The following is a 144,179-nucleotide window of genomic DNA, read 5'->3' as shown; positions in this document are numbered from 1 at the left end:
ACTGCACACTTGATTCCCTTAGCTGATCTCACCCACAACCAAGAGTTGCTACAACCCAAAATCGCAGACTTGATAATAAACAAATCTGTCTCACACAGAAAAGTCTATCAAAGGATAAATTTGTCTGCCACAGATAAACCCTAGGTTTTGTTCCGTCTTAAGATATGAAATCAAGGTGAACAGGAACCAAATGATAATCCGGTCTTATATTCCCGAAGAACAGCCTAGATTAATCAATCACCTCTCTACAATCCTTCCTCACTACACAGGCGGTTTGTCGAGGAATCACAAACAGTGAGACGAAGATGTTTGTGACTTCTTTATCTTTCCTATCGGAGAACTCTCACGATCTCAAGCCAATCAATCGATTGTACTGCTACGATAAAAGATGCAAGATCAGATCACACAACTACGATAAAAGTAGTATCGGTCTGGACTCACAATCCCAATGAAGTCTTTAAGTCGTTAACCTGGTTTTAGAGAAGAAAACCAAAGGTTAAAGGAGAATCGACTCTAGCGAGCGCACTAGTATCACACATACGTGTGGGGATTAGTTTTGCTCAAAGCTAGATGTCTCCTTTATATAGCCTTCAAATCAGGGTTTTGCCTTAGTTACAAAGCAATCCATATTCACCGTTAGATGAAAACCTGATTTAAATTCAAGCTAATATTTCTCAACCGTTAGATCGAAAACTTAGCTTGTCACACACACTTGGATAGACGTTTACTGAGTTTGTGAAAACTGTGCCCAAACGTGTACGTGTATGTTGGTTCAACAAGTAACCCAAAAGGTTAACCATATGAGCATTTCATATTAACCTTGTTCTTCTTCACCATAACTAGTTCAAGTGACTCAAATGAACTAGTTAAAGAGTTGTTCAATTGCTTCGAGATCGTATGTAACTACACAAGACACAATTGAAACAAAGACGATTCGATTCAATTGAATCGGCTCATGAACTTTATAGCCACGGTTTGCATAAAGCATTCCTTAGTAATTTAAGTTTCATGTTCATAGCACATCTTTAAATCATAATCTCTTAAGTTCACAAACAAGTTCACGGACTTAAGTAAAACGGTTTAGTTTTCCAAACTCAGCAGAAATTCTCGGAAAGAGAATTTCCGCGGATTTAGCACACAAACGAGTTTTGGAAAATCCAGCAGAAATTCTCGGTCGAGAATGTCCGGAAGTTCGCGGACTGAGTCTGCGGACTGGGTTCGCGGACTTGGAAAGCCAATTCCACAATCCTTCCGATTTCTCTTGATCAACAAAGTTCGAAAACTTCGGTTCAAGGAATACATGGTTATGTAATCTAAACTCTCATTTCAATCACTGAGACATTCTTAGAGGATGCTATGTAGCCGTTATTCACACACCGATTCACGTCAGAGCAATGCTCAAAATGATTGGAAATTTTCATGACTTTCGTCACTAGGTGAAGATAAACTTGATCAAAGCGAAACGCTTTACCAACACACGATTTCGAGAAAAAGATAAGAAATGAATGCTTAGCTCGAAATGAAATGTGTATGATCTAGTCTATATAGCATACGACTTTTGTCTCATAAGAAGTAGGAGATAGAAGAGATAGACTTTTGAGTGATAGATAAGTTCAAGTCTCCACATACCTTTTTGTTGATGAAGTTCCACGGTTCCTTGTATAGATCTTCGCCGTTGTATGATGAATCGCCATGAAGTCCTTGAGCTCAACTACACTTTTCTATCCTAGTCCGAGACTTAGCTATGTAGGCTAGAAATCAAGACTCATAGTTTTGATCACTAACATTGAAAAACATGCTTGAGATAGCAACGCATGCGAGGTTGACCGAGCTATGCTCTAACAAAGCTCATCCATCTTCTTCCTACAATCTGCCTGAGCTATGGCGAGCTCATCGATTTTTCTGGTTAATTCTTCAACAGCTGCTTTGTTAGCCATGGAAGGTCCAAGGATAGATGCTCATGATACCAATTTGTAGTGATCTACACTACAAGGGATTGATAAACAAGTATTTAAGAAAGGATTAGAAGAGAATCAGAAGAGAATTAGATGAGAATTAAGGAGATAAAATAAGAGATCAGGGGAAGAAGAGAGTAAGAACAAGGAGAGAGAATAAGAGTTAATCAATTATTGGAAAAAATAGTATCCAATGACGGACCAGGTACAAATAACAGCCCATTGGTCAAGGTCAGACAACAAATACTAAAGGCACACACACACTACTAAGGGCACCCAACAGAATTACAAGGTCAATGACAATTAGTAATTCTACTTTTGTTATTACCTTTTTAGCAGAATCATTAAATTTTACTGATCAGTAGACAATTGTAATGGACAACTTGGAATTGTTGCCAAGAGGTTTGCAACACGATCTTACAACAAAAATAATTGGAATGCTATAAAAAATGCACGACTTGGAATCATTACTGCTATTGGAATCTCCAGTCAACTAAAGTGAATGAAATTTAGGTACCAACTATAGAAAGTAGATGTTGCAGAACATCCCGTTTCTTGAAGCATGTTGATCTTTTCTTAAATCTGTTTTAGTTGCGGTTGCTTTACCCACTTGTGCTAGGTTTTGTCATAGTGAAGAATATTACCCCAGGACTATTGTGTGTTTTCTTTGAGATTGGTTGCAAACTCTTAAGGAGCTAGAGCATATGATTTTTGATTTATGTATCCTTGTACGATCAATATATCTCCAGATCAACTTTGTCATAATTCAAATTGCTCACTTTTGGTCAGTTGCATTTTAGATTTGCATAAGCACCTTTACTTTTATCTTGAAGTTTAATGCAATTTTGAATGTTGTTGGGATGTCATTGTCCGATTTCTTAAAGGCAAGGTCCTGGTCATAATCTGTTCAATATGTAGCTAGGCTATGGGTTGAATCCTCTGATTGGAAAATATCGGCTATGTTTTATTACCAAATCCTCTTCTGCCTTAGTTTTCTAGTTTGTTTCTTTAAGTGATCCATGGTCTAAGTAATCCATAAGTTGGACCAGATTTTTATAATCTTAAATAAATCTTACTTGTACAATGATGTTTCACCGCAGGTCTGGGATAGAAGTGAAATTTTCTTGGTAGATGAGATTTAAACTTTCAAATGGGTTGCTTTGTGTGGATGGTCTACTCGTTAGGAGTTTTCCATAATCAAATAATAGTTACGAAATTGCACATAGATGCTAACATGACATGACTTCCACTCACCCTGCTTGACACTATCTAGGTACATGAAAATTTAGAGATTGATCCTAAGCACAGGCCTGTTTTTTATTTTCATTGCATATATAACTCGGAATCCTAGGACTTTTTGGTAACAATTATATAAGAGTAACAGTTAGTGTGTCAGTTAGAGTGTGCCCTTATCTGTTTATAGAGTGTTGATAGATTGAGTCATGTAACTAATTGTACAACTATGACAGCCTGTCTTTTCCAGAAGCTTTATATAAATATCTCTGTACAAACACTCAGTAGCTTTATCTGATTTCATTAATACAACTCATTTTACTTTCTCTAGCTCTGGTTATCTTAGATGGTATCAAATTAGGTTAGATTCTTCAAACATTGCAAAAAAAATTCTTTCAGATCGTTTCATATCTCACATTTGATCTCTGATCAAATCATTGCATAATACTTCAAAGATCTCTGTAGAATTTCATCTACTTTGATCATCTTCTTTGATTCTTTCAAGATCTACATTTTCTTGAATTTCTTGATATCATCAATGCCTCCAAAAGCTGCAAATCATCCTTCGACTTTCGCTGGCAATCAAAATGATGATTCTGATGAAGGATCGCATTCATATCGCTACAACTATCGTCTTCCATTTACCAATATTGCAAACTTCATTTCTTTGAAGTTAGATCATACAAATTTCTTGTTGTGGAAAGATCAATTCGAGTCCATTCTCATCTCGGTTGATATGTTTGAATATGTTGATGGTACAATCCAAGAACCGCCTCGACAAATCACAGTGGATGGTGCTTAGCTTCAAAATCCATCTTGGCTCTATTGGAGAAAGGTAGATTGGTTTGTTTCAAGCTGTTTGAAAGCTACATTCACACAATCGGTTTCAGGTGATGTTCTAGGCTTAACTACTGCTCATGAAATATGGAAATATCTTGAAACAACTTTTACCACTCAATTTGTTGCTCGCAAATCTATGTTGCGAAGTCAACTTCAGTCGATTCGTAGAGGAAATGGTTCTGTTGAGGAGCATTTGCAACAAATTAAGATAATCACTCATAATCTTGCAGCTATTCATGAGAGAGTGAGTAATTCTGATATAATCATGCATATTCTCAATGGTCTTGGTCGTGATTACAATAATTTTGTTATCTCTGCTCAAAATCGTGAGGTTCCTTTTACTTTTGCTGAAATTAAGGCTAGACTAATCAATTATCAACAATGATTAAAAGATCAAGATTCAGAAATGAACATATATTCTCAGAATGCTTCTGCAATGTATAGCAAGAACACTAATTCTAGTGGTGGAAATGGGAAGAAGAAGAATAATAACAAGAATAAGAGCAATTTCAAGAATACTGTTTATTCTTCTGGCTCTGCATCTTCTGGTACTAGTGGTAGTAATTCTTCAGGGAATGTTGGCGGTTATTTTGATAGAAGTTCTGGTGGTAGTTCTTCTGGAAATGTTGGTAGTACTTCTTCAGGCAATTCAAGGAATAACTCTGGTTCTTTCGATTGGTCTACTATTGAGTGCCAGATATGCAGGAGAACTGGACATTCTGCAAGCATATGTTATTATAGATATCAACCTGACAAAAATTCAATTAGTTATGTACAAAGAAATTTTGCAGGTATTGAGTTAAATCATGTATCTGAAGATGTTACTGCTTTACCAGCTACTACTTAGTGGATTCCAGATTCTGGTGCTACAAATCACATGACCAGTGATGATACTCTTTTATCAAACACTGCTCCATACACTGGTTCTTCAAATGTCATGATTGGCAATGGTGAGTTACTACCTATTTCTAAAATTGGTGATGTTACTTTGTCAGTTCCAAGTAAAACCTTTAAGTTACAACATGTGTTACATATCCCTACTTTCAAAGCTAATTTGCTTTCCATTGCTAAATTTACAAAGGATAACAATTGTTTTTTTTTTGAAATACATGCTTGGGGTTATCTGATTAAGGATGTTGTTACAAAACAGGTACTAGCTAGGGGCTCTATTTTCAACAATCTGTATCCCATTAGCTCATTTCATCCTTCATCAGCCTCATGTTTTCATGCTTCCATCACTGCTCCTACACCTCTATGGCATAACAGACTTGGCCATCCTGCTGCTGCTATTCTACACAAACTACATTCAGTTGAGTCAATAAAGTTTTCTGGTATTTAAGTCTTTAGAGTCTATCTGTAATTCTTGTCAGTTAGGCAAGAGCAAAAATTTCCTTTTACTTTGTCTTCTAGGATTACTACTGCTCCTTTAGAGCTTGTTCACTGTGATGTATGGGGTCCATCCTCTGAAGTATCTTTGTTAGGATTCAAGTATTATATTGTATTCATAGATGACTTTAGCAGATATTATTGGATTTATCCATTAAAAGCTAAGTCTGATGCTCTTGTGTCATTTAAACACTTCAAACAAATAAATGAAAATATTTTGGCTACCAAAATTGTGTCTTTTAATGTGACAATGCATATGAACTGACTAAAGGTCCTTTTAAACAATTTTTAGACTCTTCTGGCATTACTCTCAGATTGTTTTGTCCACATACCTCTCAGCAAAATGGTTTAGCTGAGAGGAAACACATGCATATTACAGAAGTAGGTCTAACTTTGCTTTTTCAAGCTCATTTACCTAAAATGTTTTGGTATGATGCTTTTCACACAGAAACTTTTCTTATCAATAGGTTGCCCACAAAACTACTAAACTTTTAATCTACATTTAAAGTTTTATTTCATAAATCTCCTGATTTTACTTTTCTTAAAGTTTTTGGTCTATCCATATTTGGGAGCCTATAGAAAAGATAAGTTATCTCCTAAATCCTCATTGTGTACCTTTATTGGTTAAAGTTATCTTCATAGAGTCTATAGATGTTATGAAATGTCCTCAGGAAAAATTTATACCTCTAGGCATGTCATTTTTGATGAGTGTGTGTTTCCTTTTTCTATATCTACTGATTCATTATCTCTCACGGATACTCCTCATTCTTCAGAAACTCTCTCATCTTCATTACAACCTTCCACTTCAGGTGAACACTTCAGTTCTCCTGCACCACATATAATTCCTCCATCTGCTCCTGTTACCAGATTTCATTTTGGTATTAGAAAACCAAAGTTATTACCTGATTTTGTAACTAACAATGTTTTTAAGCATCCTGTCCCTGTAGCTTTCAATTCTCTACTTCAGCTTACAGAACCTAAAACTTTTAAACAAGCTAAGAAGATTCCTCAATGGGTATGTTCAATTAATGAAGAACATCAAGCTTTACAAGATGCTGATACTTGGGATTTAGTGAAATATCATAAAGGCATGAATGTTTTGGGTTGTAAGTGGGTCTATAAGCTCAACTTAAAAGCTGATGGGTCAGTTCAGAGATGTAAGAGTAGGCTTGTTTCCAAAGGATACAATCAATTAGATGGAATTGATTATACAAATACTTACAGTCCAGTTGTCAAAGCACCTACTATTAGAACCATTTTAACGATTGCAGCTTCAAAGGGTTGGCAGATTCAACAACTGGATGTGTCAAATGCATTTTTACATGGTCAGTTAAATGAGTGTGTTTTTATGGAGCAACCACCATGATTTCAAGTTGCAGGCAAAGAGGATTATGTCTGTCATTTGAAAAAGTCTTTGTATGGACTGAAACAAGCACCCAGAGCTTGGTTTCAAAGATTCAGCGGCTTTCTTATTCAGTATGGATTTACTCAGTCAAAATGTGATCATTCATTATTTCTCTACAAGACTGACAAGGTTATAACGTATTTACTTCTATATGTTGATGATATCATCTTGACTGGCAGTTCAGGTACGTTGCTTACTTCTCTCATTTCTGCTTTGAGTAAAGAATTCAAAATGAAATATTTAGAACCTCTGCATTACTTCTTAGGAATTGAGGTTGACAGAAATTATACTACTAAATCTATGTTACTCACTCAAAAGAAGTAATGCATGGAATTATTGGTAAAAGCTGATATGGTTGATTGCAAACCATGTAGTACTCCAGTTCCTAAGGGTCCAAGGTGTTCTGTGTTTGATGGTGATCCATTACAAGATCCACTTCATTATAGAAGCTTAGTTTGGGGGTTGCAGTATCTTACTATGACTAGACCAGATATAGCTTTTGCAGTTAGCTATGTTTCTCAATTCATGCATCAACCAACCACTACTCATATGCAGTTAGTCAAAAGAATATTGAGATTTCTCAAAGGCAGCTTAGGGTCTGGTATTGTTCTAGGTTCTTCAGATATTTCTACAGTGACTGCATATAGTGATTCACATTGGGCTGGATGCCCTGATTCAAGGAGGAGTACTTATGGGTATGCTATTTTCTTGGGTTCTTCTCTTATTTCTTGGACATCTAAGAAGCAGACTACAATTTCAAGATCTTCAGCTGAGGCTGAGTATAAATCACTGGCTAATACTTCTTCTGAGATGCTTTGGTTGTACTACTTGCTCAAAGAGTTAGGTACTTCTTCTTCTGTGCCCTTTACTCTTTATTGTGATAATCTTAGTGCCAGTAGTCTAGCATGTACTCCTGTTTTTCATGCTAGAACTAAACATATTGAGATATATTATCACTTCATTAGGGACTTAGTTCAATGTAGATTTCTTTTTATCAGATTTTTTCATTCTCTTCTTCAAGTTGCTGTTGTTTTTACTAAAGGACTGGCTCCAGATTTATTTGCAACTCTAGTTTCCAAGCTTATGTACTTTACTCATGCTAAGCTTGAGGGGGAGTATAAGAGTAACAGTTAGTGTGTCAGTTAGAGTGTGCCCTTATCTGTTTATAGAGTGTTGATAGATTGAGTCATGTAACTAATTGTACAGCTACGACAACATGTCTTTGTCAGAAGCTTTATATAAATATCTATGTACAAACACTCAGTAGCTTTATCTAATTTCATTAATACAATTCATTTTACTTTCTCTAGCTCAGATTATCTTAGAAGTTATGGAAATTCTTTCTGCAAATAATGAATAGAGAAACGTTGTTAAGGCCTAAGGATGCATTATCACAGTAAGTATTTGATGTAAGAACTAGGTTGTTTAGTCGGCTCGCTTTTATGACTACAGGTGCATTTATTCTCAAACTGCATCATTGTTCTGTAGACAAATTTTATTCTTTTGATATATCTTTGCAAATGAATGTTAATCATTTGAATTCCTTTGTCGTTGCAGGCAGATAGCTTCTATGCGATGACAAATATAGAAAATAGAGACGCTCATAGATATTGTCATCTCAAATCTTCTTCCTCTTGATGCCATGCCATGACTTGAAGTGGATGTTATTCTGGGGCTTATGTGCCTACGTTGGATTCATTGTTTATGCATAATAATCCCAGACCCTTCTCGAAAAATGCAACGCAACAACAATTGATTTACATCTTCCTCCATGAAGATGCAAAAACAACATTGAGAGTTGGGAGTACTAGGCCGATAGTTATGGGGGTGTAGTGCGGTACACCAAGCACCGTCCAGGGGAAATCAAATTATATCAGGAACAAATATCGGTTGCTTGCTAAGAGTAGCATATTAAACTTTGTAGGTTGGTATACCCGGATAGTTAAAGCAGTGTATATTGTTTTTGAAAAAGTCCTAAAAAATAAATTGAATACCTCGCTAACATGATAGTATAAATTTCAATGGATATTTATTTTTCACGGCACTATAAATTATGATGGTAACTGACTTTCAGAGTCGTATAAGTTAAACTAGGTACCCAACCTAGTCAGTGGTATAAAAAAATCGGGTGAATTATATGTACCCAACTAAACTAGGAGGATATTATTGATATGAATGGGATCTGGTGACTCGGCGGATCATACTGGGTTGCACTCGCACATGGTTGACTTGATACCTTGTTTCCGAGTTCGACTATTTTCATACTTTTACCGAGAATGCCAAATTTCTATGAGGTTTGCTCTTTTCTGTACTAGGTGAAACTTATCTATACTGCAGTAATTAATACGAAATGTCACTTCTCTTTGCATCCATCAGATATTGCTTTACCTCAATTTAATTCGTCACCACAACACCATTTTATTTTACAATTGAAATCTTAAGATAGATCCTCAATGAGCACGTTCTCTCAGCGCTTCAAGTTCCATTTCATCAGGGTCAGTTGCTTGAATTTCGTAGTGGATACCGTCAAGTTCTCGTCGGAACCTCATTTTTCTCATCATTTTCTCAGTCTATCACTCTTCTTCTTTCTACAAGCAAGAATGAAATGACAGTAGAGGTGTAAATTGGGATGTGCCAGCACGAGCACAACCCAGCACAACACGCTAAAATTTGAGCACAGCCCAACCTAGCATGTGACTTAGCCCAGCACGGCACATCACGTTAGTTAAATGGGACGTGCTGGGTTTGACAAATTGACTCAATAGACCAGCACAACACGCGGCACGAAATAGCACGTGGCACAACACAACACAACACGTTAAAAAAGCACGTCATAATATGTAAAAAATACTACAAAATATGGAACAATACATCATATTTTGTATCTATTTCACAAAAAAAAAAAACTTTATTCTAGCCAATTATTGACATTATAATACCATTATGTTGACTTATTTTCATAATCTATAATACAAAAGAGAATAGGTTTTCGAGGGTTCAACGGCTAGATAACATTTTGGAGACAAATAAAAGACAAATAGTGGTTCAGATTCAACCCCAAACGAGTGTTTTTACTCGCCTCTCTCCAGGTCGTGCTTGAATTCCGATGAGTATTTTGATATTCAATTCTCCTCTAATAACGTATGAGAGTGATTCAAGCATAAATTCCAACGGGTCAAAGCTTAATTCCTGCGATTATTTATTGTCTGTTACGAACTAAAATCACCTCAAAGACATTAACCACACTATAATGCCTCATTCACATCAATACCTATAGTTTAGGAAACGCTCAATCAAATGTTTATATAAACTTATCCATGTGGTAACCTTCCATTCCTACTGGGAAGTATACGGTATCTCCACGGAAAAAGTTATTGGTAATTGGTATTGTTCCGGTTCTCCCTTGCCTTACAGGTATGCATCAGCTCACTGTTTTGTTTCCCTGCTCAAAGATGAATATTATGCATGTCCTTATCAAGTAAAGATCATTTAAAAATAATAGACCAGCTGAAGTTGATTCCTACTATTATGTTGGTTTTACTTGATAGGGAAATGCTATGTGTTCGATGAAATGACTCAAAGAAGTGTATATCATTTCGAAAATATTTTGATGGGTTTGTATGATTAGGTTAATATATTTTTTTATGGTAGTAATTGGCAGTACTGTTTGTGGCGTGGTAACTGGTGAAAGTCAAGATAATACAAAAAAACGGATCAAAAAAATAGGATTGGCGGGTTTAAGAATTTAGCAAAGAAGTTTTAAGTACCCGAAGGAACATTTTCTGGCTAGAAAAGATTTGTGTTCCTCCCCACTTGGCCTAAAAATCTGTGTTCTTAATTTCATCCCCACCACTAGGTAATGACTATTTATTTTTTCTTTATTTCTTCCGATTTTAGTTTGATTTTCAATTTTGTTTTAGTTCCTAAATTTATTATTCTATTGCAGTTTTCGATTGTTGTATTCAGAAAATCATCAGAATTCCAACCATCTTAGGTAACACTTTTAGAATCAGCATTGCGGAATTGTGTTTCAGACTTTGTTTGATTGTTTTTTTTTCTTTACCTGGCTTTGTGAATATTCCTGGATAGATTTGGATTCAGAAAGTATACAGTTCCTAAATTATTATCCTGTCCAATCTAGAATTTTATTGACGGCACGCTAATCAAGGTTTAATGTACATATATGAGTTATTTTGGGTTATACAAGGTCACTTAACATGTTAGATGGGTTTTGTTGTTAACAAGCATAAGTGCTAACAAGCCTACAAGGGAACTGCATCCACTCTTTAGCTGAGGGCTGATCATAGCCTTAATTATGTAGGTAACAATTCATAGGGCTAATCATAGGTTTTTAATTGGAATGTCAGATGGCATGCCAATAAAAAACCACTGACATTTCCTCCTTTTTTTTGGCAATTGAGTGGGTCAACATGGAGAAGTGTTAGGAACCCCAATTCCAGGGTCCCAGCCAGGAAGAAGTTCACTTCATTCATTTGGTTCCCATGGTAGCAAGAGTCTAGCAATGTTGTCTCGCCATTCATAGATACAAGTCCAAGTAACTTTCCAAAATTTGGGAGGGATAGAGGAGGAGCTGCGGGGATTGGTTTACTTCGGGACTGGGGTTTTAGGAAGGAAGAAATAGATTCACCGTCAAAACTATGCATAGTGTTGAATTAATTATGTTAGACTGAGTCATACATCAGTACAATGTATGGACTAGTTATTCACAGCCATAGATTACTTACAGCTGTTATCACATTGATTACAGTCTGTCAAATGTCGGTCACTCCTGTATTTTCCTTTTTGTATCTGTTGATTGAGTCAGTGAGTCTATATAAAGACTATGTCTTATACCTGTAAAACTTAATAATAAAATTACCCAGTTCACACTTCTTACATGGTATCAGATACCAAAAGGAATTTTAACTTCCTCTAATCCTGTAATTTTCTTTCATCTTCAACTTCTCACCATTAAACCTGCAACTAACCCTAAAAAATGGTGAGAACTACTCAAACCACTGTTGCTTCTTCTTCCGCTGTTAACACCACCACCTACAATCCTTCTTCTAACGCAACTATGTTTCCACCATTGTTTTCTTCTCAACAACCACAATAACAACAATTACCTTCTTCTATACATATCAACACCACTGACTACACAACGAACTCCACCGCCTTCTACATCAATTCCACCGCCTTCTACATCAATTCCACCACCATCACTACAACACACACCTATACAAACTCCTGTACCTACATCTTTTCAATCTTTTCAACCTACAAATTTTACACATCTTCAACAGCAACAACAACATTGTTCACAACCACAACAACATTCAACCTTTTATAATCCTTTTGTGTTTCATAGCAGATTTCAAATTCCGTTTCAGAATATATCTAATTTTGTATCTGGAAAATTAGATGGATCTAATTACTTGGTTTGGAAGGATCAAATCTCATCTATTCTTATCTGTACAAACCTTTATGGTTTTGTTGATTGATCTGTTCATCCGGAATCACCTACAGTTATGATTAACAACATTCAATTACCAAATCCAAACTATCTTGAGTGGTTGCAGATCGATAAGTTTGTTGGATCTTGTATTAACGCTACTGTTGATCGCTCATTCTCTTCTGAGTTACTCGGTAAACAAACGGCTAGAGAAAAATGGATGCATCTTGCTAAACTTTTCAGCGATCAATTTCTCGCCAGAAAATCAATGTTACGATCTCAACTTCACTCTTTCAAGAAAGGATCTTCAACAATCTATGAGTTTCTCCATCAGATTAAAACAATTGCTGATTCTCTTGCAGAAATTGGTGAACCAGTGCAAGATTCTGATTTGGTTATGTACACTCTTAATGGCCTTGGCAAGGAATTCATTCACTTTGTGGTTAATGTTCAAAATAGAGAACCTCCATTGTCTTTCTCTGAGCTTCGATCTCGCCTCATCAGTCATGAGCAGTTCTTGAAAGAACAAGACTCAGATTCTTATTCTTCCCTCATCACAGATCCCACAAATTCTGCATTTTTTGTTCGCCGCCAATCTTCATCATACAATACTAATTCTACTTTTCGAAAACCTATGTCATTTCCATATTCAATGGCATCTCAACCACCTATGACTGCATCATCATCTTCACCTATACCTCAGAATAATTCATCATCATATTCACCTGGTTTTCGAAAAACTGAATTCAATCCTGTGCAGAAAATAATTATCACTTCTGGAGAGGAGCCATGTCAGATATGTCATAAAGATGGTCACAAGGCAAACAGGTGTAGATTTAGATACTCTGCATCTCGCAACAGCATTGCACCACCAAAACGAGCTTTTCTTGGTCTAGATATCAATGCAGGAAGTACTTCTCATTCTCCTTGGGACGCACAAGAATTTGATTTTAATGTTCAATGTCCTTCTGATACTGCTTATGAGAGTGGTGGCTGTTGGAGTCATACAAATTCAGGGCCAATTTGGATTCCTGACTCAGGTGCCTCTAGTCATATGGCCAATGATGCATCATTACTTCAGCAACCTACTCCTCATTCTGGACCAGAACAAGTTATGGTTGGTGATGGTAAGTTAATTCCAATCTCTCTAACAAGTTCTTCTACATTGTCTACTTCTTCTAATCAATTTAATCTGCACAAAGTTTTATATGTACCTCACTTGCAACACAATTTATTATTTGTGGCTCAATTTACAAAGGAAAATAATTGTGTGTTTCTCTTCTATCCTTGGGGGTATGAAATCAAGTCATTGAAGAGCAAACTTATACTAGCTAGAGGGAGAATGAAGAATGAACTCTATCCCATACTATCTGGTCAATCCAAGACATCCAGTGATGCTTCAACAGCAACTACTTCTCTTCACAGTACTGCCTTTTCAGCTTTAGTCGCTTCTTCCTCTATATGGCATTTCAGGCTAGGCCATCCTGCACAGAAGATCATTCAAAAACTTGATATGGCTACTAACATCAAGTTATCAATCAAATGTACTTCTTCTGTCTGTGAGTCTTGTCAATTAGCCAAAAATAAATGTCTTCCTTTTCATGCTACTAGTAGTGTTTCTAAAACACCTTTTATACTTATTCATTGTGACATTTGGGGGCCTGCCCCTGTACAATCACATTTTGGATACAAATACTACATTTTGTTTGTTGATGATTGTTCCAAATTTTCTTGGATTTATCCTATGAAGCATAAGTCAGACAGTGTTCATTGCTTTAAGCTGTTTAAATATCTTGTTGAGAATCTCTTTGAAGTCAAGATTAAGAATTTTCAATGTGATGGTGCACTGGAACTCATTAAAGGTCCTTTTAGAGAATTTCTTGATTTAAGTGGTATTGCTTTGAGAATCTCTTGTCCTCATCTTCATCAACAAAATGGTTCAGCTGAAAGGAAACACAGGCATGTCACAGAAATGGGAAATACCTTATCTTTTCATGCTTCTCTATCTAAGAAGTTCTGGTTTGATTCATTCTTAACAGCTGTCTTTCTCATTAATAGAATACCTAGCAAGGTTCTTGACTATAAGTCTCCATATGAAGATTTATATTATTATAAACCAGATTATTCTATTTTAAGAGTATATGGTTGTTTGTGTTATCCAAACCTAGTGGCTTATAGGAAAGATAAACTAAGTCCAAAATCAGCTCCTTGTGTTTTCCTGGGTTATAGCATTCATCACAAAGGGTACAGATGTATGGATATCAAATCTCAAAGGATTTATGTTACTACTCATGTAGTATTTGATGAAGCTAAATTTCCTTTTGCTACTTCTACTCCAGTGTTACCTACTTCTATTGAGGTACCAACTATTTCTACTTCAGAGATACCTATTGCTTGCCCAGAGTCTACATCAACCACTGAAGTTTGTCCTTCATCAGATCTGGTATCTTGTTCTACTACTCAACCTGCTTCTGGAGTTCATACAATATCAAAATCAGGTATCCATGTTCCTAAGCCTCTATCTAAAGATTTTGTAGCAAATCATACTTGTAAACATCCAGTTCCCATTGCTCTTGCTACTCTACTTCAACCACCAGCTGAACCTAAGACATTTAGAGAAGCTAGTAAACTTCCAGTTTGGGTCAAAGCTATGAAAACTGAGTATACTTCACTTCATGAAAATCATACTTTTATTCATGTTCCATACCATCCTTATATGAATGTACTTGGTTGCAAATGGGTCTATAAGACTAAACTACATTATGATGGCTCTATTGATAAACATAAAGCTAGACTAGTGGTAAAGGGTTATCATCAAGTGGATGGAATTGATTTTGATGAGACTTTTAGTCCTGTAGTTAAAGCCACTACAATCATATGTGTATTAAGTTTGGCTATTTCTAACAAATGGAGCATGAGACAACTGGATGTTAGTAATGCTTTTCTGCATGGACATCTTAAGGAGACAGTGTATATGGAACAACCTCCTGGCTTTGTTGATCCAGATCATCCTACATATGTTTGTGAACTTAAGAAATCTCTATATGGTCTTAAGCAGGCTCCTAGAGCCTGGTATGAGAGGTTTAGTGGCTATCTTCTTCAATATGGCTTCCAGAATTCTAAGTGTGATAGTTCAATGTTCATTTATCATAAGAATTCTGAGAGGATGCTTCTCCTAGTCTATGTTGATGATATTATTCTTGTGGGCGCTTCTGATTCTCTTCTTACTTTCTTTATTACATCTTTGAAGTCAGAATTTGCCATGAAAGACCTTGGTGATCTTCACTACTTCTTGGGCATAGAAGCAATTTTTGATTCCTCTGCAAACAAGATGCTTCTCACCCAAAACAAGTACTCACTGGATCTGCTAAGAAAATATGATATGCTTACTTGCAAACCATGTAGAACTCCAGTTGGCTCAGGACCCAGAGTGTCAGCTTATAATGGCTCTCCTTTGTCAGATGTAAATGCAGCTTCTTATAGAAGTTTGGTGGGAGGTATTCAATACCTCACTCTCACACGGCCTGACATCAGTTTTGCGGTTAACTATGTGTGTCAATTCATGCACAAACCAACTGATGTGCATTTCCAACTTGCTAAATGCATTTTGCGATATATTAAAGGTTCCTTGGGTCAGGGTATTACTCTTCAAGCTGGTGATTGCTCTGTCTTAAAAGCTTACTGTGATAGTGACTGGGCAGGGTGCCCTGATACACGCAAATCCACATCAGGATATTGTGTCTTTGTAGGGGGTAACTTGGTATCTTGGTCCTCAAAGAAACAACACACTATCTCTCGATCCTCCACTGAAGCTGAGTATAGAGGCCTTGCAAATGCAGCTGCTGAAATTTTATGGCTATCATACTTATTTGAAGATCTATCTGTCTACTTGTCACTTCCATGTCGTTTATACTGTGATAACCTTGGTGCAAGGAGTTTCACTGCAAATCCAATTTTTCATGCTCGTACTAAGCGCATAGAAGTTGATTATCACATGATTCGTGATTTGGTTAGCTGTGGATTCCTGAAAGTCTCCTATATTCATACTCTCAGTCAGATTGCTGATTTGTTCACCAAGGATCTTTCCAAGTCTCAGTTTGGGCTGTTAAAGAACAAACTCATGCCTGCAGTACATGCATGAGTTTGAGGGGGGATGTTAGACTGAGTCATACATCAGTACAATGTATGGACTAGTTATTCACAACCATAAATTACTTACAGCTGTTATCACATTGATTATAGTCTGTCAAATGTCGGTCACTCCTGTATTGTCCTTTTTGTATCTGTCGATTGAGTCAGTGAGTCTATATAAAGACTATGTCTTGTACCTGAAAAATTACTCATTTTTCTTATTATTTCTTTTGGGAATACTTCACTGTATAGACTCTATTATGATTCACATTACATTTTTTCGAGGCCACTTAAAGCCAATCTTCTCTATAGGCTATAGCCATATCTTTGCCGTTGGGAAGTGATACCAAAAAATGGGGATGTTGTGCTGGATGTTGGAAGAACTTATAAAATGTAACGTGAGCGGACAGAAATCTAAGTTGGGGGAATTTTAATGGGGGAATTTAGACATTTTTCCCATAGCCACGAAAAATGTATGTTAATGGGGGAATTTTTGGTGCCTATGTTGTTTGTATTTAGCTGATATTCACACAATGATTTACCGATACACCATTGTATTTCATTATGAATGCAAAAGAAATCGCATTACAGAAATGTGACTCACACATTTTGGTTTTGCATATTTCCATACAAAGATCATCCAGCGAGCGTTGGAAATAATCAAGCCCTTTATATTTTGCATAATCCAATATTTTACCTATTTTACGGTTCGTTGTTCTTTGTTTCACCACTATATGCATGTTGATATACGGGGTAGAATAATTTAACCCAACTGTTACAAGAAATAATTAAAATAGGCCTCAATACCGACCCATCTGTAGTTCCGTGCCTTGCGAACGGGTTCATCGTGTTCTCTTCCCACGTCCACAAAACTAATATGTTTTCTTCTTCCAACATCAACAAACTGATTAATAACATCGATCTGAACTTACCACTTCTGATTAATCAATCCGGCGGTGCTTATATATAGTGGGTGCGACCAGTAACCTATCGACTGATGCGATTCAAATATCTCATCCATCAATCAATTACAATTACAAACAAAATGGTCTATAATTATTGTTTACACCGTATTGTAACCCTCCTCAAATAACCTGTCTGTAGTCCATCCATGTTTATGCGTTTATTATTCAAAGATGAAATAAAATTCAAGTTTACGGGCATTTAGCTCTCATAATGCAACATAAATTTATTATACTTTACTCCCTCAAACACCAAAAATGACTAAAATTTTATATAATTTATCGGCAGGATATATTGAAGCATTGTCAATGTTGAAAGCTTGATCAATATATAGAAACAAACCATTTGAGACATGTAAAAAACCATAATAAGACTAGAGTCCTCATCAACTGATTTTTTTTTGATCGGTCAAAAGAAATTTCACTAAAAAAGAGGTACTTAAGAGGGGTACCTCAACCCAATAAAACAACCAAAACGAAAAAAAAGGAAACCGATTTGGGATTCAGTTATCCTAGAAAGAAAAAAGAGAAATAAGGTCGAGGAAAGAAAAAAGGAGAGTGTACAGGGTTGTCCCTTTAGACCGTCTCAAAGGGTAGAATAAAAGAAAAGGGTACAACAAGATTTTCCCTTTAGGCCCTCATCAAGTGAAATTAAACTCCAATAAAAAACAAAGTCATTCTCCATAGTCATCAAATGATTGTGCATAAAAACATTGGTCTCATCTAGCTTAACCATGTAATAGATTATCTAAAGAAAAGAAATTAATCACGAACCAAATTAAACCAAAAAAAGAAAGAAAAAATAACAATATAAAAAAGTAAAAGTTATTTATGAAGAACAAAATACTTGCAACTTATCGAGGTTGTTGAAGAACGTCGTGAGGAACTGAGACGACGGTGTAGATGAGAAAATATTGATGTTCCTTTAAGGAGGAAAATGAAGGAAAAGCCATACCGCATGCATCACATGTACGTGGAACTACTAATGGTTCGTGAAGAAAATGAGAGGATGGATTTGAGGCTGCGCCGAAACTATGCAATGAAAAGGACATGGGATAATACTGAAATGGAATCACCGGAACATATGGATAATGAACGCAAGACGATAGTCCCTGCGATCGAGAAAGAATTTCTGGGAAAATGTAATTACATTTATTGCTCTTCAGTGGAAGATTCGCATAATGGAATATACAAGGACAACCAATATCTGAGGATCGTAAAAAAATAAAATAATCATGGGACTGAATAAAACAGTTTACCTGAATTTTTATCAAAAAATATTATTTTAGTCATTGAAGTGTAACAAAATTTATAATTATTTGGATGGAAAATATATAAGATATTCGTAACAAGTTCTCATGGGTCAAATTAAGTCTTATCATAGTTTGTAGTATTTATTTAAATCTTTATAACCAAAAATTATCCCTTCTCATGTCGTGCCGTTACGGCACGGGTTATTTCTAGTAACTCGTATAATACCTAAATATTTGGAAAACATTTGTATTGGAAAATATAAAATAAATGTGTCTGGCACAGCACAACACGGCACAACACGTTTATTTTCCTGGCACAACCCAGGACATCACGCCTTTTAACACGACACGCCATAATCTCCGGCACAACACGGCACGGTACATAGCACACTAAGCACGTGATTTTGTGGGCTGTGTTGGGCTGGGCGGCACGTTTTACACCTCTATGACAGAATGAGTTACAATTTTCTTCTTCTTTTATACTGTACCTTTCTAAAGAAGAGGTTAAATAGAGTTGTTTCTTTAAACGATCCACGTCGTTATACCTTTAACAACCCTGATTTCATTCTCTACTAATTACTACTTACTGATTAGTACCTCTACCACCCTTCTCTAACAGAAAATCAATATAACCCCAGTTTTAAAATCCGCCACTATCCATGTAGGGAATGTGCACCCCGGTTAAAACGAGGTGCACATAGTCGCACTCGTGGAAAAGGGACGGGGATCCGGAGCCAGAATTAATGGGGAATATTTTGGAGTTAAGGGAATTTTCTTGGAATTAATGCTCCTTTAATGAGAAATTATAATGACTTCAATTTTAGGAAATTATTTCAAACTGTTACCTTGTAATTAGTCGAGTTTCTAACGCAAAAGTATTCAAACGCCAATTAAATTAATTGTTTTCTAAGAATATTCTCCCTTAATTAGGAAGTGAAAAATACTAGAACCCCTTACTATATGGGTTCAATATATAGAAGCCCCATAAAATGGATCCTTCACTATCAACTCCATATTTTAGGAAAATGATACTGCTAGGCCCAAAAAATCAAATTTTTTTCAGATCTGGCCCATAATTAATTATTATGAATTTTAATAATGACAACACTACCCTTTACTATATATACAAGAGGAATCTCAGTAGATATTTTCATTTATTTGTTCTTTTTCTCTCTCTCTTCTCCTTTCATTTTCTCTTTCAGCTCCGGCGGAAAAACCCTAGAAAACTTCTTCGTCGTCTCCAAATTTCACCGATCTTCATTTTTTTCATCGATTTCATCTCCGTAATCTCATATTTCGAAATTATTCATCGATTTATCATCATTTTAAGCTTAGATTCATCCATTTCGTAATCCAAAACCTATAAAAATTCAGTGAAATGTCTGTGAAATTAACTCATAATGCGATTTCTGCTATTCTTAGAGGCGATTCAAACTTAAAACCTCTAGTTCGAGTATTTAGATAGAAAATCTACTGGTAAATCACAAGATCGGCTTCAATTACTTGTTTCTGACTCAGTTTCGTCTCAATATGCTGTTTTAGCAACTCAGTTGAATGAGAAAGTGTTCAATGGCGATATTCGTAAAGGATTTGTGGTTCAATTGATTGACTACATGTGTAATATTAAGTTTTCTCTTAATTCCGATCTAATTTTAGGCTTAATTTCAATTTTTTGGTGTTACGAATCTTTGAAATGATTCTTAGTAGGTTTAAACTAATACAGGTGTTGCTTAAACTAGAACTTTATACCGTGTTTTGTTGTGTTTGAATGATTTTATGATTGTGTTTTGTGTTGGATGTGGAATTGTTGCAGGGAAGGTGATACAGAGAGGCTCAAAAATTACTGGAAAAGTTGTTTATCCATTAACAAAGACAGTACACATCGTATGTTTGAGAAAAGGCATGAATGAGCTCTTCTTCACTATTTCAAGCTCATCTGATTCTTGTTGAGTCTCTATGCAAGTGTTATTCCTGCAATTGTTTTGCCATGAGTTATTGGATTGGATTTGTTTAATCTTAAATTAATAAAATGAACTCAAGCGACAATAACAGCTTCAATCATTTACATTTTGTTGGAACAAGAAGCTTGAGAGCCTTGAGGTAAACTAATTCCTCATGATGTATTAATATTTCCTCCTGATTTTATGATTCTTATAACTTTGACTTGCCGTACGTGTTTCGGTGATTGACACTGTAAGCATCATCCTTGACAGGCACTAAAGAACACATTTAAGAAATTGGACCATGACGTAAATATACAAGAGTTTTTTGGCACAAGGTATGTATGACTTTAAGCATTGTCGAGAGACACTCTGTAGACTTACCATCAAGTGTCTTTTTTAACACCATTCACCATTTTTTCTTTACCAGACCAAAAACCAGATATCACCCTTTTAATAGGAAAACAAGAGAGAAGGGTCCATTTTTGCAGTACTCAAGCTGTTGAGGTATGCCTCACGAATGACAGTAACTATATCATTCATTTTTATTTTATTTTATGGAATTCAATATGTACTCCATGTTGTCATAAGTAAATGTAATACTGACAGGTGCTGACAAATCAGTCGAGACTCTTGCAAGCTCAACTATCGGAAATGCGTAATAGACTGAGGTGCCACTCCATAAATATTTCTCATCTCAATTATTTGGTTGTTGTTTGTATTAGCGGTCATGTACTTAATTATTTGAATTTCACTTACCTCATTGCACTAGCCCCCAAACTGATGTTTAAATGAATGTAGGGCCCTCTGCCTTCTTGAACTATAAAATTATCCATTTGTGTCAGCCAACACTGCTTACTTGTTGCAGCTTGCTATACAAATTCAAAATTTGGATAATTATATGATTAAGTTTGCGGTCGGCTGCACTGTTTCGGCTGTTGGAAGGATCCAAATAAGATAAACAATATAGAGGATCTAACAATAATGGAAAATTCTATCAAGGAATCACTTGCTCGGGTCAGATTACATAAGGTATGGTTATATTTTTGATTGATTATGTTTCCTTCACTTAGTTATTTTGTGGTATTATCAGCTATTCATGGTCTAACTGTATTGATATTGGCATTTTTTATGTGAAAGGAAAATTTTGGGAAGCAACCACTTACGCCAGTAGATTGTGACCAGGTAGCAATGTGTCGTCAATTTTATTTCTGATCTTAAAAGTATAAATACAAATATGGTTTAATCTTGTTAAGTTATTCCATTTTGTAGCTCCCGAATGGAATGAATCTTCCACCTTGTAGTTACATACTTTCCTTTGGATTTGTTTTAAGCTAGGCATGTAGTTATTGGATTGGATCCAGACGTGGCTTGTGCAGATTCGAATGACTTACATATGTAACTAACAATTACACATGCCATATGCATGTGTAACTGCTGATTACATATGAATTTTTGTATGTATAAGGGTCTTAGAGCAATACTGCTGGTATGTCCTTTTGTCAGTTTTCAATAAAAAAAATTCATTGATTGGTTGGTACATTTCATAGTTCATGTTGTTTAGGAACAATGTTAGCATCTTTCATCTGTTTTACTAGTGTATGATCAGTTAGTGGCGGTATGCTGTTGTAACTTTTAAATCCATTGCAGATACCATGGTGTGCGCTTGATGAGATTAATGCTGGAGTTTATAATGGACGTATGCGTGATTCTAACTTGGCAAGCTAAGATTGATCTGTTTTTTACATATCAATTGCTGAGTGTGTTAACTTGGAAGTTAAAAGTATGTGTAGCTACTAGTTACACATGCTAACTGATAGACATTAAGAAGCTTCAAGAAGCAGGAGTTTACACCTGCAATAGATTGACGATGCATACCAAAAAGATAAAACTCACTTTTTGATTTTGAATCTTAAGTTATTGAGAATGTCATGGTTTTGTCAATATTTTAAATGATTTTCTCTTTTTTTTGTAGAGTTTAAATGGTCTTTAAAGGATTATTAAAAGCCAAAGTCGATAAAATCTGTGAAGCAGCCGAGAAAATAGTTGTAAGTATTTAAATCATCTTCCTAAACTACTCTGGATTTTGGATTTGTTGATTGTGTGATTTTCTTTTCATTTTTGTTCATTTCTTAATATTGCATATGTAACTCCCAGTTACACATTTCATATCATGTGTAACTCCAAATTACACATGCATTTTATGTGTACCAGCTGATTATACATGCTTGTTTTAAGAGTGTTTAGTTAGTGAATTTCATTTTAGATTGGTAGATGTAATAGCAGCCTAATGATGGATTTGTTACTTTGGTCTTACTATAATGCAGTCCTTGAGCCAAATCCAAATGACCCTGTGTCTGCCTATATGCAAGTAATGGAAATGGTAAATTGTTAGTCATTCTAGTTTTGTTAATAAGAGCTATGTTCGTGGATTTCAGGTGACACGTTTTGTCGGTGATGTTGTCTCTCCGGTAAATCTCGTGACCTGCGTCCTTTCTACTTTGCTTTCTGTATCCTGTCTTAAATGAAGTCCATTGTATTTAGCTCGTATGCTTTCCTTAGTAATTAGGAAACATTTATAGCTCGTATTCGATTTAGATGTTTCCTAGTAGACCTTGTGATATACACAAGTTATTTATATATGTAACTCATGTTATTTATATGTGTAACTTCTGGTTACACATGTTATATGCTTGTGTAACTCCTAATTACACAATTAGGATGCATGTTTAACTGCACATCACACAAGCCATATGCATGACAATTTGCACGTTTAACTAGCATTGGCAGACTATGGATGTGTAACTAGTAGTTACACATGCTAATTAAATATGTAACTTCTAGGTACACAAGCCAAATAAATGTGTATCTACTAGTTACACATGCAAATTAGATGTGTAACTTATAGTTACACATGCTAATTTGATGGGATATGCATATGTAACTTATAGTTACACATGCTAATTTGATGGGATATGTTATAGTGGTTATATTTATGAAATTGAGAAAAGAACATCAAGTCCTAGTAGTAGGGAGTAGTAGTGGATGCAGATTAGACTAATTAGATGCAGGTTATACTTATAGTTACACATAATAATTAGATGTGTAATTTCTAGTTACACATGATGATTGTATGTGTAACTTATGCTAATATGCATGTGTAACTATTGTTTACTTGTGTAACTACTGATTACACATGCATTTTGTTTTCCTGGGTTCATATCTATACCCTGCTGAATCAGTTGTGTGATCATTTTTTGCGATATTAATGTGCTAGCACAAGGTTCCCAGGTGTTTGTATTATTCTGCCAGTATAATTACTGTCTGAAGCTTTACTTTCTGTTGCTTAAAATGTCCTTCGTCATCGATAATATGAAAATGGCTTAGGTACATCTAGACTAGCGCTGTAAAACGTCTTTCTGTTAATACAGTGCTAACAACGTCTTTGTGCTGAAGCAGTGATATCTTAATTAAGAGCTTCTCATTCACTTGCAAGGTTAACTGTATTATTTTATGACTGGTAATTGCTTGATAGTCACCTCTCGTTTTTGCTAGTGTTATTCATTTAGAGATGGATTTGCTGATTTTATGTTGACATATCTAAGTCAGATGCATGTGTAACTCCTAGTTACATAATTCAGATGCATGTGTATCTGCAAGTTACACATGTTAATTAGATGTGTAACTTTTACTTACACATACTGATTTTGGGTACACATATCAATATGTATGTGTAACTCCTAGTTACACTAGTCATATGCATGTGTAACTGCTAGCTACACTAGCCAGATGAATGTGTATCTCCTAGTTACACATGTTATATGCATGTGTAACTCTCAGTTACACAATTCAGATGCATGTGTAACCGCTAGCTACACTAGTCAGATGCTTGTGAAACTGAAATATACATTGTTTTATGTACTGTTCATTTTAATCGTATAAATACTGATTGCTTGTTGTTATATTTCAGGTTTTAGATAACTTCATAAAAGCTAATTGCTTAAACGTGGTAATGGTCTCGCTGGAACTGGAGTTGACGCTGAATACACAAGTCAGATGCATGTGTAACTCTCAGTTACACTAGATAGACACATATGTAACTCTCAATTACACTAAACAGATGCGTGTGTAACTTCTAGTTACACATGCTAAGAAATTATTTTAAATGAATATTAAAGTAATAACTTTTTTTTTTGTGTTTTTTTTTTGATGTCTATTTATTTGCATATATATACAAGTGTAACTTTGCATTACACATATCATAAGGATGTGTAACTTCTGGTTACACATGCCATATGCATGTGTAACTTCTGTTTACACCTTCGCACTGTATTTTAATAATTTCGGGCCTAGATTTAATAATTTTGGGCCTAGATTTAAATTTTATTTAATTATGGGCTTGACAATATGCATAAGGGTATCAAGGTCTTTTAAAAACTCGGGGCCTAGATTTAAACTTTTTTTAATTAAGGGCCTCATATTATGGGTTATCCATGGGTTGGGCCTGAGCCTAATTTCCCCAATTAGGAATGCATGTATAGGCAATATTTGCCTATTTATAAGCAATCTGCAACCGAAAAAAATCAACAACTCTGGGGTTCTCGTCACTGATACAATTATAAGATGATGATGAGTGGCAGTAGTGGCAAGCTGACAGGTGCACTATTGTCCGTTGTGGTGATATTTGCAGTTATAGTGCCTGAAGGTTCATCTCGTGTGCTGCCCAATACCATGCTCGATGATAGTTTGGTCACTGTAAAAAACGACATAGCAGAAAAGATCTCATGTGAACTTCATTGCTATTCAAGCGAAACAGATTTTGGAGATCATACATTAGCATATGGTCAGGAATTTAGTTGGAAGTTTAAGATAAATGCTCTCCGAACAACAAAATATTGGTGTGACATGTGGTTTGTTACAGAAGAAGGAGTCGATTTTAAAGGTGGATATACTATATACAAGGCAAACAGAGATTACTATAGATGTGCGAATGACTGCCATTATTATATTCGTATGGATGGTGTCTATCAGCATGTGCTAGAGGATTATACTGAAGGTCATGATGAATTGATTTATCCGTGGCCATAAGCAGTCACATATAAGCATGAAGGCTCTAGCTCTATTTACGTTTAAGTTTTTATAAAAATTCTAATCCAAGTTTTCTTACAAATTTTCCTTTCTGTTAGTAGTTCCTGGCTTAAGGCTGTTGGGAATGCTTTTGAATTTTTTTTTTTTTGTAGTTTTTTTTTTGTTATTAATTAAAACAAATAAATCTCGATCAAGAAATTATTATAAGAGTGGTCTATTTATATCTTCTCGATTTTATTACATACTGTATTTTTACCCTTGCTCGTATGATAGTGTACGAAAAGCTTCAGGATAAGATATACCAATTTTTTATGACTCCTTAAGAAGGAAGTGGGATTTTCTTATCCTCTAGGCCTATTCCCGGGCAAGATTATATGTTGTAGGAATTACTGTTTAGTCCAATTTTTAATGACTCAGTTAATGGCTAGTCCACCCGTGAAAAACATTTACTCCTTAATCCAAAAACATGTTTTTGGACTAGATTATTTACTCTCTAGTCCAAAAACTTCGTGGAGATTATAAAGTGTATTTTCTAAATGCCTACAACACCCTTCCAGGTCTAATTAGTATCAACACATGTAAATGTTACTAGTAGTATGTTACTACATATTAGTAATATCAATACGGTGATACTACATATTAATATGTACTATACTAGTAATAACAAAAATATCTTACTAATTTGTTATTAGTAAATTAGGTAACTACTTTACTATACTAGTTAATATACTAGTATACTAGTATAGTATACTAGTATGTATGTATACATACTAGTACTAGTCGTAACATGTAGTATCAATACATAACAATTTTGTGATATGTAGTATCAATACATAACATACTACATATCATATGTAGTATCAATATCAAACATACTACATATCAATATATAACATACTACATATTGATATGTAGTATCAATATATAACATACTACATATCAATATATAGTATCAATACATAACATAACAGTATTAAACATAACATACGTATCAATATGTAGTATTGAACATAACATATTACTACTAGTACTAGTTACTACTAATATACTACATATTACTACTAGTATACTAGTTGCTACATATTACTACTAGTATACTAGTACTAGTATACTAGTTCCTACAAGTACACTAGTTACTACATATTACTACTAGTATACTACTTACTACTAGTATACTACATACTACATATGTTATTACTACATACTACATATGTAGTAACATATGTATTAATATACATAATATTATATGTTAGGGTTAGTAGAGTAATTTTACTATTTTCAAAACTTTTTTGGACTAGCGAGTAAATATGTTTTTCCGCTGGACTAGCCATTAATCCGGGTCGGGTTTACTGGACTAAACAAGAAAGTTCTCTAATATGTTTAGAATTAAGCTAATGGGTCAAGATTGGGAAACAAACCCATTAGGAATTAAATGGGTCCGCTACGATCCAAAATAAGGAAATATACTATCTGTTTTCAGCTGTCTCATAGATTTTCATAGCTCGATAATTATAAGTTTCACTTTAAATACAAGATCATACAATATCATACAACGAACTTGAGTATCCCACAAATATCATCCTTGCGACTCTCAAGTTAGTTTCAAGGATGAGTTTACCTAGAACTATGTAACAGAGTGAAATGTAATCCCACTATGAATATTTAGGAAAGAGTTGTAAATACCTTATGAGTGTTTATGCCGTGTATTCCTTACCTTCCTTCGGTTATATTTTATTCCAGAAGAATTAGACATAAACCTTTTTGAATCTCCATCAGAAGGATTTTTCTGAGGATTAATTCTAGGACCTATTGAGATCCGTTCTAGAGAATAAGAATTACGGGAATCCATCTCCTAAACTTAGACCTGCCAGACTTATTCTCATAAACATTGGAAACGAGTTCATAAGTGGTGAAGGAAGTTGCACCATTATGAAGAGCACGATTCCTGTAAGGATTTCTAGAGAAGTAACCTTGGAGACCCTTTTTATGAGATTTATGGTTCTCAGCAGGAATGTCATTCATTGAAGATACCGTCAGACAATTTACTCTGTCGACTGTAAAAAGAGGCAAATTTTGAAAATTAGAAATTTGTTTCTTTCTAGCAAAAAAAATGTAAAACATTATGATTCCTTTTCCCGCAGAATGACCATGTCCATGGATAAGAAACATTGGATGCATCTCATTTTTGACTCATAGCCTTTTCGGAAAACTGCATGACACATAAACGTTTCTTAGCAGAGAATTCCTTAGGAGTAATTTTCTCCACGCTAGGTAATACCACATGAGTATTAGAGATAGGCACTGAAGAGAAATTACTTACTAAAACAGAGTTTTCCCTTTTCAAGGGGTTACACTGTTCCTAGGCTAGTAAAAGAGATGCAACAAGTTTCTCTTTTTCAACGCGACAGTTGTTCAGTTCTGATGAATGAGTCTTGGTTAAACGTTCTTCTCTAATTGAGTCTTCTTTAACAGTATCTTCAAGCATACTAATATTTTCGCGCTGTAGAATAGTTTCTTTGAAGAGGTTTTCGACATTGTTAGAAAAAGACTCAATGATACTATAGAGTTCACGTTCTCTATCAACAGACTTCTCAAGTTCATCAGTAAGCTGAGTATATTTTTCTTCAAGAGATCTGATTTTAGAAGCTTGAACATCAATAATCTCAGCAGTCTTTTCTATAGTTCTGGTGAGTTCCATTTCAGATTATGATATAGTGCCAACTGTCACTTTAGAGGGAATGATATCAGAATCTGATAGCATAAGTTTTCTACCTTGGGATTCTGAAGAATCTGCTAAGGAGCTATCCTTTGAGGTAAGCCCAAGACATTTGGCATTATCAAAAACTTTGGAAGACATTTCTATGTACGTTAGAAAGAGATAAACTTCTATCCACAGAAATCATATTGCAACGAACACAGACTTATGAGGTCTTAGCGTGTTTGCCTGCTATGATACCAATTGAAAAAGCGAGGGTATAACAACCACACCCAATAATTCGTTCGACAATCTGTATGGACTAAACTCCAATGTAATTACAAGAGCACCAACTTAAAAGTGAGACTCGATCAAGAACTATATCAAAGAGCTTTATCTTTATTTCTCAATACAATCATCAAATCGAATAGTTAGAAATCCGTGAGCCTAATTGATATGAGAAATAACTTGAACGGTACCAAAGATCAATGACCAAGTGTCTATCAAGTTATATCCAACAAATAAGGTTGGATTTATCAACTGATTGAACTACGCACAACCTGTGATATTTCAATTATATAAACAAATATAATGCAAAAAAGAAATAACACATACACCATAAAATTTGTTAACGAGGAAACCGAAAATGCAGAAAAACCCCGGGACCTTTTCCATCTTTGAACACCACACTGTATTAAGCCGTTGCATACACTAGACTACTACAAGTTAACTTCAGACTGGAATGTAGTTGAGCCCTAACCAAGTCTCACACCGATTAAGGTATAGTCGCGTTCCTTACGCCTCTAGAACCACGTCGGATTCTACGCACTTGATTCCCTTAACTGATCTCACCCAAAACTAAGAGTTGCTACGACCCAAAGTCGAAAACTTATGAACAAATTTGTCTCTCACAAATAAGTCTACTCTTTATTCGGTTTTTGTTTTGTCTTTTGATAAAAATCAAGGTGAACATGAATCAATTGATAATCCGGTCTTATACTCCCGAAGAGAATCCTAGAAATATCAATCACGTCACAATAACCCAACTGATTAACAGAAAAATTTATTGCAGAATCACAAGAGTTTGAGACGAAGAACTGTTGTGATTACTTTTTATACTAGGTATGCATACCGTGTTGCATCCAGACATGGGTAATTGTTATAAACTCTCATTTCAATCATTGAGACATCCTTAGAAGACGACAATGGTAATCTCACACATACCATTAGCTTCTTCAAGTGATCGAGTGATCAATACGAAATTTCCCAAGCTAACATCAAATGACTGTCTCACAAAAATCATGTAAGATGTTCAAGGTAATTTTTACATGATCATCTTTTGACTTAATATTTAGTTTCCAACAAATAAATTGTTTCCAACTAAACTCGTCAAGAATACGATGCACATAGCTAAATAAAAAAGCTTCCAACACATATTTCAAGAAATAGATAAGCGAGATAAACTCAACTCGAAATATCAAATGTGTATAATGTAAATATATATATATAGCTATACGAATTAGTCTCATTAGAAGATAGAATAGAATAAACTTCTGAGTGATAGATAAGTTTTAGTCTCCACATATATTTTGTTGATGAAGTTCCTCCAAACTCTCCTCAGTAGATCTTTGTCTTCAATCGATGAACGCCGTGAAGTCTAAAGCTCAACTACACATTCTATCCTAATCCGAGACATAGCTATAAGTAGACTAGAAATCAAGACTTATAGTTTTGATAACCTAAACTTGAAAAACAAGCTTGAGATAGAAACGCTTGCGAGTTCGACCAAGCAGTGCGCTAACATATATCAATTAATCTTATGTTGTTACTATAGAATTCTTCTATCCTATCTGACTCCTAAGAAAGAAACTATAACATGATCCATGGGAATACTTACTTGACAAGATAATATTCTACATATGCTCTTAGTAAAACTAATTGTTAGAGCACTGCTCGGTCGAACTCGCGAGCGTTGCTATGTCAAGCTTGTTTGTCAAAACTGTAAGTCTTAATTTCTTATAGCTAAGTCTCGGATTAGGATATAAAGTGTAGTTGGGCATTAGACTTCACGATTCTCATCGATTGACGATGAAGAACTACTAAGGGGATCTTGTGGAACTTCATCAACAAAAGGTATGTGGAGACTTGAACTCATCTATCACTCAAAAGTCTATCTACTCTATCTCCTATTTGAGACAAAATTCGTATAGCTATATAGACTTCAATTATACACATTTGATATTTCGAGCTGAGTTTAACTCGCTTACATATTTCTCGAAATATGTGTTGGTAAGATTTTTCTTTTAACCAAGTTCATCTTATATTCTTGACGAAAGTCAAAAGATGATCATGTGAAAATCGCCTTGTAACATCTTACACGATTTGTGTGAGACAGTCATTTGATGTGGACTCGGAATGTCTCGTATCGATCATTCGATCACTTGAAAATGTCTTTGAAACTAATACAGTAGAAACTCTTTTAGTTAATACTCGATTATTTAATAAACTCTCTTAAATAATATTTTTGGCCGGTCCTGAGTCGGGGACAACATGCCAAATTAATAACTCGCTAAAGTTATAAGATAATACTTTTTTGATTACCTATGTAGACCCCATATAAAATATAAATTAATAATGCATTATATATATATATTTCAATACATTAATGATTTACGAACACTTTTTGAAAAATGATTTCATTGTCTTCTGTTTTTTGCTAAAATCAATATCACATTGAATTTCATCTTTAATTTTTCTTATCATTGCAAGAATGTTTGGTGTTGTTGGATTATCCTTCTTGTGCTTGAATAATGCTCTACAAATTTCATTGGTCATTGTTGATTTTTTAACACCTTTAAGATGAGAAGCCATATTTGTGTGTATGATTTGTTTGCGTTATAATTAGTAGTATGATTTCATATTGTATTTCTATATGAAATATGTTTTTTTTGATAAAAATTTATTTATTTATTTAGAAAATATGATTTGATATTGTGTTTATAAAAAAATATGATTTGATATTGATATTGTGTTTATATAAGAAATTAAAAATATGATTGGACATTATGTTTATAAAAATATGATTTGATATTGATATTGTATTTATATAGGAAATATAAAAATATGATATGGTATCTTGTTTATATAGAAACTACTTATTTGACATGACATTTATTTATAAATTAATAAGTATTAATTTATTGGTTAATTAATATCTCGCTTAGTTAATAAACTTTGATGGTCCCAACAACATTAATTTATAGAGTTTCTACTGTAGTTTTTGTGAGACAGCTAATCCGGTCTTCCGAGTATGTTTCAATGATTGAAATGGGAGTTTAGAACGATTAACCATGATTGGATATAAACACAGTATGCGTACTTGCATATATATAGTCCAAGACCGACAATCTAGTATGCATACCCCGTATGCGTACTGGTTGGTCAGGTGAAGTCCAAGAGCTATAGTATGCACACCCGTATGCGTACTGGCGAAGTCAGTTGAAGTCCGAGAACTTTATTATACATACCCGTACGCGCACTATATTCAACTGAGTTCGGATTTGAACGACAGTATGCGTACCCGTTTGGATATTGGCGAATACAGTCCAAGTCCGGCTACTTAGGTATGCGTACCCGTTTGGATACTTGAGTAGGTTATATTCTAAAATCAGTTTGTTCATGAACTAATACATCTATATTTTAAGGAATGTAGTTTTTTTTAAACCATGGCTATAATGTTCATGAAATGATTCGATTGAATAAAAATCGATTTTGCTTCAATTGTGTCTTGTATACTTCTATGAGAATATAAACAATTGAACAACTCTAAAACTAGTTTCATTTGAGTTATTTTAACTAGTTATGGTTAAGATGAATATGGTTAATATAAAAGTGTTCATATGGCTAACTTCGGTTAACTATTGTTGAGCCAACAAATGTGCACACGTTTAAGTACTGTTACTCATATTTAAATGAAATCACTTTTCATTTGTGTGTAACAAGCTAAGTTCGATATAACGGTTGAAAGATATTAGCTTGAGTCTAATCAGGTTTTCATCTAACGGTGAATATTGAATGCTTCGTTACCAAGGTTGCATTGATTGCAAACCCTGATTTGAAGACTATATAAGGGTGAACTATAACAACTGGGAAACATAATCCCTACACCTCTTGTGTGATACTAGTTGCGACTAGAGTCGGTTCTCCTTTAACCTTCGTTGTTTTCCAAAACCTTGTAGGTTAACGACTTGAAGACTTCATTGGGATTGTGAAGCCAGACCCAACTATTTTCTCTGTAGTTGTGTGTTCTGATCTTGTTGTTTTCTATCGTGATTGAGTACTATCTTATGTAAGATTGGATCGAGATTTAATCTCCGATAGGCAAGATAAAAAGTAGTCACAAACATCTTCGTCTCATCGTTTGTGATTCCACAATATCTTGTTTCACTACCATACGATTAAGATTATTGTGAGGTGATTGATATTTCTAGGCTGTTCTTCAGGAATATAAGTTTGGTATATCAATTGGTTCTTGTTCACCTTTATTTATCAAAAGACGGAACAAAACTCATAGGTATATCTGTGGGAGACAGATTTATCTATTCAATAGACTTTTCTGTGTGAGACATATTGGTTTATCAAGTCTTCGACTTTGGGTCGTAGCAACTCTTAGTTGTGGTGAGATTAACTAAGGGAATCAAGTGCGTAGAGTCCTGCTGGGATTCAGAGACGTAAGGAACGAAACTGTACCTTGATCAGTGTGAGATTGGTTAGAGCTCAACTACATTCCAGTCCAAAGTTAACTTGGAGTAGGCTAGTGTCTGTATGTTCAAATCTGGACTAGGTCCAGGGGTTTTTCTGCGTTTCCGTTTTCTTCGCTAACAAAACTTCTGGTGTCTGTGTTATTTCTTTTCCACATTATATTTGTTTATTTAATTGAAATATAACAGGTTGTGTGGAAGTTCAATCAATTGTGAATCCAATCTTTGGTTGCTGATTAAATTGATTGACACTTGGATATTGGTTTTTGATACCGTCCAAGTTATTTCTTATATTCAATCGGGCTCGCAAATTCTTATTTGTTTGATTGCAGATTGAATAGAGAAATTGAGATATAACTCTTTGATATACTTTTCTTAAGATTGAGTCTGACTATCTAGTTGATTCTCTTGAAAGTATATTGGAGTTAGTCCATACAGATTGCTAAGCGAAATATTGGGTGTGGTCTTTAGACCCACGCTTTTTCAATTGGTATCAGAGCCGGCAAAAACGTTTAGGACCTCATAAGTCTGTGTTTGTAGCAATCTGACTCTATGGACAATAGTGTTATCTCAATAAACGCCCACCAGATCCAGGGATTTCAGAATTCTCTTCCATGACTGATTTAATTAAATTTGTAGAAGAAATTATATCTAAACCTCCACCAGGTTTAAAATCCCTTGAAGTGTTTTCAGAGCTTGAAAAAAGTCTTGAGATCTTATCCCTTGATGTTGAGTTATATATCTAGAAAGAGAAAGAATCTCTTGATAAGCTACATCAAGTTATGATGAATAATGTTCATGTTGAGGTTGATATCGATCTTCTTATCGGTAAGGATAATCTTTCCCCTTCCTGTGTCCCAGATAAACTGGATATAATACGAGAAGTATCTGAACCTCATATATCAGTCAGTTTCATCTCTGAATTTGACTCATTTCATCAGTCAAACCTTGATACACCTCCTCAAGATAATGGTATTTCCCTCATTTGTGAGAAAGTCAGGATGTCACTTCATATCAAAAGAGTTTCCTGTGCCATACTGAATATTATCTGCAAAGACTGTTTGTTATAAGTTGTAAACGAAGAAATCAGGAACACAAACTGTCTTGTGCTCTTTTTAAGTTCTTTGAGAAACTTGTAAAAATAGTTCTTTGGGTTTCTCTCAATGCTGTAAGATGTAAGAGTTGTTGGAAATGCCCTGCCATGTATACAGTGAGGGAAGCACGAGAATTGGGGCGCACATGTTGCGTTAGGTACGATTTTGAATCTTTGGTAAGGCTGTAGAATTCAGTTGGATTCTTCTAAAAGGTATGTCTATAAACTTGAGAAATATTTGTGTTTTTATAATTTTCTTAGAGTACTTATAATGATCCATGTACCTTGCTTATCGTTCATTTATACCTAACTTGATTTGTGTTTGAGGTTCTTAAACGTTTAGGTTTGAAAATAGTAGTTCGGGATATTTGGAATTCATGTCACACATACTAGGTATGTACACCATCATTTAAAATCAAAATCCAAGGATTTTAGTTCGCAAACCCGTTTGCATACTGCTCTAGGTCACGAAAATTCGTTGTATGCATACTGGCATGTAAACGTCGATATTCGGTAAACCTGTTTTGGCCGTAACTTCTTCGTCCGAACTCGGAATGACCTCATTATTTTTGAATTCTCTTCCTCTTTGAATTATATTCAAAATGGAGATGAGAATTCTTGAATTTGGATGAGTTAAGATTGGTCTTTGTCCCGTCTCTTGTTTTTGAGTGTTTTGCTCCGCTTCGTCACACTTGTTCCACTTCTGTTGGACTTAGGCACTTGGATTCTTGGAGCTACTACACTTCTAAGCTCATTTGTAGCTTTTACAAGAATGTTTTTGGTGAATCACAAAGAAGGAAGTTCAAGAATGGAGAGTAGTATGCATTGTTATGGGATTCTTGAATGTTCACAATCATCTTATGTGAACTATGGTGCATGGTCATTAATAACTTTGTATTTTCCTCTTTGTTAAAAAAATATTTGTATACGCCTTTGGTAGCTATTCTTGGTGTAAATCCGTGCGAAAAAGATTGATTCTACCCTCTAAGGACAAATCATCTTATATGTGCACTACGAGTTTGTCTTGATGTCTAGGAAACATCTTTTGGGAATTTATTCTTGTGTTTTAAGAAGTATAACTAGGGTTTGGAATAGCAATTATTGTGAGTACACATAGCTATTGCCAAGATTTTCATCTTTCAATGTTTTTAGATTTATTTATTTAAATTCTAAAGTTTATTTGGAAGATGATTTTGCAATATTAATCTTTATGGTTTTGTATATTGCAACTTGTTATGAGATATGTGTGTTTGCGTCCGTGAACTGTCATCATCCCATATTTTCTCAAAAGTTAAGTCTATCATATGTCTTTATTGATAAAAGATAAAATGAGCTTTTGACAACAAAGGTTAAGCCTACTATGTCATTATGCAAATATTGATGAAGATAGCATGAACTTTTGAAGATTCTGCAGCATTGGTCTTTCCCTGATCCACATCTTTGTGTAAATACTATGCGGCTCCGTAAGTTCTCTTATGTGAGCATTTCCGATTAAACTAATCATGGGTTCTCTTGTGGTTAATTTAATTGAGTTTTCTGGACACAAATTCATGTTTCATGTGATTTGTAGGTCGCTCTTGTTGTTCTTTCGGGAATGACATTTTATGGGGGAGAGTTCTTAATTGAACTTGTGCTTAATTGCCAAATCTTTGTGGGGAGTGCGGCTGTGGAATATTGTAGGAGTTTTCTTGTATCTCTATTAACTCCTCGATGACTGCATTTAGTTTCGACTATATGATTGCATCTAAACAAAGTTGATATGTTTTCTTTTAGTCATGAAGAATCTCTATGAGAATTTCATTATGATCCCACTAGTTTTCGTACCTTTGCCAATTTATATTGACAAAAGGGGGGAGAATTAATGTGTAGTTCACACTACAAATACATATGGTTTACAGATCATTATGTAAGGGGGAGTGGTTTTCATGTGAGATGAAGTATTAACTAGGGGGTGATATATATCACCATAGTATTGTTGTCAAAGTTGTGATACAATTGGACTTTGATGTTGTGTAATAATACTATGACACTGTATAACAATGATTGAGAGCAACTGTTTTCTCATTATTATAGCTACAGATCTTTAACAACTATGATGTTGAGTTGAACACATTCAGAATGACCGGAGTACTTGGAAGTGACGAAGATTTCGAGTAATGTTGAAGAACCAAGGAAACCAAGCATTTGGATGAGAAGATACGAAGTTTATTTATTTTGTAATCCTTATGTATTTATAGTTTTGTCAGTAAAATTGACAAAGGGGGAGATTGTTAGAGCACGCTCGGTCTAACTCGTAAGCGTCGCTATCTCAACTTGTTTGTCAAGTTTAGTTGTCAAAAATATAAGTCTTGATTTCTAGTATACTTATAGCTAAGTCTCGGATTAGGATAGAAACTGTAGTTGAGCATTACACTTCACGACGTTCATCGATTGAAGACGAAGAACCACTAAGAGGAGCTTGTAGAACTTCATCAACAAAAGGTATGTAGAGACTTGAACTCATCTATCACTCAAAAGTCTATATATTTTATCTCATATTTGAGATAAAAGTTGTATATAGCTATATAGACTTCAATTATACATATTTGATATTTCGAGCTGAGTTTAACTCGCTTACATATTTCTCGAAATATGTGTTGGTAAGATTTTTCTTTTAACCAAGTTCATCTTATATTCTTGACGAAAGTCAAAAAATGATCATGTGAAAATTGCCTTGTAACATCTTACACGATTTGTGTGAGACAGTCCTTTGATGTAGACTCAGAATGTTTCGTATTGATCATTCGATAACTTGAAAATTGCTTTGAAGCTAATAGTTTGTGTGATACAGCTATTGTCGTCTTCCAAGAATGTTTCAATGATTGAAATGGGAGTTTATAACGATTAACCATTATTGGGTATAAACACAGTATGCGTACTTGCATATGTGTAGTCCAAGACCGGCAATTTAGTATGCATACCCATATGCGTACTGGTTGGTCAGGTGAAGTCCAGGAGATATAGTATGCATACCATTATGCGTACTGGCGAAGACAGTTGGAGTCCGGGAACTTTAGTATGCGTGCCCGTACGAGTACTATATTCAACTGGGTTCGGATGTGAAGGACAGCATGCGTACCCGTTTGCATACCGGCGAATACAATCCAAGTCCGGCTACTTAGGTATAAGTACCCGTTTGCATACTTGAGTAAGTTATGTTCTAAATTCGGTTTGTTCATGAACTAATACATCTATATTTTAAGGAATGCAATCTTTTGCAAACCGTGGCTATGATTTTCATGAATTGATTCGAGTGAATTAAAATCGATTTTGCTTCACTTGTGTCTTGTATACTTCTATGAGAATATAAACAATTGAACAACTCTAGAACTAGTTTCATTTTAGTCATTTGAACTAGTTGTGGTTAAGATGAATATGGTTGATATAAAAGTGTTTCATATGGCTAACTTCGGTTAACTATTGTTGAGCCAACAAAGATGCACACTTTTAGGTATGGTTACTCATATCTAAATGAAGTTATTTTTCATTTGTGTGTAATAATCTAAGTTCGATCTAACGGTTGAAAGATATTAGCTTGAGTCTAATCCGGTTTTCATCTAACGGTGAATATTGAATGCTTTGTTACCAAGGTAGCATTGATTGCAAACCCTGATTCGAAGACTATATAGGGAAAAATCTAGCAACTGGGAAACCTGATCCCCACACCTCTTGTGTGATACTAGTTGCGACTAGAGTCGATTCTCCTTTAACCTTATGTTTTTTCCAAAATCCTGTAGGTTAACGACTTGAAGACTTCTTTGGGATTGTGAAGCCATACCCAAATATTTTCTCTGTAGTTGCGTGTTTTGATCTTGTTGTTTTCTATCGTGATTGAATACTATCTTCTCTAATATTGGATCGAGATTTAATATCTGATAGGCAAGATAAAAAGTAGTCACAAACATCTTCGTCTCATCGTTTGTGATTCCACAATATCTTGTTTCGCTACCATACGATTAATATTATTGTGAGGTGATTGATATTTCTAGGCTGTTCTTGAAGAATATAAGTCAGGTATATCAATTGGTTCTTGTTCACCTTGACTTATCAAAAGACGAAACAAAACTCATAGGTATATCTGTGGGAGACAGATTTATCTATTCAATAGAATTTTGTGTGTGAGACAGATTGGTTTATCAAGTCTTCGACTTCGGGTCGTAACAACTTTTAGCTGTGGGTGAGATCAGCTAAGGGAATCAAGTGCATAGAGTCCTGCTGGGATTCAGAGACGTAAGGAGCACAACTGTACCTTGATCAGTGTCAGATTGGTTAGGGTTCAACTACATTCCAGTCTGAAGTTAACTTGGAGTAGGCTAGTGTCTGTAGCGGCTTAATACAGTGTGGTGTTCAAATCTGTTCTAGGTCCCGGGGTTTTTCTGCATTTGCGGTTTCCTTGTTAACAAAACTTCTCGTGTCTGTGTTATTTCTTTTCCGCATTATATTTGTTTATGTAATTGAAATATCACAGGTTGTGCGTAAGTTCAATCAATTGTGAATCCAATCTTTGTTTGTTTATTAAATTGATTTACACTTGGATATTGGTTTTTGATACCTTCCAAGTTATTTCTTATATTCAATCGGGCTCGCAAATTCTTATTTGTTTGATTGCAGATTGAATAGAGAAATTGAGATATAACTCTTTGATATAGTTTTTCTTAAGATTGAGTCTGACTGTATAGAGATTCTCTTGAAAGTATATTGGAGTTAGTCCATACAGATTGCTAAGCGAAATATTGGGTGTGGTTGTTAGACACCCGCTTTTTCACTAATCATATGAATTGATATGTTAAACTTAAAATTTCTGGCTTAACTTTCAAAGATTTCATGTTCTTGAGAAACATACTTTTCTCAGTTTACATTTATACCTTTTTCACTATTTTTCAAGTAATGATATTGAAAAGACTTGCCCCGTGTACAAACTTTATGGAAGGTTAAAATTGATATTTCAGCCTTCTAGTTTGAATAATCTAGATCGTCAATGGAATCCTTACTCCTAAGAATTCTATTGGTTCTGAAACCCGGTGGCTTGTCAGTTTTCCTTTTCTAGTCTTTCACTATTTTTGGAATTCTTCCAAAAACGGATTGCTTATAAAGTGCTACTTGTGGTCTACTGAACACCAACTTATATTCGTAAGAGTTATGGAGCATTCAAGCACCATATCTTCTAGTGAGACCTGTATTCTGTTGTTGTTCATAATATCATAACTAAGGAAGAAGAGAAATCCTACCATAAGGAAAAAGATTCGCTCTTTAAAAAAAAAAGAACATGAAGAAGCCTCGAGAAAATTGCTCAAACCAACAAAGGTTTGCAACTATTCTTGAAGAACTTAAGAAGACTAAGATGGAAGCGTAGGGACTTAAAGACATTCTACAGAAATCTCTCGAGATTCAAGAATCCCAAACAACATCCAAATAGGTTTGAAGGAGTTAACACTCTTATTCATAAACCCTATGTTCCGATGCTAGTTGCTGAAAACAAGTTCGGGAATAATGAAGATTCTTCAAGGGTATTTCTTTTGTTACTAATTAACTCCTTGTAGGAATTTTCAATTGTTTTAAGGAGGAACACTAGCTTTTGGAGTAGTTTTTTGTGTTATGTTAGCTATTCCAAATACTATCCTCTTGCATGTTTAAAGTTTATTCAATTAAATTTTATTTTAGAAGATGACTCGCAATACCTAATCTCCATGGATTATATATATATATATATTGCTTATTATGTGAGATTTTCTCTTTGCTCTGTTATTCCAGTAATTAGAATGAATATCTCCTCATATGTTCTCATAGTTAAGCTCTTAACTCTTTTTGTTCGTCACTAGCTAAAGAAGAGTAAATTATTTTGAGAATTGTTGATTTTTTTCACGATTACACTTTGTGAATTTACTGCTCAAAACTCCGTAAGATTTTCTCTAGGAATCGTCTTTACTCCTTGACTGCATAACCGTCGTATGGGAATAAGTTGTGAACATTATTTCTATGTTCGCACATGGCTAAGAAGATGTGTTAGAGCATAGCTCGATTGAACCCACCAAGCGTTGGTATGTCAAGTTTGGTTGTCATATTTTAGTGAACCAAAACTCATTTAAAGAGTTGCTTGATTCTTTATTAGAGTAAACTTCGTATATGTTAGCTTGAAAGTATTAGGATATGAGACATTACAAGTATTACGTAAAGACTTGAAGAATGTGAAGAAGTAAGGATCTACAACAACGACATCATCCTTCCACTTGAGGTTAGTAATATTTGACTTGAACTGTTTCATTCCCTAATGTATCTTTCAAGTCGTGCATATTAAAAACATAACTGCGAAGCTGTGAATGACTATACCCAGATATAGTATTAAGGAATACAATATGAAGTATAACGCTTATCTTTTGAACTTCGTATATAAGACACCGACATAATCGTATGAATGCTATTGTGATTATGTATGGTTATGGGTGAATATTTCGTCCTAGGAAACAATGTTTTACATTCGTTTAAAGGAAGTACAATTCATAAACTTGTTTTATGAATCGAAAGGGAAATCGCTAGGCTTATTGGTATTGTTATTCATTGCAAATCTTTGGATTACCAATATGTGTGTTTAGTATAACCTCTCATGACTTGCTTATGTTCTTGGTAAAACTATTCACAAGGCCTGACTTATGTATTGATATGACTTTTATTTGTGAAACCGTTCTTAAGTAATCACCTGAGATGGTATGATCTATTTGTTGTAATTGGTATGAACAACTATAGACATTGTGGGACCGATCCTAGTAAGAGGTGCAACATATCACAAAAGGTGAATCGATCCTTGTAAGAGGTGCAACAAGTTTTTAGTTATTGGGAACCGATCCTATGAACATGTGCAACACGTTTTTAGTTATTGGGAACCGATCCTATGAACATGTGCAACAAATACAAGTTAGATAACATGTATATGTGGGAACCGATCCTAGTACCTAGCCAACCAAGTTTTGGTAACTAGAGTGACTAATTCTAGTACCCACATGGAGGTAGAACCGATTTTGGTAGAACCGTGAAACCCATGATTTGTGATTTGATAGGATAATCAATCACATAGTTCTTGGAAGTCAGATGAACCAATTCTAAACTTGTTTGTAAGTGTGACAAATCGATTCCAAGATTGTAAATATGAAAAAGGATTTACAAAGTAAAGATGTCGACATACTTTGAACATGTGCAGTAACTCTTATCATTTATTGTTCAAAGATATTCCTTAATAGCTAAAGGAGAATCCCGGATCGAAATAAACTGAGAATCTTTTACTTAAGGTTTTTAGTTTTATATACTTTTAATTTCCAGCAATTAAAATGCATATATTTAGAAAATAAAAATTAGTAATGTGCATTTACTAGTTGGAGATTTTCTACTGAGATTTCGGTCATTAATTGGACAGAGCATTTTTAGGAATTATGAAAACCGATTTGGTGTTTATTGCGTATCTTTGAGAATATTAGGTTTGGGAAATTCTTTGGTGTCCAAACTTCCTTGGTCTATAAATATTGAAGTTTGCATTTCAATCAAACTAATCCTCAAAGCCAGCAAAAGTACCTAGTTGTGTTGTTACTGGTGGAGCCTCCTATTCGGAGAGGAAAGTAACCTAATTAGGCGAAATCTCTTACGGCCGCTTGGTTTAAATACTTCTTTGGGATTGAGAAGTTCTATTAGTACCGTTGGTGTGAAACTAGATAATTGCAGTTTATTATTAGTTTTCGATTGATTTGGTTGACTAACGGTGGTTGAACTTTGATTGCACTTAGTTTGCTTATGCTTGAGAATCTTCTCTTCTAATATAAGATTCAGTCAAACTAGATCGAAGTTTCGACGGGGATCTTTAGACTGTTTGTAGATCTAAAGACGTCTTGTGATAATTCATTGTTGACAGACTCCGTTCTGTGTGCTATTGATCACAAGAGATTCAAGTTGATTGTGCGCAGGTGTTTATTGAAGATCAAAGAAGATTTGAAGACAAAGAAGATATTTGGGTTCATAATCTTTGGTGTGCACAATACTTGTTTCGGCTGGAAAAGGATCCAACTATAATCGGTTTATCTTTGTGATACATTTGATTGATTAGTTGAGTAGATCGACATTAATACGTTTCTTTGTGATTCAAATTATTGATTGCAAAATCTTGACAATTACTTTGGTAATTTTTATTGGATAGATCTAAGGACCTGAAAAAGGAGTTTATTGGGATAATCGGAAGAGCCTTTTGTCAAACTCATATCACTTGGTTGAAAACAGTTGTTACCGAACAAATTTGTTGTTCCTTTATGTTTGGAATACGAACCAAAGGAATTGTTCCAAGTGCGTGACTTATTGCAAGTTGGAGGCGGAGGGATACAGACGAAACTAGGTGCACTATAGGTTTAGTTGTTTGGTCTCAACTATACGAAGTTGGTTTAGATTTTGTATAGCGGCTTAATCCTGAGAATATACAATTCTGGACAAGGCCCCTGGGTTTTTCTGCATTTGCGGTTTCCTCGTTAACAAAATCTTGCCTGTGTCTTTTACTTTTCTATTTCGCAATTATAATTGTTTTATTATAATTAGAAGTAAAATACACAAACGCAAATTCCTATTTACTTGATAGCAATCCTATTGTGTTTGGTTAAGTCCGAACATTTTATCAAGTAAACATACTTCGTTGTTGTATTGTCTCGATCTTGTATACATAGTCAATCACACAAGTTATTTTGTTGTCGAATTTTCTCGATCTCGTATCCATAGACGATCATACGAAGTGTGAACCGATTAGTTGTACTGTCTCGACTCAGTCCATAAACAATCACCTTCAGAGAAAGGACTTATAGGTGGAAAAGTTTTAGATTGAGGTATATTTGGTTACCCTCGTCTTTTCAAGATGTAATTCTTCTGTTGAGTCATATCGTATAAATTATCCTATTTGTTCGTAACTTTCCTAGAGAATAATTTTTGTCGATGACTATTTTATTCACGAAAATCTTGTATCGTAGTGCCTTTAACATTATGATTGTTATTTTTAACTTCTTTGTTCATAACTGATGAGAAGAGATAAAAATATTGGGATACAAATTGTTCGTAACTGGCGAGATTCGTTTTACAAGAGAGATTTAGGGAATCCGGATTCGTTTGAATTTACAAGATTTTGGAAAAAAATACTCCACTTTATTTGGAGCATCTCTTATTGAATAAGATAATTATTTTAAATGGTCGGAGTTGATTCCGGTTCACACTATCATTCGTCAATACCACTGATACGAAAATTGGATATCTTTACGGTTCATGGCTATTTTTCTTCGTAATGTATTTGCAATTGGTGTCGTCATTTGAATTTGAGTTTTGATTATCTTGTATTTTGATGTTTTTGATAATCTTGTAAGCAATTTTGGTTTGAATAAATTGAAATGTGATTTCCATCATAAAAAAAAAAGTAAGACATGAAATTTAGTTATTTTTCATCATCTATATGTCTTTTTATTGTCGGCCAACATATATTAATCAGTTATTCTCTGCACTGGGAATCATAAACTTATTGCCAATTACTTAATTGAAAACACTAATCTAAATGTTCCCTCAAAACTACACTTATAAAATTGGTATGCAAATCTCTCTTAGAACCTTTCCTAATCTTTATTCACATACCTTCTTCTTTGATCATCCTGGCTTCTTGTTTGTTTTCAAATTACTTCATAAAAATGATGAAGAAAGAATTTGATCTAGACCATGGAGCTATTAATATAACCGAGACAACCCACGAACAATATTGGGACTGCAATGATATGCATTCTTCATTGACGTCGGTTCTTGTTAGTAGTAGTTATTCTGACAACATTAAGAGGATTGAGCTCTCGGAATGGACTAATCCAACGCAGCTTCCAACTAACGGTTCTTCCTCGACTAGCAATGAAATTTTTCAAATGAAAACTCCATCCGAGGAATAAAATAATTTCATGGTGACAGACAGGTCATCCCTGACACAGAGTGGCCAAAGTTCAACTTTGGGCAGCAAATTTGTAAGGGCATCAATTTTTTTTTTCGTCGTTTTTTTTATGATACATCCGATTGATGATATAGCTTTTGAACAAAAAAGTCAAAACTTTTAATTAGTGTGGTAATATTTTTGGTAATTTTAATCTATCGAATGGGTTAGCAAAAGGAATTTTTTTTCTAAATTTACATAGATAAAGAAACACGTTTCCTATTTACTATTTGCAACCCATACATTTTTTTTAATAAACTTTTTGCCTTCATTTTTTTTCTTTTAGATCAAAAAATAAAAGAGAAAAGAAATATTTTTTTTTAGGGAATTAACATTCTTTAAAATAACACAACGTAATTAGGTAACTCACTAGTTCTTTTAACCAATATTATTAATTTACTTATCATCCTATCTTGATTAATCAATTTATTATTTTTTGTTCAAACTAAATCTAGGGTATAAATTCAATCAATAAATCAATACTTATTATATAAAGGAGAATTCTTTTGTCTGACGTGTTAACACTACATTCAGTTTTATATTTTCTAAGGATTTAAAGTCTCACGTGGCAAAACAACGGGTTCAAAATGAAAGGACAGTTGGTTTAAAATAAAGGGACACATAATTCATCTTTCCGAATTATAGACATGTATTTCACAAGAATCAATTTCAAGCAATGATTTTAAAATGAAGGGAAACAGCTTATATTACAAATATCTCCAAGTTTTTTTTTTTAAATATGACATTTATTTATCATATGTTTAACACATGATATATATTTTTATAATTAAGTCAGTATTATTGCATATAAGGGACACAACTTATGTAGCAAAATGCAATTTAACGGGTTTAAAAGTAATGGATACAACTTATGCAACAAATAAATAGGTTTAAAATGAAGGGACACGATTTATATCACAATTTTCCATGTTTATCACATTTATTTATTGTATGTCTAACAAAATAAGACACCTTTTTGTTATTTTTGCGACACGATTGGGGATATCATTTGAGTCCAACCAATTGCAAATAAGTTTGGCGAAAATGATATTTCTTTCATGCATATGCGGAGAGGTGAGACGGTAACGATTCATTGTCTGTAACATTCATTATATGATGCAATTGGACCTGATTGGAATACAATGAAGCTTCTTCAACAACTTGTTCCAAAAGTGATAACTTTATTCACAGAGGATTAACATTTCTAGACAGGTTCGCGGATGTTTAAATAATATATTACTCCACATTATTCGATTCTTTAGGAGCTCACTTATGGAGTGAATAAGTTAGTTGCCATTACGTAGAGCGCTACCTTATACAAAAAGAGATTAGTAATATACCCGCTATTAAGGTCCTGCTCGGAGTGGAGAGGGAAAATTCTATTGATGGAGGAGCGAACTCAAACGACATGGCTTTTTTCAAGTACCGACGAGTTGGAATGCCATGGCACAAGCACAACCGATACTCAATATGTTCTCCCATGGACATGGTTACAGACTTGGACAAATTGAAGAAAGTATTTGACTCGGATGGAAAGAAACAAGTTTATATACTGCTTCATCCTGGACTTCACCGAATAATTTTACTTAAAGAAATGGACTTGTGAAATTAATTTGAGAAAAAAAGCAACCAAGATATTTTGCAAACTTAACTATAAGGGTTATGATATGATAATTTTCATTTTATAATAAGCACACTCAGAAACAACTCAAGTTAGCTTAAGTGGCTCGTTGAAACTCAAACATGTTAATCAAAAGAACAAATAAAACATAACTCAAATTGATTCTTAGTTTATAACCTTCATTCCGCGGTTTAAGAGTTTCGAGATTGCATATACAAGGTGTGAAGCAGTTCATACAAATATTCCTCCACTTGCCAAAAGTTAATAAATAAACAAATAAATAATACATTGTATATCAATGAATAAATGACAAATGAATTCCCATTTACTCTAACAGGTGACAAATTTTACAAAGAGCTTGATGAAAGTAAGGAACCCAGATAAAAAAAAACTACCTTGTAGCTTCAGAATCAACCTTCTTAGTTGTTGAATTGTTTTAATTTGACCAAAAAAATTCATACTCCCCCAAAATTATCACACAAAACATTCCGAATGAAACAGAGTCTAAGAGTTGGAGATTTTCAGAGGAAAAAAAAGAGAATAAATTTTGGAGATTTTTTTCAAACTAAAATCCTAGATATCGATTCACCCAAACAATGTCCTTTTTATTTCTCAAAATTGGTTGAAGTTCTTAGTTTTTCAGAGCGGTCTATGGTTGGGTTTTTCCTTCTTAACCAACCATAAGAAAACTTTACGGTTAGGTGATGATGAACTCCTAACTGATAGGCACATTTTTGTGTCTTATATAATCTCAATTGTATATATTATTAATGCTCGATTTTATATTTATTATGGCTTTTTATGTCCCTGTAGGTATTTTTGGAGAAATAAGCTTTTGCGGCGAAATTGGCTAAAAAAGTGGTTTTTGCGCTCGTGTGAGAAAATTAATATACGGACTCTCACTTTGGATAAGGGGTAACCTAATTACTAAGGGGTGACCCATTTCAAGGCATCTGCTAAAGGGAGACCGGAACTGGATAAGGGGGAGGTCATCTTTATAATTTGAAATAGAAAATGGCGGGAATGCATGTTACAACAAACCAGATTTTGGTTTGAATTGTAGTTCGTGATTTTAAGAGATTAAATCACTGGAATCGATTGTTCTGGGCCTGTTATAGCATATAAGGTTCGTTGAGATTGATTGGACCCAACCAATTGGGCTGAATTGCCCGGGAGAAGTAAAACAGAGTTCAACAGGGATACGTATTTTTCTGATTATTTTCAAAGATTTTGTGAGAGTTTTACGCCAGGATATGGATGTACCTGGTCCTGTTCAAGTCTTAGTTGGAGTTTGGAGAGTTTAGATAACTCAGAAGATGTCAGAAGACGCGTACAGGGAGGATTGAAGAGAGATATTCTCTTAACTGCACGGAGAAGAAATATTGAATTTATACGAGATATTTGGGGTCTGTGGGATATATAAGAGTTGGTTCAAGTCATAAAGAGGGTTAGTGAGCACTAGTTTCTCCCCACTACTCAATCAGCTCAATGCAACCTAAGCATACAAAAATGGAATGGCAAGATAATCAGCTTGCTATGAGCACTGATTTCTTCCATTACTCAATCAATTCAGTGCTTCAAAGGCTTCTAGCCTAGCATTCCTTCACTTCACAGTGCACAAACTTAACACTAAACTAAACATGGCACTAACAATGACAAAACAATGAGGATTAACACATATTAACAGGACAAATGTAACAGGAATTAATTGGAAATTAAAACATGAAATTAAAACAAGCATGTTAACAGGAAAATAACAATTTTAACATATGCAGTGAAATTGAACAGAACACATTAAAGAGAAAAACATTAACATTAACAGGACATGAACATTAACAATGAACACAAACATCTAACAGTAATAACACACATTAACAGGATACATTTAACAAGATATGAAAGTCTAACAGAACTTTAACAAAATTGAACTGAACATGGAAATTAACAGAACTTGAAAGTTCTGGACACTGGCTAGTCCAGCATACTTTTACAACACACCCATAGTTCCTATTTATAGTCCACAACACAATTAGGGTTCTACCCAATTTTCCCCCAAAATCAGTGAAATTAGGTTTTTCAAATTACCTAATTTTATGGCACAATTTCTCCCCCATGCGTCGACCCATTCTTCCTCTGACTCTCCTGCTCCATTCCCACGCGCCAATTGCTACTCTAGACTCGCCTAATCGATTGATTTTTCTTCTAGGGTTTCAGAGAAAGGTGAGAAGAAAAATCAATCAAATAGGGGGCTAGAAAAAGGTGGGTGATGATAGTAGTGATGGGTTGTGGTTGTTGTGGAGAGTTGGTGGTGTTTGGTGGCGTCAGGGAGTGGTGGTGATGATGGTGGTGCGGCAGGTGAAGGAGGTGGTTCTCTGCTGTGGAGAAGTGAGGGAGGAGAGGTCGACTGTTTTGGGAAGAAGGGTATTATGTATTTGGGTGTTAGACGGGCGTATCGAGTTTGATGTTCTGCGACGCTGAGTCACTGGATGCGAAGCTGGTAGGTGGATCAGATGGTTCCTCCTGATGAGGTTGGTAGCGACCGTCAGATTTTTTGATACAACGAAGTTAACGGCTCTAGATGGGGTTAGGTGTTGTAGTGTAAGGCGGAGATATCAAACGTTGATGAACAGCAAGGGAGCGACCGTTGGATTCAACTACCATCTAATCTGAAGGCTTGGAATTTCAGCGCTGTGGTGCTCGGCAGAGACTTCAGATTTTGATGCTCTATGAAGGAGCGACCGTCGGATGCTTCTGAGAACTGATCTGATGGCTGAGAACGGAGGCGTTTTTGTGTGTAGAAAATGAGGTTGTGCGCACCATTCTTCGCGGCTTCCTTGCGTGATTTCTCCCGGCTTTTCACTACTTTTCTGCTCTTTTCGCTCCGCAAGTCATCCAGACTTTATTTATTACCTAAAAATGCAAAATTAATTAATAAAAATATTTATTCTTGAAAACAATGAAAATACAGAATATGGGATAAAATGTAGAATTAATGCATAAAAGATGAGTTAAATGCAAACAAAAAGGGATAAATATATACAATATTTGGCACTCATCAAATACCCCCAAACCTGAATTTTACTTGTCCTCAAGTAAAACAAAACTAAGGAAATCCTAACTATACCACTGTCGCTGGTCTCTCGAATGCATTTAGCGTATGCACTAAGCCTTTTAAACCACTAAGTGTCCCTAGTGGACGAGTTGAAGTCTCGTGAAGGTTTGCTTAGAACGTACCTACAAAGTTCTAGGTCAAAATATAAGCTCAGATTCCATCAAATGTGACATGTGCAAAACAGTTTAAGCTCACAGCAAAATGGAGATGTCAATCTAGCTATCAAAGGCACAATCCTAGCACTGATAACAAAAAAATGACATGTGATAAGAGTGTAAAGTGTATCTACACATGTGTAAAGAAAGATCTGAAGTTATGACTACTAATCACCAAGAGATAGTTTCTCAGGCTAAGAACCAAGGTCGAAATCTAGCTAGCTGTCCGGACTTTACGAGAATTGTGAATGAGTTGGAGGTATTTCACAATTACTCGCGTTGTACATCAATGGCATACACCCTTCCTTGCTTATTACAATAAAACACAAAAGATGACTCTTTACATGACTCTTATTTACATTGACTACTCTCTTTTATTTTTGGAACAAGAGATGATGGAATTGATAATACTTGATTTTTTTTGTATTTTTCTGATATTTTTTTTTTTTTTTTTTTTTTTTTTTTCTGAATAAATACATCGTTTTTTTTTTTTTTTTTTTTTTTTACAAGGAAACACTTTTGATACATAACAAAAAGAAACAAAAGATTACATGACACTTTGCAAGAGGTAGCCCTTTTTGATGCACCCAGTTAAATTCGATGGTTGTCTTTCTTAATGTAACCTCCACCTTCTATCCCAACCAACCAAAGAACAAGCTAGTCAAGTTTCGTTCAGTATTCTAAAGTGATTGGCAATCGTGACTTCCTATCAAACACCTTGAAGATCGAGGCTATACATGTATTGGTAGATCGTGCGCGTGCAAATTTCTTATCACTATGTGAATTGTGCTAGAATCAGGGTGCCTAAATATCTAGACTAAGACTCCTAATAATTACATATTTGCACAAGAGTCAACATTTCAAGGTAAATGAGCTCCATTTTTATTTTTATTTTATTTTTATTTTTTTTTCAATTTTTTATTTTTCAATTTTCAATTTTTTTTGGAATTTTTCAATTTTTTTTCAAAAAGATGGAGTTTTGTTTTCAATTATGGCAAATTATCATGGTATCTACTCTATACCCCCAAACCTAAACTAAACATTGTCCTCAATGTTTCAAAATATGGAAAGAATTAAAATGCAACATATGGAAAGGGACATGCTGAGTAGAGTAAAAGGAGAGAGAATACCCGATTTCGGCGAAAGCAGAATTAAAACTCCGTTATTCAAGGCAGAAATCCAACATATTTCAGCCGAGATCATATTGGATTAGCAAAATATATACAAAAGGAACAAAAGGGTTTTTAAGAAATTTTAGCTACTGGATTATATACAAAAAATTCACCATACACCAAAAGTCTAAAGAGTTGAGGATCAACCCAAAAGAAAAAGTGTAGAGACATAGAAAGTTTCAAAACACTAAAATTGGACTTAAATGGGAGTGAGAGTGAAAAACCGAATGAATCACCCCTAAACCAAAATTTTTCAACAGGTTCACTTTTAAGCACAAAATCTAACAATTTTAGGGGTGCAGGATTCACAAGGTCTAACTGAAAATGGACTGTTTTCGGGATGGGCAAAGAAATGCATTCCAACTGTGGCTCTTTAAAAGTGTTATATTTTGAAGCAAAATAGTCCAAGAGGACTTGGGAAGCACACAGTTCCAATCCTAGATTAGGAATTTTCAGAAAAATCGGTTTGACAATATGGGTTCAAACCAAATCTAGGTTGGGTGGAAGGCCATCAGATTGTGACTTAGGTAGAAGAATAGGCATATCATTATCAATCAAATCAAAATCTTCTAACTCATCTACACATGTCACATCATGCTCACAATTATCAATCAAATTGGCAAGATCACAATCAGAATTATCAACATCATCAACAGATTTATTCTCGTGTATCGGCACATCAGGGGAAACATCACATGGAATACTAGAAGAAATATCATGCATTAAGGTCGGGGCAGAGAAGCCTAATGTATTTGAACCCAAAGGTTCCATAACATTTTCAGTATAAACATGTTCTTCTAACATAACATCATAATCATCATCATCATGATAGGGATTTTGCAATCTAGGATAATTTTCAATCCTAAGGTCGGAGCTATTACAAGAATAAAACTCTAATTCATGGGGGTGACTCATATCATGTGGTGTTGTTCCTGTTTCCCTAACGGATTCCCATTGATGGGTTTTCTCTGCAATCTCGGCTAAAAAATTCCATGCATCATCCACAGATTTATCAATAAACTCACCATTACACATAGACTCAACCATGGTTCGAGATTTAAAGTCTAGTCCCTCATAGAGGATGACGACAAGTCTCCACTTCTCAACTCCATGGTGTGGAAATTCACTCAACAAATCATTAAAACGTTCGAAATAGTGAAAAACAGTTTCCTCATCCAATTGGACAAAACAATTGATACTTTGACGAATAGCGATGGTCCTATGATGTGGAAAGAATTTTTTGAAAAAAAGATCTGTGAGTTGGTCCCAAGTGTTGATTGATTGTGGTCTCAAACCATAAAACCATGTTTTGGCCCTTTCCTTTAAAGAAAATGTAAACAAACGCAATTTCAGAGAGTCTTCGGACATATGATCAGGTTGCATAGTCCGACAAATTTGTTCAAACTCTCTTACATGAGTATAGGGGTTCTCAGAATCGAACCCTCGAAATATAGGAAGTATTTGTATCATGCTTGCATTTATTTTAAAAGGGTTATTGGTTTGAGGTAATACAATACATGATAATGGAATTTTTATTGACGGATACATGTATTCATGAAGAGCATGAGGTTGGCCCATTTTGAAAAGACACAAAGCCCACTATTTGGTTTTAATGGGTTTTCAAAAAATTGGTTTTTTATGGGAAAATTTTGGTTTTGATGGGATATAAAAGAAAATTTGGTTTAAAAATGGGAGCAAAAAAAATTTTGGTTTTAAAGTTAGGAGAAAATTTTTTTTTTTTTTTTTTTTTTTTTTATAAAACCGGGAAAAGTAAAGTTAATTTTTTTTTTTTTTTTTTTTTGTAAAAAAGAAAATAAAATTTGGTTTTTGAAATGGGAGCAAGCCCACTGTTTGTCCTCTAATGGAATGGAAGGAAGGCTGCAGCCCACGAAACACTAAGTTTTAATTTTGAAAGTTTAATTTGGGCCAGTTGGTTAAGGCCCGACGTTTGTTTTAAAACTTTGGTTTCGAGGTCCACTCTTGAGTGGAAACAAGCCCACAATCGGTTACAAGCTCAGCTGGGTTTAAACCCAGAATACAAGATACAAGTCCAATTTAAACAAGCTCACAAAAATTAAATACAAGCCCACAAATTAAACAAACAAGCCCACAAATGAATTATTACAAACCCAACAGAAAATAAGAGAAGCCCAAAAATTGGCTTTAATATTACAAGCCCACAATTAAAAAATTGGAAGCCCACAATTCGGGTTCTCTTAAATGGGTTACCTTTTAAGCACAGCCCAGCTGCTCTGATATTGTTGCAAAAACCCAGTTGGGTTTTGGTTCTTTTCCTTGGTGGCGTCCCAGCAGAGGAAAAACAGGTTCAGAACAGCAGGTCCAACAGCAAATGAAGTGAAGCAGATGCAGATGCAAATGCTATGAAATGAAATACAAAATAGCTAAGAAAAACACAGATGAAACACAGCACCAATCCCCGGCAGCGGCGCCAAAAACTTGGCAGGCCTCAAAGGAGTGTATAAAATGAAGCGAAGTGAAACGGGGGGGCCTACAGTAATACCGCAAGTGCACGGTCGTCGGTTGTAGCTCGTGCAAGTACGGGTCGATCCACAGAGATCGGGAGTGTTTGGAGTGTTTCTAGCTATTTGGGTTCCTAAATTGCTGTTGGGCTTTGAATACCCTTTGAAATGGGTTGAACTGAGCTTGGGCTCAGTTGGTCTTTGAAGTGTAAATGGGCTTGTGATTGAAGTTGGCTTTGGCCTTATTCCTAAGAATGAACTGGGCTTAGTCTTTTGAGTTAGGCTTTTGGGTTAAGCCCACAGTTGACTGAATTGGGCTTTTAGCCTTAACCTAAACTGTGGTTGGGCCTTAATGAACTTGGGCTTTGGTCTTAAACTTAGGCTTGGGCTCAGTTGTACAAACAATAGACAGTGGGCTTAGAACTGAGAACTAGGCCTTGAACTGGACTGATGGGCTTTTGCTTGGCTGCAGGCTTGGCAGCAACAACAGCAGCAGCAGCAACAACAGCAGAGGCAACACAGAGAAGGCACCAGCAGCAGCACAAGGCAAAGAAAGCAGCAGCAGCAGCAATACTGCACAGCAGTGAGGCAACAACAGCAGAACAAGCCAAGGGAAGCAATGCAGCAGTGCAGTACTGCAGGGCAGTGGAAGGGGAGCAGCACAACAACAGCAACAGGGTTGCAGCAGCAGCAGCAGTAGCACAAGCAAGGAAGAAAATGCACAGCAGGAGAAAATAGCAAACAAAAGCAACACAGGGCAACACAGGGCAAAAGCAAAGAACAATGCAAGATGAACCAAGGCCTAAGCCAAGGGCAGGGATGATAGTGAAACTGAAATGGAGCAAAACTAAGGCATTCTTCCAGAGTGGGAAGAGAACTAGCTTGCTCATTGTCACTAGTGAGCACTAGTTTCTCCCCACTACTCAATCAGCTCAATGCAACCTAAGCATACAAAAATGGAATGGCAAGATAATCAGCTTGCTATGAGCACTGATTTCTTCCATTACTCAATCAATTCAGTGCTTCAAAGGCTTCTAGCCTAGCATTCCTTCACTTCACAGTGCACAAACTTAACACTAAACTAAACATGGCACTAACAGTGACAAAACAATGAGGATTAACACATATTAACAGGACAAATGTAACAGGAATTAATTGGAAATTAAAACATGAAATTAAAACAAGCATGTTAACAGGAAAATAACAATTTTAACATATGCAGTGAAATTGAACAGAACACATTAAAGAGAAAAACATTAACATTAACAGGACATGAACATTAACAATGAACACAAACATCTAACAATAATAACACACATTAACAGGATACATTTAACAAGATATGAAAGTCTAACAGAACTTTAACAAAATTGAACTGAACATGGAAATTAACAGAACTTGAAAGTTCTGGACACTGGCTAGTCCAGCATACTTTTACAACACACCCATAGTTCCAATTTATAGTCCACAACACAATTAGGGTTCTACCCAATTTTCCCCCAAAATCAGTGAAATTAGGTTTTTCAAATTACCTAATTTTATGGCACAATTTCTCCCCCATGCGTCGACCCATTCTTCCTCTGACTCTCCTGCTCCATTCCCACGCGCCAATTGCTACTCTAGACTCGCCTAATCGATTGATTTTTCTTCTAGGGTTTCAGAGAAAGGTGAGAAGAAAAATCAATCAAATATGGGGCTAGAAAAAGGGGGGTGATGATAGTAGTGATGGGTTGTGGTTGTTGTGGAGAGTTGGTGGTGTTTGGTGGCGTCAGGGAGTGGTGGTGATGATGGTGGTGCGGCAGGTGAAGGAGGTGGTTCTCTGCTGTGGAGAAGTGAGGGAGGAGAGGTCGACTGTTTTGGGAAGAAGGGTATTATGTATTTGGGTGTTAGACGGGCGTATCGAGTTTGATGTTCTGCGACGCTGAGTCACTGGATGCGAAGCTGGTAGGTGGATCGGATGGTTCCTCCTGATGAGGTTGGTAGCGACCGTCAGATTTTTTGATACAACGAAGTTAACGGCTCTAGATGGGGTTAGGTGTTGTAGTGTAAGGCGGAAATATCAAACGTTGATGAACAGCAAGGGAGCGACCGTTGGATTCAACTACCATCTAATCTGAAGGCTTGGAATTTCAGCGCTGTGGTGCTCGGCAGAGACTTCAGATTTTGATGCTCTATGAAGGAGCGACCGTCGGATGCTTCTGAGAACTGATCTGATGGCTGAGAACGGGGGCGTTTTTGTGTGTAGAAAATGAGGTTGTGCGCACCATTCTTCGCGGCTTCCTTGCGTGATTTCTCCCGGCTTTTCACTACTTTTCTGCTCTTTTCGCTCCGCGACTCATCCGAACTTTATTTATTACCTAAAAATGCAAAATTAATTAATAAAAATATTTATTCTTGAAAACAATGAAAATACAGAATATGGGATAAAATTTAGAATTACTGCACAAAAGATGAGTTAAATGCCAACAAAAAGGGATAAATATATACAATATTTGGCACTCATCAGTTAGAAAGTTTTAGAAACCCTTAGGAGAGAGTTGGGAGTTCACGAGAGACGAGAATAAGAAGTTACATGAGGTATTGTTGCTGCTGCTGCTCGAGGAGGAAGAAGAAGACGAAGAACAGACTCGCAGAGTCCGTCATTCTTCGACAGTCTTAAAAGCGGAAACAAGTATCGTTCTTATACAGCAGTTTCCTTATATCGTTTATTTTCAGCCCTTACCATTTTGTAACAGTGACGCTGTAAAACTTTTACAGCGTTACAAACTTCGATTCTAAATTATTTTCATCAATAAAAACACCACCATGAACACATCTTGTGAGTATGTTTTTGGGATGAGGAGCTAAACCCATTAGCCGAGACGACGGAGGAAGCCATTGGTCCATATTGATTGGTATAATTCTAATTTTATTATTTATTTGCAATATTGTTATTTGCATGGAATTGAATTTGAAATATTAGTTTTTATTGAATAGTTGTGAATTATTTTGATGAAGCATGCTGGGTTTTAAAAACTTTTGATGTTTTATACTTTGTGATTACAATTATTACTTCAAAAATATATTTGAGGCAAATATTAGAATTATTTTTAAAGATAGAATTGCATGAATATTATTTAGAGTTTACTATTTAATTGGTCAATGGTGGAATCCTAGTCTTGGTATTTTCTCTAAAGGTTTGAACTATTTTATTTATTTACCTGTTTAATTTAAATCTAGAAAAATTGTTTTCTTCACAAGTCTGAAAAGACCCCTTTTTACCACTATTACAACAACTTTTGGAAAACCATCAAAATTTTGGCGCCGCCGACGCGGATTTGTGTTTAGGTAGCATTTTTTTTAGATTTATTATTTATTTATTTATTTTGTTTATTTTTATTTGTTCCTTTTTACGTTTCTTTTTGTCTTTGATTTACAGGTTTGAAGTGAACACTAAGGACTTGGAGAAAAAAAAATCTTAAAGCGTAAAGAGAAGACAAAAAGAAGATTTTATTTAGGATTTAGTTTTATTATTATTATTTTCTAGAATTGTATTAGAAAATATTTTGTAATTTACTTTTTGTTTTTGCACTTTATTTTTGTGGACTGTGGACTTTAAACTTTGGACATTTTTATTTTTATTTTTATACCCTACTGAAGGGTAGTTTAAATACAAACTGTTTGCAGGGAAGGACGACGATTACGATATCGTCCCGGCCCCTCGGGTTCGCACATGACATAGGAGTCGTGGCCCGAGTCGACTTCAACGGTTCATCCCCCGTCTGGTACGGGAGGTAAGTCCAATCGAAACACTCGCGAATCTCCTGCAAGCGGGTTACTGTATTCCTTAAGGTGATAATTGATTGAGGACGAACCAGACTGTTTTTATATTCCTAGTAAAGGGCAAGGCCTGGCCTAAACAAGATAAGGGTTCGGATTTCATCACCGTTCCCTTCTTGCCCGCCTTAGGAAAACGAAACCTAAAGCGAACCTAAGCCTAAAATTTGGACTAGAAAGAGACCTATAGGGTATCGAGCTTGTTAGGAAAAAATTTCGAAGGATATTGGTCACCTTTTAAGCAACTTCAAAGTTCATGATGACTTCTGGGAGTTGAAACAAGCCGCCTTGTAACGCCGGTGAGGCCTTGGGTATCAAAGCTCCATTGAGCTTCCCTCGCCTCAGTTTCATCTCACATTAGCTCGGATTGATCCAGAGGGGTTGCTCAAACTGTAACGAATTCCCTTTCGAAGGATTAGAAGCTGGTCTAGAAACAATCTAAGTGGAGCCATCATGCTTTTTGTTTGCTAGAAATCTTTAGGTTTGCTTTGGTGAAGTCGAGTCAGCCTGCTGTGTGTTTGTTAGAACAACCTTCCTTGTTAGGTTTTTATTCTTTTTGAATTTTTTTTAGTGTATGCCCGATTTTGTTAATAGGGCTTGGAAAAGAGATACTCTAGGTCGATTGATTAGCGTAAAACCTAGTAGTTCTTCTGATATAAGCAGGGAGATCGAAGATTCTTCTTTTGAGAGCCCTGTTTTTGGAAACTTCAGTTTTGAGAATTTATCTCTGAGTGATAAAAGTACCCCTAGTACTCCAGTTGTGCCAACGATGGCAACTTTGAAAGATTACATGTTCCCAACTAGGACCAACCGAGCTTCATGCATTAAATTGCCAGCCACTACGTCTAATTTTGAGATAAAACCTAGTATTCTTCAGATGATCCCTATATTCTTAGGAAAAGATGATGAGAACCCTTATTTCCATATTAGGGACTTTGAGGAAAACTGTGGAACAATTAGGATAAAGGACCTTACCGATGAAGTCTTGAAACTTAAGATGTTTCCCTTTTCTTTGAGAGACAAAGCCAAGACCTGGCTGAACAACCTACCGTCTGAATCCATAGAAACATGGCAGGAACTTATCGCTGCCTTCTATATGAAGTTCTACCCTAAGCATAAAACTGCAGCTGTTAGGCAGAACATTAGTACTAGTGTGCAACAAGAGGGAGAGTCTCTTTATAGATTTTTAGAGAGATTCAATGATCTTCTATCCCAGTGTCCTCACCATGGATTTGATAAGATGAAACTTGTAGAGATTATTTATAATGGTTTGGACTATTCGACCAAAGCCATGGTTGAGTCTATGTGCGCTGGTGAGTTCACTAGTAAAAATCCTGATGATGCTTTTACCTTCTTAGGATCTATCGCTGAAAAATCCCAACAGTGGGAGTCTTGTGTTGAACCCCCTAAAAGACTCTTGGTCAATAGAAGTAGCACCAATATGGTAGATACGAGTTTTGCGTCAGATGCTAAGTTTGCTGCTTTGTCCAGAAGGTTAGAAGCTTTAGAAATGGGTCAGTCTAAAAATAGGTCCCTTGTTGAACCTAATAGAGCCTCTCAAGTCTCTAGTTGTGGAATAGAGCCCGATAATTCATTTTGGGAAGGTCAGGTTAGTGAAGAACAAGCCCATGCTGTCTATAACAACGCTAGGTTTGAGAACCGTTAGAAGTTTGACCCATACTCAGAAACCTACAACCCTGGTTGGAGAAACCATCCTAATTTCTCTTGGTCTAAGGGCCAGAATCAAGGCCAGTCTAGTAATTCTCAGCCTCCCCCAGGTTTTGGTTATACTAAGAACTCTTCAGGTCAGACCCAGAACCCATCTGAGAATAGAATAGCTAGCTTAGAGGAAACCCTTAGTATATTAAGGAAGAGCCAGGAGATGCTATCACAAATCCAGGAAATGTTAGTAAAAAGCCAGGGTAATTTTCAAGAGGAAACCAAACAGAATTTTAAGAATAGTACCCAGTCTTTTGCTAAATTAGAGCTTCAAGTCGTCCAAATAGCTAAGTTTATCAATGAGAGAGAAGAAGGAAGGTTCCCTAGTCATACTGATCCTAACCCTAGAGGAGAGAAATCGTACAATCATGTGAACTCCGTTACAACCCTTAGGAGTGGAAAGAAAGTTGATAATAAGGTCGACATACCTGAAAGCGAACATGCTGTAGTTCACCCTTATGAGCCAGAAAATGAGGAGACTGATAGAGTCTCCAAAGAGACCAATGAGGGTCATGTTGAGTCTGATTTTTTCCCAGAGCCCCATTCCCACAACTTCTAGTTCCGACTAAGAGGGAGTCCAACTTTAATGATATATTGGAGGTTTTTAAGCAGTCAACCTTCCATTATTAGATGCAATTGGGAAGATTCCCTCTTATGCCAAGTTTCTTAAGGACTTGTGTACGCGAAAGCGTAAGCTCAGTGTCAAGAAGAAAGCCTTCATAGCTAGTCATGTGAGTTCTATTATTCAGAATACCACTACTCCTAAGTATAAAGACCCAGGGTCCCCTACCATTGCTTGTACAATAGGTAAGTACCGTGTTGAGTGATAGACGCATTTATGTGTCTAATTTATCTCAATTGTGTATATTGTTAGTGCCCATTGTTGTACTTATTTTGGTTTTTAATCTCTTTGTAGGTGTTTTCGGATAAATAAGGCTTTGCGGAAAAAATTGGCTAAAAATGTGGCCCTTGGATTGCCGTTGATAGTGTACCGGAAATTCCCCAGAAGTGTACCGGAAATACCCCGGAGGAACCCTGAAAAAGTGCGGAAAACATCCCAAAAGAATTGCTAAAGGAATCCCTAATTTGGATAAGGGGCACCCCATTTCAAGGCATATGCTAAAGGGACTCCCAGTCTGGTTAAGGGGACACCACATTCAAAGTTCAAATAATGGAATTTGGCGGGAAAACTAAAGTTCACGTCTGATAATTTGCTGTTGGATTTCTGGGCAGTTTTGAGGGAGATTAAATCCCTGAAATCAATTGGGCTAGGCCTGTTAAGACTAAACAGACCGTATGCAAGTGATTTTATCGATCAACTTGGGCTGGAATGGATGGGAGAAGCGATCAAAGTCCAAACAGGATACGTATTGTTCTGTCCAGTTTCAAGGATTTCTATGAAAGATTTTGTGAGAGTTTTACGCTGGATAGTTACGTACTAGGTCCTGTTCAAGTCTTGATAAGAGTTTGGTGGAAAGATTATAGCTAACAGACGCGTACGAATAGCTTTGAAAAGATTTGAGAAATATTTTCCGAGACTTTGGAAGAAAGAAAAAAAAAGAGATTTTATCGGGATTTCTTTGAGCTGTGAAGTATATAAGAGGTGGAGAGAAGTTAGAGAAGGTTTATCAAGAGTTTGAGGAGAGAGTTTAGAGTCCAGGAGAGCCGAGGAGAAGCGATTACAGAGAAGACAGTGTTGCTGATGCTGCTGCCATTGAAGAGCTTCAAGAACACGAAGAACAGACTCGCAGAGTCAGTCGTTCTTCAACAGTCTTAAACAGCAGTATCCGTGTTCTTCATTACAGCAGTACGGAAGTGTCGTTCTTCAACAGTGCAAACAGCAAACTCGCTGTGTCGTTTTTATACAGCACTTGTATTGTATCGATTATTTTCAGCACTTACCCTTTTGTAACAGTGACGCTGTAACACTATTACAGCGTTACAAACTTCAATTATCAATTATTTTCATCAATAAAAACACTTATTTAGCCATGAATACATCTTGTGAGTGTGTTTTCGGGATGAGGAGCTAAACCCATTAGCCAAGGCGACGGAGGAAGCCATTGTTCCACATTAATTGGTATAATTATAATTTTACTATTTATTTGCAATATTATTATTGGATTATTTGCATGGAATTGGAATTGAAATAATAGTTTTTATTGAATAGTTGTGAATTAATTTGATGAAGCATGCTTGGTTTTAAAAACTTTTGATGTTTTATACTCTTTGATTACAACTATTACTTCAAAAATATATTTGAGGCAAATATTAGAATTATTTTTAAAGATAGAATTGCATGAATATTATTTAGAGTTTACTATTTATTTGGTCAATGGTGGAATCCTAGTCTTGGTATTTTTCTCTAAAGCTTTGAATTATTTATTTGCTTGTTTAATTTAAATTTGAAAATTGTTTCCTTCACATGTCTGAAAAGACCCTTTTTACCACTACAACTACAATCACTTTTGAAATACCATCAAATTAATGGCGCCGCCAACGCGGACTTGTATATAGATTTTTTTTTAGGTTTAATTTCTTATTTATTTATTATTATTTGTTCCTTTTTACGTTTCTTTTTGTGTCTTTGATTTACAGGTTCGAAGTGGAATACTAAGGACTTGGGAACAAAAAGCTTAAAGCTAAAAGCTAAAAGAGAAGAAAAAAAAAAGACATAATTTTTTTTTAGGATTTGTAAATAGGTTTTATTTTTCATAATTTTTGTAATTTTTGGACTTTTTATTTGGACTTTATTCTGGACTTTTGGACATTTTTTTTTTATTTTTTAACCCTGCGGAAGGGTCTTATTATTAATAAAAAAAATTTGTTTGCAGGGAAGGACGACGATTACGATATCGTCTCGGCCCCTCGGGTTTGTACATGACATAGGAGTCGTGGCCCGAGTCGACTTCAACGGTTCATCCCCCGTCTGGTACGGGAGGTAAGTCCATCGAAACACTCGCGAATCTCCTGTAAGTGAGTTACTGTATTCCTTAAGGTGATTCATTGATTGAGGACGAATTTGGACTGTTTTAATTTCCTAGTAAAGGGCAAGGCCTGGCCAAATCAAGATAAGGACTCGGATTTCATCACCGTTTCCTTCTTGCCCGCCTTAGGAAAACGAAACCAAACGCGAACCTAAGCCTAAAATTTTGAATAGAACGAGACCAATAGGGTAACGAGCTTAATAGGAAACTCGTTCGAAAAATATTGGTTGCTCTTTAAGCACACTTCAAAGTTCATGATGGTTTCTGTGAGTTGAATGCGTGACTGCGCCGCCTTGTGATAGCGGTGAGGCCTTGGGTATCAAAGCTCCACTGAGCTTCCCTCGCCTCGATTCAACGTACATTAGCTCGGATTGATTCCAGAGGGGTGTGCTCAAATTGTAACGAATTCCTTTTCGAAGGAATAGAAGCTGGTCTAGAAAACAATCTAAGTGGAGCCATCATGCTTTTTGTTTGCTAGATTCTATAGGTTTGATTTGGTCGAGTCAGCCTTGTTTGTGATTGTGTAGATTTCCCTTGCAATTAAGAATGTCGAACTGGTATGATAGAAGCCAATACAATGAGTATCGACCTGAATTTGAATATGGACATCATCATTTTTATGACCATGGTGGGAATAGTAGTTGGGAACGCCAACCTTTTCAAGGTTATGGTTCATACCATGGTGAGCCCAATTACTATCCACACATGCATCAGTCTTACGAGCAAGAAGATTATAGTACTAATTCTTCGTCTCTAGAGGATACAATCAAACTACTGAAAAGTAGTCCTTTTTATGATCCTTCTGATAATTCCTCTTTACTAGAGTCAACACGTAAGTTAGCTGAGTCGACGCGTAAGTTAGCTGATATGAATAGTATAATTATAGACGAAAGAACTACAATAATGAGTGAACCTTCTTTAGAAGACCACCTCAAGCGGATAGCTGAGACGAACGAAATAATTGCTCGAAATTACTTGAATTGCCAATATAGTGTATCCAATAATACCCTTGAGAATGATGATAGTTATTTACATAATCAAGATAACAAGGTTAGAATTGGTAACACTACTTGTTTTGATGAGGTTCGATCTTTTTCATGTTATAATGATGATTATGATGAGGATAGTATTGATGAAGAACATGAAATATGTAGGAATAATGATCAAGAAGCTAGTAATCCAATTGAGCTTTATAATGATTATTCAAATCCAAATAATTATTATGATTATTCACCTATTCAAAAGGACGAGGATTTGATTAGGGATTCCACTGTTTTAGACGATGTAGTTTTTCCTGTTGATTACGAAGCCGATAGTGGTTTAGAGGAACCGGTTTATCTTGAGATTCCTGTTTTCGAGTCGAACGATTTAGAAACTGTAATCGATGATGGTTTTGAGGAACGGTTTTATCCTGAGAATACTGTTTTAGAGTCGTACGATTTAGAAACAATAGTCTTAGATGAACTCGTAGAGATTAATGAGGATGAACCTGACTTAGAAGAATCAATTGCCCATTTTCAGGAATCTGATGACCTAGAAATTAGGGAGATTGTGACTAGTCTAACTAGAGACACTGAAAACTCTAAGTTTGGGGGTGATTATCAGTCTCCGGGTTCTTTAACTCTTAGAAAGTTCCCTCGTGTAGGACTTGACATTTGTGCCTCAACCATCTTACAAGATTATCTTCGTACACTTTTACCTGAACCTAATGATGTCCAGAGAGAAGCTCAGTTGTTAGAAACCCATCCTCTGGTTGATGTGGTTAACCCAGGCTATGATATCCAGATTGACTTTGTTTTCCCACCAAATAGTTTTCTTCCAACTGTGGGAACGTTTCAAATGAGTCGAATATTAAGTTCTAAGACTAAACCTAAGTACTTTAAGTTAATAGAATCGACACATTTTCCTAAGAATGACCACTACTCTCACTGTGGTCAACTTTGTAAGTCATACCTAATTGACTTAGAGGATCCTAAATTATTTAGGTTATTTTGTGATTCCAGGTTCTTATCTGAGTTTTTCCAGACTCTAGGACCTAATAATTTGGATCCTACCTATGAGGAAATGCATCCGAGGAAAATAGTCTATTTAGACCCCTTCATAGAACCTGAACCTGAACCGCAATTAGCGATAGTTATCCAGAAACTAGGTAAGGGCATGCTAGTCTTGTACATTTTCTTGGTTCACTGCAGTTTCATTTTTTCAGCTCTTTTTGGTTTTAAAGACCCACAGTTATTCCGGCTACTATTATACGGTTCGAGTTGACTAATCCTTGATTAGTCTGGCTGAAGACTTTAAACTTAGCACTTCTTGGGAGGTAACCCAATATTCATGCGACACGGTAATATCTTTCCTTATCTCTTTTGCTTCAAATGGTAACAGTTTCTCCTTGTTCATGCTTTTAATTTCATCTTTAGAACATTGAGGACAATGTTAGATTTAAGTTTGGGGGTATGGGAGAAACTTTTTAGTTGCAATAAATAAAATCCAGAGCTTAGAAATTTATGCCTATTTAGGATTGCACTAACCAATCTAAGTGGATGGAAGCATTTTGGTTGTAGGAGTTGAAGAACCAATCTGATTAGATGGCAACATCTAGAAGAGTCTATTCATAAAAGCACAGAGCTCAGGTGTTAGAAATAACATGATAGTTTCACCATATCTCGTTGAGTCCTTTTCACTTCTATTTTTATTTTATTTTGTTTTTAAACTATGTTTCTCTAAGTGATAGGTGGGGCCCACGATTCAAGTTGTTACCAATGCTAGGGTGAATTAGAGTGATTGAGATACCATGAAAAAAAAAAGAGAGAAAAGAGATGAAAAAAAAAATGGTAGTTACCAAAAAGTTGAAAAAAAAAGGAGAGAAAATATTGAGACCAGACCATTTGACCAAAAGGAATAAATTCAATAAATTCGACCACTGGTACCCTTGTATATGCCAGTTGTGTTGACCTAGAGTTAGGTTATCGACCACTGGTACCCTTGTATATGCCAGTGTGTTGATATTAGTCAGACTAGTATCTCAATCCATTAGGATAGGTTCATTTTGGCGGAGGCCTTCAGACAGATATGGGAAACGCCGTTCACTTAGTAAACATCAAAACCATATATGTTTTTCTATATCCATCTTCTTGATCTATCCATGTGATTAGTTTTGACTCCGAATATGATGTCCATAGTGCAATTATCTGAGTAGAGCTCTGTCACTTTATATGAATTTTAGTATGCTTGAGTGCAAACTCGTGTACAACGATTGGAATTTCGCATCAGGGTACTTCTTCCTATAGTCAATAAGTATGCCAACCAAGGAGATTCTTTAGTGCCTTCCGAGGTTCTGCGTAGATAGCTAAGGTCTGGAGTACAGGTTTTGTGGGTATATCTATGGTAAGCCCTCCCGAGACTATAACTCGGCCACTAGGGCCACCTAGGGGTTTAAAGGCTTATTGCATACGCTAAATGCAATCGACGACGCCTGCGACAGTGAGTTAGGATTTTATTTTGTAGTTTTGATTTGCTCGGGACTAGCAAATAATAAGTTTGAGGGTATTTGATAGACGCATTTATGTGTCTAATTTATCTCAATTGTGTATATTGTTAGTGCCCATTGTTGTACTTATTTTGGTTTTTAATCTCTTTGTAGGTGTTTTCGGATAAATAAGGCTTTGCGGCAAAAATTGGCTAAAAATGTGGCCCTTGGATTGTCGTTGATAGTGTACCGGAAATTCCCCAGAAGTGTACCGGAAATACCCCAGAGGAACCCTGAAAAAGTGCGTAAAACATCCCAAAAGAATTGCTAAAGGCATCCCTAATTTGGATAAGGGGCACCCCATTTCAAGGCATATGCTAAAGGGACTCCCAGTCTGGTTAAGGGGACACCACATTCAAAGTTCAAATAATGGAATTTGGCGGGAAAACTAAAGTTCACGTCTGATAATTTGCTGTTGGATTTCTGGGCAGTTTTGAGGGAGATTAAATCCCTGAAATCAATTGGGCCAGGCCTGTTAAGACTAAACAGACCGTATGCAAGTGATTTTGTCGATCAACTTGGGCTGGAATGGATGGGAGAAGCGATCAAAGTCCAAACAGGATACGTATTGTTATGTCCAGTTTCAAGGATTTCTATGAAAGATTTTGTGAGAGTTTTACGCTGGATAGTTACGTACTAGGTCCTGTTCAAGTCTTGATAAGAGTTTGGTGGAAAGATTATAGCTAACAGACGCGTACGAATAGCTTTGAGAAGATTTGAGAAATATTTTCCGAGACTTTGGAAGAAAGAAAAAAAAAAGAGATTTTATCGGGATTTCTTTGAGCTGTGAAGTATATAAGAGGTGGAGAGAAGTTAGAGAAGGTTTATCAAGAGTTTGAGGAGAGAGTTTAGAGTCCAGGAGAGCCGAGGAGAAGCGATTACAGAGAAGACAGTGCTGCTGCTGCCATTGAAGAGCTTCAAGAACACGAAGAACAGACTCGCAGAGTCAGTCGTTCTTCAACAGTCTTAAACAGCAGTATCCGTGTTCTTCATTACAGCAGTACGGAAGTGTCGTTCTTCAACAGTGCAAACAGCGAACTCGCTGTGTCGTTTTTATACAACACTTGTGTTGTATCGATTATTTTCAGCACTTACCCTTTTGTAACAGTGACGCTGTAACACTATTACAGCGTTACAAACTTCAATTATCAATTATTTTCATCAATAAAAACACTTATTTAGCCATGAATACATCTTGTGAGTGTGTTTTCGGGATGAGGAGCTAAACCCATTAGCCAAGGCGACGGAGGAAGCCATTGTTCCACATTAATTGGTATAATTATAATTTTACTATTTATTTGCAATATTATTATTGGATTATTTGCATGGAATTGGAATTGAAATAATAGTTTTTATTGAATAGTTGTGAATTAATTTGATGAAGCATGCTGGGTTTTAAAAACTTTTGATGTTTTATACTCTTTGATTACAACTATTACTTCAAAAATATATTTGAGGCAAATATTAGAATTATTTTTAAAGATAGAATTGCATGAATATTATTTAGAGTTTACTATTTATTTGGTCAATAGTGGAATCCTAGTCTTGGTATTTTTCTCTAAAGCTTTGAATTATTTATTTGCTTGTTTAATTTAAATTTGAAAATTGTTTCCTTCACAAGTCTGAAAAGACCCTTTTTACCACTACAACTACAATCACTTTTGAAATACCATTATTGAGAAAGCTGTGCTTGACTTAGGAGCCAGTGTGAATTTACTTCCATATCATGTGTACCTTAAGCTAGGACTTGGTGAGATAAAACCTACCAAGATGACACTTCAGTTAGCTGATAGGTCCGTTAAAATTCCTCGTGGTGTGATCGAGGATGTTCTCATAGAGGTTGACAAGTTTATTTATCCAGTGGATTTTGTTATACTAGACACCCAACCTGTCCCTGACCCAGAGAACCAAATACCAGTGATTTTAGGTCGCCCGTTTTTAGCTACATCTAATGCGATCATTAACTGCCGAAATGGTATTATGAATTTGTCTTTTGGTAATATGAATATTGAGCTGAACATTTTTAATATTAGTAAGCTACCCTCTGAACTAGATGACTCGAATATAGAAGAGGTGAACATGATAGGAACATTAGTCGAGGAGTCATTACCAAACACTTTGTTAGAAGATCCATTAGAGAAATGACTAGCTCACTTTGGAATTGATTTTGATGATAATAATGTGATTAATGAGGTGAATGCTTTGTTAGATTCAACCCCTTTGTTAGATACTAGTAATGGATGGAAACCTAAGTTCGAACCACTACCAGTTTCTAAGTCTACCCTAGTTCCTTCTTTAGAAGAGCCTCCTAAGTTGGACCTAAAACCATTGCCAGATACCCTGAAGTATGTGTTTTTAGGCCCGTCTGAGACTTTACCTGTAATTGTTTCTTCCGACTTGGATAGAGATCAGGAAAGTAGGCTAGTAACCGTCCTTCAAAACAACAAGGAAGATTTAGGGTGGACCATAGCAGACATTAAGGGTATAAGTCCTACTGTTTGTATGCATCAGATTTATTTAGAGGAAGACACCAAACCTTCTAGGGAGATGCAACGTCGACTAAACCCCAATATGAAAGAAGTAGTTCGAACTGAGGTTCTTAAGCTATTAGATGCAGGCATTATCTACCCTATTTCAGACAGTAAGTGGGTCATCCCCGTTCAGGTTGTTCCCAAGAAATATGGTATTACTGTAGTCCAGAATGATAACAATGGGTTAATCCCGACCCGAGTGACCACGGGTTGGCGTGTTTGTATTGACTATAGGAAATTGAACAAGGTCACTAGGAAGGACCACTTTCCCCTTCCCTTCATCGACCAGATGCTAGAGATTAGCTGGACATAGTCACTACTGCTTTTTAGATGGCTACTCTGGATATAATCAGATCGTTATTGCCCCAGAAGAACAGAAGAAAACCACTTTTACCTGTCCCTTTGGTACCTTTGCGTATAGACGCATGCCTTTCGGGCTATGTAATGCCCCTGCGACTTTTCAGCGTTGCATGATGAGAATATTTTCTGACATGGTAGAATGGTTCTTAGAGGTCTTTATGGATGATTTTTCAGTGTTTGGTTCGTCTTTCGATGAGTGCTTGCATCATTTGTCATTAGTTTTGACTAGGTGTAAGGAGAAAAATTTAGTGCTTAATTGGGAGAAATGTCACTTCATGGTTCGTTCAGGAATTGTTTTAGGGCATATCGTATCTTCTAAGGGTATAGAGGTAGATAAAGCCAAAGTTGATCTTATTAAGACTTTACAGGTCCCAAAAATCGTAAGAGATATTAGGTCATTCTTAGGGCATGCAGGTTTTTATCGTCGATTCATTAAGGATTTTAGCTTAATTTCTAGACCTCTTTGCAATTTGCTTGCAAAAGATGTTAAGTTTGTCTTTGATGATGCTTGTTTAGAGGCTTTTGAGAAGCTTAAGTCATTACTCACTACCGCCCCCATAGTCCAGGCACCCAACTGGAACCTACCCTTTGAGATCATGTGTGATGCTTCAGATTATGTTATTGGTGTTGTGCTAGGTCAGCGAGAAAATAAGTTACTTCATGTGATTTACTATGCTAGCAAAACTCTGAATGATGCCCAGTTGAACTACACCACTACCGAGAAGGAACTGTTAGCCATTGTGTTTTCCTTAGACAAGTTTAGACCCTATCTCTTAGGTTCTAAGATCATCATATATACTGATCATGCTGGTTTAAAATATCTTTTGTCTAAGAAGGATACTAAACCTAGATTGATTAGGTGGATTTTGTTGTTGAAAGAGTTTTCTCCAGACATTAGAGACAAAAAGGGTGCCGAAAATGTTGTAGCAGATCACTTGTCTAGGCTAGTTGTTAGTTCCCCATATGATTCCCTTCCTATAAGGGATAGCTTTCCTGATGAACAATTGTTCTTTGTTACCCAATTAACTTGGTATGCGAATATAGTGAACTATCTTGTTACTGGTCGAATGCCCCAATATTGGGGTAAACAAGATCGTTCTAGATTTTTAGCTTAGGTTAAGCACTTCTTTTGGGATGATCCTTATTTGTTTAAGTATTGTCCAGACCAGATTATTAGGAGATGCATACCTGAGAGTGACCAGTCCAGTATTATTTCCTTTTGTCATGATCATGCTTGTGGGGGTCACTTTAGTGCTAAGAAAACTGCTGCTAAGATATTGCAGTGTGGATTCTATTGGCCTTCGTTGTTTAAAGACTCCCACAGTTACTGCGTTACTTGTGAACGATGCCAGAAATTAGGAACCATTTCCCGTAGGAACATGATGCCCTTGAACCCTATTTTAATTATTGAGGTCTTTGATGTGTGGGGTATTGACTTTATGGGTCCGTTTCCTAATTCTTTTGGTAACCTATACATCCTTGTCGCCGTAGACTATGTCTCTAAGTGGATTGAGGCGGTTGCGTGTAAAACCAATGACCATAGGGTTGTGATTGAGTTCTTGAAAAATAATATACTTACACGTTTTGGTACACCGCGAGCTATAATTAGTGATGGAGGGTCGCACTTTTGTAATGGGACTTTTAGGCTTCTGATGAAGAAATATGGTATTACACATAAGGTAGCTACCCCGTATCATCCACAGACTAGTGGTCAGGTAGAGGTTTTTCAATAGGGAGATAAAATGTATATTAGAGAAAACAGTTAATCCTAATCGGAAAGACTGGTCGTCTAGGCTTACTGATGCCTTATGGGCTTACCGTACTGCGTTTAAGACCCACATTGGAATGTCGCCTTATCGGCTTGTTTATGGCAATGCATGTCACTTACCTGTTGAGTTAGAACATAGAGCTTATTGGGCTGTTAAGCAGCTAAATTTTTCACTTGACGAGGCAGGAGCCCATAGGAAACTCCAGCTCAATGAGTTGGACGAGATTCGTATAGATGCTTACGATAGTGCGAAGGAGTATAAGAACAAAATGAAACTTGTGCATGATAGAAACATTTTACGGGAGTCATTTTCTCCAGGTAAAAAAGTTCTTCTGTATGATACCCGCTTGCATCTCTTCCCTGGGAAGTTACGTTCTCGGTGGATGGGTCCTTTTATTGTTCGCACTGTTTTTCCTCATGGAGCTGTTGAGATCGAGACACCAGATGGTAGTAGTTCTTCGAAGGTTAACGGTCAGAGATTGAAGCCCTTTTTAGAGCCTTTTCCTACAGGTGATGTTGAGGAGGTCCCTCTGGAGGACCCTGTTTACCCTTGATTGACCATCGAGGCGATTTGTATGTTGTATAATTTTTGTATTCAGTTTTTGGTTTCACTTCACTCAGGTACTATCTTTCCGAACTCTCTCTTTACTATTTCCTCATGTTACTTATATTTTTGGTACTGCTCTTTCATGCGAAACATTGAGGACAATGTTAGATTTAAGTTTGGGGTGGGGAAGAAACACTTTTTGTCACCTTTTTGCAATAAATAAACTCCAGATCCTAGAAATTTATGCGTATTTAGGATGGCACTAACCAATCTAAGTGGATGGAAGCATTTTGGTTTTAGGAGTTGAGGAACCAATCTGACTAGATGGAAACATCTAAAGAGTCTATTCATAAAAGCACAGAGCTCAGGTGTTAGAAATAACATGATAGTTTCACCATATCTCGTTGAGTCCTTTTCACTTCTATTTTTATTTTATTTTGTTTTTAAACCATGTTTCTCTAAGTGATAGGTGGGGCCAACGATTCAAGTTGTTACCAATGTTAGGATGAATTAGAGTGATTGAGTTACCAAAAAAAAAATGGTAGTTACCAAAAAGATGAAAAAAAAAATTATTATGAAAAAAAAAAGATTGAGACCAGACCGTTCGACCAAAAGGAATAAATTCAATAAAGTCGACCACTGGTACCCTTGTATATGCCAGTTGTGTTGACCTAGAGTTAGGTTATCGACCACTGGTTCCCTTGTATATGCCAGTGTGTTGATATTAGTCAGACTAATATCTCAATCCATTAGGATAGGTTCATTTTGGCGGAGGCCTTCAGAAAGATATGGGAAATGCCGTTCACTTAGTAAACATCAAAACCATCTATGTTTTTCTATATCCATCTCTTAATCTTTCCATGTGATTAGTTTGACTCCGAATATGATGTCCATAGTGCAACTATCTGAGTAGAGCTCTGTCACTTATATATGAATTTTAGTATGCTTGAGTGCAAACTCGTGTACATCAATTGGAATTTCGCATCAGGGTACTTCCTCTTGTAGTCAATAAGTATGCCAACAAAGGAGATTCTTTAGTGCCTTCCAAGGTTCGTTGTAGATAGTTGGGTTTTGGAGTATTAAGGTTTTGTGGGTATATCTCTAGTAAGCCCTCCCGAGACTATAACTCGGCCACTAGGGACACCTAGGGGTTTAAAGGCTTATTGCATACGCTAAATGCAACCAACGATGCCTGCGACAGTGAGTTAGGATTTTATTTTCTATTTGATTTGTTCGAGGACTAGCAAATAATAAGTTTGGGGGTATTTGATAGGCACATTTTTGTGTCTTATATAATCTCAATTGTATATATTATTAGTGCTCGATTTTATATTTATTATGGCTTTTTATGTCCCTGTAGGTATTTTTGGAGAAATAAGCTTTTGCGGCGAAATTGGCTAAAAAAGTGGTTTTGCGCTCGTGGGAGAAAATTACTATACGGACTCTCACTTTGGATAAGGGGTAACCTAATTACTAAGGGCTGACCCATTTCCAGGCATCTGCTAAAGGGAGACCGGAACTGGATAAGGGGGAGGTCATCTTTATAATTTGAAATAGAAAATGGCGGGAATGCATGTTACAGCAAACCAGATTTTGGTTTGAATTGTAGTTCGTGATTTTAAGAGATTAAATCACTGGAATCGGTTGTTCTGAGCCTGTTATAGCATATAAGGTTCGTTGAGATTGATTGGACCCAACCAATTGGGCTGAATTGCCCTGGAGAAGTAAAACAGAGTTCAACGGGGATACGTATTTTTATGATTATATTCAAAGATTTTGTGAGAGTTTTACGCCAGGAAATGGATGTACCTAGTCCTGTTCAAGTCTTATTTGGAGTTTGGAGAGTTTAGATAACTCAGAAGAGGTCAGAAGACGCGTACATGGAGGATTGAAGAGAGATATTCTCTTAACTGCACGGAGAAGAAATCTTGAATTTATACGAGATATTTGGGGTCTGTGGGATATATAAGAGTTGGTTCAAGTCATAAAGAGGGTTAGAAAGTTTTAGAAACCCTTAGGAGAGAGTTGGGAGTTCACGAGAGACGAGAAGAAGAAGTTACAAGAGGTATTGTTACTGCTGCTGCTGCTCGAGGAGGAAGAAGAAGACGAAGAACAGACACGCAGAGTCCGTCGTTCTTCGACAGTCTTAAAAGCGGAAACGAGTATCGTTCTTATACAGCAGTTTCCTTATATCGTTTATTTTCAGCCCTTACCATTTTGTAACAGTGACGCTGTAACCCTTTTACAGCGTTACAAACTTCAATTCTAAATTATTTTCATCAATAAAAACACCTATTTAGCCATGAACACATCTTGTGAGTATGTTTTTGGGATGAGGAGCTAAACCCATTAGCCGAGACGACGGAGGAAACCATTGGTCCATATTGATTGGTATAATTCTAATTTTATTATTTATTTGCAATATTATTATTTGATTATTTGCATGGAATTGAATTTGAAATACTAGTTTTTATTGAATAGTTGTGAATTATTTTGATGAAGCATGCTGGGTTTTAAAAACTTTTGATGTTTTATACTTTGTGATTACAATTATTACTTCAAAAATATATTTGAGGCAAATATTAAAATTATTCTTAAAAATAGAATTGCATGAATATTATTTAGAGTTTACTATTTAATTGGTCAATGGTGGAATCCTAGTCTTGGTATTTTCTCTAAAGGTTTGAACTATTTTATTTATTTGCCTGTTTAATTTAAATCTAGAAAAATTGTTTTCTTCACAAGTCTGAAAAGACCCCTTTTTACCACTATTACAACAACTTTTGGAAAACCATCACTAACCCTAACTGAGTAAAATTGGGAAACCAAATTGTACACCAATGATGATTGGGTTTTTTGGGAAAACAGAACCGTAAATGGTTCTGGAACCTTTTTTTTCTACCAATTTCAATCACTCTTGCCATTTCAAATGTAATTGGTTTTTTGAATACCATCACTTCTATCAATTTGCTTCTTCAACATCTTTAATAGATTATAATTTTCTAATCGCAGGTTGATAGAAGACAATGAAATGATTTCAATTGGGGAAAAAATGAAAATGAATTACAGTTGACGAAGGGGAGGATGTTTAGTAGAAGTAAAGGGACAAATTCTTAAATTAGAATTAGGTATTGATTTTAGTTTTTAGGTTTTTATTTTAGATGGAGAGTAACTTATACATTAGCTATTACATCAAAACTCCCCATAAACAACTTTTTAGTTACTAATAATCCATGTGAATCCCCTCTATTGGAATGTGAAGCCCCCATATCAGGTTTATAATTACACAAGTAAACAAACAAAAATACAGTAAAATAGTTTAACAAAACAAAAAATATGAGCAACATATTTGAAAAGACGAGGGTACCCAAATACACCACATTCTTTCGAATATCAACCTATAAGTCCTATACCTTGTGTGATTTTCTACAGACGAGGTCGAGGCAATACGAAAACAAGATATTTACTTGACAATAGTTACGGTAATAAAACCGATTCACTATTAGGATCAATGTCAAGTAATTAGGATTAACGTACAAGTGTAATTTACTTTATTATAATAAGGAAATTATAATGCGGAAGTAAAGTAAATGACACAAAAAGATTTTGTTAACGAGGAAACCGCAAATGCAGAAAAACCGCGGGACCTAGTCCAATTTTGAATACTCTCAGAATTAAGCTGCTATACAAAATCTAATGCCAACTTCGTATAGTTGATACCAAGTAGACTACCCCTAGCTACTTAGTTTCCTTAGTATCCCTGCGCATTGGACTTCTAGAGTCACGCACATGAATCACCACTCCTTTGGATTGTATTCCAATAGTAAAGGAATAAATCTGTTTGATAACCACTTTATTCAATCTTTGGTGAAAGATATGCTTGAGTTTTTAACAAAGGATATGTCGTTTAAACTAATAAACTCCTTTGTCTGGTAAGATCGATCCAAACCTTGATTACTGAAATAACCAATTTTCGGATTTGCAGTCAAATAATATAGAACTCAAAGAGTAACTATAAAGTGATGTCGATCTTACACAACTAGATAATCAAATGTATAAAAGATAAACACGATTCTAGTTGGATCCCAGCCGATCAAGATGTGTTCACAAATTCACAAAATACGAAAATTAATAAGAAAATCTTCTTTGTCTTCAAATCTTCAATTTCCTTCTCAATAACCAGCACAACACAAACTTGAACCCTCTTATGATCAATCACGCACATAACGGAGTCTGTTAACAATGGATTTATCACAATGTGTCTTTACATCCCCAAATGGTTTTAAAGATCCCGTTGATACTTTGGTTTAGTTTGAGTGAACCTTATGTCAGAAGACAAGCCTCTCAAGAACACTCAAACTAGGTGCAATCAAAGTTTCAACAACCGTTGGTCAATCAAATCAATAATCGAAAAATAAAATAACAATGCAATCATCTAGTTTCCTACCAACGGTACTCGTAGAGCTTCTTGATCCTACAGAAGTCTTTAAACGAGCGGTCGTTAGAGATTTCACCTAATTATGGTACGTTCCTCTCCGAATAGAGGGCTCCACCAGAAACAATACGAATGGAGTTTTCATGGCTTTAGGATAGTTTGCAAGAAATGCAAACTCAAGTATTTGTAGACCAAGGTTGTTTGGACAACAAGGAAATTCCAAAACCGACAATATTCTCAAGATATTCATTAAAGTACCTAATTTTGGTTTACCTATTTCCAATAAATGTTAACCAATATTTCCGAAATTTATCTTAGAAAATTTCTATTATTAGTGTACTACATTAACTAATAATCTTTTCCAGATAATATGCTTTAATTGCTGGTAATTAAAATATATATTATTAAAATCATAATTAAATGTTTTTCAATATTTCGGTATGGGATCACCTTGAGCATCAAGGAATATCTTTGAACAATAAATGATAAGATTTATGTTCATGTCCAAATAATGTCGACATCTAGAAGTTTCTCTTAGAAAATCCTAATTCCTAATTCACACGCAATCATGAAGAAAACATGTGAACTTTGGAAACTCGGTTTTGCTCTTGGGATCGGTTCTACCAAGACTCACAATGTAATTAAGTTGTGACTGGTTATACATTAATTCTCAACATGAATTAAGATAGGTTCTACCTTGTCATCTAGTATTGGTCATCCAAAAGATATTCAATAAAGAACCAGACAAACACATTCATGATTTCCCTTTCGATTATGAAACAAGTTCATAAATATACTTCCTTAAACTAATGTAACAACACATAGTTATCAATGATGAAATCACACCTACATTCTATACATAATCAAGTAACTACATACATAGATTATGTTGATGTCGTATTTACGAAATTCCAACAGATAAGCGATTATACTTTGTAATATAATTCCTTGATACTTTGATCATAATGCAATGACCAAGTCTAATCACTAGAGTATTATAAATTCAGCTTCGCATGTTATGTTTTCAATATAATGTGACTTTTAAGATACGTTAGGAATGGAAACAAAATCAAGTCAATATTACTAACCTCAAGAGGAAGGATGATGTCTTCGTTGCAGTCGTTACTTCTTCACTTTTTTCAGGCCTTCAGAGTAAAACTTGTACGTCTCAACATTCCTAGACTTTCTAGTCTAACCTAAACGAAGTTGACTCTAGTAAATAATCAAACGACTCTAGATGAGTTTTGATACTAAAATATGACAACCAAACTTGACATACCAACGCTTGGTGGGTTCAACCGAGCTTTGCTCTAACAATATTCAATAATTGTTCCATATTTTCAACAACAGTAAGGTGTACGCTACGCTATGAAATGTTAATCAAAAGAACTCAAACTGATCTTTATATTAAAACGGTATACAAATATCTGATAGCATTGCAATAGCTCATGAAATCATCCGTCATATGAATACCAGATATGGAAAAAAGGGCAGTTCGGGATTATGGGCATAAAGATTGACATGGCTAAGTCCTTTGATAGAGTAGTCTGGTCCTTCTTAATGGCTATCATGAAACGGATGGGGATCATTGATAAATGGTTTAATCTAATACACCAATGCATTTATATTAAAATTTTGGCAATTATGGTCAATGGTGCTCTTGGTAAATTCTTTAAGTCTTCCAGAGGTATGAGACAAGGGGATCCCCCATTCACATACCTTTTTTCTCTTCTACATGGAAGCCTTTTTTAGAAGTTTGGTTAATGCTGAGCAGCTTGATCTTAGAGCTTCTCCAATGGGTCATGTGTGAAGTGAAAAGTCTTTATCCACGTAGGATACACAACCATTGTTTTAAAAAAGAATCTCCAACCCTAACCTCTTTGACTAAATTCTAGATGACATGGCATATTTGTAGGTTGATATCCTCTTCGTCAACCTCTTGTTTCAGAGGTTCACCAAAAGGATTTGTTGCCATCCTAGTCAGCTATTGAGGATTAAAAATTAATTTAATATATTAAATTTGATTTTTAATCTAAAAATAAAAAATATAATAATGATTTTTTTCCTTTCTCCCTCGTTTTGAAGAACGAAATAAATTTGCTTCCCTTTATCTTTTAATCCATGGTCATCATCACACTAGGAACTTCACACTACCAGCGAGAACATGTTATCTAAGAATCAATTAGCAAGGTCCATATCAACGACATATTATGTATCGGATGCTAGTCCATCACCATATATAATCTCGAATTACATCAGACTCGATCAATGTACCCATCAATACAATAGTCCATGATCAATGACTATCCAAATAAACCATTTATCTTAATGGATCCCATGTCTTTGTTATAAAATAATTTGTAAATTTGATTTAATCATGAATCTGGTGTTTGATTCTAGTGTCGCAACATTCGATAATTTTGTACCCTAAAATGCATCTGGTATTGTACAGTCTATTTTCATCACTGTCGGCGGTGGAGAAGAATTATCCAAGATATGCAGTTCAGCTCCTTGCACGTATGTCAAATAAAATTTTGGTTAAATTTGAAAATAAGGACATCTAAGCAAAAATATATATGAAAACGTAGATGGGTTGGAGAAGATATTTTTTTCCCCTTATAGTTAGGAAAATTGGTTACCAAATAAGATAGAGGATATCTTCCCACTACGCCACATATGAAACTGACCACATGACCATTGGAGAAGCTCTTATTCACGAAACTATAATCTTCCATGAAGCTCCTCATCTCAGTCAACTCCTATTTGCATATGAATGCATGATTTTCTATAATACAAGCACCTAGTGGATATCTTCGGCAACTTTAGCGGCACCTTTAGTCATATGATTAACTTCTCCAAATATGGCGTCTTCTTTAGCAAAAAACCGATCCTGACGTATCCAACAACATTAGTAACTTCATGATGGTTCAACAGATTGAGACCAAAGATAAATATCTGGATCTCCTTTATTCACCAGCAAAAGCAAGATCCGGTCAGGCCTTCAAGCCTTGCTTAGATAAACTGAAATTCAGACTAGTTGGATAGAAAAGTGAAAACTTATCCCCTAATGGCAGAGTCACTATGATTGCTAGTGTCACTTCCACCTCAAGCATATATCATATGAACTACTTCTAACTTCCTAAAAATCCATGTCAGGAGATTGATAAACTTCAGAGAGATTTCTTCTGGAAGAAGGATCTAGAGAAACCAAAAGGTCTATAGTTCATTGCATGGAGTTCTGTTTGCAAACCTAAGGAACTGGGAATGTGGAATTGTTTAGCAGTTCCATGATCACCAAAATAGCGTGGAGATTAATATCTGAACTAGACTCATTATGGTCCTCAACTATGAAAGCCAATTATTTCAAAGAAACAATTGTTATCAGAATGGATTCAAGCCCAAAAGAACTAATGCTTGGATATGGAAAGGAATGCTTGAAGGGGTGGAAAATATCCAAAAATATTATAGATGTGAGATAAGCAATAGTCAAAACATCAGGATATGGGAGGATAAGTAGATTAAAAATAATTAAGAAATTAAAAAAAAAATCCTAACTTTGCCAAGATGATCTCACTGTGGTCAGTCCCATCTATCCTCCTGAGAATGATATATGAATCTAATCAACTCTTCGGGAGAATGGGATATGAATTTAATCTCTCTATGGTTCAATGAAGATGATCAACTTAGCATTCAGAACAATATTCTCTACATCCAGGAAGATGGTAGAATCATCTAGGATCTCACTAATGATGGGAGTTTTACTGTAAAATCTCTATATGACAGAAAAATCATAGATAAATACAAAGATGATATCACCAATTCAGCCTGGAAGAAGATCTGGAATCTGGATACCTCCCCATATAACTAAATGTTCATCTAGAAATGTGCTCATGGTATCTTACTCACTAATGTCAGGACTGCAAGCCTCCACTATATTGATCATATCTGCAATCTGTGCAAAATTGCCAAATAAGATTTAACTCATACCCTCATATCTTTTCCATATGATATTGAGGTGTGGAAAAACCTATTTGATCCTCATCATCAATGCTTTAGGGAGGCAACTAACTTCAATGATTGGCTCAGCTCCTGATTTTTTCTCAATATCGGTTTAAGGATTGGATACCAATCTTTGCCACTACCTGTTGGTTCATTTGGAAAGCCGATCTAGTCTTCCAGAAAACAAAACCTTCTACTCTGAGTAATGCTAAACATTGATTCCCTTGCAGAAGATGATGCAACTCTAAAGGAGCTAAAGGATGAATACAGGGCAGAAGTCCAAGGAAGATTCACTTGGGGTAACATCCGATGAAGGATGGTAATTTTGAAGTAATCTCTTTTGTCCTGGGAAAGATGATCAAAATCACCAAAGATCAGAACTCTACGTTCGTTAATTCAGCTAGCTTAAACTCTTACTCTAGTAGTTTAGATAATTTTAACTGGAAAGGTCCAAACTTAACGTTTTTACTTAGTTATCTTCAGTCTGTAATAAGCTGCAATGGTACTGAAAATGTCAATACCAAAGAATGCTCACAAAGGTTTATGCATGATGCAGGAGGCAGTTTTAGAAACCTTATATGTAACTGATAAGTATCTGTCTTCGGACGTATCATTCTTTGGGAGAGCGTAGTGAGGATAATTTGTGTTTTATTAAGAGGTTGAAGAATTGTCTAGTTATCAATGATGCTAGTAGTAGCGTGGGTAGCTTTACTTTTTATAGATTGGGTGTTGATATTCAAAAGGGGTTGGTGCTCAGCTTGTGGCTAAGTTGACAACCAAATCATTATATAAATCCTTATTGTAGTTACTAAAATTAAAACCAATGTATTAATTTGGAAGAAAGAAAAAAAAATGACCTTTAGATTAAAATATTGTCCTGGATTTTATAAGAAAAAGTGCACACACAAACAGCTCAAATAAGCTAGTGGCTCGTTGAAACTCTGACAAATCAAAAGAACAAATAGAACATAACTCAACCTGATTCTTAGTTTATTACCTTCTTTCCTCAGTTTAAGAATTTCAAGATTGCATATACAAGGTGTGAAGCAGTTCATACAAATATTCCTCCACTTGCCAAAAGTTAGTAAATAAACAAATAAATAATACATTGCATATCAATGAATGGCAAATGAATACCCATTTACTCTCACAGGTGACAAATTTTACAAGGAGCTTGATTCAAGCAAGGAACCCAGATAAAAGAAAGGCTACCTTGCAGCTTCAGAATCAACCTTCTAGCTGCTGAACTGTTTTAATTTGACCAACAGAATTCATACTCCCCCAAAACGATCACACAAAACATCCTGAACGAAACAGATTCTCAGCGTTACGCAAGACCCTAGACTCATACATGTAAATGAATCTGCCGATTAGTGCTCCATTTGACCATTTTGGTCTTATGGATGAAAAAAAAGTGAGTGAATGTTAATGAGTGAGGAAGACCAGTAGTCATGGAGACTCGCTTTTAGTATCAGAGACTTCTGACTGGGAACGAAAGCTAACATCACCTTGTTCACTGGTTTCCTCCGACTCTTCATCTGCACAAATGCCAGCATATTAATGAATACAGAACACTGAACTCTAAGATAAATATTACCTGCATATATCACTATGCTCACTGTTGTTACTTCAGGAGGAAAGCAGAAAAGTAGATTCTTTACATTTTTAGATGCATATGGAAGTGCGTGACTAAAACAAGCATGGGAAATACCTAATGGTAAAGCTGCCCTCTTGACAGTGAGAAGCTACCCACACATTAAAGCAGATCATTCTAGTCACTTATGAAAAAAATACATTGTCTTCATCTGAGGTGGTACTTACCATCTAAATAGCTTTCCAACATAAATTTCTCACTACACCCAGAAAAAAGGAAAAAAACCCAATTTGTAAACTGAAAGAAAGTGCAAAAGCATACCAAAGAGGGATTTAATGGACGGACGCTTTGCTTTGGTGCTCTTCTTCTTCAATTCAGCTGGAGAAGATAATATAAAATTAACCAGTTAATTTAATGTCATCCCACTGAATAAGTTCAACAGTAAAAAGGTGAATAGTTCGGTTTTCTGAAGATCAGTGCGCAAAATCCCAGACACGCTAAACAATTTAGATTATGTTTCCAATGTGAGCAAATAGCTCTTGGGATTGATGCTATTTATGTGCATGTTGATGCAAGAGCATCTTAGGTGCAGTGTCCTTGGCCGTGGTAAAGGTCCTTGAGTTGGAGTCACTTCGTCTCATGTTGTCTAGGGCCTTTTAAATGTTTTCCATAAAACGCTGTCATGTGAGCAGAGGTCTAAGCTGGGACAATATCAGGTAGGTTGAGAGAGGGTTCTTCGAGGAGAGTATAACTGAGCAGCCAAGTTCTGGAGCATTGACCCATTGATGACTGGACCCCAATTAATAAAACTTCCCAGCATTTGTTTTTACTTATGGATCTCATGTGAACCTTTTTCCTTGTTAAAGACCCAAAGCATTAGACATATTCAATAGGAAATATGATTTTTCGAAATCCCATTTGTTTGAGATGCTCACCAATAAATCAATGCACAAAATGGTAAGCATAGGCTTTACAAGTTGAAAAATATAACAATTATCAAAATATGCAAGCAAATATTAAGTTACTAAATGGGAAGAGAAAGTACCCATGCCAGGCAGTTGAGCATCATTAACAATTTCGAAATTCTTATAGGTGTAGCCCACAAAGTTGATATCCTTCGATGAGAGCATCTACAAAAAATTACAATGGAATTAAAAACTGCACACGAAAAAAAGGAAATGATAAAGTATGGATTTGAAAATTAAGTTTGGCTAAACAGACAAATTGGAACAGTATAGAGAAAAAGCTGGCATACACAGCAGCTACATATACTACTACACGAGCCCTATCCATGGACAAACACAATATTGGCTAGTGAACGGGTCATGTATTTTGGCTAGACAAGATCTTAAATAGGTGGATGATTTAATTGTCTTAAATGGATCATCTTTGCGAAAATATCAGAAACATTGAAGAGAAACTAAACTCTATCTGGTGGTTGCTCAACATTGATGAGGAATATTGCATAGAATGTCAGGTTCCACATTCACAGAATTAGGTTTACCTTTCTCCAAGGACCTGACTTTGATGATGTCTGAGTTTGGTTTTTAGCCTGAAACATGGGGCCACAAGGTAAAAATGCATAATCAGGGAACAAAGAACACTTTATCCTAGTCAATTACAAAGTAAACGAAAATTCTTCAGACAAAAGAGAGAATCAGTACCTCTTCAAATTTCTCAAAGTTTTGAGTATCCAACTCATCATTGACCTCTGGAATAAAGGCAGCATCCATCTGATATAGTCTGTCCCATTCCACACCCTTAAACCATGAATGAGCCTGGAATTGGCGGATGGTTAAACCAGTTAACTCCCTGAATTTAGAGATTTTGCTTTTTGATGAGGAAGAAAGAAAGACGAATTCAAAATGACAACACAATACCTTTATCTCATCGGCTCCATTTGTTCCCAGTCTTTGGTCAACATTGCATAAAAGTTTACTAATTAGATCTTTTGCTTCGGGAGATAGCTTCGCTTCTTCAGGAAATTTTAAATGTGTTTTCCAATTTACTATCTGCAAAAAGAGATCAAGTAAAAGTGAGTCCCTAAGCTAGTAATAGTAGATCCTTAAAAAACACAGACAAACAAACAAACAAACAAAAGGGTTTGACAGTATGGCATCATTGACATATAAGATTTCGAATATACGATGCAGTGTGGGCTGGAGTGATATAAACAAACAAGTGATAATTAAAAATACAAGGATGTTTTTAAATTGGATTTTGACTTTGTAGGTGAAACAGCTGACCTCTCTCCATTCTCTTCTCCCCCATACACCTCAAATAGCATGCAACAAACAAAATTGACTACTTTAGCAAAACGCAGAGAACCAAAGTTTTTAAAGAGAATTGGGGTTTGTAAATTTAGAGTACATAAAAGCATTGTCAGACCAAAAAAAAAGTGAATTCTTTCTTCAACATCAATAAATACACACAAACAGCTTTCTAAAATGGACGATATGCAGCTTAAGTTTTTGAACGAACTTTTGATATACTACACTACTAGTTTCAAAACATAGCCAGACTTCGCTACCTAATTATGATGTGTGCATGAGGTTAAAGGTCCATTTTCATAGATTATTTATCAAAAGGATGAGTCATCAGGTTTCCGCGCTTACCTTTCTACACGTCGACATGGGTTCATCAGAGTAGAACGGCGGATACCCCACAAGCATTTCATACATGATAGCACCAAGTGACCACCTGTAAGGGTAGAGTTTTTTTTTTTGAGGAGAAAGTTTAACATAGGGTAGAGTAATATTCTAAAGAGTAATATTATGTTGCTTACCAATCACATTCCATTCCATATCCCTTCTTCAGCAAAACTTCAGGTGCAATGTAGTCAGGTGTACCAACTGTAGAATATGCCTAAAGATTTTCACCAACCATAATTAGATATTAGAAAGACATAAAATCTAAAAAGCAGAGAATGTTGGCTAAGCATCAGATTCTTTATGCATGCCTAGAACTGAAAAGATAGAAGACATAATAACATATTACTGGAAAGCCAAATGTAAAGGAACTCCATTTTCTCCAGTGACTAAAAAGATGATTAGCTGGGAGTGAACCCAACAAAAGTTAAAAATAAAAAATGATTTACGGAAGGGACCCTACCAGCATCCTCCTGTTTCTCTGCCAATGTTGCAACTGCTCCTGCTGTGTGCGTTTTGGTCTAGTAGAACCGTCATCGTTCTGTTGAGACCCATTAGAATTGTTTGCCGCAGAAAAGTCATCTTCTTGGAGATTACTACAGTCTAATGGTTTGCACAATCCAAAATCTGAAAGTTTCATGTGACCATATCTATCCAGCAATAGGTTGTCCGGCTTGATATCTCTGTAAATTGTATTAAGCAACTCAATCAACTCATCAAGTGTTTCTCAAGCAGATCAACTTCAAATCACTACCATGAAATGACATAAGCATAATGGATGGAGTACCTGTGAATATAATTATGTTTGTGGATAGACTCGATTGCTAGAACTGTTTCTCCAACATAAAATCTGGCCTCGTCTTCTGTCAAAGTATCCTTCCTCATGAGTAACGTCATCATATCTCCACCGGGAAGATATTCCATGATAAGATAAAGAAACTCATCATCTTGGAAAGAACAATAAAGTTTGACAATGCAATTGCTGTCAACCTCTGCAAGAAGATTTCTTTCAGCTTTAACATGCTCAACCTAGACAAATTTAGAACAACAATTAAAAATAAGCACAATGAGAAAAACTCGAATGCAAACTTCTACTTTTAAAATATAAAGCCATACCTGCCCTCTGCGGAGCATCTCTGATTTTTTAAGCTTCTTCATTGCATAAACGTTTCCTGAAGTCTTCTCCCTACAAACTCTGACCTACAGAAGAAAAAATACAAATACTCAGAGAAACGGAACTGATTAAACTATTGATGGAAAAAGAACGTTAAGAGCATTTTCCATCAGTAAAATGTAACAAACATATTCGCAAGTAAGACACCATATCCATCTAAGTAGTTGTTCAACAACCCTAAACATATATCTCAGTATAGGCAATTATAATATAGAGCATGAGAATAGGTCTTTCATCCATACAAATAGATGAAACAAGTTCGTGTTGTCTGCACACTGCATTTCCTATTATAAGAGTTCTACATACATCCACAACATCCACTTCCATAAGAACCTCATACAGTGTGATCAAATATGCCTGCATGGTCCACATGGAAATGACTTGGATGATTTACAATGTGGATGCTTAAATAACCACTTAGATTTTTCACAGGAAGACCACGCGTTCTTATAACTGCCAACTCCACCCACAGACAGTTGAACATATTACTAATACGAGGGAGAGCATCATAACAGAAATATCATCCTTCGGATCCACATTTAGTGATATGTGCGATTCTTTGAAAGCTATATTATGGCATGTCGAGAGGGGATATTCACTAAAACCATAAACTGCAAGGTCTAAGATTAAGCATTACAGTTTGCAAAATACATACATGCTGCAAGGCTAGAGATTAAATCATACTGTTATAGTTAAGATTAAGCCTTACTAAAAACTTTAAGGCTTTAGGTGTATATTTTGTCCTTGAAGCCAGAAAAGTGTTGCGTCAAACAAAGTACGTCTTAAAACCTTATCCTCAAGAGCCAATAAAAAAAAATTGGGACCTTAAAGCAAAGAAAATAAACTTTTCCTAGAGTGCATTCTCAAGGTTTAAACTTATTGCTTGATCAAAACATGCTCATTTGCTGAAAGTAAATCTGCAGATAGTAATTAAAGAAACCTCCCCAAATGCGCCCTTTCCTATCATTGTCAGTAACTCAAAATCGTCAGCGCCCATTTTATGCCTTTGAAGGCGCATATATTCTGTTTCCTTCTGTTCCAAATACTTTAGTAGGTTGTTCTGATCTTCCTCTGACACATCAGCATCAGCCAACTTCTTCTCCAGTAAATTACGCCTGCATGAAAGTAGAGGCTTATTAATACTTCTTACATTAAACTAATTCTTGCAAGTGGCTTTTAGTTGTTTAAGAAGCTTATCTACTAATTACTACTACATATAAAGGATGCCACCTACAGAAAAAAGACACCTTTTACGAATAATAATCGAAGTTTCTCAGCTTTCAAGTGTTAATCACTGTGTTCTTAAGTTTAAACATTGTTCTAGACTAGTTAAGTTCTCCGCTGCATCTTTTACATAGAATAGGTACACAAAGCATCATACATTATATCAAAGTAAGTTGGACACGAGCATGTAGGAGTCAACATGGCATAATAAAGCTGAATGTCCTTCTTATGCAGGAACATGCAACACTGGACAAACTTTTGATTTCCTTAGTCCAAAATAACAGCCAAAAACTCCTCCAGAGTTTACGATATCTTAGTAATTCTTATGTATGAACTACTATTTGCTTCTTATCATGTTCATTGTGTTACGAGTATGACCAAACATAGGCAACATAGCAAAGAAGAAACTAAACATATATATTAGGCAATGTAAAATGTTCCATGCACAATTATAAAAAGTTTGAAACCACAAGGCACAAGCCATCATTTAGTAGTTTGTTCGAAGTACCGAAATTTCACTCCAATCATAATTGCACATAATGAAATTGTTCACGATTGTCAAAAGCTAAGAAATCCCAACAGCTAGATCAACACATAGAAACATTCATTCATATAGATATATAGAACAAGAAAATCAATTCAATTCGATAAGAAATCTAAAACCATACCGCTCTTTTCTTTCTTGTAGGTTCTTCATCTGCTCCTTGTAATGGTTTTCAATATATTGCTTAGCTGCCGCAACCTTCTGTTTTGTCACATTAGATGCAGCTTCATCCTCACCACCACCACCTAATGGCGGTTTTGAACATTCTGTCCCAGTACCTATAATCGAATCTTTCTTCTTAGAAGTTTGCCTCAATCTCTCTCGTGGTTGAAACTTATGAAACCAACTCCTTGCCGAATCCATTTTCACCTAATACACCTGCACACTATTTCTCCAAAAAAAAATCAATGTTCAAACCAAATCCATCATTTTTTACACAGTTTTGCTCCCATTGTAACACCTCCTTCTTCACATAAATTAACCTAATAATTCCAGTTCCTCTCTACATAATGAGAAGAAAAAAAAAATTATCTCAGCATTTTCAGCAAGAAATATCAGACAGTGTAGATTGAAAAAAAAAAATTCAACAAAATTTCTGATCTGAACAGAAAAGAACACAAAAGAGATTACCGCGTAAATGTCTGAAACCAATGATCCTAAACTAAATCCAATAACAACCTAACATTAAGACAAACTAATAATAACGACTAAATCCTAAAAATGATCGAAGTCCAGTTTTTTTTATTTTATTTAAAGTCAAAATTGGTATATCGAATTATTATTATGATTAAATATGATAAAATAGATTCTCTCTATTCTGAGACACTGTGTGTAATGCGAACCCATAACTTCTGTTCATTATGTGCCACGTAGGAGTTTGTCTTTATTACACTTCCCGACAACCTCGTGATTGTGATCTTGATTTGACACGTGCTTGCTGATTATCTGCATGATGTGAGATTTTGTCTGACTGTCGGGCTACATCAAGTCAACCCGCTTTCAACTCGTTGTTCTCGGGCTCACGGTGCTGATTCGTGGAACTAACCGGGATGAGTGAGCCGTCTACGGTTACAAGGGCCCGGCTTTATGCACACTCCCCGTCGAGTATTCGGGTAATATTTTGGCTAAGTCTTATGGACTAGATTGAGCTGCTAGATTAGTAGAAAAATGTTGCAGTTTAAAAAAAAAATGTAGTCTATTTGTTAATACTAGTTCTCTCTCCTAACGTTTGTTCGCACTTGAACTAGCAGCGAGATAGTAGCGTCGAATGGTTCAGCGCCACAAAAATCACCTTTTCGCTGAATGATTCAGCGTTGGGAGATTTATTTTTTGATTTGACGGCTGAGATTGGTTGCGCTGAACCAAACAGCGCTGCGCGGTGGTCCCAGCTAACGTGGACTGCTAATCTAGCTGCTAGATTAGCACTAGGACTTAGGAGGTAGACCTAGCTGAAGTGGACTGCTAATCTAGCTGATAGATTAGCACACCATAGGACTAAGCCTTAAGTGTAGCAGTGGGGAAGTTGTTAAATACATTAAGGCATAGAGGATTTTTACTCGTACTCTGAGGGAAGTTGTTGAATAGAGGATCTACTTTGAGGGAAGTGTTTTTCACATTATATCCCTTCAAAAAAAAAAGACCTCAGATTATCTAATATATTAGACGTTATTTTTCTGGTTAAAACATAAACGATAGCGAATTTGAAGTTACATGTTCCTCTTGGAATCCATTATCCATAAATGACAATCGATTCGAAGCTAATATTTTGGGAATATGTTCCTCTTACAAAGCTCTACATTACTATCAAAAATGAATGTATTTTGAAAAACTTAACCTTTCTATCTGTACTGATATTCGTTTCAACGGTTGATTTTCAAAATTGTAAATGGTGGTGTTATACATCTCGGAATGTACTCATTTTTGGAAGTTGGAAGCGACGTAGAGCTTTGTAAGAGGAACATATCCCTAAGGTACTAGCTTCAAATCCGTTAATGTTTGGTTTTTATACAAAAATATAGTGTGAGATAGTGTTAGAATAAAAGTGTGAGTGGATCATCCCTCCGAATTAAAATGCCAAATTAACATGTCAAATGATTGTCAAGGAGATTCTAAAGCGTTTAACTATATAATACATGATGATCACATGATTATGATTCAAATTTTGCTTTATGATCCGAAAATTGCTTATCTTTGGCCGTACAAACTTCACCAATGACATGTAGTACGCGCTGAAGTACAAAATATTACATGAGACTCGAAACTTGTAAACTCATCTGAAATTTGTCTCGTTATTCAAAAACTGTGAATTTAATATAACTTTATGATGATATTGTTCCCCAAAACCCAAAAATATAATCATTGAAAATTTGACACCGTGACATATAATTTGTCTCGTAACTCCAACTTGTCCAGATAAACACATTGAAGTTAAAGGTAATGGAGAGTATATGTTGAATTGACGAGAGTACCAAGTACACTACGATCTTTTCATATCAACCTATACAGACACACCTTGTGTAATTCTACCAAAACAATAATGGCCAAAGAATTACATGAACAAGATATAATTTGGTGTATAGTTTAAATTCATGACCAAACTAACTATGGGTTGTACCAAGTGGATAAACATACAAGAGTAGTTACTTTCATTGTAAGATAAGATAAACAATATAATGCGAAAGTAAATTAAATCATACAACACACAAGATTTTGTTAACGAGGAAAATTTTCTGGTAAAAATACCTCGAGACCTAGTCTAGTTTTGAATACTCTCAGAATAAAGTTGTTATACAAATTGACTATCGCAACTTCGTATAGTTGTAACATACTCCTAGTTACTCAGTCCCTTCAACATCCTTATTCCTGCAACCAATCTGGTTTGCGCACGTGAATCCCAAGACGGAGTCCACTATCTTGAGTTGCTTCACCTACTTTGAAGACTTCCGCTCCCAACTCCCTTAAATCTTAACCCAAATAGTAAATATATTTAAGTAACCAACTCATTTATCATCCTCCCAAATCAAGATTTCGATCAGAGATTAAGTAGATTAAAAGATCTTCCGTTTATTCAATATAAACTTCTTTGATTAATGATCAAACTGAGACAAGGATTATGGAAATAATCAATCTCGGTGAACAAGTTCCATCCAAACAACTCTACAAGGAGAAGCAACTAGACAGTTTATTCGATTTTTACAACAAGTTTTAAATATATCAAAATAAATTACTTGTTTGGATCCCAGAGAATCAAGTGTGAAAGAAGAATCATAGGGGGAAAAAAAGAAAAAAAAAGTCTTCAAGTCTTGAATCTTCAATTTTCATTCTTCAAAGTAACCGCTGCGCAAACAACTTAAATTCTACTAATGATCAACATACGCAAAACGAAATATGTTAACCTTAATTCATTAAAGGTTCCATTTACAAATTTTGAATCTCTAGATCTGTAATAGTCAATCCTCAAACAAACTTGAGTGACCTTATATATCAGAAGAGAAGGACCATAGAATAAGCAAATTTGACATATCAAGGAAACTATAATGTTAGTCAATCAAATCAATTAATCGACAAGTAAAATAACAATATGATTTAGTTTCCCACCAACCGTATTACTAAAACTTCTTAATACCAAATAAAACTATAAACCAAGGAATCACAAGATGTTTCACCTAATTAGCTAGATTAAGCTCATATATCAACGAGTAATTGGCTTCCCACATAATCAGTTAAGTAGTGTGTTTAAGGGATGGGTTTGTAAAAATACAAGCTTCACTATCTATAGTTTAATGACTAAGGCTTGTTTGGAAAACAAGATGTAGTCAATATCGAAAATCCCCAAGGATTTCAAAGAATATTATTTCCGATTTTGGAGAATACCAACTGGATTCCAACTAATAAACCGATGTTACTCATAGTTTCCAACTAATGTTAGCTAGCTTGCCGGTGTCACTGTAGTACAGTGGTAAAGTCACTGGGTGATGATACCAGAGACCTGAGTTTGAAACTCGCCAGCACCAAATTCTTTACTGATAAAAAATAATAATAATAGCTAGCATATATCCATGTACTTGCTTATATAGTAACGATATATATATAACTCTAGGATGTGGTAAGCATATATATTTTGATATATAAAAAGATATTGAAATCGGTTTCAGGATCTTTCCTCAAGTATCAAATGAATATACTTGAACATTAAGATATTAAAGTTTAACATATATTCAAACCATTGTTCTGACATCTTATGAACATTCCAAATTCAATTCGTGTACAACTCGATGTTTGTAGAAACCCAAAGATAATAAATACATCGAAAATGTAAAACAATATTAAACTCTTTTAGGATTGGTTTTGGGACCGGTCTTTGACATATGGGATCGGCCCTTACCAGGGATCGTTCCTGGATTCAACTTTCAACTATTAAACAAATTTCAAAGTCTACTTCTGTCAGAACATTGCTCGGTTGAACCCACCAAGCGTTGGTATGTCAAGAGTGGTTTTCATATTTTAGTATCAAAACTCATAAGTCGCTTGATTATATTACTAGAGTCAACTTTGTTAGGTTAGACTAGGAAGTCTAGAAATATTGAGACATACAAGTATTACTCTGAAAACCTGAAGATTCTGAAGACGTATCGACATCAACGATGACATCATCCTTCTAATTGAGGTTAGTAATACATGACTTGACTTGTTTCAATTTCTGTAATGGAAGTTTTCAAGTCGTTTCTGATTGAAAACATAACATGTGAAGTTATATAAATAAAACTCTAGTATATTAGACTTGATCATCATATTGTGATCAAAGTGTCAAGGAACAATATATCAATGGTGATAAGTACTTTATATTGGTATATTGAATTACGAAGTATAATGTTTATCTTTTGAACTTCGTAATTGCGACATCAACATAATCTTTGTAACTCGTTACTAGATTGTGTAGTAAACATAGGTTTGGTTTCATACCTTGAAAACTATGTTTAATTATATGAGTTTAAGAAAGTAGACGTACGAACTTGTTTCGTAGTCGAAATGAATCAAGAGGATGATGGTCCGGTTTTCATTGAAGATCTTAAGGTTTGACTGATCTTAACTTATATACGGAATCGAGGTAGAACCGATCATAGCTTATGTTGGGAGTCAAGGTAGAACTGATCCCTACCTATATTGGGATTCAAGGTATAACCGATCCTAACTTGTTTTAGGAGTCATGGTAGAACCGGTCCCTATAAGCAAAACTGATTTCTTCAAGTCATGTACACTTTAGGGTTTGTGTGATTTTGGAAATTGGGTTTGCAAAATAGGAAAGTTCAACATCTCGACATAATGAGTAATCTGAACATGTGCTGAAATCTTATATCTTAATTTTTCAAAGATATTCCTTGATACTCAAGGTGAGATCCCAAACCGAAATAGTAGAGAATCTTTTTGAGATTTTCGAAATTAATATGTTTTATTTTCCAGCAATCAAAATACATCTCTAGAAAGATATATTAGGTAAGTGCTAGCTAATATTGAGTTGTCCATGAAGATTTCAGTTACACAGTTGGATATTGGTCGGAATTAAACAAAACCGAATTTAGGTGCGTATCTTAAGAATATTTTCGGTTACGGAAATTCCTTAGTTTCCAAACTACCTTAGTCTATAAATAGTGAAGTTTGTTCTTCTTACAAACTTATCATGAGCCAGACAAACTTCATCTTTGTTGTTTTTGGTGTATCCGACTAATAGTATTCTCGTAATACTATGTTGGAGAGGAGAGTAACCTAATTAGGTGAAATATCTTACATCCGTTAGTTTAAATACTTCTCTGGGATCAAGAAGCGTCTACTAGTACCGTTGGTAGGAAACTAGAATTGCATTCTTATTTTAGTTTTCAATTATTGATTTGATTGACTAACGGTTTGGTAACTCTTGATTGCACCTAGTTTGATTATTCTTGAGAGTCGTATCTTCCGACATAAGATCACTCAAACTAGATCAAGAGATTAGCAATAGTTCAGATCTGTCTTTATATCTGATGTTGATTTATGATCATCCGTTGTTAAGAGACTTCGTTATGTGCGTGATCGATTATAAGTTGGAATCAAGTTTGTTAATGTGCAGGTATAGAAGACTATTGAAGATTTGAAAATAGTAAGATTTTTCTTATTGGTTTTGTATCTTTATGATTTGCTTCGTGCAAAAACTTGATCGGTTGTGATCCGACTAGATGTAGTTTATCTTTTGATAGACTTGTAATTGCTATTCGTATTTAGATCGACAAGCTATCATATGGTGGCACTCTTCAGTATCCGAATCTGGTAGTTCTGTTTGACTTGATTTGGTTATAACTTGTTAGTTTAGATTTTGGAAGATCTAAACCATACGAAAGAGTTTAATTGATTTTAAATACAAAAGCCTTTATCACGCTCAACTATTATATATTTATTAAATTATTGAGATATGAGGGTGGTTACCAACCAGATTAGTCATTTACTGTTTGGAAGACGATCAAAAGGGTTGAGTGCTTAAAGTCTTCAGAAAGGATGAAACAACTTAAGATAGTGGACTCTATCTTAGGATTCATGTGTGTTGGCCAGATTGGTTGTAGGCGCAGGGATACTGAGGAAACTAGGTAATACGAGTAGTTTACTTGGTCTCAACTATACGAAGTTGGTAGGGTCTTTGTACAACGACTTAATTCCGAGAGTATTCAAAATTGGACTAGGTCCAGGGGTTTTTCAGCATTTGCGGTTTCCTCGTTAACAAAATCATGTTGTGTCTTTACTTTTACTTTCCGAAATTATAATTATTATTTTACTTATAGTTAAAAGTAAGTACGTTAATCCCAAACACTTGGATTGATTCCGATAGTTAAGGTTTGGTTTCGAACTGGTAACTATACACCAAGTGTATACCTTGTGGTTTCCATCTTCTTGGTAGTGTTTGCCTATAATAGATCACGCAAGGTATCGAACTTATAGGTTGATATCGAAAAGATTGTGGTGTACTTGGTACCCTCATCATTTCAACTTCCTTAAACTATGTTTATGAAATTGCTTTCAATCATAAACCCAAGGTTTGAATTCATCTAGAAGTTCAATACACTAAATAATAATGAATTACCAATTAGTGTAATGTCAATTCACAAACTCGATTAATAAATTATTCTTCGTAACTCCATACATTAAAGTAATAAAAAAACTAATATATCATTCCTTGATACTTGGATCAGAGTATAATGACCAAGTTGTTAGAGATCGCTCGGTCAAACTCATAAGTATTGGTATGTCATACTTGTTGTCAATTTTAGTTGATCAAAACTATATATGGATTTATAGTCTACTAACATCGGTCTCGGACTAGGAATATGGCATGGTAGTCATGTATCAGAATTCTCTAATCGACCTTGAAGATTGAAGACTGAAGAACGACGGTGTCAACGTAAATTTCATCAACAAAGGTAGGTGATGATTAGTTATAATATTTACTCATATTATTTATCGTTCAATCTACTGAGACAAGTTGTGTGATTTTAGTATAACGATGAACATTGCAAAGACGAATACAAGCAATAAGGAATAATCAAGTTAGTTCTTAAGAATTCACAAACTATTTTACCATTTCACGAACTTGAACTTATAAATATAAAGACGTGATTAAATAATCTCAATTAACTCGCATACACGAGTTAAGTTTCTCAGTTCGCAAACTGGTCGATTTTGAGATAGTCTTGGGTACTATTTAGTTCAATAGTACAAGAATTGATTTATGTCGTTCGCGGACTGGTTGATTTTGAATATTTCATATACACATTATATTTTCAAATATACAAACTATTTTAGGCAGTTGGAAAATTCGTCAATCTAAAAGGCTCATGAGTTACGGGACGACTTTTGTGAAAAGGCTTGATTCAAACAAGTTCTACCTTCTCTTCTTCTTGTTATATTTGAATGAAGTTTTGATTAAGATGACTAAAACTAGAGGAAAAAGTACTAAAGTTTTTCAAAAATCCTATTTTGTCTATACCTTATCAAGATATTTCTAAGAGAAAAAGAAAACCTAGTAACAATGATACTTGTGTTAAGATTTCTTTCATTGATGAGAATTATTCTTGAATGTACCACAATATTTCTTAAGAAATTTTATTTTGGAAAGAAAATTTAAGGAAAAAATTATATATCATAGAGATGATGCTTGTATGAAAGCTTTAGATTGGGGAATATCTTTGATGGTCATGCTGAAATTTCTGATACTTTGACAAGGGTCTTATATGCTAATATTCACGGTGTAGATGAAGAAGCCTTGAGTTTCAAAACCATGATATGAGAGGAAATTGTTGCAATTTATTTCCAAAAGATTTCCAATCTCACAAAACTTCCTATAATAATTTTAGTATACATGTGAATGGACAGATTATTTCATGTTATCGGGGTTTGATGGGGAATTCTTTCATTATTTATTAGAATGTGGAGAATTTGAATCCAGATACCTATGGTTTTTCTTTTTGAATCATGCCACAAGTTTGTTACTGATCGTAATGTTTAAAACCACGAAACATCTGGCAATGCATTAACATATTCACTTTTTTAAAATCGTTGACCATTAAATTATAGAGATCCCAGTCTCGCATGAGTCACTTAAATCGCCACTTGCACACTGTAATATTATCTTAAAACTTACACCACAAACTTCCACATGGAAACAGAGTATTTGGCTGACAAAAAAGCAGGTAAAAAATGGGGACCCATCGTCATCGTTGGCAATGGCGCTTTATAAAACAAATCGATACGAAACTATCTCCATATTTTCCATCTTCGTCTCTTCCAATTTGTCATATATTGTACAACCATTTTTTTTCAGCAACCAAAAAAAGGAATCCTTCGTTGTATCATTTTTCCGGCCAGTTATTGTGAGAATATCAGTGGTTATAGGATAAAAGAGTGGGGAGGGTTATTACGTCTTTTTATTTTACATGTAAAACTATTACTAAATCATCATCATCATCATCTTCTTCTTCTTCTAAAATCATAACATGCCGATCATATAATGGAGAATCTAAGCCTAAACCAGATGTACACAAATTTGGAACCTCTTAGACCAATATGAGTTCATTCTCATGCTTCCTCATCTCGGTTCTTATGAGCTCTTCCACAGATTAACCCAATTAAGAAAATATTAGTATGATCCCACCAGCAGCAACACCAATAAAGATGACCAAAAAAAGCTTATGAGAACCCTTCATCTTCTTAGAGCCAAGTGGTGATGCTTGTAAGAAAGACGGAGGAAGTGGTGGTGAAAAAGTGGTGTAGTAAGTGGTGGTAAAAAAGATAATATAGGAAGTGGTGGTGAAAGATAACATCGATGTGGAGGTTTATAACACTCTGGGATGTTATCATATTGGTGAGTGTTTGATACTCCACAGTGACAAAGCACATCAAGCATTAGGAAAACCTCAAAGATTACGAGGGTCTCTAGAATCGTGCTTCACTCGATCATGTTCATATGCTGTCATTCTTGTTCCATTCTTGATGAATATAGGAGAAATGGTGAAGTGAAGTGAGTTCTAAGGTTTTGTGGATGGTTTAGACATAGTAACAAGGTCCTGTTCGATTCAATTTTTTTACGGGTATCTCTTTTTTCTCTCTGATATTCTTACTAGGGTTTATGGGGCACTAATTAGGTTATTTACTTCTGTTTTCCATTTCTTAGTCCTCTTCAGGATATCTTTTCTTTCATTGATTGCAAGATATTTCTCCTTTGCATCTTCACATCAGTCACTTGTTGTCTAATGTGTTTTTAAAATACTAGAAGACGTGATACAATTATTTAACAATAATGATCTTAAATGAACTCAAAATTTGGGTTTGTTATGTTCCCCTAATACATAAAGTTTTTTATTTATTTTCTAAATTAGTGCTTACACATATATGAAACTAGTAATTTTTATTTGCACATATAACTTTTTGAATTGTATTTGAAAAATGTCTAGTTCCTTTCCTTGCTCTACCAAACAATAGTGTGTTGGGACTTTCTTGTACTGTATCAAAAAGAACGTAGGGCTTACCTCCTTTTCTACTGCTCATCTGGTCTCGTTTCTTAAAGTAGCTTAAAGTGATATTCCCGCCTCAAAACTCCTTAATCCCTACCTTTTTTATTTCGTGATTAGTTTCAATACGGGAAAAGCAGTTAACAAGGCTATTAACCTCTCTAGGAATCCACCTCAAAAGTGATCCAATTTATTCAGAAATAATCATCCATGTACTTAAATATATCTTTTAGCTTTTGAAAACTTTCCTCTGACCCGAGCTCTGGCTTATCAGATTCAAGCACCTTACCGCTTTACAGAATTCTCACAATCATAAGGTTATCGCGTTTTACAGAGTAGTGAGCATGCATCTTTTTCTTCCTTATGATGCTCTTCATGCAAAGTTTGACTGCTTGAACCTCGTGGTAAACTGCATCAATTTCTTTTTCAGCCTCGCTCTTTTCTTTGAACTACCATACCAGAACCTCCCTTATCCCTATCTTCATTATACGAACAATCACACGTCGCAAAAAAAAGTGCCCCTTTTTGGAGGTTTATGAACCACCTGATAAAGGTGTTTGGCAGTACCATCAAGTGGATTCCATAACTCCACCCTTACCATTGCCTCAGGAGAGTTTCTTATCAAATATTCTTTGACGATAAACTTACCATCTGGATCAGGAATCATGCCACGATACACTTCAACATAATCTTTTACATGGTCAGTTGGACGCAACCTAAGAAGACTATATTTATCATCTCTAAGGTATATCATAGGCCATATACTAGAGTTTGACCTCTTCAGTTTAAGGTTGAAAGACTGCTTTCATAATACAGTTTCTTCTTCAGAAGTAATCCAGTTTTGGGAACTGGAAGCCATGGAAAATAACAGAGAAAAATGAAAGAAAAGAAGAGTAAATGCACAAACATATATTAAGTTAAGATATTTCTCTTTCTTCAATTAGGATATGAAGAAATAATGAATAAATTGGTATCACCTTAAAAAAAAGTATACAACTGACAGTTAGTTTCAATGGACATAAATTTGTTTGTTAAAATTCATAAGGCATATTAATTTTAATATAATTTTAATCCATAATACTCAGAAGTTACTTGACCCATTTGCCTACAAAAAAACAACAACTGTACTAATTGTGAAAAAATAATCGGAAACGTAAGAAATAGGTAGGTTTCTTTAAGAAGGCTAAAATTGGAAGACCAAATAAAATAAAAATCCAAAAAAATCTTGTATTTGGTATTATATACAATATTAACTTTAAAAATGGGAGAACATGTATTAAATAAAAAAAATACGTGTGTAAACATTAATTAAAAAATTATGTAATGTGTAAGCATCCAATTTTTAAAAATACTATTATATTTTTCTTCTTGTTATGAAGATAAAAAAAATGAGTTTTCTAAATTTGGATTATCTACTATGGATAAAAACAAAAGGCAAACATGTGTTGTTGTTTTTTTAATTGATTTTACATATTACACACTGCTCTTGAGCTATTATATAAAAAGGGGAGAATCAAATTCAAGAATTCTCCTAGCCTATAGGAACCCTCTATACTACTAAAGTTCAAAGTGGATCCCGAACTGGGTTGTAAAAAGAGTTCGTTAAAAGTGACAAAATGTAAATATACATTTTTTTAACATAATTTGTTAGTTTCTCAAGGCTTTTTCTTTACAATATTGCTACTCAAGAAACAAATGAGAAAGCAATATATAAAAATTGGATGTTGTCTAAGATTTACCTTGATAAAGAAAATAGTTGGATTTAGAATACAATAAAAATCTCATCTCAAGGCAAACCTAATAGAAGTTTGAGTTTTTTTGGAACAAGTAGGAAATTCATGTTCGGAGAAGACAATTAATTTTCTTCATCGAAAAGAGACCCAATTGTAGTTTCCTAACCATGTTTTTCTAGCCGTTAATGCATTCAAATCCTTCGAAACTCCACAAACCTCGGTCGACTTTGGTGGAAATTCTTTTGGAGATTTTAGGATCCAATTATCTCATGCAACGATGTTTCTTATAATTTGGTTTTCACAAAGAACAACAATGTATTTTATGATTTTAGGAGTTGTGGGTTGAATGGGACTGTATGGTTTGAGTGTATGTGTGAATAAAGGGGTTATCTTATGTTATCGGATTTTGGTCAGGAATTCCTTCATCGCTTATTATTATAATGTGGAGAATTTGAAGCCGGATACCTATGGTTTTTGAATCTGGTCATAAGTTTGTCTTTGATTGGCAAACATCAAATATCAGAGTTATAATAAGGACTATGTTTGAAAACAATCTAGTAGTCAAGGATGAATAATCAGGAAATATTGGGAAATGGTACTTGCTCTTGAAAACCTCGGAGATTGCAAGGGTCGCCTGAATGGTGCTTCACTTCTCAAAGTTCATAAAATGTCATTCTTGTTCCTTTCTTGATGATTATGAAATAAATAAATAAGTGATATGAGTACTAGGGTTTGTAGATGCTTCCAACATAATAACTAGGTCTTGTTCGATTCAATTTTTTTATATTGTTTTTTAATTTTTTGCAGGTAATTTATCTTTCTATCTGATATTCTTACTAGGGTTTCTCAAACACTAATAAGGTTGTTTACTTCGGTTTTTCCTTTTCTTAATCCTCTTTGTCAGAATATTGCTCTGCTGAACTCACCAGGTATGGCAAGTTTGGTTGTCATATTTAGGTCCAAAACTCACCCCTTAAACTTTTACTAAAGTCAACTTTGTCATATTAGGTTTCTGACATAAAAAATTTACGACATGCTCAAGTTATTCATTGAAGATATGGAGACATATTGAAGAGCAACTGAAGACACCATCCTTCAAATTGAGATTAGTAACTATTGACTCCATTTCTCTCAAGTTCTTACAATCGTATTCATTGAAAACAGAACATGTGAAGTTTGTTTATATGGCTATATTATTTGGATGACAAGATCATTATTATGATCAAAGTATCAAGAGGAAGAATATACATTAAAGTTGTTTCTACAACTTATTATATTGATTTGCGTAGTATAATTTTCTATATCATCGTGATTTCATATGATACTAATATCTATTAGTATTGAAATTTCGTGTAATAAAGTATGTTTGTCTAATTTTGAAATTTGTGAGAAAGAAGTTTCATAAACATCTAATGAAGTTAGTTTGAACTCGAATTAACTTTCGAAACTCAAACTAGGATTCGGGACTTTCAAGACCAATCCCGATTGCGATCCCGTTCAGGACTGATCCTTAGTCTAGTCCTATGTACTAGTTATTATCGGTAGTACCGGCAAATAATATCGGAATTTACCGCGTATCGTGTTTTACTTAGACGACAAGCAAAATATCGATGATACATGAATATTACGATTTTATCGGTTGTATCGGTCATATCGTACCGATATATCCATCGCAGTATCGGCCGATAATATCGGTAATGATACAAACATATTTGTTAGAAAGGTTTTTTTTGTCTTTTTGTGTTATTTTTTCTTCTCATACAAATTCAATGTTTGGGGATGTTAGCTTATCGAGTAACACTAGTTTAATTGGTGTTTTTTATATTATAAATGCAGTTTTCATTGTTTATCACACTTTCCATTGAACTAACACATAGTTATCTCCTAGATTATTAAGTTAAATATGATTCTAAAAGCCTCTCTCGTTCTATCTAGAGAAAAGTCAAGCGAAAAAGTCAACATCAGTCAACTTAATCAATCTTCAATTTTTGTTCATCCTAGCTTTAAATTCAATCATCCTTCCTCATCTTCCTCTTTGATTGTATTTAGATTGTTGTTTTCCTATTCTAGTTGTTCATGTCTATTATCTTTTTAACCTTTTTGTTCATCCTTATCAATCTGATTTTTTTTACCCTAATTTTAAAATTTTCCCTTCTTTTCATGTAATCGAATCTTTCAGTTTATTGGGTTTCTCCTGTTTTAATTATTTGATTCTGCTTCATCAGCTATTGTTATTAATATGGTTTTTATTTCTTTTGGATTTCTCTACAGTGATATGAAGTATTGAAGACGTGTTATCTACATCATTGATTGCAACAATGTCTCTCAACTTCAGTTGGATCAATTTCCATAGATTACAGGTCAGTTTGCTTATCCTTTATGCAGCGGTGCATCAATTTAATCGAATCATGGGTTGTCTGAATATCTTTGATACTTGGTGTTTCAAGATTGGTTCTATATACTCTTTTTATCTGCATCATAAATCCTATATAGACAATCGAACACCTGTTCAGAATTACTATTGCTCACCTTCTCTAATTTCAATACCTTCTAGTACTTATCATCATCAAAACTTCATTACTATTACACCTAACTGCTGCTTCTATTTTCAATTCTTATCCTTTAATACTATAAATTTTGTACCAGACTTTTTTTCTTACTCTTCACAGTCTTTCTTTTTAGATCTTACTTTCAATACCCTAACCATGTGTGATAACATTAACAACATCTCCCAACACATGGAGGATATTTCCTTAGGAAATATACCATCTAGAGCTCGAGTTGTTACTCATTCAACTACTGCTATATCTCAAGGAAAATCTGTTTAGCTGGTAAACCTTATGCACTTGGTATCATGTTGTGGCAGAATGCTGAAAAATGTGCTAAATTCATTTGGCTTCATCTTAAACGCAATAATCAATGGCAGTTAATGGTAAGATCACTTGATCCATACATTTTTGCAATAAGATTTTGTACAACTGAAGACAAAGATGAAATTTATTTGCTGGTGCTTGGAACTTTGATGGATATTTAGTTTTTCTTAGAGATTGGCATCTTTCTTTCACTTATCAAAAACTTAACTTTGACACTTCACCGTTTTGGCTTGAATACAAAAATCTCCTCCTTGAATTCACTTATCCAGAAATTTTAAAACTCTTTGTTGATATCATTGGAGATACTATTGTTGCTGAACCTGATGGTATTCATCCCACTATATCAACCAAATTCAGAGCTATGCTAATAATGAAAGTTACTCTCCTATGCTTCAAGGTATCTGATGATGAATCTGATCAAACTTTCACTAGTCACCAAGTATCTACTAGTCAACCTCATGACAACCAAGTGAATGGAATTTTTGAGCCAAATCTGAGAGACATTGATGTTGCGGTTCGATCCCTGAATCGTAACATCACTGATGCTAATCAACAGGTAATTTATTTCACAACTTCTGTTTTAACTTTTGTTTTACTTTGTTGGCTTTACCTTTTTCCAATCATGAAACTTCTCTCTTGGAACTCTCGGGGTTTTGGTAACCCTTCTACTCGTGATTATCTTCAATTTTGCATTTCTAAATATAACTGATATTTTTTCTTGTCTGAAACAAAAACCCAAGACTCTACAATGCATTTCTATTTACAACAATTCAAGTATACCTATTTCTGGTATGCTCCCCATGTTGTTTTGTCTGGTGGTATAACTATTGCATGGAAACTTGACATTGATCTTGAAATAGTGCATACATATAGACATGACATTCTGCATACTCACTCTCATCAGCCTGATATATTAATTAGCTGCATTTATGGTTCTCATGACTCTACTGAAAATAAACAAAAATGGCAATACTTATTAGATATGCAACCTCGAGTATATTTGCCATGGGTTTTGATTGGGGATCTTAACTTCACAATGAACGACTCTGAAATTCAAAGCTACCAAAATTCTCAACATTATCATTCTAGATTGATTAGACCTATCATTCAACAACTAGGTTTAATTGATTTAGGATTCACAGATCTGCTACAACTTGGTCAAATCACAGAACAAATTTAGATCATACAGCTGTTCGACTAGACACAACTTTAGTTAATACTTTATGGATAAACAACTATTCCAATGCTTATCTTCAGCACGTCCCACCGGTTGCTTTAGATCATTCTCCAATCATTTTGTCAACTTGTCGTGATTCTGATCCTAAACATATACCTTTCCGTCTGTATAGATGATGGTTTTCTCAACCTTCATGTTCAGATACTATCAATGACTGTTGGACCCAAAACTTTTTAGGATCTCCATCATATCAACTCACTTCTAAACTTAAACATACCCGATATAGACTTCAACTTTGGAAGAAACTTTCTTTTGGAAATATAGAAACTAATATTCAATCAATACATTATCAACTGCAACATGTCACAAGCCTAAACTTGCCCTCTTCTAACCCCACTGTTTCTAATTTAACCAATTCTATTCAACATTGGTTATCAATTCAAATGGACTTTTACATGCAAAAAGATGGAACTCATATAAATGATGTAGACAGAAATACTTCATACTTCCACTCTACTGCCAATTACAACAAAAAAAGAAATCAAATTGATGCTATACATGACTCAATAGGTATCTGGCATGATTCCAGAAAAGAAATTGGGAGTACACTTCTACAACATTTCTCTAGCATTTCAACAACTACAAATCCAGTTACTGATGCTACTATTTTAGATGAAGATAACGAAGCTCTTCTCCGCATACCTTCTGAACAAGAAATTAAAGAAGTTGTGTTCCAGATTAAACCTTGGGCTTCACCGGGAGCAGATGGATTTCAAGTGGCTTTTTACCAACAATGCTGGTCAACAGTTAGTACAGAGGTAACTTCAACGGTTCAGCATTTCTTTACTCATAAGTTCATGCTTCGAGATATTAATCACACCTTTCAAGTTCTTATTCCTAAAACATAACATCCTCAAACACCTAATGAATACAAACCAATTAGTTTATGTAATGTAAGTTATAAGATAATCTCCAAAATAGTTGCTAACCGTTTAAAACCTCTACTTTCAAATATCATATCTCCTAATCAATGTGCTTATGTCCTTGGAAGACACATTCAAAACAATATCATTATTGCACATGAACTGATTCATACGACGAAGAAAAAAGGAAAAGGAAAGATTTCTTATATTGGTCTGAAACTGGATATGTCGAAGGCTTTCGACAGGCTTGAATGACCATTTCTTTTTGACATTCTTCTGCAGCTTGGTTTCCATCAGGACTGGATTCAACTTATACGACAATGTGTTACTACAACAAGCATAAATCTTCTCATCAATGGTAGCCCATCTGCTTCCTTCACTCCTTCACGTGGAATACGACAAGGTGATCCATTGTCTCCTTATTTATTTCTTATTATCATGGAAGGTTTTTCAAGAATAATTCAATCTCAAATTGTACAAGGTAACTTGAAAGGAATTAGTATTGGGAAACATGGACCTCAGGTGAGTCATTTATTTTTCGCCGATGACTGTTTATTATTTCTCAAAGCTTCACCAACATATCTTCGCAACCTTCAACACATTCTTGATCAGTTTAGTAAAGCTTCTGGGCAGGTGGTTAATATTCAAAAATCAACTATTTTTTTCAGTAAAAATGTTTCCCCCTTCCCTCAGAGATTATTTTACTAATTTTCTGCACATGAAAGTTATGGGTCTTGGTGAAAAATATCTGGGTATCCCTTTACTGTTACACAGATCAAGAACAAAGAATTGTCAGCCAATTTTGGAGCACATGTATGCAAGACTACAAGGATGGAGTAGTAAAATTATTAATCAAGCTGGTAAGACTACTCAGTTGAATTTTGTTCTTAGTACAATGAGTATGTTTCATATGCAAGTTTTAAAACTTCCTGATTCAACTATTAATCAAATTGATCAACTTCAGAGAAACTATTGGTAGAGTAGTTCTTCAAATCACAGGAAAAAACATTTTATATCATGGGAAAAGATGAAATTTCCTAAAAGATTAGGAGGTTTAGGATTGAAACAACCTCATCATTATAACTATGCAATGCTAGCTAAATTAGCTTGGAATATCATTCATAATCCAGATGACCACTATGTGCAAATTTAAATACTTTCTTTATCATGATATCAAGCATGTACCACCACCTGACAATAAACATTCTAGCTGGATTTGGCACAGTATTGTTCATGGTCTGCAAATTATTCATAAGTTGGGAAAATGGCAAGTGGGTGACGGTAAAACTATCAACATTTGGAAGCACAATTGGGTACCTTCTGAATCCAAAGCTTTGTACTCCTGGGATGCACTTAATACAAATGATCTTTAATGGGTCTCTCAACTCATCAATGCAGACACTAAACAATGGAATGTCAACCTCCTACATCAGTTATTTACACCCATCCAGGTTCACTTTATCTTAACTATACCTTTGAATTTACAATCTGAAGATTCTTTGCATTGGCCTCTTACTTCAACTGGTCAGTTCTCAACAACTTCAACATATCAACATTTGTATAAGATTAACTCACCTTCGATACCTAATATCTTCAGCACATCTTTTTGGTTGAAGTTTTGGAAGTTAAAAATACCATATAAGTTGCAAATTTTCATGTGGAAGTTTATTTATAATGCACTGCCAGTTAAATACAATCTACATAATATAACTGATGTTTCCTGTGATCTCTGCAATACTCATCATATGGAAGACATAAATCACTTGTTTTTCTCTTGTCCATTTTCTACTGCCATTTGGAAAGCATGTTTACCTCAACACTTTAACCATCTTCAACAATTTGCTTCTCTGAATGACTGGATAGATTCTTGGACAACTGATACAACTATCAACTTCAATTCAGATTCTCCTTCTCTGCATGCTATCATTGCAACTATCTGGTATCTCTGGAAATATAGATGCAAAGTGGTATTTCAACATGAAACAGTCAATCCTAACTCTATTTTACATCCTTTGTTTAAATACTTGGCTGGTATTGCTCATATTTCACATACATCTCATATTAGATATTTTGTTGGTCAATCCCATTGGTCACCACCACCACCAGACATGTTAAAAATAAATGTGGATGCTTCTTTTTATAAAGCTTATTCCTTAGCTGGTATTGCTATGTTAACAAGAGATTCTACATGATCCTATGTTGCAGGAAAGGGAGTTCTTCGAAGAGTAACTTCTGTTCATCAAGGGGAAAGTTGGTCTTTACTAGAAGTTATGCAATGGGCTGAACAACAAAATTGGAAAGATGTGATCTTTGAATCTGACTGTAAAAGCTTAGTATTATCTGTTAATGCGGGCTTACACCCTCCTTGGCAGTCCTCTCCTTTATTATATAAGTGTGTACAATTATGTAATAAGTACAACAATTGGTCTTGTAAATATGTTCCAAGAGTTTGTAATAAAACGACAGATTTTCTAGCCAAATCTGTCTGTATGTCTTGTATGCCAGGAGAATGGTGGCATATTCCACCAGCTACTCTAAATGTAAATTTGGCTAATGATGTAACTCTTGTTTAATGTTTAATACTCCTCCGTCCCACTATTAAGTGACCTAGTTTAAATTTGTACAATTTTTAAGGCAAGCAAGGAAAAGAGTACTTTTAAGCATTTTTTACAATTATACCCTTATGTATAATAACTAGTGAAATTTAGAAATGATTTATCTCTCAAACTACTCCACGTATGTTTTTAAACTTCATACCATTGAAAAGCATTTTAAAACACCTACGTAACGAATATAAACATGCCTATCAAATTATGCATATTTCTTATATTTTTTATAATTAACTAAAAGGATAATTTTAGAAATGTTTATATTCCTATCAAATTATGCATATTTCTTATATTTTTTATGTTAACTAAAAGGATAATTTTAGAAATATCTCCTTGTTTAGTGATATAGGTCACTTATTAGTGGGACAAAATCTAAAACTAAATAGGTCACTTAAAAGTGGGACGGGAGGAGTATAATTTCTTTTGTCAAATTTTTTTTTATTAAGTTCTTGTATATTTTTCATTTATTCTTGCTAATCCAAGCTCTCTTATTTTCTCTCTATATGTATAATTTGCTAAGTTTGATTAAATTGCTTCTGTTTTTGCAGGTCCAAGATACTATACGTTCTTTTTGTGAAGCGGTCCAAAATGGTAAAACTTTAGTTTACCGGTCTCTTTTGCATTAAACTATTACAACAATTTCAAAATGGATTCTTCTTTTTGATTTGTTAGTTCTTTTTTTTTTCTTTATTTGAAGCATATTAGTTTTCTTGGTAGCTTCTTAGTTAATCATTTTTTCTAATGCATAATTAATGGAAGTGAGTTCTTAATTAAAACAAAATAAGACTAATTTCTTATTTTACATTTTTCAATCCGATTTCATATGATTTGAATACCACTGTCTACTTTGAGGATTTATACAAAGTAAACATAAAGGTGACTTTACCAACCTATAGGTTAAAATTTTCGATCACGAAGTCTTATATAGTTGTTGGTGTTGTCAGGAATTTTCCACCCAAGTCTCTTTGATTAGATGTAATTTGTATAACTTCGTACAATTTTATGTATATGCTAAGAACTTGGTTATCGTTTTTTCAGTGGGGTTGATTTTAGTGTGTGTATATGGACATTAGATATGCACGATACAAAATATAACTGTCTCATAATTAGGTGGCCGCTCGACAACTGTTTTCTTTAACACGAAAAAAACACGATCAAACCAGTTTACAACACGGGTTATTTCTAGTTAAATATACATTTAAAGAGTAGTTCTATACCATCACATTGTCCGTAGAAATCCACGGACTTCAATCAGGAAGTTGTAAACATTCTTTCTGAATTTTTGGTAATTTATTCTGTCGAGAGAAGATGATAGTTGGTTTGAGCTTGTAAGAGCCTGTAACGCATTACTCAGCCTAGATATTAATGCTGGATTTGACTGTCTCTCTATTAACTCATTGCCTAATCTCTGCAAAAATGTAAAACCAAAACAGAGCGTCATTCTTTCATATTTTCAAGCTTCTACAACAAAAATAACATGAGATCCTGCTAAATAAAAAAAACGTGGGCCCCATTCTAGGGTGCATACATGACAACGTAGCACCAGAACTTCGTCCGTAAGCATGCAGTCATACAAGACTAAAAGGTCCAAACATGTTACCTGGTATACACCTTGTTCACAAAGAATAAGAGGCAGAAGAGCATCTGCTGCTGCGCTGACAAGTTCAGTGCTGAATTTAATAACAAAGTCAGCATCAGATATATGAACAAAAAGTGCATCTATACCATACTAAAATAAAGGTTAATCGTCTCGTTTTGAACAAAAGTTTCATTAGATTACGCAGCTGACCCATTTCAGTCGGAAAAAAGAAAGAAAAAAAAAAAACACCTTAAGATTCAATATAGAAGATTTTATCACCTGTAATCCTCAAAGAGCAATAACTGCAGCAGTGACTGAAGAAATCGACTTAAAACACCTTCCTGAGAATTACGACTTGGGTCAGTGTGACCTGCAGCATGTAGGCCCAATCCCTCTTTACCAGTATTTATCTCCTTGTAATGGAAAGAAGCTAGGCCATTTAGAGCACCCAAGCACATGTTGACAACTTCAGTGTCCTGTGAAAAATCAAAACCAAATATAGAAAGACAAAAATCAGTACATCCCAAAAACCAAAGCCACAAAGCAAACAATGTATAGTGCTATGAACACGCATCCCTCAGATTGTATTATGATAGGAGGAGGAGCTAAGCAATTTAACAGGGTAAGGGTTTTCCAAAGCAGACAGACTGAGAATTAGATGTATCCTCACCCTATAATGACATCATAGGGAGTTAACATTAAATGGGTGGGTTCAATGTGTTCTTTTACAAGTCTCCTCAAACAAGCATGCCGCATGTAAACAAGTTAGTGTGGAAGTAACTCCGACCTCTACCTATCCCCACTTGAAGTCAAGGGTGAACACAATATGCAGAACCAACACCGAAAGGTGCGCATCATAAAATAAGTTAAATAACCAGTCAAGGAATGCCATATCAGCAAAACTGTTTGAAATACAACTACATGATGCCCAGACCCCAAATACAACCAGATGATCAGCCTACACCCCGAGACGCAAACAAAGAAAATAAAAGACATCTCTTCTTATTATTAGGAGAAAAATACTTAATCGAACAAGATTCCTATTACAAGAAATTTCTATCACAGCAAATTCCTAGCCTTTGTCAGAATCAAGGGTCATAAATACAGTGATATCTAGCATAATGAACCACACAACCCACAGAGTTCCTTACTAGATTGAATGCTGAGTTTCTTTTGCAACTATTACCTACTATGTTATAGCATAACAAAGAATATGCTGGTGCTAACCTCCTTCAGAATTATGTTTCGGAAAGGATTTGCTTCCACAAGAACTACAAAGATACAAAGGCATGCGTGTCAATGGTATCTCTAATAACAAGTACCCTCAGATGGCTTCACTCCATTCTCAGATTATAAGCATTTTTTTCTGATCATAGGAACGAGCCATGGGATTGGAATTTCGTGGACGGATAGATTACAATCAGTAAGATTGTATCAACTCCCAACAAACATGCTAAATTCAAACATAATAACTAACTGTAAGGTTCACTTAGACTAGCTTGAAGACTGATGCCCATAGTGGCTAATTCCTTCATTATGGAGAACCTCCTAACACAATTAAGAATGGATCGCATGTCGTCACCTAGGAACAACTTGAATAATCCATTGGTAGTTACAAATAAAACAACTGAGCTAATTTTGCAGTGAATAATTGTTTACCGCTAACGTAAGCACTAGTGAATGCAAAATGGAGAAAGAGAAAAAAGACGTGCCTGTTGACGAAGACCAAAATCGAGTGTTCCAGCAATATGAGCAAAGGCTGAAGCATTTAGTTGCGCTACCTTCTCAGGATATACCTCCAACATATGCGATAGCAATGCAAAGTACTGGAAAGGAAACACCACATTAAGGATCTTTTTCAGCAGAATTGACAAAATGGTTTTACCACAATGGATAAGTAACTTACATCATGGCAAAGTTTAGGATATTTCAACAAGTCCAACGATATCAGAGGAGTTACAATGTGCAAACCCAAGTAGATGACCTGCATATAGCTACCTCTGGTTAGAGATTCTTCTGTGAAATATTCTTTTAAAGAAAAACATTACTTTACACGTTACCTGACCAATGTCGGGACTGTCTACTTCATTTGGTTCTGAAGAGAAATCTATCTGCATTTATTACTGCACATTGTTAGGTCATCATTAATTTCGTAAAATGTAGAAATGGAAATTCAGAACATTAATTACCATATCCTTAGAAGATAGCCTTGTGATGAGCTGAAGTAGAGCACGTAGATCCTTATACTTTTCAGTTTGTGCTTCACTTAGCAAGCTGCTAGAGACACTCAGAGAGATCTGAGAAGACAGTAGGACTACGATGTCAGGAAAGAACACCAGCATCGGGACATAACATGGGATTATGAGTAATCATAATTGAGGGGATTTAAGGCACCTATTTTATAAAAGAGCTATTCTAAGAAATTAAAAAAACAAATGCAGATTTGATAATTAATTATTACTTTTCAACCTTTTAATCTAACAAGGACTATTAGGGAAATCCTTAGGTTCATCGCTTTAAGGGGCCGTCATTTCAATCAAATAGTAGGAATCTAAGGAGAACCCAAATATGACCAGATCTTTAAAAGGAGATTTTACACATCCTTGGAGTCTTGGTCCACAGACGCCTAAATCTGTGGGAGCGTGTACCCATTATCCAAAAACACTTTTACTTTATTTCAGACTTGACAAACCTGTTTGCTAATGTGTAGGACTCAACAACAAGCCTGTTTCCTTTCATTCTCCTCTAATTTGAGATATCTCATATTTCGTTCTCTAAACTAATCTTTTGTTTGCTAAGCTTTAATATATCTTACTTGAGGACTTTAAACCTTGGACAATTATAAAACCGAACTTAGTACTTCAATTTGGAAAAGGATTACTACAAATAGACAATCATGCAAGAGCTTGTGCAAAAAGAGAGTTTGTTACTAACTAAGGTTCACAGTGAAACCTTTGTTTCTCCAGTAATGTGCTTGTGTATTATCTTTGAGGCAAAGAATTAAGGCGTTCCACTTCATAAGTGGTTACAACCCTTCTATTTCATCATTTGACTCATTTTGACAATCCAGTACCCTGCCTTACCCATATAATATTTGTGACAACAGTCAAAGTTTGAGCGAAAAATAAAGCCTTCTTCCTACATGGTTGAACTCAGAAGTCGAATTCAAAAGCACCTAAAATAAAATGCTGAGAAAACTTGCCTTGCCAATGTTGTGGGAAGAGTAAAGTTGAAGCAACCGCATGCAGAAGTCTACAACTACTACGGTCTCTTTTGGTTCCAGGAAAACAACTTGTCCATCCACCCAGCTAACAACAAATTTCAGTAGCAAGTAAACAACTGCAGACTAAAAAACAGGTTCGGGATTAGAGTAGTACATGGGTAAATCCTTTGCATAGGTGGAAACAGTTTTTTCAAGGAAAATTTTGGAATACAAAATGCAGTGACAAGTCTTAATGTTCAAGAATAGGATAGCAAAAAAAAAAAAAGAGTTTAATACCTCATGTTTATAGCTTTCCAGAAGCGTAAGAACAGGGCCCATCACAGAGAGACCCATCTCATATATTGCCTTCCGAGATCGAGGTTGAGTGGCCATTGCTGCTCCTCTTAGCCTATCCAACAAACAACTGACCTGAAACATTCCATCGAAGCAATTGTGAGACAACAACTATATATATGGAAGAAAGAATTTTCTTTTCATTTATTGAGGACTAACATTATAAGCTATCACTCTCTTACCAAAAGAATTACATCTGGCTGCTGAGCAATTGATTTGAGGTCGTTCTTACAAGATAAATCTAGTAAGCGTGCTATCATCTGTCCCATGAGATCCCTCACATACCTTTAACGATATCATTTGATGGTTCAACACATGAATAAAGGAGATTAAATAAGCAAAAGAAAGTGAAGAATCTGAGGTTGATAACTCACTGATTGGATTCCTCTGAATTCCTCATGCCAGAAGCAGAGCGAATAAGACTTTCAGCAAGTGAACGCTGATATAAACAGTTTTGGTTAGCCAATTTAGATAACAGGTGAAACAATTGTTGAAACTTGTTGAAACATATCATGTTCTTACTTGATTACGGCCACTTAACGAAAACAAACTCTCCTCATTTGCAAATGCTTTTGCTAAGTTACGCCATGAATCCTGCATGTAAATGCATCAGAAGTTCAACGGAAGTTTGACAAAGATGTATGATAGAGGTTATGAAAGGATTTTACGGTTTCTGAAGTTGATTAATAATTCAAATCTCACCAGTGTAACAAGGTGTACACAGACATTTTTCCGCCGAACAAGTGCAGGAAGTAGATAATAGCAAGTAAGTGCCTGCCAAGATAAAAGGAGGAACCTGAAACCTCAGCTCTTAATCAACATACTTATCAATAAACTTCGTCGACAGTTAGTAACTCAAAGGTCCAAGATACATATTTGATGTTTCATGTGTTAGTCACAATCACAAATTCAATTGGCATCCAGAATAATATTCTGACATGCTCTGCAGAGATAAAAACTCTCTTCTATGTTTGTTGTTTCTATACTAGCAGTTCCAAACTAAGGAATTTTCTTCAAAAAGTTAAAAAAACAATAAATTTTCTTGTTATGTATTACCCAACTGTTTTGACCTAAATGGCCATTCTTTGCTGATTTCAACAAGAATCCAGCAGCATGCACAACATAATCCAACTAATTTGAATTGTGCACCTATTTTATATGCAGTGCTATAGGTGATCAACAGGCAAGTGTCTAGATAAAATACCAAGTCATCACACGTTCTACAATAGGCACATGATCAAACGTGAGAAACATTCAGTATTTATGTAAACACGCTAGTACCCCAAAAATTAAAGTCAATGACGTAGGAACCAAATATTCTTAAGAATTCTCCAACAGTGATAACACCAATATTTGAGCCAAATTCTTATCAAAATTCAAGACATTTAAGTAGATGCATACTTTTGCTTTATCCCTCAATCAACTACATCCACGCCAAAAACCAAAAAAAAAAAAAAAAAAAAAAAAGGATGCATTTTGTTACCTGCAGATCATTTTCTCCAGGATACGAAGTAAGTGTTATCATGGAAATATGAACAATAATATCAAGAATGGCTCTTCCTTGATCGTGCTCTCCACAAAAATTTAACAAAGCCATTCTCGAGATTTGCGATCCATTCTGGTATTCACTGTCAGCTGGATTGCAGTTATTTCCTCTTCCGCTTTCAAGTGGCATTAAATATGTGTCAGACCATCTTGCAAGAAACCATATAACCGCCTGTAGCAATCATTGTTCAAATATTCAAAAAAAAAAAAAAAAAGGCAGAACATAGATGCAACATATAGCAGATTATACTCTACAACCTACATTGATAGATAAAATATGAAACGATTAAATTACCTCCATGAGTCTAGGGCTAAAAAAGGCCGCTCTTAATTCAGGATCTAAACTCAGTTGGGAAAACTTTATGATGGAGCTGCAAGAATCACAAAGAATGGGTTTGATATAACGAGGAGGGAATAAAAGAAAAGGCATGTTGCTTTCGAGTCTAATACACTTACAGAGTCTTACAAATATCTTTTGAAAATGCATCATAGAGGGAAGGAGGATTAAGCAATTTTTAGTTTACTCACTGCCTGATGTTAATTTTTATTTTCTTTTACTGAAAAAATTAGACCTGGTATCATTAGTTTGGCATAGTGGGAATATTTTGGTCTCTTTAAATTTTCCCATTGCTCTGTTTAGTCTATCATTCTCAAATCTCTTTTTTAATTTATTTTATAAGATAACATAATCTTCTATTCTCTCTGGTTAAGGATCTCCTTGCTCACTTTATACTAGTTGCTATATCATCACCAGAAACAATTATAGATGGTAATTTTTTCTAGGATTACGAATTATAGCGTACTTTTGCATTATCAGATTGAATCATACAATTAGGTATGAAGTTTAGATTTTCATTTCCAAATTCAAGTATCGAAGTTTTGGATTCCAAAGAAAAACTATTAGTATTAAGTGAATGCCATTGTAGTTTAGTTCTCAATACAAATAAAACTAACTATAGTGCCGTTTATTTCTAAGATTATCACTCTATTGGCCTTACTAGCAAAAATATGTACCAGTAATACTTCATTCTGAGATAGTTTGTCCTATACAAGTATACAACCAAGGTTTTAAAAAGCGAAAGTGTGGGGCGAATCGCTCTCATACTAAAACGTAAAGCGCTGCGAAAACGTGGAGCGAAAGCGAGCTTTTTAAAATATATAAATAAGAAGTTGTCAACCAAATAAAAAAAAACTACGAAGTAGTTCAGACATAATAAAGAAACAATTAAACTAACTAAGCATATGGCATACTGATACTGCCTATTCTACCCAAGAGCTATTTTAATATACTAGCCAGGAATGTCTGCATCATTCATATCATCATGTAGACAGTCATCTTATCATGATCATTATGCCCCATCAATTAGGTTTACTAGTATTTAGTTAGAAAACGTGAAACAGGCCCTACTGGGCTTCAAAGGCCAGCTTTTTATTTTCTAATATAAGCCAATTCGTAAAGCGGCGCTCTAGAAGCGCCTAGGACCTGAAGCGCAAAAAAGCGTCCAAAAGAACGCCCCACGGACGCCTTTTTAAACCATGTATACAACTAATTGTGCATCAATCGATGCCTGGTAAAATTAGGTCTTCCTGGTCTTCTGGTTTCTTACTTGTGCCTACTTCATAAAATTTCATTTTGACTAAAACTTCGAAACTTACCCAGAAAGTACAACTACGGGATGGTGTTCCGTTTCACGAACATCCATAAAACAGGTTTGTAGCGCATCCGGAACCTGTATATCACATAAATAGCCGTTATTAAAATTCTGGTTCATGCGTGAATAATAAATTAGGCGAGCACTCTTACCATAAGATGTAATTTCTAAAATTTGCAAATGCGGGTTACATGCACATGCAGATATAAAGAAACTCTGTCCCGGATTATAAGCAAATACAGGGTCATGGATGCTAGCCGATATTTTTGAAGAATGGAACATCTACCCAGTGAATAATAATAGTAAGAGTATTACTCTTACTCTTGAAGAACTAGAGAACGGAAAACGACAACAGTATGTGCATTGCATTGTGCCAGGCCCAAATTATCCATGTATTTGAGCATGAGATTTATTTGCCCTGCAGCACTTTATCAATGTATTTTAACTATGACTTATAAATAATAGGCCTTTTTAAAGGAGAAGTATAGCAGATAAGTTTACCAAGAGTGTCTCTCCCTCCCCAGAATCCGCCAAAACATGACCTGCTATCAGTAAGAGTGAATAAAGCTCTTCGAGTGTAGCAGTTGGATCAGTTGTGCCTCTTCCCTACACAATGTTGTAGCTGAGTTAAAATATGAACGAGTAAGATAACATGTTGTATACCATTGAACTACCTTTTTCAACTAAATAATAACTCGGACGATCAGATGAGAGTACTCAAATTAAAAAGTGGGTAGCAAAAACAAAGTGCAAATTGTGCTTCTAAATGTTTATAGGTAATTTACCAATATATCCTATTTTATTGCAAAAACACATGATAACTCCTAGGTAAGCAGAACCGACAGAATGAGAGAGGGACTATTCCGCTCCCAAATGGGTCATTTGATTATCTTTCAATCTCTATAGTCCTTATCAAGCAGTTTACCACATTATTTTCTACACTTGGGCATAGTTTCGTTGCAAGAAAGGAAAAACACTAACATAATAAAAGACAAATTGGAAGGGGAGGAAGTCAAGAAACCAAAAGCACCTGATGGATCTGTGTTATGCGCTCAGAGAACAGCAGTGTGAGCAGTGGAACTGTATCTTTGAGTGCTACTCGTGCTATAAGAGCGTAAGAACTCAATCTTTCATCCATAGCTATATTAAAGCCAACAAACACACAAACCATAAGAAGCATAAACAGAACATAACGGAAAAAGGTTTCACCAAGTATTCAGCCAGAGCTCTGAAAGGCTAATATACCAGATATAGAAGCACGAAGGTAGTCACAGACATCCTCATCATCGAAGGCCGATGTCGCAGCAACTATTCCATAAATCACAAATGTTACAAATTTATTGACATTTTAAACTAGTAAAATATGTAATTGTTGGTTAGGAAAAGGAAACATTAACTGCATAGAAGGGAAATGTTAAAGTGGTAGGCACAAATATTGGAGATAAACACAAATAGACTATATCACTAGAACTTGAGAACCATGAAGAATTCTGGAGGTACCTTTCAGTTCAGATTCTACAATCAACTTGAACACAGCAGATGCAGCACTTATCCCCTCTGGAGGAAGAGCAGTATCACTAGATATATTCGTTGGCTGTTCAGAAGATAATCAAGTTTTTAACACATCTAACAATACAATTTAGAGCTAAATAGCTAACAAAAAATAAGGAACGCTACGAAAGCCCCATATCTTTCCTCGTCAATCAACAGTAAGTGTTTGTTTGCTCGAAGTGTTTCCCACACACTAAGAGTGAGCTTATATGTATTCAAGATTATGGAATAATAATAGACATGAGGTGTCTATAAGCCAATCTAAACCACATTACAACCAAATGTTAACATATCAAACACAGCCAAAGCCACAACAGGAAGAAAAAATGGCTCTAAGAATCACCTCAAGCAGTGCAGTCCATGTATCCAACAGAATATCCCTTGCCACCCAACTCCATGTCTCGTCATCAGTATCACTAGTTATACGAGCTTTGAAAACTTCACATGTCAAGGAAGATAACAAGCTAAGAGTTCCATAAGGCCTGAAAATTTATGGAAGAAAAGGACTGTTACAAGCACTTCAGCAATCAAGTATAAAACGATGTCCTTTATAATAGATAGTAAAACACTTCAACTCAGGAGTCTGACCTTACACATTTCAATAGCTTATCGAATACCATAGGGGTAGTCAGAGTTGCTACGGAAAGCAATGCACGGCATCCATCAAGCATTTCACTGAATCAAATAAAGAGATAGTTGAGGGTACTTGCTCACATCAAATCATATGTGAACATAAAATGTGTTTCCAAGGCACGACCTTTCAGACTTTCCACGTTCAATAGCCAATGATACAGCATCAGGAGGTTCTATCCATTCCAGAATCCCCGAAATCATCTGCAGCAAGTGATGCTCTTGCATTTGACCATTATCTAAAAATACAAACAAATCCAGTAAATAAACTGGACTGACTGACAACAGCATAACATACTAATAGCTGATAATTCTTCAGTAACTGTTTAAAATTATATACCAGGCTGATACTTCATATATCAGAACCATGCAGCTAAAGGAATATATCTAATGTAACATTTTGGTACTTCAACCCATCAGTTTCTCGATCACTATTTACTAATGGAGACACTTGAAACTATCAAGAGAGGAGACACTTGAAACTTACCAGATTGAAATATCGTCCCTGTCAAGGAGCACAACTGGATTATGAGCTTTCTAGCCGAAACAGCCAGCGGGGAGTCAAGCCACTGTCTATCGCTTGAAATTTTTTGCCGCAGCGTCCCATACAAACACAGGAGCCAACTAGCATGACCACCTGATAACAACGTATCTCCCCATGCTGGCCCGGGCTACAAGTTGCAAAGGAAAGTGGGAAAAATAGGAAGTTAAAAAATTGTTTCGAGGGTACAAACTAATCCCCCACAATTTAATTTGGTAACCTACAGTGAGGTTTATTACGGGCCAAATGGAGCTTCCTGTAGGCCCATTTCGTAATATCTTTTTTACAGGAAAAAGAGGGACCTGAGTGATGAAGGACAAGCTGCCTTGTATTGTTACCTTGACAAAGACACATTCAGATTTCTTAAGCATTGACGCCTCATGTCTACTAGAGAAGATGTTTATTCTATCCTTCGCAGCAGCAGCCGTATTTGTGTCACATTGAAAATCCCAATTCAGAACCTGATACATTAGGTGCAGTGCAGCGGAGCAAACTCTAATTTCGGGTACACTGGAATCACCTTCTACTACTTTGTTCGTGACACTTAGAGCAGCATCTCGTGCCCAACAGTAGAATTTCTGCCTTAACATAAAACCACCTTAAGAATACACACTCATGAAAAGGAAATAGCCTATACTTAAAAACGAACTAAAGTAGCCAAGGTAAAACTGTTTATGGATGTGCTCAAGGATAGCAACAGTATGTTGACCTTTAAATAGTCATGCTCCAATGAAGCCCTGCACTGCTCATGGAATTCCCTTGGGAGGCCCATAGCAGATGATGTAGAGGGAGAAAATTCTGACACCTGAAACAAGAAAGTCAATCCCAAACTGCGACCAAATTATGACTACCAAAACATAAAATATCCAACCACAAGCAGACAAAATAAAAATAACAGCAACAGCAATAAGTAGAAGTATATAAATAATGTTGAGACCTAAGAAATACCATAGATTCTAGAAAATTGATCCCAGTGAATTGTGCAGCCACACCATGAATGCCAAGAACAGCCTGGTTCACCTGTAGTTCAAACTCTCAGATGCTTATTAAGATATTCAAACAAATACCAGTTGGAAAACAGTTATTTATAATGCGTATCCTAGCTAGCTGTTAGATAACCACACCTCACTCCATCTTGCTAACTATACATCAAACCTGATCTAGCCCAATCACAGGTTAGGATTTGTGTAGCAGGCAGAAAGAACTTATGGAACCCAATGTTAGGTTTTTTCGATTCACAAGAAAGGATGATGCACTTTTATATTCTTTGTTTCAAGATGAATGAGGTTCTGAGGAATAGTAACAGCGGCCTTCTCGCAACAAAAGTTACAGGTTCGCAGTAAAGTGAGCACACAATCAAACTCTTAAGAAAACACATATACAGAACAACTAAGAGACGTGATAAATTAATATTGTATTCAAAACTTAGTTGCGGTACTCAACCTTTCAGCAGCTATGGACTATGTGTTTCTCCTAATAGTTTCCACAGGTCTAGATTCCCGCCTATACTACAATATCCTGTCATGATGTTGCTAAGATCTCTATAATCCAAGGGCTAAAAGAACTCTTGAGTATAGCTAAGCATCACTGCTAATTGCCAATGGCCAATGCAAATTTATCCGCGTAAAACCAAGTTTAAGTTCATAATCATCCATTTTCAAGCCTAAGATTTAAAGGCTGCTTCTACATGTAATGGAATATGGTCCGTAACTCGTTTAATGCCCACAACCAGTACAATTAACCCACAGCCAACTCATATTTGAAAAGACAGACATGAGAAAAGGTATGCATATTAACAATTCTCACGAATAATGCAAAGAAAGCTACAAAAAAATCTGTAAACACAAGCAAAACCATGTTTTCATGTTTTTATTGTTTGATTCTCAAATTAGCAGCTACTAGAACAAAACCATCTCAAATAAAATGAGGTTACTTGCGGTATTGTTTTGGAACATTACAAGCATTTTTGTAAGAATTGTCTAATGCCAAGCAACAAGCACTAGTCTTCTCCAAAGAACTATTATATCTTACGCATGAAACTAGGACTACCATTTGGAATTGTTTCCCTTAACACCTCATATTAATGAATAATAATGACAAGTGTAATACAAAATTGTTCTGCTCCTAAAGAGCAGATGCAAGATCTTCGAAGGAAAAAAAGGTTAATTTATGATTAAATTCCATGGATCATAGATGTATAAAAGTACGTGAAGAAAATGGAAAACAGATTTTTTTGCCCAAATCCTTCAAAAATCAGATCATTCGCCAAAGAGCGAAAACAGACACACTCATGAAGTAGTTAACAACCCTTAATATTAGTATCGATTTGGTTATTCGCGGGCAAAAGATATGGCATGCAAACATGAAAAATATGAAGAAGGAAACATTAAAATCCTAGGGATGCGGCAAACCGATACCTCGAAAAGAAAGGCCTCTTTCTCAGCAACCAGGAAATCTAGCCTACATGAAGGACAAAAAAAGTATTAGAAACCATCATTTGCAACTTACCTTGTGAAAGTGGATAGTTGAGATGCACAATTAATTATGAAGCCTTTTCTACTTTGATTGATTTGTTTTTCTTTCTTTTTTTCTTTTTAAAGCGGTAACAACACGATAAATAACAGAGGTAAGTGGGAGAAGAATATAAAGCAAGAAATATATGAAAGACAACGGGTTCTAGTAAGAATAAACTGATTTCCAATCATTTTTTCCATTTTTTTCCTCTTCTATTAAGATGATCTAGACCACAAGGCATTGTACAACAGGAACAGGTCTAACAAAAGACGAGAAACACAAACCAACCGAAGTTAAGATGATCATTTTTGCCTTCTTTTCCCTCTTCTATTAAGATGATCTAGATCACAAGACATTGTACAACAGGAACAGGTCTAACAAAAGACGAGAAACACAAACAAACCGAAGTTATCCAATTAACAAATTGGCAGTCATATAAATGAGGATGAAACAAACTTTAACTTAGCAACATTCTTTCATTCCACTTATGTGTTGGGTACTTAACTGATTCAAAACATAATTGGAGTTTAACAACCAACACCTTAGTCAAGCACTAAAGGAGTCTAATTTCATTTATAGGTGTATCGCCAATTTGAATGTCAACACATCTCATCCATATTCATCTACAGAATGAAATAGGGGTCAAGGAGCTGCCATTCACTACATAGTTTCCATTAACTCCGTTAACCAAGACTGACAAACTAAACAACACTTCGAACCTTGATAGCTGCATGAACATAGCAATATTGCGGAAAAAGAAAAACCGACTTTCTAATGAGATCGGGGGAAGAGATTATTAAGTGTCTGCATGACATTCAGTTGGCTATATTAAAAAAGTAGTAACTTACCAGCCTCTTTTCAAAAACTGAGCTGCCACTGCCGAAACCTTTGCTAGAACGTAACCCTCACATGAATTCGCATGTTGCATAACAAATCGCAAGCAAAAACTGCCAAAAAAACATACAGAATGATGAAACTTATATGTTAAGTTCCTTATTCAACAAATCAAAAAGTGTACTAGAAATCTAATACCCTACAGTTGGACAAACTAAAGACTAATGACACTATCTATAGCTTCAACCGAAATACTTTAAAAAAAAAAGGTGCGGATGACAATGTAAAGATCAAACATGGCTATAAGTGTACCTTATCAAGCTTCTCTTGTCATCGTCTGGAAGAAATCCCCATTCCCTTATACCTACATCTCTAATCGCTCCGGCAGCCTGGAACCTCGCATTTGCCACCTGAGAATTCTCTGAACAAATTTAAACATTATCTTAATGAATGAAGTTCAACTGAAAGGGAAGTGCATGACCTTGGAAGAAGGATGCCCTACATTATACAACTAAATTGTAATGATGGAAAAGTAGTTACGAAGGAAGTTGTACGAACTAAACAAAAGTTGAGAGCGGAATTAGTAAGGACTCAAAAACAACTAAAGACCAAAATCTAATTATTAAGGTTAGTAGGAGATTGACCAAAGTCCGGATGGATTTTTTTCCTGGGTCGATGTTATATGGTGGTCATCATATACAACTAGGACAGTAGGACCCTTATTTGGGGACCTAGATTAATTTGATATACGGGCAAAATAATATAGAAACATAAAACTCTCCCATAATGCTACTAACTTCCACTCAACTAGTTCACCTACTATTAAGATTTATTAGGACTATAGAACCTAACTAACACACAAATCCCATGGCGCTCCTAACTTTGGACTTGTTTAAAATTTCAATTTCATGTTCCCATCTCTGGCTTCAAAGAGTTGATTTCCTACAACTATAAGTCCATGATTATAAGTTGGAAGTAATAGCCGGATAAAGTTTTCAGTTTCTTCATTGCTTACCAAGAATATATTGGCAAGTTTGATATGGCTGAGGAGCTTGACGTAGAGATAAAATAGTTGCCTCAGCAAGTGCTGGATTGATATGCATCTGCATAGGAGCACAGGATATAATAAATTAGTACTACAAATTCACTCGAGGAAATATTTGAAGCCAATAAAGAATACTCAAATAGCAATAGATAACCTATGTAGATCACAGGTAATATGTGTAATCATAAAAATATAAAAGAAAAGTCAGGACACCGCTGAATTTATTTCATACTCTCCTGTACAAAAATTATCTATACAGCCAATTGATGCCGTTGAGATACTTAAACTTATACCTATGGGTTCCCATACAACCACTCCCTAACACCTAAGTACAAGCTAAGTAGTAAGGTACCGCAAGATGATATAACGCAATACTTGGTGATGATACTAGTTTTCTTCTTTATATCAAAAGAACCCTAGATTATTATTTTTTTCACATTATACTACACTCCCACCAATTTCTGTCTGCTTATTATCACTTACAAAATTCCTAGACAAGTACAGAATCACTCAAGAGGTCTGGAAGCTAGATATCAATTAAACGACAATTTAGTAATTGATCAACCAAGTGGCTCTCTGGCTTCTAGAATGCTCCTCAGCTAATTCCAATATTCATAATCAACCAAATAGTTCCCCGCCTTACCAGTTCTCTTTCTTATCTTTTTTCCTCCATTTTTGGATGTCAATACCTTCTCAGTCAAGGCTGTTAGAAGTATCAATATACTGGTATCAACAGATGTTAATCACTTTCATATCCTCACGTAGGAGTATCAATTCATAGTAAATTTGCAATGATCAGATATTACTTCCGTCCCTAAATTATATTTTAGTTCAAGAAATTCTTCTGTTTCTCATACATTCAATCATTCAATCAGTAACCCCGTAAAAGCACTAGAAATCTCTTTTACTAACAGAGCATACTAATTAAACCTAATCATCGTCTAATCACAGTAATAGAGTTTCAATGAAAGCAAATTAGGTTGAAAACCTTAAAAATATTAAAGATAAAAGAAAATCGGGAAAAGGGAACCTGAATGGAAGTACAAGCTTGTTCGATCGCTTGCATAGTGGAATGAAAATGAGCCATTATTATCAGCTTATATGAGACACTGCCGTAGATTTATTAAGCTGAAGTTGTGAGTAGCAGAAACAGGAAGAAGAAGAGGGGGAAAACCCCTTGATGAGAGAGAACACAAGGAGGGTTTACGGGCGCAGCCACTTTCCCCACTATGATATGGAGTATCTTTTACACGACTTGGTAAGATTTATTGGAGGACCAAATCGGGTAAATATCCAGTCCAGGCGGCTATAATATCCTGGCTAAGTTTGGGGCATGCTTTTTATTCGAAGGCTATTACTCCGGCGTCACACTCCAATAGAGGGGCTTCATTTGGATTCTTAATGTCCAAAAAAATGGTTATGGGATATCCTAACACATATACAAAATGTCTAGATTATCCTTTAACTAAAATAAAAACTTAAAAACCGTAGGTTATTTCACGTCCAGGTTTGGATTAATTCCAACCGTAGAATTTTATTTTCATGTAGTTTTACGTCCAGGTTTGGATTAGTTCCAACCGTAGAAGCTCATTTTACGTGCAGGTTTCTTTTAATTCCAACCGTAGAATCCGATTTTACGTCCAGTTTTCTTTTAATTCCAACCGTAAAAGTGATTTTACGTCCAGGTTTAAATTATTTCCAATCGTAAAAGTGATTTTACGTCTCGGTTTGGATTAATTCCAACCGTAGAATTTTATTTGCATGTAGTTTTACGTCCAGGTTTGAATTAGTTCCAACCGTAGAAGCTCATTTTACGTCCAGGTTCCTTTTAATTCCAACCGTAAAATCTGATTTTATGTCTAGTTTTCTTTTAATTCCAACCGTAGAAATGATTTTACGTCCAGGTTTGGATTATTTCCAACCCTAGAAGTGATTTTACGTCCAGGTTTGGATTATTTTTCCAACCGTAGAAGTTTATTTTACGGCCAGTTTTTCTTCCCACAAAAACTTTGTCCCATAATTCACCAAGTATACAACAAAATTCATTAATTTAATTTTTGTCTAATTAAATTAAATTAAAATTAACTAAATAAGGGTAGTCATTACAAAATTATTTTAGATAAGGAGTTTTTGATATTACTTATGGGTGACCCGTTTTTGTCCTATTAGGTGACGCCCCTTTAATGGAATGTGATGCCCCAATAATAACCTTCTTTTATTTGGAGTCAATCACCAGAAGATAAAAAAGAGTATCTTAAGGAGCTATTTTCGCGAATGACCAACTTATTCTTGATTTATTAGTGTTAATTAAAAACTCACAATCGGGGATACACCACAAATTGGGGGATACTCAAAAAAGAAAAAGACATTATGAAGTAATTTGAAAAACTCTTTAACTAAAAGAAATTTGGTAGTGACTAGATCACCCTTGAGTATCCTCCAAGTGTACTAAGATTAAACTTTAATGGAATAGAGAGAGTGGAAGAGGAGGAAAGAATTTGAGAGATTTGAGTGATACGAGAGATTCTAGTGAGGATTTTGATGTAGGGGAATCCTCATGTCACCAACGAGAAGGTGCTTACATTGATTTTGATGACCCTTAATTGCAACCTTTTGTAGAGAATGAAACTTGCATCTATGAAAAACCCCTAAATCGAACCCTAAATCAAATTCTAAGTCAAATTTCAAATGAGGGAACAAGTGTAGAGTCATACTAGAGAAACGAAGAAACTAATGAAATAAGTTTTTCAAATAATCAGGTATTTGTGTATTTAAGATGATTGATGTGATTTTTGTGTATTTGAGTCGGCATTGGATTCATCACAAAACTAATGCCGATAGTTAGTTTTATTCCCATTAATCATCAACAGTCGGCATTGTCGAGGATGTAAAATCCAATGTCGGCTGACAACTCTACTGTCAGCATTGTTTGAATCTACAATAGCAATGCCGACTGTTGTAGGATACTGGACAAAAACTCCTTTTTGTTATACTTCTCGTCGTCATTGTTAATTCTTTCACCCGATATGCCGATTGTTCAGTCGGCAAAGATATTTTTTATTCGACAATGCTGACAGTTATGTCGGTATTGCATATATTTGGCTTTCATATCGATTCTAATCATATAATGGCCTTTTCTTTGGTTAGATGGTATCACACCCTCGGCCTGTTGGACATTTGGGTCCGGATACTTCCGATAAGTATGCGACTGATTTGGAATTCGCGAGTAAAGAAGAGGCAACTAATTGGGCTAAAGCAACGACTCTCAAGAATAAGTGTGTGTCAGTGAGAAACACTTAAGGTAAAGATATTCGGTTTGAGATGACTTGCGAGATAGTGGGTCATACGCTAAGATCAACCACAAGAAAAAAGGATTATGTATATGAAAATAAGACTAATAAGGTATGGATGCCCCTTCAAGCTTGTGTTCAGTTTCAAGAGAAATGTATGGAAAAGTAAAGTGTAGAACGATCGCTATAACCATCCGGACCGAACTCTTTTGTTGGGCACTCCTTAGTTGCAAAGCTTAAACCTCATGAGTTCGAGGAAGTAGATTGTATAAAACAGGCATCACACCAAGTCAAATGCTCATCGGCATCAAGGCCAAGGATCCAACAAACGTGTCTTCCTTAAGTACATTTTATAATGCACAAGCCACTATAAAAAGGGAGCGTTGGCAAGGTAAGAAGGTTATGCAATAATTTCTGAAGTTAGCAACCGATCGTAACTATGCACACAAGGAAAAATTGGTCTGGAAGGGAAGGAGGTTCTTCAAATATTTCTTTCTCATCCGTTGATGGTGCAATTGGCTCAGTCATTCTTCCCGGTTCTTATGATGGATTGTACCTACAAGACAAACAAATACCATATGTCGTCGTTCAACGTTGTGGGTCATACATCGGATAGGGTAATATTTACGTTAGCTTGGTGTTTTATGAAAAACGAGAAGGATTACAATTACATTTGAGCATTAAACCAATTGAAGTTATTCTTCCGAGGAAATGATCTTCCAAGGATCATAATATCCAATAATGATGATAGATTAATGTCCGTGATTTCCGAAGTTTTCCCGCATGCACAAAATTTTCTTTGCACATTCCGCATTGTAGACAACGTGAAGAAAAATTTACATGCGGTTATTGAACCACCAAAGCTTGATATTAAGAAGTCAAAGAAATAAGCACTTGAGGAAGAAGTTCACATTAACCAAACTATCACTGGAAGAACAAGAACAGGATAGGGAGAAAATTCAAGAGCAAGTGGACGAAGAACACAAAGCTAATCACGAAAAATTCCTTGGTTTGGTCCATCACCGAGACTAGATATGAAGAAAATTTGAAAAAGTTTATTGATCGGTAGAATGAAAGGTACCAAAGTGTGGTCTCTTATTGTAGGAAAAATTGGTTGGATCCGTACAAACACAAATTTATGCGAGCATGGACGAACATATATAGACGCTATATATGGTAACGAGTCCACTAGTATTAAGGAGTCCGCTCACGGTCGCTTGAAGAGACTTCTTGATTCTAATCAAGGAAATATTGTTACAGTAACGGAAGCAATGGTGCAATATTTCAAGAGTGATATTGATAAAATTAACAAAGCCTTTCAAAAAATATCAATGCATAGGATAATGTCATATTTGAGAAGTGAAAAGTTTCTCCGATAATAGAATATAATGTGTCACATTGGGCAATAGAACGTATGAGGAAAGAACTAGATTATAAGATTGAAAAAGGTTGTCCGGGTGATGTGTGCATATGTCCTTCAATGTCGTCTTTGGGACTTTCGTGCCGGCATATGCTTATAAAGTATAAAGATGTGATAACTTTCGAGGATATCGATCCGTTTTGGAAACAACTATCTTTTACACCTCCTCCTATGAAAGTTGTCGGAGAATCGCGATGGGTAACTAATGAAGTAATGGAAATCGCCATGGGGAAAAAAATGAAGAAATAGAATTTTTCAACTCTTACTCACGTGGAAACTCGGCAACCCGACATATGAGCCAACTAAGATTAATTACGCCCATGGACACGTGACTTGAATGAACCAATAATAGGAAATCATGTCGGAAGATCTCTAACCTAATTTCCAAGGACAGAAGAAAGAAATATCTTTAAAAATAAAACAACTGAACACGAAGTGGATCTCTTAAGAAGAGAAGGATGGCTTTAGCGTTTGTGAACGAGAATCATTTCATCATTCTCAAACTAATGAAAAATTGTCCATTACCACCGGTTTGTGCGATGACTAAAATTAAGGAAGTAGTTCCCAATTACTCGAATGAATGGATGGAGTTGTACGAGAAGAATCACCAACTTTGGGAAGCTTTGGACCTTTCAATTCTCCGAGAGAAGACAACAACAATCGAATTCGTTAAAATGGATGAGAAATGAAATATTTTGGAATTCCCTTGGTTGTATTTTGAACTTCGAGTCATAATAGATTAAATTTTTTTTTTTGTAATTCATTTAATGCATTGAAGCATTTCTTTCTCATAACTTGTTGTTTTCTGTCATAATTGTTTGAGTGATATCGAAATATCATGAACTCGGAAATGTCGATTGTTTAGTCAGTATTGATTTTGGTAATAATACCAATACTGACTGACCTCATAAAAAGGTCAATAACTCTTATTTTTTTCATCCCACTTTTGGTATAGGTTTTGATAATAATACCAATGTCGTATAACCTCATAAAAAGGTTAGTAACTCTTATTTTTTCATCCAACTTTCGGCATGGTTTTGGTAATAATTCCAATGCCGATTGAACTCATAAAAAAGGTCAGTAACTCTTATTTTTTCATCCAACTTTCGGCATTGGTTTTGGTAATAATACCGATGGCGACTAACCTCATAAAAAGGTCAGTAACTCTTATTTTTTTCATCCAACTTTCGGCATGGTTTTGGTAATAATGCCAATGCCGACTAAACTCATAAAAAAGGTCAGTAACTCTTATTTTTTCATCCAACTTTCGGCATTGGTTTTGGTAATAATACCAATGCCGATTGAAATCCAAAAAAAATAATATTAATTCTGGTTTTTTCATCCCACTTTCGGCATTGGTTTTGGTAATAATACCAATGTCGACTGAACTCCAAAAAAAGTCATTAATTATGGTTTTTTCATCCCACTTTTGGCATTGGTTTTGGTAATAATACCAATGCCGACTAAACTCCAAAAAAAAAGTCGCTAACTCTGGTTTTTTTATCTAACTTTCGGAATTGGTTTTGGTAATAATACCAACACCGACTGAACTTCAAAACAAAAAAAGTCAGTAACTCTGGTTTTTCATCCCACTTTCGGAATTGGTTTTGGTAATAATACTAACGCCGACTGGACTCCACAATGGACAAAAACTTGTCCATTTTTCAAATGCTAATGTCGGCATTGCTTGAGTTCTCAATACCAATGCCGACAAACCTCATAAAATGGACAATAATCAAAAGTATCAAACTTAAATAGCAATTGTTAAAATTAAACAAAAGTAGCATAGTTTTGCAGAGATCCAAAGTTAACAAGAAGCATATATTGTTCAAAAGTTAACAACAACCACACATTATTCAAAAGAAAACTAGCAGAAAGCAACAAATATAAAAGGACATCTTCCATCACTCACACCTTGCCTTCTTGGATACCCATCTTTTTTTCTTTTCATCGAACAACTCTTTCGCTTCGGGATTCTCGACGTTCTACAATTTCGTAGTCATTAACGAATTTCTTCAAGAGTGAGCACTTCTCATTTATCCGCCTTGCAACTAAGCCATTCCCAAAGACCACCAAATCGCTTTCGCTTTTGTTTTATTTAAACCAACAAACATAAATTAGACGGTTACAACAATAATACATAATATTAATCAAACTCGTAAGATAAAAACATATGTAAACATGAAAAGAAAACGTACCACAGATAGCGAAAGATCTCGAAGTGGATTTAGAGATTTTGGAGGAGAAGGATGAATAAAAGTTGTAGCCGTTGTTTCCATAATTGGCCAGGGAGGAACTTCAACAGACTCGGGGCGTATCAAAAAACGATGAGAGTAGCTACGATATTGTTGAGTGTATTTTTGAATCGACATCATCATCATTAACCGCCAACGTCCAAGTATTACGATTTACCATACGAATTCATTCTCTATCCCTCCAATGCATTGGGAACGGTGTTGGTATGTAAGTCGTGAAAGTCTTCTTAGAAGTTGACTTGGACAATTCAACCTAAATAAATAAAAAATTCAATTGGAATATAAAACCCCTTATCATCTAACCCATTTGTTTTATTAGTAGTATCCTTAATTTTGGGCGTATATCTATCCCATCACCCAAATTAGTAATTGTTGCAAGATTTTTGGTGGAAGAAATCTCGGGTATTTTAGGAATGTTGACTAAGAAAATATAGAAAGGGATTAGGCTTACTTTTCTTCTTATAAGGAATTTAAAGGAGACCATCCATATAAAATGTTTTTCTCTCTGAAACCTTAGTTGCCGCAAGGAAGAGTTTGGAGAAACAAGATTGATCTATGATAAGCACGTAAGTGCTATATTTTATACCCATATTTATATTAGCTAGTACTCGATAATTTGGCTAACGAAATTATTTTAGTGTTTTTGTAGAAAGTACAAGCTAATTCACTCATCCGGATATAAATGGCTAAAATTACATGTTAGAGGCGTTTGCGACGAAAATGACCAAGACCTGTCACTGCACCAAAGAGACTGGGCTGTCAAGGCATTGCTACGTCACTGAGTCAGCAGTCTACGGCCAGAGCTAGTGGTTTGAAACAAAGAACTGTTTTCTTTGTTAATGGATGACGTGTCAAAGTTTTGAGTCGTGAAAGCAAGGAAGAATGGCAGACGTTAGACAAAGCCGAGATGAAGGTGGAGTTTCTCTGTTGAGATTATTAGTCCCACATTGTTGGGCATTCTAAGATCCTGCGGTTTATAATCCCTTAAGGCCTCTCCACTCATTGCCAATTGGTTTTGAGTTGGATGCTCGTATTATAACATGGTATCAGAGCAGGTTATTTGCGACGAGTCATTGACCGCGCCTTTACTCCGCGTCACCCGATTTAATTGTCCACGTGTTAGACCCAACGAGGCTACACGTGAGGGGGCGTGTTGAGATTATTAGTCCCACATTGTTGGGCATTCTAAGATCCTGCGGTTTATAATCCCTTGAGGCCTCTCCACTCATTGCCAATTGGTTTTGAGTTGGATGCTCGTATTATAACATTCTCGACAGAGAAACAGACAACAAGGGAGATGGGTTGGCTGAGATTAAGCAGCTGTGACCCGAGCTGAGACGATGGCAGTGATGGTTAGCAGGGAAAGGCAGAAATGCGAATGAAGATGATGATGCTGGCTTGTTTTGTGCCGCAACCAAGTTCTGAAGAATGATTTCACAGATGGACCTGCCGTTACAAGTGTCGATGGAATTGATCGGTGTTGGAAGTTAAACCAAGATATGGTATGTTGAGTTCTAGAGAGTTCTAGAAGAGTTCTATTTAGAGTTTTATTTATGTTAGGAATTTGTGCTTTATTTAGAGTTTTCTTTTATTAGGAAAGTACTTTGAGTGATCGTCAAGTTTGTGAGACTATATGTAGGCTATTGAGCCATAAGAATTTTACACCAAACTTATTATCAATGTAATCGTTTATTTGCTTCCGCGTGTGTTTCTTGCTCGATCCTACATGTGGTATCAGAGCAAGATGAGAGGAAGGGAGAGGAGAAGGAGAAAGATTGAAGCTGCGTTTGGTTAAGAGAAAGACTTGGAGAATTGTTTTCATTAAAGAAGAAGAAGTTGAAGGCTTGTCAAAGACTTGGTACTGTGTTGGTGTTCCTAGTGTTCGTGAAAGATTTGTTTATGTGGGTGCATTGTTTAAAAAAGTTGTTGCTGCTGGAATATTCGTTTCCAAGCAAGGCAGTAATAGAGATGGAGGAACGTGAGAAAGGTGAAGGTTGTTGTTGCTATTGTTATTGCAGTTGCTGCTTCAAAACCTGATGCAAGCTGTGTCCGTGTGAGTCTTCACCAAGGGACAAGACGAGTTAAAAAAAAGGACGAATTCGAGATGGTGAAGTTAGGGTTTGTATTGATTTCCTGTGATCAAGACGACGATGATCACGTAGACAATGAAGTTGAGCTGTTGTTTTTTGTTGACTAGTGATGCCCTGCAGTTATGTTGTGATGAACGTGATGAGAGATGCTGATGCTCGAGCTGGTGATGATGACTGCCGACGGTTTAGTAGATGCAAAGATTGATTCGAGTATGATGTTCTGATTTGGGTTAAATCGATGCAGTAAAGATGGATCTGTTTCGTGACCACTGCCCTAGCTTGGTTTTGTGGCTGGCACTGAAAAGTGTTTGCTTGTGAGTTTAGCAGTACACGGTAGAAGAACAGAAAAAGAAGGTGGGGTTAATCTGCTTGTTTCCCTGTTGCGTGAGAAACAGGGGTGTAAAGCATGTTTAATCAAGATATATCCACCGTATCTTACTTGATAGTTCGTTGCTTAGGTGAACTTGAACTGGAAGGTGCTGTAACAGCAGAGAAGGTGATGATAATTACTAACGTTGTTTACTGATGAATGATCGGAGAATGGATTGGTGCTGCCATGGACGATGATGATGATTGTGGAAAGAACATGCAAAGATTCCGGAGCTGGTGGTTTGATGAGAAGAGATGTTGCCATTCCGGAGGATGATGGAAAAGGATGCTCGAGAGAGAAAACATATCGTGGTGGTTATCTGTGAAGATCATCATTAGTTAGGGTTTGCTCAAAAAAAAAAGGTTATTGAAGGTTTGTTATAGTATGTGATGTGTTACAAAGAACAATCACAGTAGGGAATTGTTACAGAAGTGTGACAGAGAAGTTGTCACAGAACAGTTACAGAAGAATTGTTACAAAAGAGTTGTACAGAAGAAAGTGTTACAGAAGAGTTGTAACAGTTACAGAAGAGTTGTAACAGTTACAGAAGTGTGACAGAAGAAAAGGTCACAGTTTTAATAGAAAGTGTCAGTCTTAACAGGCGTGACTGAAAGCAGTTTGTGTGAAAGGTTTGTTTTTGTGAAGTAAGCAAGGGTTGCGGTGGCAGAGCATCGAATGTTGGTTGAGGTAAGAAGCTTAGGGTGCATGGATGATTAGAAAGGTTAAGTCATGGATTCGAAATAGACGCAAGAGAAGATCAAAGTTGGTATTGCAGTCAAGAAGGACTGGTACAGTTTGATGAAGCTGATCGAATTCAAAGATTTAAAATGACAAGGATTGGTGGATGGTGATGTTTGAGATTAATGGAGGATGGCGTGTGAGAGCGTAAGCTCAAACATGTTGGAAACCGTGAAGAAAGGTTGAAGAGTTTGTGGCAGAAACTTGGAATACCTGACAAAGTGTGGCAGACTTTGTGTTAGTTATTGCTTGTGGCAGAAGCGTAACAAGAGAAAGATTGTGAAAGAATCTTGTGAAAGAAGTGTGAAAGTTTCGACTCTAACAAGCGTGACTGGAACAAAAAAAAAATAAAGAAGACAAGAGAAGAAGAAATAAAACAGTAAGGTTGTGGAGTAAGAGAAGTAATCACCAGGGGATGATATGTGAGAAGACAACAAAAGGAGGTCAATGCCTATGAGTTGTTGAGTTTGAGATGTCATAAGGTTGTGAGCGTGAAACAAGATTGTAGGCGAGTAAAGTTTACAAGTTGAGTGAAGCAATCCCAGTGGGGATTTGGCTAGAGTTGTGTGAAGCAATCCAAGTGGGGATTTGGCTTAGAGAAGTGAAGAAATTCCAGTGTGGAATTTGAAGAGTTGAGTGGAAATCCTGCGAGTGAAGTAGGTAAACAAGTGTTGAGAAGGTGATCTACAACGCTCGGTGATGAGTTCAGAAATTGGTTTTGTGTTTGGTTAGCAAGTTGAATAAAGCACAATGAGGTGTTTCTAGCTTGTTAAGGATTTGTTAAGAATGATGTTCCGTTGTGATAAAGAAAAAAGAAGTTTGTGTTGGTTGCTATGGTAAAACGACATTATGGAATGTGTTTGAAGATTGTTGTTAAGCAAAATTAGAAGATTGCTTCGTTTTTAGTTAGTTTGCTGTTTGTGCTTTGTTTTTTATTTGAGTTTGATTGACGGAATTCCGGTGTGATCATGAAGTTGGGATGAGCTATTATCGAGTATCAAGGAGTAAGGGTTTGTTGGTGGTTTCTTTTAAGAAGAATGAGAAAAGACAAGCACGTGTTAACGTTTATCAACGGAAGAATAGGAATGGAAAATGAGAAAAGACAAGGACGTGCAACCGTCGATCAATGGAAGAAGCTAAGGAGTAGAAGAGGGTTACGGAATTCTTGTTAAATGATATCTTGGTTTAAGGGAGGATGTTGGAAGTTAAACCAAGATATGGTATGTTGAGTTCTAGAGAGTTCTAGAAGAGTTCTATTTAGAGTTTTATTTATGTTAGGAATGTGTGCTTTATTTAGAATTTGCTTTTATTAGGAAAGTACTTTGAGTGATCGTCAAGTTTGTGAGACTATAAGTAGGCTATTGAGCCATAAGAATTGTACACCAAACTTATTATCAATGTAATCGTTTATTTGCTTACGCGTGTGCTCTCCTCTCTCTTGCTCGATCCTACAATCAGGGATGGAGCTGTGGTGTTCGGAAAGGCAGCATCTCGCTGCAATCGGTTGAAGAAGATATAGTTGGCGAGAACACAGCGAGCAACAGTGCATGGGAGATTTTCAAACGCAAATGGAGATGGATTATTCACAGCCAAGTTGGTGTCGCTGTTAACATTTGTCAGTGCTGGTGATTGAATTGGTGTCGGTAGAGAGTTTTATGGGTTATTTCGAACTCAGGAAACAAAGAAGCAGCTGCAACGATGGAGTACTGGAGAAGAACAGGGAGTTGCTGCCATGATTAATGGCAGTAAATGGTGTTGCTGGTGGCTGCAGAGACAGCTCAATGGTGCCGATGGTTTTTACTGAGGCTCTTGGTCTCGAGTGCGGCGAATTCAGTGGGGTAATAGTGGCAGGAATGGTTGCAGTCAAGAAGGGCCGCTGCTGTGATGGTTCGCTATGGCTGAGATAAAGATGACAGTCACTGGAGTTTTTGGTGTCTGTATAAAGCAAGGAAGAATGGGTTCGTTTTGATCATAAAATCAGCTGGTGAGCTGTGTTCGGTGATTGGTTGAGTTGGTTCTACCGGGCCTGGCATGAAAGATCAATGGACGGACTGAAAATTGAGAAGGATTGAGCCAGTTGCAGTTGCAGTTGCAGTTAGTCAGTGGTGTTTGAGTTCTCGAGATAGCGAATGCATGGATGATTAAAGATGGTGGTTGTATACGTAAAGCTTTCAAGGTTCAAGGAAATGAAAGTGAAAGCTTTCTGATTATGAGTGATAAAACAGTGAAGAACTGGTGATCAAACTTCCTTAGTTTTGGGTTGAGTACGGGAAGATGGAAGAGAAACGGACGATGTTTGTTGTAGCCGTGAAGGAGCAGCAACCATGAATGGTGTTTGCATTGAACAGTGGGTAGATGGACAGAACGGAAGGCTGTTGCTGTGGCCAGATTTTGAAGGGTCAACGGAAAGGAGTTGGATTTGGACGATTGGGTCAGTTGTTGGACTGGGCCTTGGAAGATTTGCTAGGTCTTAGTTTTAGACTGACGCAGGGACTATATGAGGAACGAAGATAAACAGAAAAGGGAGGCAGGTTTTGGGAGGTTGGGTGCTAGGCCGAAAACGAGAGAAGAAAAGGAGGCGCGGCTAGAAGCTGTCAAGAGGGGAAGATAAGGGTTAGTGATTCTTGTGTTTTCATTTCCATTTCGATTAGCTAGTTAATCTCTAATATATTTGTTTATGGTTTTTGAGAAAGCCATGTCTTGCTAATTATTTTGTAACTAGGGTTTTTATGGTTGAAACTACATGGGTATTAGGCCATTTTTGATTAATTGGATTGTATAGCAATAAACCATTTTGATTTGAATAAATAATTTCATGATATTATGTATTGATCTAATGATAATATGAGTTGTTGCTTCACCGGTTTCGTATAACCTTTGTGCATAATTGTTAGGATCGAAAATATATTTGTCTATTTATTTGATATTTCATGCTTGGGTTAAATCCTTTGATGGGGTATGCTTAGAATAGCCAGGTATTATTTGAGAACTTATATTTAGTTTCGTATAAATTTCTCGCTAATGCAATTTGATGGTGCATGCTTTGGTTTAATCTTTTGATGTGCCATGCTTAGGGCGTCCCAGTGATATTTGTGACTCTAATAAATAGGGAATTAGTCATTTCTATCCCAAAGATATGGGCCGATACACATTCTTGCCCCGTTTTTTTCTACACTATTAAAACTATCCTGCCGTTTAAAGTAAACAGCCAAAATTGTTTGATAAGTGGGACCTAGTTGAGCTGTCAATTGAAAGTCCAGGTGTTAGTCCAAGTGTTAATATCTTGTAATGGGAAAAGACGCATATAGCCTTTCTTCTTCGTTTCAACTCCATCGAATAGGATAGTATCAGATGTAGATCTCGTTGTTAGAGAAGATGGCGGGAGAGTGGTGAGAAAGATATGGTTTGGGAAGATTACGTGCATGAATTTAGGATATATCCCAAACAACTGCATCTAATGTATCCTTATCAAGATATTTCACACCAGAAATTAGTTAGGGTTTTTCTCAGAATTTTGTTACTCTATCGGTATATAAAGAATCAAAGTCTAAGTTTGTTTCTATTCGTAAACCAGTTGATAAGAGTGAAGTTTATTGAGAAAACCTAAGTAATTTTAGGCGAGTGATTTCTGTATTTTGAAGAAATGGGGAAGGAGATAATGGTTGATGAAGAGTTACTGAACAAGAACTCTGCTGCATATACTAAAAGGTATATTTTCATTAGCTAACTATGCGTTTCATCTTTGTTATTATGAATTTTTGGTTTTCGATTTAGGGATTTCTTACTGGTTCAAATTAGGGTTTTCAATTTTTTCAATTTAAGGCTTTTCAAATCGACTTCAAAATTAGGGTTTTCGATTTAGGGATAATCACAATTAGATCTTTACAGTAGTTTATGGAATGATAAGTGTTCTGTTGATGAACATTACATGAATTTTGTTACTGAATTGGTCTATTAATGGTACTTTGGTGGTTTTGTATGGATAATATGCCTATGTGGCTTAGTATGAGATTTTGAATTAAAACTAAAATTCAGAGGATGCAGAAATGTGATCATGTCTAGAAGCTGTGCTTGATAAAAAAAAAATTATCTACTTCTTTTGTAAATGGTGTGATAACCTTCATTTTTCCATTCTCCAAAAAAGCATGTATACAGATAAGATGATCCTCTTGCAAGGGTTGTCGTTTAATGAATTGGTTTTTCATAGAAAAAAAAAATTCAATTTCATACAGTCAATTATGTTTGTATATAAGAGTCATAAGAGTTGAAATATTACATTGATATAAGAGAATTCTGGTTACACTTCTATGAGTGCCATGTGCATATCCTGTTTGTTGTATGTGTACTTTGGTTTTAGTAGTTTGGTCCAAAATACTCTTTAAAGAATCGTCTTATTTTCGGAAAGGTTCAAAGAAATGATTTTGATTGAGAAGTTATATTCCGAGATTCGTATGCTTATAGAGGAAGGGATATCTGTCACTTGATTAATGAGTTCCTGAATCGAATCTTTTCTTTTTGTTGCGTGTCTTGAAATAATTGGCTGATGCACACAGAGATTTGAGAAAGTCTACTGATCATGTATGTATCCGTTTATGAGAGTTCTTTGGCATTTTGTGTGTGAATTTTCTAGTGCAAATCTGTTATAACTTATTTTGAATACTAGTGACTTATTATTTTTGTTCTCTTGCAGTTACATGAGACCTAATTCTGGACATATGGTTGCAAATACTTGGAGACAGGACAAAGAAAATGACAGGTGATTTGTCTTATTATGCTAGTGAAAGATGATGTTTTCTCTATTAGTTGATAGTTAGCCCCTATTGTGTAAGGGATCATATTTTGTTGTGGTAAACCATGCCATAAACTAGGTTTTTTTTTGTAGCATATGATGAATATATTTTAGTGATAATAATCTTCTATTATGTAACAGGGATTCAACACCTCATAAAGGTCCAACGGCAACTTTATCTCCCAGGAAAAGCCCAAGGCTGATTGAAAAAGCTAAGAGGACGGTTGGTGTTAGTTTAACTAAGATGGTTCTGGATTTTGAGAACCATGTTGAGGAGCCGACACAGGCTAGCAGTCAGGGAATTGTGAATCTAGATGATGATTCACTAGGTACTGAATTCTGGAAATCAGCCGCGGATAAAGTAGATGTTGTTGAAGAAGCTGTCAATGCGACTAAGGAATCAGTGTTGCACCTTCAGAATCTTAATGCAGATGATTGTCACCCGGAAGACCAACCATGGAGCCAACCACTCATATACAGTGAGGATGAAGATGATGCTGACTGGAAGGAGTTTTTACACAATTTTAGTATGAAAAGCAGTGCTGGTAAGGATAGTGAGGAAGACGATGAAGGTAATGTTCATATTTTGAAATTTTAGAATTCATCGATTATGTTATGTTTACAATTTGATATTAATGTGTATTTGTATATGCCTCTGAACATGTAGATGATCATTATGACCAGTTGTTGGAGACGGATGATGAAGTTGAAGGTAGTGTTGGTTCTCTTTTAAAATTGGTTTTTACAATGATATAATGATACCCGATGTGTTAATTACTTTTTCCTTGTTGATTGTCATGACTTGAAGTTTTCAAAGAAGTTAAGGAACCACTGATTGATTTTGAGATTGAAAAGGGTAAAGGGAAGGAAATTGCTAATGGATCGGAAGATCATTATGGTCCTGAAATGGTTGGTAGGCCATTACCTAATCATGAAGTTAGAGTGGTTGATAATGGGCAACATTGGTTTGATGACAGTGATTTTGAAGATTTCCTTGTTGCTCCTGATTCAGTGGATAATGAGTTATTCCCTGAACCAGAAAATGAAATACAAGTTGTACTTGATGACAGAATTGATGAGGGGATGGAATTTCCAGACAAGACCGCTTTTAAGAAACATCTCAGAAAATACTGTGTATCTACTAGGACAGAATGCAGGTTTAGTAAGAGTGATAATATTAGAATCAAGGCTGTGTGTAAAGGCTTTGGAGAGCCCATTCTATGTCCGTGGTATATATATGCAAGGAGGATCCCTGGTGAGGCGACTTGGAGCATAAGAGATTTCCACTTGCACCACACTTGTATTGGGGATCCTTATGGGAGGAATTCATGTGCAAATCCAGAATTTGTAGCTCAACATGTGATTAACAAGCTAAGGGAGTCACATGGAAAGAATGTACCTAAACCTTCTGAGATTGCTGCCGAGTTTTGGACAAGCCACAACACCTTGATCCCGTATCACGTTGCATGGAAGGCTAGAAACAATGTGTTGGAGAGGATAAACGGAAGCTTTGATGAGAGTTTTAGACTCATACCAAGTCTGTGTGAAATGATCAAAAGGACTAATCCCGGATCAATTGCTACTTTCACTTACGGAAGGTAATATTATTTCTTTAATTGTTCGTAAAATTGATTAGTTTGAGTTCTAGTTTTAAAACTTTCCTTGTTTCTTCGTGCAGAGACAATCGATTTGAATCTGTGACCATATCTTTTGATGCCCCAATGAGGGGTTTTATAAATGGTTGTAGAAATGTGGTTGGGCTGGATGGTTGTCACCTGAAGGGAAAGTATGGTGGTTGTCTACTATCTGCCACTGCTCTTGATGGGCAGAATGGATTGGTTCCTTTGGGTATCATGGTTTGTAGAAACGAGTGTGCGGAGAACTGGTTCTTGTTCTTGAATAATCTCAAGCATAGATTGGCTGATCATCCCGTTGAGCCAATCAACTTCATATCTGATAGACAGAAGGGTTTGAGAGACGCTGTCCAAAAGTTGTTCCCTACTTCACCACATAGGTTCTGCTTCAGGTTACAAACTAACCTCCAACCTGATCATTTTATTGTTACAAAATACATAAAGTATGTTCTATATTCATGGCAGGCACATGTATGCAAACTTCAAAATGCACTACAAGGGATCTAAAGTACACACACTATTCTGGATGCTGCTAGAGCTTATAAGCCTAAACACTTTCAGGTTTGTTTTAGTCCGTAAATGAAATGAGTGACATTTTTATTCTTAGAAAGTAAAATTCTTGTAACACTAAATATGTTTCAACTGTAGGCACACATGGATAGTATGATGTCAGAGAATGTTAGTGCTTGTCAGTATTTGATGGGCGAGGATCCTAAAAGCTGGTGCAGGGCCTTTTTTGACCACAAGAGCGCTTGTGAACACTTGAGTAACAACTTTTCTGAAAGTTTCAATAACATGATAACCAACATTAGGGAGAAACCTGTCTGCAAGCTAGTTTTGATGTATGGACAGCTAGTGATGGGGCTGTTTTACAAGAGAAGAAATGCTTGTGTTGGATGGGATTCTGGGGATTTGGTTCCTACTGCCAAAAAATTATTGAAGAAGATGTTTAAGAAAACAGGGGAATATAAGGTAGAAGGAGCGGTTGCTGGAAAGCTTTATGAAGTCACAAGCATACATAATACAATATTCACTGTTGACCTTGAGAAACATACTTGCAGCTGCATGCAATGGCAGCTGAGGGGTTTCCCCTGTCAACACGCAGTCTGTGCTCTGCAGCAAATCAGGCCCAATTGGGTTGAGTAAGTGTGCAGAACACATGTAATTTTATCTATGATTATTTCTTTATTACCAATATCTGAAATGTTAAACATGTTTGTTTTTCTTGTGTGCATTTTTATAGGTATTGTGCCAGATACTACTCAGTGGATAACTACAGGACCACCTATTCCCCTGATATGGTGCCATTGGAAGGGCCCGAGGACTGGGATGAGGTTTTTTCCTAACTCTCAACTATTCATGTTTACTTGTACTTAATTGGATCTGATTTATGTTTGCACTATGAACTTAGACAACCTTTTACATTACATTATTAGGTTTACCTTAAATATCCGTGTGTATCTACTTAAAAGTACAATTGTGATACATGAATTCAAAGTACTCTGTGAAATATCTGAACTCAATTCTTCTCAGTTCTTGTATGAACCCTGTACCTAGCTACTTAATGGATTTTAGTGTTTGGAAGCCGGATTCCAGACCCTGCAGTAACATATATAGTGTAGATATTTAGGATGTTTAATTTTTGCGGAGGCTAAGTAATCATTTTTAGTATTATGCAATATTTACTTCATTTGTTATTCTCTTATACAGCCAAGAACAATTATTGTTCCTCCATTGCTCATTAGGAAACCGGGCCGGCCTAGGAAGAACAGAAGGAAGGCCTATAATGAGACCCTATCCGAGAAGAAAGTCAGGTGCTGCAGCAAATGCAAGCTGCCTGGTCACAACAAGACAACTTGTCCTGGTGGTGCAATTGGCTCTAATACAAAGAGAAATGGGTCTACATCTGAAGAAGGCGGACTGGCATTTCAATCCCAATCATCATCACAAGCTGGAAGTGCTGGTGGTTCTATGCCTGCAACGAAGAAGCCAAGAAGATTTACTTGAAACTAGTTTTGGCTAGGATGTCTTTTGTTTTCTTTCAAGTGAGACCTATAAAACTTCATGCATTTGCTCTGTTTATTTGGTTATGTTTTAGATTAGCTTTTACTTTGTTTGGATATTAGCTATCTTCCATAGATATTGTTTTTGGATGTTTTGAGTATTGGATATTTGATTCAATGTTATCAATAAATGGTAGTGTTAGTGTCGTTAGCTTGCCTTGCTCTATTTTTACGATTTTATGGTTTTTCTATCTGGATTTTAACAGGTGAAGAAGACAAAGTTTGTCGATGAGATCCTCCTGAAGAAATGAGGAAACAAGTTTAACTGAAGGGTATATTGGGCATCTCAGGTCATCCTAAATCTGCCACATGTCAGTTAACACCAGTTAACTTGTAACTGGATGGAAATCTTTGTAACGGGATTAATTTGTAAGTTTTGAAAAAAACGGGATTATTTTGTAAACAACTTAAGAAACTGGGACATATGTGTAAATGACCCTAATAAATATAATAGATGACGTCAATAGAACGAACAATAAATAATTCATGAATTCTGTTTCATTTCAGTATTGAATAGAAACAGTGGTGGACACATTAAACCCTGGTTACCAACTCTCCTATTTGATTTTTTTTGTTACTTTAGTTTATTTTTCTTATTGTCTTTATTCTTTCAAAAATCCAAAAACATCTTTATTTGTTAGTCCATTAGAGATATTGATTAGAGTTTTCCACCGCTCCCTGTGGGTTCGACCCGTACTTGCCTCTGTCTACTAGTTAGACACCGTGCGATTGCGGTTATTACATATAGGGTTTCCCGAAATCCTATCAATTTATGGCGCCGCTGCCGGGAGCAGTTGTGGAATATTGTAATTGGTATTTTTTACATAATTATTATTTTTATTTTATTTTCAGTACATAGTTTTTTTTCTTTTATATTTTTATATTTTATTTTAGTTCTTTTTACGTAGACTATTTGATTTTTTTTCTTAGGTACCTTAGTCTGAAGAGCGGCGATTGGAGTCAACAACAGGCCTAAAGTAAGTACTTAATATTCTCACAAAGCTTTTGCAAGGTGAGTTATTGGGAAAATTTTACTTTGTATAATGGTTTCCAGTGAGTTGACTTCATTTATAGCTTTTTGGAATCTTACCAAAAGAGCTGAGACAGAGGAGTCATCTGATATTTCACATGAGGAGTATGCATATGCACCTTCTCATTATCAAGAACATGTCGAGTGTGTAAATAATGATTGGAATTATTCTCATAGGTATGATCATTCTGGACCTTGTGAAGGTTATGATCATTACCAACATTACCCTGGTTATGAGCCACAATTTGTTGATTCCAATTATTATTCACACATTTCTCCATCATAGTATGAGAGAGATGATCAATCTTACTGTGACCCATCTGCATCACAACTATCTTTGCTAGAACGCCTCAATATTGACATTGTCGAGCAGACCAAAGCTAATGAGTTATTTTTTGTTGAGCTGAGTAAAACTCAATCTTATATTGATCAACTTTCTGAACAAACTGATTTATCGATTGCTCAACTAACGCGGTCGGTAAAAGATTTTGGTCTTATCGAGGAGACAAGTTCTAATTTTTCTAATACTCTTGATATTTATGATGAAACCGCCTCAACTAATGAATCAATGTGTATGGAGAATGATGATGAACTTGATAGTTGTGATCATAGGAATAGAGACATTGTCATACCAAGTGAAATTTGTGTATTTAGTCCAACTCCTGATCGTGTTAATGATCACTCGCCTATTCAAAAGGATGAGTTTAGGATTGAGGACACCATTCTTTTAGACGGTGTGACATATCAGTGCTATAACAATGATGCTTATGAAGAATGTGTTAATTCTGAGGAAATCGTAGTTAAGTCTAACGACTTAGAGACATTACACTCTATATATAATGTTTCTTTTAATCATCTTTATTGTGATATTCCTATTGATTCCTTGGTTGATGATGATTATGATGATGATTTAGTACAGGGTCACAAACCCAGTGGAGAAGTTAATATACCTAGAATTGTTAGCACAACTTTTCAGAAGATTCTTAATTTTGGATTAGAACTGCGTGCTTATCCAGTATTACTAGATTATTTTGCATCTCGTGACTTCTCTTTGCCTGTGCATGTCTCTCAAATGGTTCCAGTTTCCACCCACAGTGAACCACCTGAGTCGGTAATTTTTGTTACTGACGATACATCCTTTGCAAAAACCAGGTATGTGGGAAGCTCTTTGCTTTGATAGTCTCTATATCTTTACGTTGTTACAACGGGAGTGTGAGGTTGTCATTAATTGTATATATTGTGCTTTGGGTTGATCCCCAATTATTTAGGTTATTGATATATGGAGAGTCTTATTTGTATATTCCAGTAGGTAATTCTATTTTCTTGTTTTATTTGTTTATTTTCGCATATTATGAATTTCCCATCTTAAATTTTACGTTGGATGACTCAATTACATTGAGGACAATGTAATGTTTAAGTGTGGGGGAGTGGTTAACTTTTTATTTTTCTTTTTCAGGAATTTTCTTGCCATTATGACCAACTGTTGAGCGGGTCTATTGTAGGTTTGCAGGTATATTATGACCAGCTGTGTAGCGGGTCTAAAAAAAATATTCTGATTGTTAGGGTTATGACCAGCTGTGTAGCGGGTCTTTTCTTTTTCTTGCTTGTTATAACCAACTGTGTAGCGGGTCTTAAAAAAAATTATTATGATTGTTAGGGTTATGACCAGCTGTGTAGCGGGTCTTTTTCTTTTTCTCCCTTATTATATGGCCAGCTGTGTAGCGGGTCAATTTTGTTTTGCTCGAGGACTAACAAAATATAAGTGTGGGGGTATTGATAAGCACGTGAGTGCTACATTTTATACCCATGTTTATATTAGTTAGGACTCGATAATTTGGCTAACAACATTATTTTAGTGTTTTTGTAGAAAGTACAAGCTAATTCTGTCATCCGGATATAAACGGCTAAAATTACATGCTAGAGGCGTTTGCCACGAAAATGACCAAGACCTGTCACTGCACCAAAGAGACTGGGCTGTCAAGGCATTGCTGCGTCACTGAGTCAGCAGTCTACAGCCAGAGCTAGTGGTTTGAAACAAAGAACTGTTTTCTTTGTTAATGGATGACGTGTCAAAGTTTTGAGTCGTGAAAGCAAGGAAGAATGGCAGACGTTAGACAAAGCCGAGATGAAGGCGGAGTTTCTCGACAGAGAAACAGACAGCAAGGGAGATGGGTTGGCTGAGATTAAGCAGCTGTGACCCGAGCTGAGACGATGGCAGTTAGGGTTAGCAGGGACAGGCAGAGATGCGAATGAAGATGATGATGCTGGCTTGTTTTGTGCCGCAACCAAGTTTTGAAGAATGATTTCACAGATGGATCTGCCGATACAAGTGCCGAAGGAATTGATCGGGGATGGAGCTGTGGTGTTCGGAAAGGCAGCAGCTCTCTGCAATCGGTTGAAGAAGATATAGTTGGCGAGAACACAGCGAGAAACAGTGCATGGGAGATTTGCAAGCGCAAATGGAGTTGGATTATTCACAGCCAAGTTGTTGTCGCTGTTAACATCAGTCAGTGCTGGTGATTGAATTGGTGTCGGTAGAGAGTTTTATGGGTTAATCCGAACCCAGGAAACAAAGAAGCAGCTGCAACGATGGAGTACTGGAGAAGAACATGGAGTTGCTGCCATGATTAATGGCAGTAAATGGTGTTGCTGATGGCTGCAGAGACAGCTCAATGGTGCCGATGGTTTTTACTGAGGCTCTTGGTCTCGAGTGCGGCGAAGTCAGTGGGCTAATAGTGGCAGGAATGGTTGCAGTCAAGAAGGACCGTTGATGTGATGGTTTGCTATGGCTGAGATGAAGATGGCAGTCACTGGAGTTTTTGGTGTCTGTATAAAGCAAGGAAGAATGGGTTCGTTTTGATCATAAAATCAGCTGGTGAGCTGTGTTCGGTGATTGGTTGAGTTGGTTCTACCGGGCCTGGCATGAAAGATCAATGGACGGACTGAAAATTGAGAAGGATTGAGTCAGTTGCAGTTGCAGTTAGTCAGTGGTGTTTGAGTTCTTGAGATAGCGAATGCATGGATGATTAAAGATGGTGGTTGTATACGTAAAGCTTCCAAGGTTCAAGGAAATGAAAGTAAAATCTTTCTGATTATGAGTGATAAAACAGTGAAGAACTGGTGATCAAACTTCCTTGGTTTTGGGTTGAGTACGGGAAGATGGAAGAGAAACGGACGATGTTTGCTGTAGCCGTGAAGGAGCAGCATCCATGAATGGTGTTTGCATTGAATGGTGGGTAGATGGACAGAACGGAAGGCTGTTGCTGTGGCCAGATTTTGAAGGGTCATCGGGAAGGACTTGGATTTGGACGATTGGGTCAGTTGTTGGACTGGGCCTTGGAAGATTTGCTAGAAGTTGCTTCTGAGAAGTCGAAAAGTCGAAAAGTTAGTTTGTCAACTGGCTAACTTTTAAGTTGAAAAGCAAATAAGTTAATTTGGCAAATTCACATAATCAGAAGCCAAAAGTCAAAATATCATCAGTATTTTTATATTTTTTAATATTGAAAATAATTACTCTGAAACCAACAAATATTTTGATATGAACTTAAATATAACTGTGAAAATGAGATCAGTACATATATATATATATATAATTTATATCCATAGATGTTGAGCATAATGTTTGCCGAAATCTAATTAAAGTTACAAAAACTTATACAACATTTCACATAGGCAGGCGGTAATGCAAGGACATGCCCGTTCGAATCCCATCTCGATAAGAATCCATTTCATGTCTTCTTTTTTGAGATTCACTAGCAGATAAATTGGCAGAAGTTGTAGTTTCAGAAGGATCACTCGGCCCTTCACCAGGAACAATCATGTCATCAATTCCATACTCTAAAAATAAATCGTCTTCCATGGCGTGTCTTCTGATAAAATTATGTATTGCACATGATGCTATAACAATATTTCTTTGCTTTCGCAAGCTATACGATGGCATCATCTTCAAAATAGGAAAACGAGCTTTCAGTACTCCAAAACACCGTTCAATTATATTAGGCAATGACGAGTGTGAATGGTTAAATTTCTCCCTCGCACTAAGAGGTAACCTGGTTCCGGGATAATCATTGAGATGGTACCGTTGTCCTCTATA

At 35.7% G+C, this 144,179-nt stretch overlaps 5 protein-coding genes across 6 annotated transcripts; 3 read left to right on the top strand and 2 right to left on the bottom strand.

Annotated features, from left to right (window-relative positions):
* Positions 1-25,180: 25,180 nt before the first annotated feature.
* On the top strand, positions 25,181-25,645 carry LOC113294488 (S-protein homolog 24-like). Its single transcript, XM_026542884.1, has one exon. The coding sequence runs from the start codon at positions 25,181-25,183 to the stop codon at positions 25,643-25,645; it is 465 nt and encodes a 154-aa protein (XP_026398669.1).
* A 53,757-nt stretch (positions 25,646-79,402) lies between these two features.
* LOC113296879 (serine/threonine-protein kinase tricorner-like) lies at positions 79,403-86,364 on the bottom strand. 2 transcript variants are annotated; one of them, XM_026545238.1, is made up of 14 exons: positions 86,248-86,364; positions 85,742-86,119; positions 84,790-84,964; positions 83,792-83,875; positions 83,463-83,704; positions 83,139-83,358; positions 82,813-82,892; positions 82,643-82,727; positions 81,908-82,039; positions 81,692-81,805; positions 81,532-81,579; positions 81,073-81,157; positions 80,349-80,405; positions 79,403-79,971 (listed from the first exon to the last, which is right to left on the bottom strand). In XM_026545238.1, the coding sequence occupies exons 2-14, from the start codon at positions 85,978-85,980 to the stop codon at positions 79,883-79,885; spliced, it is 1,650 nt and encodes a 549-aa protein (XP_026401023.1). In that variant the 5' UTR covers positions 85,981-86,119; positions 86,248-86,364; the 3' UTR covers positions 79,403-79,882. The 2 variants fall into 2 exon arrangements, with proteins under 2 accessions (XP_026401023.1, XP_026401022.1); XM_026545237.1 differs by lacking the exon at positions 86,248-86,364 and having other exon boundaries at positions 85,742-86,232.
* A 19,672-nt stretch (positions 86,365-106,036) lies between these two features.
* Positions 106,037-121,647, bottom strand: LOC113296878 (exportin-4-like). Its single transcript, XM_026545236.1, has 32 exons — positions 121,438-121,647; positions 120,378-120,465; positions 119,675-119,783; positions 119,377-119,475; positions 118,432-118,474; positions 116,963-117,034; positions 116,724-116,819; positions 116,353-116,592; positions 115,961-116,144; positions 115,601-115,712; positions 115,432-115,518; positions 115,187-115,325; positions 114,793-114,886; positions 114,538-114,600; positions 114,323-114,432; positions 113,794-113,898; positions 113,297-113,370; positions 111,936-112,011; positions 111,579-111,812; positions 110,798-110,869; positions 110,618-110,689; positions 110,470-110,534; positions 110,278-110,380; positions 110,039-110,170; positions 109,742-109,885; positions 108,729-108,836; positions 108,600-108,650; positions 108,446-108,523; positions 108,252-108,365; positions 106,819-107,015; positions 106,561-106,630; positions 106,037-106,368 (listed from the first exon to the last, which is right to left on the bottom strand). Exons 1-32 carry the CDS (start codon positions 121,492-121,494, stop codon positions 106,180-106,182), a joined length of 3,477 nt encoding a protein of 1,158 aa, XP_026401021.1. The 5' UTR covers positions 121,495-121,647; the 3' UTR covers positions 106,037-106,179.
* Positions 121,648-133,106: 11,459 nt separating this feature from the next.
* LOC113294487 lies at positions 133,107-137,576 on the top strand. Its single transcript, XM_026542883.1, has 7 exons — positions 133,107-133,183; positions 135,261-135,326; positions 135,501-135,931; positions 136,027-136,071; positions 136,168-136,957; positions 137,038-137,385; positions 137,459-137,576. The coding sequence occupies exons 2-7, from the start codon at positions 135,265-135,267 to the stop codon at positions 137,574-137,576; spliced, it is 1,794 nt and encodes a 597-aa protein (XP_026398668.1). The 5' UTR covers positions 133,107-133,183; positions 135,261-135,264.
* A 35-nt stretch (positions 137,577-137,611) lies between these two features.
* Positions 137,612-139,207, top strand: LOC113293859. The gene is made up of 3 exons (XM_026542326.1): positions 137,612-138,135; positions 138,237-138,327; positions 138,704-139,207. Exons 1-3 carry the CDS (start codon positions 137,648-137,650, stop codon positions 138,998-139,000), a joined length of 876 nt encoding a protein of 291 aa, XP_026398111.1. The 5' UTR covers positions 137,612-137,647; the 3' UTR covers positions 139,001-139,207.
* The last annotated feature ends 4,972 nt before the right edge of the window (positions 139,208-144,179 follow it).

The sequence above is a fragment of the Papaver somniferum genome, chromosome 7, assembly GCF_003573695.1.
Source record: "Papaver somniferum cultivar HN1 chromosome 7, ASM357369v1, whole genome shotgun sequence".
In the NCBI taxonomy this organism is placed as follows: domain Eukaryota; kingdom Viridiplantae; phylum Streptophyta; class Magnoliopsida; order Ranunculales; family Papaveraceae; genus Papaver; species Papaver somniferum.
This window is presented reverse-complemented; position numbering and strand designations above follow the sequence as displayed.

Bases quoted from the DNA above. Each gene is read 5' to 3' on its own strand.
- LOC113296879 (XM_026545238.1), bottom strand. From the start codon at position 85,980: ATGGATTCGGCAAGGAGTTGGTTTCATAAGTTTCAACCACGAGAGAGA. The intron at 80,406-81,072 runs GTACTTTCTCTT...TATCTTCTCCAG, and splicing joins TGCTCAACTGCCTGGCATGG to CTGAATTGAAGAAGAAGAGC. The intron at 79,972-80,348 runs GTATGCTTTTGC...GCATTTGTGCAG, and splicing joins GTCCATTAAATCCCTCTTTG to ATGAAGAGTCGGAGGAAACC.
- LOC113294488 (XM_026542884.1), top strand. From the start codon at position 25,181: ATGATGATGAGTGGCAGTAGTGGCAAGCTGACAGGTGCACTATTGTCC.
- LOC113293859 (XM_026542326.1), top strand. From the start codon at position 137,648: ATGGATAGTATGATGTCAGAGAATGTTAGTGCTTGTCAGTATTTGATG. The intron at 138,136-138,236 runs GTAAGTGTGCAG...GCATTTTTATAG, and splicing joins ATCAGGCCCAATTGGGTTGA to GTATTGTGCCAGATACTACT. The intron at 138,328-138,703 runs GTTTTTTCCTAA...TCTCTTATACAG, and splicing joins GGCCCGAGGACTGGGATGAG to CCAAGAACAATTATTGTTCC.
- LOC113296878 (XM_026545236.1), bottom strand. From the start codon at position 121,494: ATGGCTCATTTTCATTCCACTATGCAAGCGATCGAACAAGCTTGTACT. The intron at 116,593-116,723 runs GTCAACATACTG...ATGTTAAGGCAG, and splicing joins TGGAGCATGACTATTTAAAG to AAATTCTACTGTTGGGCACG. The intron at 106,631-106,818 runs GTGATAAAATCT...TATTAAATTCAG, and splicing joins TTGCTCTTTGAGGATTACAG to CACTGAACTTGTCAGCGCAG.
- LOC113294487 (XM_026542883.1), top strand. From the start codon at position 135,265: ATGAGACCTAATTCTGGACATATGGTTGCAAATACTTGGAGACAGGAC. The intron at 135,327-135,500 runs GTGATTTGTCTT...ATTATGTAACAG, and splicing joins CAGGACAAAGAAAATGACAG to GGATTCAACACCTCATAAAG. The intron at 136,958-137,037 runs GTAATATTATTT...TTCTTCGTGCAG, and splicing joins GCTACTTTCACTTACGGAAG to AGACAATCGATTTGAATCTG.